The 144179-nt window shown below is 36.2% G+C and overlaps 1 protein-coding gene, 1 long non-coding RNA gene and 1 pseudogene across 2 annotated transcripts; all 3 read left to right on the forward strand.

Annotated features, from left to right (window-relative positions):
* The first annotated feature begins 1456 nt into the window (after positions 1 to 1456).
* On the forward strand, positions 1457 to 26556 carry LOC109047492 (neuroligin-4, X-linked-like). The gene is made up of 6 exons (XM_042764422.1): positions 1457 to 1701; positions 8834 to 9460; positions 13750 to 13902; positions 21341 to 21526; positions 22619 to 23408; positions 24831 to 26556. Exons 2-6 carry the CDS (start codon positions 9043 to 9045, stop codon positions 25681 to 25683), a joined length of 2400 nt encoding a protein of 799 aa, XP_042620356.1. The 5' UTR covers positions 1457 to 1701; positions 8834 to 9042; the 3' UTR covers positions 25684 to 26556.
* Positions 26557 to 30033: 3477 nt separating this feature from the next.
* Positions 30034 to 89257, forward strand: LOC122146182. Its single transcript, XR_006160879.1, has 3 exons — positions 30034 to 30225; positions 34328 to 34487; positions 89164 to 89257. It is a non-coding gene; the product is annotated as an uncharacterized LOC122146182 (long non-coding RNA).
* Positions 89258 to 101626: 12369 nt separating this feature from the next.
* On the forward strand, positions 101627 to 130355 carry LOC122133902 (annotated as a pseudogene).
* Positions 130356 to 144179: the final 13824 nt, after the last annotated feature.

A 144179-nucleotide genomic window follows, 5' to 3' on the forward strand; every position in this document is an offset into this window, starting at 1 on the left:
TTTTATTGGCAACGATGGTTCCATGAAGAACCTTTAACATCCATGGAACCATGAAAGGTTCTTGAAAGGTTCTATTAGGAACTGTTTCACTGAAAGGTTCTTTGGGGAACCAAAACTGGATCTTCTATGGCATTGCTGTGAAAACCTCCTTTAGGAACCTTTATTGTTATGAGTGTATGTGCAAAAAAACTCAAGACATCTTCTTTCGTGTTCCACAGAAGAAAGGGAGTCATACAGGTGTGAACGACATGAGGGTGAGTAATGATGACACAATGAATATTTTGGGGTGAACTCTCTTTATAACCTTCATAACGCAACTGGGTCTGTTTTGACCTGGAAGAGATGCATACACATTTCCAAAAATTGCATAGTTTTTAGTAAGGGATCAAAACTTTGCAAATGATTTAAGACCCTGCAAATACAATACCCTCCACCCCACCCCCAGGAGATTTTTTTTTTTCAATAATTATATATAAAGAGATATTACCATTTAAATAAAATGTTACATGCTACTTGTTTGGGTTATTTTTGGACGCAAATACTATTAGGTGTCAACAATATTTTGTGTTAAATTATCTATGAAGTTACATTAGTGTCAAAAAAGCAACAACATTTAAACATTTGAAAGTTAAAGTTTATTCAAGTAAAATTCATTTAATGTATTTGATTTTTTTCCAGATTAATATTTATGTTGTTTTGATGTTGTTTTGCTAGAAATAAATATGTAGGTTTCATAAATTTGGACTGTTTTTTGAACAATTATCGAGTTTCAATTAATAATTCAGATGAATTCCATTCATTCCAATACTATAGGAATTCTCAGATTATATGATCTTAATTAGCCTATATATTTAAATAAATAAAAAATCATCAATATTAAATATATATATATATATATATATATATATATATATATATATATATATATATATATATATATATATATATAATATATATATTAAGTAATGACTATTTTATTAAATAACGAATCTTGGGATCCAAACGGACCTGGATTTTGAATGCATTGTGAAGACCAACAGCAGTTATATGAATTTATTTCATTGTAATTCGAATTTGGACCTGAATTCCAATTCACTTATGTATTAACCATTCTCAATCCATTTCTGAATGCTGCACTCTCTATAAAATACCAGCAGCATTTCTCTACAGTCTCCATCTGACCCCCAGCGTCCCGTTATCCCTCAAGTTCTCCAGGTTTCTCCATGTGTAGATGTCTGGCCGAGCTTTAATGCAGTCAGTCCGTGATTCTCATTCGACACGAACCCGAGAGAGAGAGAGAGAGAGAGAGAGAGAGAGAGAGAGAGAGAGAGAGATAGAGAGACAGAGAGAGAGAGAGACATATATAGAGAAATAGAGATTCAGAGAACTTATATCGAGAGAGAGAAAGCTTTTCTTTTGTGGCGTAGTTGGGGTTGGATATACATATATAGAGAGAGAGAGAGAGAGACGCTGGAATTGATCAGAGGATCGAGATTATCGTGTGTGGGATTAAACGCATGATTTCCACCGTTGCAAAGACATTTTATCCACATTTTATTTACATTTTAATCGCTGAATATTCTCGGTGTTTTTTGGAGATTTCGTGCGCTGGCGTCAGTGTCCGCATCTTTCACGCGTTCGGACGGTTTTTATTCCTCTCTCGGATTTAAGGGTTTTTTCACCTTTTTTGCTGATCTAAAGGTAAGCAGCTGTGGCTAATAATGCGTTTTCTTATTTCCCCGCAGGTTGCGTGTGTCTGGATGAAGATGTTTTTTTTTTTCCTCTCAGATTTTTCTCGACTTTCTATTCATCATATATACGCGTAACCATCCTTTGAGTCAGGAAAGCGTCACAATCCAGCGATGCAGTCGAAAATATGCCCATGTTTGTGTCATTTCTTGGTTTTTTAGCTCATGGGGAAGTGGCAGGGCAGTGAAGTGGTTTATTCAGGCTGTTAGTCGCAGGACAGTAACGCAGGTAAGATCTGTGAGGGATTCAGTAACCTAATTTACACATTCACATCGATTGCACAGCTTTAATGTCTCATCCTTTCGAGAAAAGAAAAAAAAAACCTTAAATGTTAAGCTTTTCCACTCGTTTCATGCATTAAGGTTTAGCTGGTGCTCCAGAACCTCAATAATAGCTGGTGTCATTGGTGACTTATTAGGAACGGCCTGTGCTTTAATTCAAAGACCCACTTATATCAGCCCTCTGATGCATGATCTAATCATATCTTAATTATTATCTTAATATGATGCATTAGCATTCAAAATAAGCACATGATTCCCATTCTCACGTCAAAATGATGCTTTTGAGCAAGTTGTACATCTATATTGCTTCAGAAAATTATAATCCAGAGGATCTTGGTGCATCGCCACTTTTTTCATCCATGTTTTGGCCATATAATTACTGTATGAGAAAGAGAGGTTTAGATGATTATAGTGGCTTTTGGAGATCTGACCACTGTAATAGACATTTGCATCAAAGGGTTAAAATATACAGTTCATATATACAGAGAATTTGGATTGCTTGCATTGCCCTTAATGTTAGTATCTCAATGTTCTGTTTTACCAAGATAAGAATATAATAATTCCCATTTTTCCCTTTCAAAATGATGTTTTTGGGAGAGTTGCACATCTATTACACCCTGCAGTTGAAAATAGTGTTAAATATTCCAGAGGCTCTTGGTGAATCACCACTTTTGCAGCCATGATTTTCTAAATAAAAACACACTGTAAAGAGTATAGCCATATGTAATTATGGCTATTTTCATTTTTTAAATGGCTTTGAAGATCTGACCATTGTAGTGGGCATTTGCATCAAAGGGTTAAAATGTACACTTGATCATATAAACAGGTTTTGGTTTTATTTGCATTGCCATTAATGTTAGTATCTCAATGTTTTTCCCTTTCAAAATCATATTTTTGAGAGAATTACATCCTGCAATGGAAAATAATGGTTCTTGGTGCATCACCACTTTTCAGTCTTGTTTTTATTTTTTTATTTGTATTTTTTTATTAATAAAAACACAATATAAAGAGGACAGCCATATGTAAGTATGGTAAAGAGTGCTTGGTTTAGATGATTATAATGGCTTTTGAAGACCTGACCGTTGTAGTGGGGGTCAAAGGGTTAATATTTACAGGATTTATTTAGCTTGCATTGACATTAATGTTAGTATTATGCATTGTATTGCTGGTGGTCATCAGTGATCAGATGGAGCATCTTTTTATATCCTCAACATTAAACCTCTAAACCAGCAGGTGGTACTACAGTATCTACATGGTGCACGAATGGAAATGCAATGTGAAAGAAGACTAAATCATCTTTAAAATAGGTGAGATGCATTAGGTTGATTTGCAAATCAACAGCATTTGTCTGATGATTTGCATTGCAGCGTGAGTGTGTGAATTACAGGTGCATCATTATTAACTGTGTCAAGAGGAACAGACGCGTCCAGCATGGACACAAAGCTTCAGCAGACAGGAGTAGAGTCGAAAGGCCACCCGCAGGGATAAACAGCCCCTTCAGATAGTTTCTAAAAGTGTCACAAAAGAACAGTCGCAAGCATTACCTCAGGTTTGAAAGGAATGTTCGGCCCAAAAATGATTTTTTTCCCCTTCATTTTTCACATCACATCATCATGTCTCCATAAAATATTTTTCTATTGTGACCAAGTATGTCAAACTTTAAATACATTGTTTTATTTAACTATACTAGCTTGATAAGTCATATTTACAAATATTATTAATGCATGTTTTACAACAATAATAATAATTATAATAATTAAGTCCTTCCACTTCAAAATTTACTAGCAATTTCAAAGTGAAAATGGTTTCAAATCCATTTATTTATATTGCAAACATTTTTGTTATTTTATATAAAATAAATATGAACCAAAATAAAATATTTAAAAAAATAACTTTATAAAACTATTTGTGAAAAATGCAGCTAGTTTTGAGAAAGATTTCTCATTATAATTGTCATTTTAATGCACTAAAATAGCTATAACTGAAATAGAAATTAATATATAGGCATATATATTTTTTTTAATCTAAAACTACTAAAAATGTCAAAAACATACAACAAAACTACTAAAACTTTAAAATGAATACAGAAAATAAAAACTGATTTGTAATATTTATAAAATATAGTATCTAAATGCAACTAAAAAAACACTGTTTCAAAGTAAATTCTGCACCATTTTCTTTTCAGCGTATGGCTAAAAATACCAAACAAAGCTCTGAAGTAGTTGATATGAAGAATAACAGCTTAATGAGAATGAGATTTGAGAGCTTTGTTGTATAAATAAAGCTGTGTGAAGAATTTCTCTTTTTGTATTCCACAGAAAATAATAACAACGTGCATTTGACATGAGGACGAGTAAAAACTGACAGAATGTTTGATTTTGGATGAATAGTTCTATTCCTTCAAACACATATTCTATTCCAAGCTTCATAAAGCAGGTTTTATAGCAGGTATTAATGTTATATATTATATACATAAAATTCTTCTTCTTCTGTTGCCTGTGTATTTTTTTAAGTATATGATAATTGAGCAAATGCATATTAATCTGTGTTGCATGCATCTCATGCAATATTATCATATATGCACACAACCACTTACTGGGAACATGTAATAACATGCTGTCCAGATAAATTGGAGGTTTTTGCATGCAATATAATTTCATTAATTTAATTCAAATGGCTGGTTGTGTTCATCAGATGTCCCCTGCTGGTTGATGCTGTAACTACACCACTGTGCTGCATGACATTTTTGGCTCAGGTGATTGACTCGTGAGCGTCTGTGAGAAAAGATGGCAGTGTTCAGGTCATGCACGTACAAGGCTGCATGCAGCAGAATAGCTAGAAATGACTCTGTCATGTGTAATGTAAATGTATAGTAAAACTCCTTTTCCCTTAAAGGAATAGTTCAGCCAATAATGAACATTAGCTGAAAATCAGGTTTGTAGAAATGTAGCACTGCATCAGTGTCTCAGCAATGGATGCTCTGCAGTGAATGGGTGCCGTCAGAATGAGAGTCCAAACAGCTGATAAAAACATCACAATAATCCACAAGTAATCCACAGCACTCCAGTCCATCAGTTAACATGGGAGAAGACAAAAGATGAAACCACATCCAGCATTAAGTATGTTTTTAACTCAAATACATAGAGTCTATAATCCATAATAACACTTCCTCCAGTGAAAAAGTGTTCTGGTGTGAATCAGGAGAGAAATCTGCACAGATCAAGCAGCGTTTAAACAGCTCTAAACAAATATGTGTCTGGATTTTGATGCGAAAGACAACAGGAGATGCACTTTTTCACTGGAGGAAGTGTGACCTGAGAGTGAGGAGATTACTTTAATCACAAAAGACTGTGAAAACTAATGGAAATCCCAAATTCATTTCTGCATCTCAACTGGAACACATTTGTCTTTATGCATTTATGCAAAGTGACTTGCATTGCATTCAAACTCTACATTTGATCAGTTCATGCATTCGCTGGGAATCAAACCCATGACCGTGGTGATGATCTGCAGGAATGCATGAAACGCACAAACAACCTGCTCAAACATTTCCTAGTTTGTTTTAGCACAAGCGGTGTTTCAACTGTGACTGTAAGTAAGCAGCATTATTAGTTTTGAAGGGAATCAGAAATCATCGTTTGAGAAAGAACAATGTGAAAACAGCGACACGTCCAAACCTGCCAAGAACAGTGTGGTTGTGATTGTCAAGGTTTTGTGTGAAAACTAATTAAAAGTTTTGTGTTTGTTGGACCTGAATCCTACTGATGAGAATATTAAATGCCTGAAAATTAAATTTCCACACAGCGTGATGCTTTGACACCAGCCAACAGAGACACGATATACAGCACCTTTATTGAATTCTGCCTCCATTTGACTCATTCAAGCTCATTAGTTGTTTATGTAATGCAGAACTCAAACTTAATGCAATTTATAACAAATTAAAAGTTAATCTTCTTATTCATCTCACACTGCAAAAGAATATTACATTGACAACTGAATCTTATTTTTTTGTCTTGTTGTTCTGTACAAATATCTAAACATCCTTAAAGCAATAATTAGATATTTTTGGCTTGTTGTCAGAGAATCTATCCGAAATATAAGTGTATTTTTTCTTTGCATTTCATTTTCATTTAGTTTTATGTCTTTATTTTCTCATTATGCTTAATGTCTTTATATTCAAGATAGCAGCAACACAAATGCACAACTTAAACCTTATGTAATTTAAAACAAATTAATAGTTACTCTTCTGAGATTTTGCTTCAGTTTGTTTACACTGAAAAAATACACAATTTATTCTTATTTCTGTCCTGCTGTCTGGTACAAATATCTAAACTTCCTTAATAAAGCAAGAAGCAAATTTTATATTTTGACTTTGCATTTTTTAATTTATTTTATTTCACTTGTTTATGCTTAATAATTTTATATTCAAGATAGTTTCTCGGCAAAAAGGCAGCAATACAAATGCACAAATTTTGTGCATTTTGTCTTTGCATTTTTTTTTTTTTTTTTAGGATTTATTTTGTTTGTTTATGGTTAATATCTTTATATTCACAACAGATTCTCTGAAAATAAGCCTCAATATTTCATTCTGTTGTGTTTGTATAGGTCAATGTTTCATGCTTTGTAAGGGTGTTTAGACAGAAAACAAGACGAGGATCCTCATGAATAATATATTTTTGCTGTGAATGGCCGTGTTGCTCAACATTACGTAAGTGGACACCCACTAAGCGCTGCAGATGTCTGGCTGACAGTTTTGTTAATGGCTTTGAGCGTTCAGATGACTGCTGAATGAATGTGCCAGATTTATACGGCCCGCGTTATTAGAGAGCCTGGACTTTTCTCCCTGCCAGCGAAGCCACTGAACATTTCATTCACTGTAATGGATGGAAAATACAAAGCTGAGTGTGTTTTTTCACAGCTGCTCCATCAACATTAGAATCGCAGTGTTATGGTTTGCGTTACTGTTAGACATTACAAAGTCGTGACAAATGCATTGAAATGCAGGGTTGAATCTGTTAAATGATGCTTTTGAGTCGCTCGTGAATGTTGGTTGATGCACAGATAAGCTGTTTGAGATTCTACAGGAGACACATGTGTCTGAGATATTAAAGCAATCAAATCTGTGTTTTCATTCCTGCAGGAGGCTAGAAGAGATATTTGTACTAACCACAGACAGCATTTTTAATGTGTCTGTCCAGTGTAATGTATCAAACCAATGAAGACATTTTGATCATCCAGAGATGAGTTGACGGTTATCAAGCTTTTTGAAGAAAAGTTTGGAGTCTGTATGATTTTTCTCTTCTCTCTATGAGTCTCTTCTGCTCACTAAGGTATATATATATATATATATATATATATATATATATATATCAAAAAGTGTCACATGATCTTCAGAAATCATTCTAATATGATGATTTGCTGCTCAAGAAACATTTCTGATTATTATCAATGTTGAAAACAGTCGTACTGCACAATATTTTTGTGAAAACTGTGATGCATTTTATTTTTCAGGATTCACAGATGAACAGAAAGTTTTGAAGAACAGCATTTATTTGAAACAGAAATCTTTTGTGACATTATTAATGTCTTTACTGTCAACTTTGATCAATTTAATGCATCCTTGCTGAATAAAAGTATTACTTTTTTTAAAAAAATAATAATTTAGTGTATATCTTTACATTTATGTATTTGCTCTGAACTTGAAAAGATTGTTTTTCAATCAGAGGAACTATCATTTTAACAACTGAAGTTTAATAGTGAGAAACTATTTAAAATAAACACAACTCACAAGACAAAGAAAGATGAAGCAAAATAAAAGCATGAAAATTATTGCAATATTTACTTACTGATTCTATTTTGTCTAGGATTAGTATGTACATATTGCCATGATTTTTTAATATTTTAATTAAATTTTTGAACCTGTTAACTTCAGTTGTTGTAAAGCTAAAATTTTTATAAATAATTGTAAAAAAAAAAAAACTACAAAAAAAAAAAAAAAAAAAAAATAATTCCACAACATTTGAGGTTATCATCTGTGGAAGCTTGTTTTCCACCACGAGATAAAGATAAAAAAGGTTTATATCTCATACTTATGACTCGCTTGATTTGCGTGATATAAACTTGGAACTGTGAAGAAAAAAGTTTGAACTGTGAGATAAAACTCACAATTACTTGTGATTATTCAACGCCAGAAAAAACAACAACAACCTAAAACAAAGATGCAAAACAAGGTCTAAACTCAGATTTCAGACAAAAAAGTCAGAGTTAAAAATACAAACACAGAATTGCAATGAAAAAAGTAACAACTGCATGATGTAAATTTAGAATTCTGAGAAAATTCTGACTTCAGAACTGTAAGGAAAAATTAAGAATTGTGAGATAAAAGTCACAATTACCTTTTTATTTTCTTATTCTGTGACAGAAAAAAAACACGGAAGATGTAAAACGAGATATTAACTCAGAATGCGAGAAAAGTTAGAATTCTGAGACAAAAGTCAAAATTGCAAGAAGATGTCTTGGAATCGTGAGGAAAAAAATTCTTAGTTTGGTATCTCGAAATTCTGATTATTTTCTTTATATCTCACATTTCTGACTATGGACTTTATTTCGTGCAACTCCAATGCAATTATTTTGTTTTAATTCTTTATCCCATGGCAGAAACAGACTTCCATAGATATCAAGCTCAGATTGGGAACACTTGTTTAGATTTCGGTCTACTATACATGTAGTGAATCTCGCCCAGTCATATAGAGTATATTTCTGGTGTAAATCATAATTTCATTGTTCTGCTCTCTGTCTCACAGGCGGATCAATCTGACTGGAATTAAATCAGGATATCCTTGTGTTTCTGAAACATGGCAGGCACCGTCTCCATCAACACGAGGGCCGACGCTCCGACAGACAAACATCAGGATCAACAGAAGGAGCTCGCCTGAGGATCTGTGCGCGTTTGCGCTCGCTGTGGATTAACACATCTGTGAGGATTACGCCTTCGCTTTCTGCTGCTTTCACCATGTTTGGTCTCAGAATGATTCTTCAGGTCGTCTCTGTGGTTTGGGGAGTTACGCTCGTCGTTTGTCAGCAAGCACAGTTCACCACCGTCACCACAAACTACGGGAAGCTGCGTGGATTGCGCGTGGCGCTGCCCAGTGAGATCCTGGGCCCCGTGGAGCAGTATCTGGGGGTCCCTTATGCGATGCCCCCTACTGGAGAGCGTCGGTTTCAGGCCCCGGAGCCGCCGGCGTCGTGGCCCGGCATCAGGAACGCCACGCAGTTCGCTCCGGTGTGTCCGCAGTATCTGGAGGACCGGCTGCTGCTCACAGACATGCTGCCGGTGTGGTTCACCGCAAACCTGGACACGGTCGCGACGTACGTACACGAGCAGAGCGAAGACTGTCTGTACCTCAACATCTACGTGCCCACGGAGGAAGGTACGGCTTACAAAAACACACACACACACACTGCTGATCAAACGTTTGGGGTCGGGAAGATTTTAAATGATTTTGAAAGTCTCTTCTGCTCACCAAAGCTGCATTTATTTGATCAAAAATACTGTAAAAATTGTGAAATATTATTATAATGTAAAAAAAAAACAGCTGTTCTCTATGTGAATATGTGTTAAACTGTAATGTATTTCTGTGATGCGCAGCTGTATTTTCAGCATCATTACTCCAGTCTTCAGTGTCACATGATCTTCAGAAATCATTCTAATATGATGATTTGCTGCTCAAGAAACATTTCTGATTATTATCAATGCTGAAGGTTTTGTGGAAAATGTGATATATTTTATTTTTCAGGATTCTTTGATGAATAGAAAGTTCAAAAGAACAGCATTTATTTGAAATATAAATCCTTTTGGAACATTTTAAATGTCTTTTGATCAATTTAATGCATCCTTGATGAATAATAGTATCAATTTCTTTAAAAAAAATAAAATAAATAAATAAATCTTACTGACCCCAAACGTTTGGAATGTATATATAATAGGGTGAAATACTGATATAAATGGAATGTTTATTGCAAATTTTAAAATGTATAACTCAAACTATACAAATATATAGCTAACAGAAATACAGAGTAAATGAAACACTCAAGACAGTTAATGTAAGGTTTATATATATATATATATATATATACACACACACACACACACACACACACACACACACAACACACTACATATATCACACACACACACAGTGGCTATAGAAAATAATCAGCCTCCTTTAAAATAATCACATTTTGTTGCTTTGCAGCCGGAAATGAAAACATACACAGGTTTTGTTTTATCCAACTGTATTTACTCAGTGCACCTTATAATATCCAACTGAAAGATAAAACACCCACATGTTGTGACCCATGTGGGAATCTTTTACAGGTTTATATTTAAATAAAGTTTGTGCTTAAAATTGTGGATAATTAGGTAAGTTACTGTATAAAAATGTGCTCAGATATAACCTAAACTGTTTGGGCCTGGAATTTTTTTAATTTCTTTGTAATGTAATTGGGTGCTTTGTGAAGGATAACCAATCAGGTATCAGGAGACGAGAGGGGGGCGGGACGAACAACGAGGACAAGAGAAGGCAGGTATGAGATGTCTGCCAGACGACTCACTCAGTTTTTTACGTATGTGCATTGTAGTCCATCTCAAGGACATTAGAGTGGACTTTGAGCAGCTGGACTTTTGAGTTCCTGACTAGTTCTTGAGTTGGAAAAGGATCAGCTCCTCGTGTCAGTGTTCTGTTGAACCAGCCTTTAGTCTGATGGGATTTGTCTCTTGCACATCTAGACTCTGCAGTATGTGCTCGCTCTTCTTTGCAGAACTGCTCAAGTTCGGCTCAATCTGATGGTGAGTGTTTGTGGACTGCAGTCTTCTAGTCCTTCCTCAGATTTTCAGTGAGGTTTCAGTCTGGACTCTGACGAGGTTGTGCAAGACATTCAGCTTTTCCTCCTTCAGCCACTGTGTGCTCAGTTCTGCTGTGTGCTTTGGGTCATTGTCATGTTGGAATTAACCTTCTTCCCAGTATCAGCTTTCTGGCAGATTTTCCTCAAGAATTTGACTGTATTTTGCCCCATTCATTTCTCCTTCTATCCCGACTGCTGCAGAGAAACAGCCCAGAACAGGAATGCTGTTATTTGGATGCTGAGCTGGACTGGATTTTGTTGTTTGGTGTTGAGGCCAGATAACTCAGTTTTAGTCTCATCTGCCTCAGAATCTTCCAGGAGTGTTTTGGCAGAGCTCAGTCTGACTGCATGTGGCCTTTCTTGAGGAGCGGCTTTTTCCACACAAGCCACATTAGTGGGGAATTTGTGATATTGTTGTCTCATGCACACAGTGACCTCTCTTGGTCATAAACTCCTGCAGCTGCTTCAGAGTTGCTGTAGGTCTCTCGTCGTCTCTGATCAGTTTCCTCCGACTCTTTCATCAGTTTGGAGCGTCGTCCTGATCAGGGAGGCTCTGTGTTGAACCAAATACCTTCCACTTCTTAATAATAGACTTCACTGTGCTTCTGGGCATTAATAAAGACTTTGAAATGTTTCAGTCTCCATCTCCTGACTTGTGTCTGTCCACAGCTTGAGTTCAGTCAAGTCTACTTTATTGTCAATTCTTCCACATGTACAGTACATACATACAGAGAATTGAGCTGCACCTGATTGAGTTTACAAGTCATTTTTAGGAGGGGGGTGATTCTTTTTACAACTCAGTGATTCTGTTTTTTTTTTTATTATTTATTTATTTACTATTTTCTGACATGTTGGTGTTTTATCTTTCACTTGGATGTTATAAGTTGCACAAGTAAATACAGCTGGATAAAACAAACACTGTCCGTTTAAATTTGAGTTTAACAATATGCTGCAAAGCTGCTAAAATTATGCTAAAATATGGATACAAATTATGAATGTACAGTAATTACATAGCAAGCACAAATATTGGATAAAGTAATAAAACCTTTATTTTTATTTATACATATTTCTTGGTATTGAATGGTTTATATTTTTATTCAACAGTTTTCATGCTTTATCCTTGCAATATTTTTTGCAGTATGTGATTGACTTCTTGACAAAGGATGCTGTAATATGTGGAACAGAAGCGTGTCTGTGATGCATTAACATGCTGTCTACTTAGGCCGCTCAGTAGCTGTTGGAACGGAGCTGTTTTATCATTATATCCATGTATTCATGGGATTGTCATGATCTTATTTGCGCGTGTCGCTTCTTGTTTCTCTTATAGACAGAAACTGAATATGCTGTTTGTTCCCTAAGGAGATGGATTTATGATTTAGCAGTTGATGTCCAAACTGTGATGTTCTAGTAGATTCATCATCGCCTCGAGGAACAGAACATAATGAAACGCATGATGAACGGAGATGACAAACAAAACATTAGATGTAAAGTGTTAGTCATAAGTTTTGTCCATCTCAGGTTTTAAGTCATTCCAGGGTTATTATGGTTAACTAACATTAGAATAAAATTTAAAAAAGTTACTTGACACAAAATAAATGTTAACTGAAACTAATTTATAAATAAATAAATAAATGAAATAAAAAGTATTTTTATTTTATTATTTTATTTTATTTTATTTTATTTTATTTTATTTTATTTTATTTTATTTTACTGTAGTTGTCCATTCTAAATTTCCATTTGGTTTGACTTCAAATAATAAAATAACTAAAACTTATAAATAAAAACAAATTGACATTTAAAAAAAATATATAAAAATTACAGATGTGCAAAAAAAAAAAAAAAAACTAAAACTTTACATTTAAAGTGGAAACAAAAAACATAAAAAATAAAATATAATCAAAAATATTACCAAAAAAACATAATAGTATCTAAATTATATTAAAATAACACCGGCTTCGTAAGATAATTAACAAATCCACACACTAGTTGCAGACTTTTGAAAGAAAGTAAATAATAAAAATGCATTTATTTATGTTGTTAATTATTATTATTATTATTATTATTATTATTATTATTATTATTATTCAATATTTGTATTGATGTTTGCGTAATAGGGGTTAACTTATGGATGAACTTTTTTTTTTTTTTTTTTTTTCATAATGCATGCTCCAAATTAACTAAACATTAAAAACAGGTATTGTTTATCATTACTGACAAAACTAACGATTTAATTTAAAATGGAACAGCTAATTGAGCTTTAGACAAAATCAGTGTCATATGTGTTCAATGTTTTGTATCATAATTGATGCATCAGGCTTTTATGGCTCATATAGTTTGATATAATGAGAATATGGAGGAAAAAACATCTTAAATTTATTCATAGACTCAAACTGAGCAGCAACATGAATTTGCTGCAGATGCTGATATTGATATGATGTAATTCTGATGCTTGTGATGTAAATTAATGCGATCCAGAAAGCCCAGTTTTCTCCAGCAGTGTTTTCTGGTTTAAATCTTCTGCCTAATGGAGACCATAATGACTTAATGGAAGTGATATAAAACACCAGCAGCTAAAAGCTCATGAGGAAACGCCCAGTAATGACCTCAGTCGACTCGATTCAGTACAAAAACTGGAATACATTTCCTCTAAATGCACACAGACTGAGATGAATACACGGAAGAGTTCATCCGTCAATGTTTACATTCATTTTTCCATCATATAAACAAATGACAGTTTTTATTTCAGCCTGATCTGTTTCCTTAAGAGACTGTGTTTGTTGGTTATATTATAAAGTGATTTGTCTTTCTGTTTCAGATGCGCATGACGATGCAGGCTTGAAGCCGGTCATGGTTTATATTCACGGCGGCTCGTACGTGGAGGGAACGGGGAACATGATCGACGGCAGCATCCTCGCCAGCTACGGCAACGTGATCGTCGTCACCGTGAACTACCGGCTAGGAGTGTTAGGTGAGTCACTCAACGTTAAATGTATCACAGTTTCCACAAAAATATTATTGTTTTCAACATTGATAATAATCAGAAATGTTTCTTGAGCAGCAAATCATCATATTAGCATCCATTTTATTTTAATATCACTGAGATACTACAGTTTTTATGCATATTTTAAATTGTTGTTGTTTTTTTTTAATTTTAGTTAAAATTTTTGTAATTTTTATTAGTTTTTTTAATTAAATTTTTTAGTTTTTGTCTAGTTATTTTACTTCAAGTAACAAAAATGTATTTCATAGTTTTTAGTTTTAGTTAATTTTTTTAGATATAATTTATTTTATTTTAGTTAATGGTTATTTTACTTCTAGTAACAAAAAAAAATGTTTTATAGATATATTATGTTTTATATGTTTTTTTTTTCAAGTAATAAAAATGTGTTTTATTATTTTAGTTTATAGTATCTTTTATATTATTCATAATTTATTTTATTTTAGTTAATGGTTATTTTATTTCAAGTATTTTTTTTTTTTTTCATGTTTTTAGTTTTAGTTAATTTGAATAACCTTGATTAGAATGATTGGAGTAATGATGCTGAAAATACAGCTGTGCATCGCAGAAATAAATTACAGTTTAACAGATATTCACATAGAATAGAGATATTTGAAATTTAAATAATATTTCACTATTTTTACAATATTTTTGATCAAATAAATCCACACTTGGTAAGCAGAAGACACTTCTTAAATAAATCTTATAAACATTTAATATGACCATATATGGTAAGTATTTTTTTCTGTGGAAAGCTTTTATTTTATTCACAGTAATGTAAGCCTTCAGATGTTCATTAAAGGATCTTTTATTAACTTTCAGAATGAAGGTTGTGACAAGTTTCATATTACAAGTTCACTAAAACATAAAGCTTTTATAATTCAGTTTCTTTGAACAGAAGAACACGGTGAGGATTTTAATGCATATTAAAACACAAAGAATACTTATAAGCACGAACACAAAGCAGTTCGCACACTCAAAGTGTTTTAATTTGCAGTCCAAGTGTGCAGAGTTATGATTCATTCATTTTAAATCCACACATCTAGTTTATATTAATTTTATGTTTGGCACAGAAGATTTAATTTCTGTTTTTGAGAATATTTTTCTGCTGTTAGTGAGTCTTGAATGCAGTGACCTTGAACAGTTCAGCAAATCGCCAGGCTGTCACCGGCTCTCTTTCTCATCGAGATATTGAAGCCAGTTTGTTTGAAGATCCTGAGGTTCTTGGCACTGAATTAGAGATGAAAAAGCCTGCTTTCAACAACATCTCTCTTTTAAGAAGAAAGGAAGATCCAAACACATCGCAGAGGCCTTCAGATTCAGACTGAATGCACCTTTGGCCATTATCATCAGCTCTTTTGTACCAAATGTTGTAATATTTTGAACAAAGCATCTCTATACTCTTGAGCTGGATTGAGTCCATCATTACATTCACAGCTCAAACACATACACAATTAACTTGCATTACCAGATATTGTCTGAAAATGCACCACCGGTGGAATAATGTGGAATAATTACGTTTGATAATAATCAGAAACATTTCTTAAGCAGCAAATCATCATATTAGAATGATTTCTGAAGTGCATGTGACACTGAAGAAAATAAAAATGACTCTCAAAAACAAGCTTTGATAATAGAAATTAATTCTATCTTAACATAGATTCATATAGAAAACAGTTATTTTAAATTATAATAATATTTCACATTTTTACTGTATTTTTGATCAAATAAGCACAAGAGACTTCTTTCAAAAATAGGAGTGTACACAAACTCAAATTGGATTGGTTTTAGACTGTTAGATGGATGTGGCTGCATGGCCTGGAAATCCTCGTCTCGTCTCTCTGGCTCCAGTACTTCAGAGATATCCACAGATGTAGAGTGTTTTTATGGGCAGGGACAGATGGACTCGAGGATGGAGGTCCGAGGAGAAACGACACCAGACAAAGCCACACAAAGACTCCTCAGCGTCTGGAGGATCTGTTTGATCGAGCTCTGTCTCGTGAGCCTGCTGCAGCGTCTCATCCTTTCAGCTGACATTAATCTCAAGGCTAAATATTTCTTTCATAAAGACGGGTGTAAGGGACTGAAGTACTCAGAAGATCAGAAGCTCATTTGAAGGCTGAAAGTCCATTACATCCTCAGGTCATTGTAAGAGACAAGAGTTTTTCATCCCTTTTCTTTTTATCTTTCTTACTTTATATTCTCTGAAATGCTGCTTCGGAGCAAAACCGTACCGTTAGAACTGAACTGATCCTGAATGAAACACTACTGTTTAAAAGTATCTTCTGCTCAGGAAGGCTGCGTTTATTTGATCAGCTGATACAGTACAAATTGTGAAATAGTTTTCTATGTGAATATCTGTTAAAATCTAATTTATTTCTGTGATCAAAGCTGAAATAAACTCAAATTGTGTATTACTACATAATACACAATGTTTCTATCTAACGTGTTTTGAGCTGCAGCTCGTCATATTAATGGAGAGATTCACTAGTTAGCAGTAAACCGTTTACCTAGATTAGTGTCGGATGTTATCTTTGGAATGGAAATATGGCTATTTTATTTGTTACCATTATACTTTTCGTTTATTTCAGTTAATGTCATAAAACTAGTGAATTCAGCCAGTAGTAGTGAGGGTGTCGTGTAAACATGACTGAAGACGAGAAGAGAGGAACAGACGAACCGATTCAATTGAGTCATTTACGCTGGAAGCGCTCCGAGTGATTCAAACTCGTGACTCCGATCATTCAGTTCAAGCGGTTCACTAGCAAAAACCAGATCAAAAGAGCCATTCATTTTCAATTCTTGACATCACTTGTAATGATCTTAAAAAGCAAAATGGTGGGTGAAACGGAGCTGTTCGAAACTCTGAATCAGTTAAACTATCAAGTTTCACGGTTTCGAAGCGCTCCAAACGGATCGCGAATCATTTGATTCAAATCTGAACTTCGAGCTGGTTCGCAAATTGAATGATTCGCGATCCGCACTCCTAAGTCCCGATCTGAAATGATGGTTCTCTAATCAAAAATCACAAAACAACATACCAATGTGAATTGCGAATCATTTGAATCAGATCGGGACTTCGGAGCGCGAATCGGGAATCATTTGATTCAGATCGGGTCTTCTGAGAGCGAATCGGGAATCATTTGATTCAGATCGGGACTTCTGAGAGCGAATCGAATCGGGAATCATTTGATTCAGATCGGGTCTTCGGAGAGCGAAACGAATCGGAATCATTTGATTCAGATCGGGACTTCTGAGAGCGAATCGGGAATCATTTGATTCAGATCGGGTCTTCGGAGAGCGAATCGGGAATCATTTGATTCAGATCGGGTCTTCGGAGGGCGAATCGGGAATCATTTGATTCAGATCGGGTCTTCTGAGAGGGAATCGGGAATCATTTGATTCAGATCGGGTCTTCTGAGAGCGAATCGGGAATCATTTGATTCAGATCGGGTCTTCTGAGAGCGAATCGGGAATCATTTGATTCAGATCGGGTCTTCGGAGAGCGAATCGAATCGGGAATCATTTGATTCAGATCGGGACTTCTGAGAGCGAATCGGGAATTATGTTATTCAGATCGGGTCTTCGGAGAGCGAAACGAATCGGGAATCATTTGATTCAGATCGGGACTTCTGAGAGCGAATCGGGAATCATTTGATTCAGATCGGGACTTCTGAGAGCGAATCGGGAATCATTTGATTCAGATCTGGTCTTCTGAGACCGAATCGGTAATCATTTGATTCAGACCGGGTCTTCGGAGAGCGAATCGGGAATCATTTGATTCAGATCGGGTCTTCTGAGAGCGAATCGGGAATCATTTGATTCAGATCGGGACTTCGGAGAGCGAATAGAGAATCATTAATTTGTTGCTAGACCTCTTCATATTTAAGGAGAGAACTATAGTTTCAAAAGTCCAAAGGTGTCAATATTTATTAATATTTTGAAGTAGATTATACTTGATTACATATTTTAATTTTGTTACAAATAAATGCTTGTAATTAATTTAGTTTTAGTTATTTTAGTATTTCAAGTTAAACTAAACGAAAATGAGAAAATGCTAAAATGAAATAAAATAAGTTTATGCTTTTTAAAATTTGATTTCTTTTAGCATTATTTTTAAGTAACAAAATTCCTATTTTTATTTATTTATTTATTTATTAATGGTGAATATGCATGATATGTTATAATTCTTCTAATTTGAACTACCAACTTTTCCTATAAGTTTGACTGCAAATAATCATTGCTGTTAATAGTGTTCGACGTTAGTTTGAATACATGTCATTAACTTTACCTTGACATAATCACCACTGATAAACTCCTGAATCTAATGTAGAAACTTTCCTTTCCTGTGAAGCTGCTTTGCAAAGATTTGTATCGTGAAAAACGCTAAACATTTAAACATGACCTGAACTGAACTGAACCACCTTTAAAACGTCTCTGATAGAAAACAAGCAACACGAGGCGTGTTTAGCACGTGATGAATGCTGCTTCCCTCACGGCACAGAATAAGCAGATGACATCAGAATCCATCTCATTAGACATCAGATGTTAAAGAGCTCGTTTAGCTGCTTCAGGCACTTTCCGAGGTGTAGAGCATCCGAACCTTTGTGGTAATGGCTGCACGGCTCATTGAAGGACTCTGGTGTGTTTATTGCTCAGGAATAAATTGCCCAGTCGAAAGTCCTACATCACCGACGAGGACTTCAATTAACCTTTATCACGCGCTGGCCTGGAGTCAGGAGATATATGCATCACAGGTGAAGGTCAGCCAAAGCGCCTTTTATTTGTGCACGGCGCTGGAATTAATAATGCAGCGTCCTCATGATGGATGAAGCCCATCAATAAATAACATACAGAAATCAAGCTCTTGTGCATCCACTGCACTTTTGTTTTTTGTCCAGGTGAAAGTACCGGAGCTGAAGGAAATCTAAACGCATTGTTGTTGTTGTTATTGTGTTTTTTGTATAAATATTTAAATTTATTTTTGTTTTTCATATTTAATGTTTTCATTTTAAAGTAATTAATTTTGTTATCATTATTATTATTATTATTATTATTTAATGTGTCTAAATAGTTTTTATGTATTTTTATGTATTTTTATTTCAGTGTTGGTTTTAGTTAAGTATGAATAATGAAAATGAGAAATGTTGCCTTAACCGAAATATATATATATAATAATATATATATATATATATATATATATATATATATATATATATATATATATATATATATATATATATATATATATATATTAGTATTTTGTTTCAGTTAACAATTTTTTTTATGTTTTTAGTTTGTTTCATATTGTATATGAAATACATATTGTAATATCATTGATACGCTTTTATAATTTTTTATAAATATTCTAATTTAATTTAGTATATATATTAGTGGTGGGCCGTTATCGGCGTTAACGTGCTGCGTTAACGTGAGACTCTTATCGGGCGATAGAAAAAATATCGCCGTTAATCTATTCTCAAAGTTGGGTTGGGAGCTGGGTCTATACTACGCAAGCTATGATGACTTTCACCGTGATATTTTAGCGCGGATGTATACCTAGACTAATTGCACTGTAGGGGGCGAGAACGAGTCTTCAAACCTGTGTGTATGCCTACTGTGAAATTACCAAGCTTCCCAAAAAAAACCTCGACAAGACTCACGCCTGTTTCACACATACTCCGTCTGCAGTGCGAATGCAGTCCGTGTGTGTGTGGTGCAGAAGCAGTACGGAGTGTGCTTTCACACAGGACGCGTTTGCAGTCCGCTACTGATCCGCGGCTGTTTAGTCCACAAACACAACATTTGTTCATTATTCTATATTTCAAACCATGTAAAAAAAAAAAAATGTGACTCTTATCACAGAACAGTAACAATCTTTAGACATTAGTGTAAACTTAATAAATATAAACAACATATTATTCATGCATTTGACTTCTAGGTTTGTATAATAAGCTGCTCAAGCAAGCGGCAAAACATTTAAACACAACAATTAGGCTACTTTTCTTGTTGGGATATCGCAAATATTTAAAATGAAAGCACCGCTGACAGAAACAGTCGACTCTCGTGCCTTTTCCATTTAAATCTTTATTACAAGCAATCGCACGGTTCTTAATGAACTTTGTTTTTCTGCTTCCATAAAAGTGCATAGGCCTATATCATGTTGCCTCGTTTATCTAAAGGTGCTCTTGTTTCTTGTTTTAAACCCTAGCCAAAAACCCCATGTGTGTTGCGTGTATAACACAGAAGCCTTTAATTAGTATTCATTTATTGTGAAATTTACTGCATTTCCGTGTCAATCCATGTTAATTTTTACAGCGAACAATGCGCTGTCATTTTAATTCAGCGCATGCAGCACAGCAAAAATAGACTCGGTACTGCTGCAGACGCACCGCTCCTGGAACGCACTGACGGACCGCGGTGAATCCGTTAACATGGGTGCGTAAAAAAAAAAAAAAAAAAAAGAATTCAACGCATACGCACTGCAGACGGAGTATGTGTGAAACAGGCGTAAGGTTGTTTGCAACTTGTGCAATGCTTAATTAGTTTACTGTAGGAGTTCTTCCAATCTCAAGTACCACCTAAACGCAAAGCATCCCTTAGCTAATGCGGAAGATGCCGGGCCAAGCAATGTAGCGCAGGGGAAGAGTCGTCGTCAAACTACTATGTTTGAGTGCAGCACAGCTTTATCAGTACTAACAACTACATCTTATTGAACATAATTTGAATGCCTTCGGCAGAATTCAAATGAGCCATTTTAATCTAGATTAATTCCAAGATTACAGTGAGATTAATCTAGATTAAAAAAAATAATCTATGCCCACCACTTTTTATATAACTGTTATATATATATATATATATATATATATATATATATATATATATATATATATATATATATATATATATATATATTTTTTTTTTTTTTTTTTTTTTTTTCATTTTACTTTAAAGTTTTAGTAATTTTATATTTTAGGCATATTTATTTATTTATGAATTACATAATCTATATATTATATAATTTTGAATGTAGTTTTTATTGATTTATATTTTGGTTTGTTTACTACTTTGTTAGATGATCTATAAAAGGAAATGCAGCCTTGTCAAATAACTGAAATAAAATTACTTTTTTTCAGTTTACAAAAATGTATTGTTTTGTCTTTTTAATATATGTCTAATATATATGTGTGTGTGTGTGTGTGTGTGTGTTTTCTTTTATTTTAGTCACTTATTTATTTATTGTTTGTTTTAGTTATTTCAGTGATTCTAAATCAGTAGCGAAATATGCATCATCCCAGATCAATCTCTTATGGATGTGTGTATGTGTCCAACAGCCTAAAATCCAGTGATCGCCAAACATGTGTTCACTGCAGCGTTTGCTGATCTCTCAGCTGTCTCTGTGTTTCAGGTTTCCTCAGCACTGGCGATCAAGCAGCCAAAGGGAACTACGGTCTGCTGGATCAGATCCAGGCTCTGCGCTGGGTGAAGGAGAACATTCAGGCTTTCGGCGGCGATCCGGAGCGAGTGACCATCTTCGGCTCCGGAGCAGGAGCCTCCTGCGTCAGTCTGCTGACCCTCTCACACTACTCTGAAGGTCACTGGAGATCTTAAGCTGAAGTGTATGAATATATAGGGCTGCAGGATTTATCAGAATACTGAAATCACGCTTTATGATTTGCATAGTACATTCACAGTAAATGCTGTTCCACACAGACTTGTCAGAACTTTGATCGTTTATAACATGTAAACCATCTTCCCAAACTTGTAATGAGGAGCTTTAATGGCTCCCTGTGGTTTTTCATTTCATTTTTTAATCCAAAGCACCTTACAAATGAAAAATACAACAAGCCATTCATCTTAAGAAAGCAATAAACACGAGAAGTGCTAGCAATACAAAGTTTCAGATATTGTTTAGAATAGTACAAGATGAACCCTCCCTGTTCTTCCATCAAAATAAAAGTTTGATGGTTTAACATTTAAAAATTAAGAGATTAAGGCATCCATAAATATTGTCATTTAGTATTGTAATTTTACAGTTGTATGCATGTACAGTACGTTTTACAGTATGTATGCATGTACGTAAAATAACAGTATAATTATTATATATTTTTGTTAAATACTTAATTTTACAGGGAAATATTGTAATAGTACTTTCTTTTTTTATTATTTTATTTTATTATTTTGTATTTTATTGTATTATTTTTAAATACATACATACAAATAAATAATAATAATAATAATAATAATAATAATAATTTTGTTAGTAGTAGTAGTAGTAGTAGTAGTAGTAGTAGTAGTAGTATAATTAATTAATTAAATAATAATAATAATTTTCAAATTGCAAACATTTTTTGTCAAAAATACTTGAATTTACAGTGAAATATTACAAGTAATATTTATTGTTTTTTATTTTTATATAATTTATTAATAAGATAGATAGATAGATAGATAGATAGATAGATAGATAGATAGATATTGTAGGCATATTGATATTTAATCACACAATTATTAATATAATAATTATTTATATAATTGACATATATAATAATAGCACTGCAAACCTGGACTTTTTTTAAATTGCAATTGTAATTTTTTTTCAATATAGGTTTTTTCAGTCCTAATAAATAATCATGATATTTAAATGTTTAAATGTTGTATTACTCTGACAGCGAGTGTTGTGTCCCAGATCTGTTTCAGAAAGCGATCATCCAGAGCGGGACGGCTCTCTCCAGCTGGGCTGTCAACTACCAGCCGGCCAAATACACGCGCATGCTGGCCGAGAAGGTGGGCTGCAATGAAGACGACACGGTCGAGCTGATCGAGTGCCTCCAAAACAAAAACTACAAAGAGCTGATCGAGCAGAACATCACCCCCGCCAAATACCACATCGCCTTCGGACCCGTGATCGACGGAGACGTCATTCCGGACGACCCACAGATCCTCATGGAGCAGGGAGAGTTCCTGAACTATGATATAATGCTTGGAGTCAATCAGGGCGAAGGGTACAAGTTCGTGGATGGGATCTTAGACAGCGAGGACAGAATAACGAGCAACGACTTCGAGTTCGCCATTTCAGAATTCGTCGACCACTTGTACGGCTACCCGGAAGGAAAGGACACCCTGCGGGAAACCATAAAGTTCATGTACACGGACTGGGCGGACAGGGAAAACCCGGAGATGCGGCGGAAAACGCTGGTCGCACTTTTCACGGATCACCAGTGGGTGGCGCCGGCCGTGGCTACAGCGGATCTGCACGCGCAGTACGGATCGCCCACGTACTTTTATGCCTTTTATCACCACTGCCAGAGCGATATGAAGCCCGCCTGGGCCGATTCGGCACACGGAGACGAGCTTCCGTACGTTTTCGGCATTCCCATGATTGGCCCCACAGATCTGTTCAACTGCAACTTCTCCAAGAATGACATAATGTTGAGCGCCGTGGTCATGACGTACTGGACGAACTTTGCCAAAACTGGGTGAGTAAGATGCAGAGGCTTACATACTAATAAAGCTAATTAGCACAGAAAATACTTAAGCACCTGTAGCGTTTGTCTGGCAATATGCATAAAGGGCTGCAGGATGATTTTATCTTGTTTAAATTGATTTAAAAGTGTTTAAATTGATAAATTAATATATTAGTTTATAAATTAATAATACAGTTAGATAGATTGAACTAATCACTAATTGACCCTTTAATTGCTGATTTCAGCCATTTTTGTTGCTAGGCAGCTGCTAGGGTATTCTGGGTGGTTGCTAGAGTGTTGCTAGGCAGTCGAAAGTAAAATAACTAATTGACCCTTTAATTGCTGCTTTCAGCTGTTTTTATTGCTAGGTGTTGCTAGGCAGTTGCTAAGGTATTCTGGGTATTCTGTCTAGTTGCTAGGGTATTCTGGGTGGTTGCTAGGGTGTTGCTAGGCAGTCAAATGTAACATCACTAATTGTCCCTTCAGTTGCTGCTTTCAGCTATTTTCATTGCTAGGGTGTTGCTAGGCAGTAGCTAAGGTATTCTGGGTGGTTGTTAAAGTGTTGCTTTGCAGTTGCTAGGCAGTCAAAAGTAACATCACTATTTGAAGCTTTAATTGCTACTTTCGGTTATTTTGGTTGCTAGGATGTTGCTAGGCAGATGCTAGGGTATCCTGGGTGGTTGCTTGGGCATTGCTAGGCAGTCAAAAGTAACATCAATATTTAACCTTTTAATTTCTGATTACAGCTATTTTGTTGCCAGGGTGTTGTAAGGCATTTGCTAGGTTATTCTGGATGGTCGCTAGAGTGTTGGTATGTAGTTGCTAGGGCTTTGCTGGACAATTAAACGTCTAATTTCACTAAAATCACTAATTTACCCTTTAATTGCTGATTTTAGGATATTTTTGTTGCGATAGTCAAGTCACCTTTATTTATATAGCACTTTATACAGATTGTGTAAAAGCAGCTTTACAGTGTTAAACAGGAAAAGCGTGGGCTGTTAATGCAAGAGGACAATAGAAAACAGTCAGTTTATCAGTTAATGTCGGTTCATTGTTGATTCAGTGATGCCATCTATAAGCTCTAGAGTGTTGTTAGGCAGTTGTTTGGCTATTCTGTATGGTTGCTAGAGTGCTGTTATGTAGTTGCTAGGGCAATACAAGGCAGTCAAATGTAACATCACTAACTGACCCTTTAATTGCTGCTTTCAGCTATTTTGTTGCTACAGTGTTGCTAGGGTATTCTGGAGCGTTGCTATGCAGTTGCAAGTGCTTTGCTAAGCAGTCAATCTTAACCTCACTAACTGAACTTTAATCGCTGAATCTGATCAGATCGTCATTTCAATATTTTCCAAGAATGAATGAATGAAAAAAAAAAAGCAAAAGCAACAATTGTAAAGATGGTACTAATTTAACGCATTTTGTTTTACTTCACAGAGACCCGAATCAGCCGGTTCCTCAAGACACAAAGTTCATCCACACTAAACCGAACCGCTTTGAGGAGGTGGCCTGGTCTAAGTACAACCCTAAAGACCAGCTGTACCTGCACATCGGCCTGAAGCCTCGCGTCCGTGACCACTACAGAGCCACCAAGATCGCCTTCTGGTTGGAGTTAGTGCCGCACCTACACAACATCAACGAACTCTTCCAGTACGTTTCATCAACGACCAAAATACCACCACAAGACACGACGCCATTCTCCTACACCAAACGCCTGTCCAACAAACTCTGGTCTTCGACCACCCGCCATCCACCTGCTCCTCCTGCCAACACCAAACAGATGTCGGATCAGCAGAAGACATCCGAGCATGCCGACGGGACGGTTATCATCGAAGCGCGAGATTATTCAACCGAACTGAGCGTGACGATCGCCGTCGGGGCGTCTCTGCTCTTCTTAAACATCCTGGCATTTGCGGCGCTCTACTACAAGAAGGACAAACACCGGCTGGAGTCGAGTCGCAGGCACAGTCCACCAAGAAATCTCGCTAACGACATTCCCCGTGTGCCGAGCGAAGAGCTGTCCCTGCGGATGAAGCAGCTTGATCATGATCACGACTGCGATTCTCTGCAAGGCCACGACATGATTCAGCTGACCTGTCCTCCGGATTACGCGCTCACGTTGCGCCGCTCGCCCAACGACGTGCCACTGATGACGCCGAACGCCATCACTATGATTCCCAGCTCTTTTGCTGGCATGCAGCCGTCGTATCACAACCCGTTCAACGCGTTCGGGAACAGCACTCCGAGCAGCACGGGCCTCCCGCACGGACACTCCACGACGCGAGTATAACTCGTCGTAAGTCGGCAGACTATTTAGATGCGCAGCCGGGTGCTTGAACACAAATACTGGGGGTGTTATTTTGTTACGGACTCTTTTATGAAATAAGTAACGTTACACTTATTAACCTGTATAATGTGATCAGTGAATGTAATCATATTTCTCATTCATGGTACAGCGATTTAAGCTTTCAAAATAATATGATTACGTATAGTAAATGAAGAAATATTATTTGCATCCTGATTTCCTGGTTAACATGTGAGTTGATTTATCACTAAACACTTGCATTGGAGCACAAATACCTGCAAATACATGGTAAACAAAGATTGGGGGGGGGGGGATTTTTGCTGTTACTTGATAGTCATAATTACGTCGGGTGTTTGAAGTGGATTTAATAGCTTGAAGTTTAAAAACTTGAAATTTCAAGGCATGAAGGCCATGCAGTCTTTCAGATAGATAGATAGATAGATAGATAGATAGATAGATAGATAGACAATTAAAACAATTGATAGGGTATTCTGGGTGGTCAGTAGAGAGTTGCTAGGCAGTTGCTAGGGTGTTTCTATGTGGTTGTTAGAGTGTTGTTATGCAGATACTCGGGCGTTGCTGGGGTATTCAGGGTGGTCGCTAGAGTGTTGCTAGAGCATAGGGTTTTTTTAGGCAATAGTTATGGTGTTTTAGGTGATTGATAGAGTGTTGCTATGCAGCTGCAGTTGCACGCATAGGGCATTGCTAGGCAGTCGCTAGGATGTTTTAGGTTGTTGCTGTGCAGTTGTTAGCGTATTCTAGGTGAGTGTTGTAAGGCAGTCGAAATTAACATCACTTAAATGACCCTTTAATTGCTGATTTCAGCTATGTTTTGTTGCTAGGGTGTTGCTATGGTATTCTGGGATTCAGTTTTGAGCAGACACTCCATTTTCTAAATTCATGCTAGGCAGTCGAGTGTCATCACAAATTGACCCTTTAATTGCTGCTTTGCATTGCTAAGGTTCTTCTAGGCAGTGACTAGGGTGTTTTATGTGGTTGATAGAGTGTTGCTATGCAATTGCTAGGGCGTCGCTAGGGTTTTGCTAGGCAATTGCTTGGGTGTTCTAGGTGGTTGCTAGACTGTTGCAAGGGTGTCTATCTATCTATCTATCTAGAGTGAGCCATATGCGTCATGTACAACAGTGCTTTATGGGAGTTCATTGTGTCTATTCCGCAGCCATGACCAGCAGAAGTATTGATCACTGTGGCTGATTTAAAAGGATTTCTGAACATATTTAGTATCTGTGTTTTTTCAAGAATTCAAGAAAGAACTTGTGCCACAGAAGTGTCACTTCTTACATTTTAAACACGAGATCAGGTTGCAATGAGGAACTCTTGTGCCATCTGAGAGGATCTGCTGTCAGATCATAAAGGTGCTGCAAAATCGTTAAATCTTTAAACCCCGCCCTCTAAAGATATGATTGACAGGTGGAGAGGGTTTCTGATTTTTTTTTTTTTTTTTGTTGCAGTCTAGTTCTGAGATTTCTCACAGCATGTGTTTCACTGATATCTGCCAGGTTGTAGTGAGATTTTATTTGCATTACTGTGTTAAAATTATTGCTTGCAGCACCTTTTAGAGCTCGTATCTGTGTGGCGACGGCCTTTATCTGACAGTAATCTTTCTCAGCCTGAATAGTGTTATTTTAGTGTATATAGCATATAGAATAAATTGTAAAAAGAACATCTGCAGCTTGTAGAATTGCTTTCAATGAAACTGTCTTTTAGGGACTTTTTCTTTTGCTCGTGTACAGTTCTGAATGTACGCTTGCCATCTTCACCCCTCCATGTTTCAAAACATCATTTATGTGACAGTTATTCCATAAAATGCAACAAATTTTATAAAAACCTTAAAAATTTAGATGCAAATATAGTTTCCTTACTCTTTAAACCTCATCAAATGGAACGGCAAAAGAACTGCTTTCCTGAACACGCTCTCCCGTCTGCCATTGGTCAGTCACACAGATAGTCCCGCCCCCAAACTCATGTCATTGGCTGAGGCAGATGTTGACACGTCAGGCCACCTATTAATGACACACATCGACTTTAAAGTGATTTTGTTGTTTTCCAGAAATATGAGATGAGCTGAAATTTCAACTTCCTGTGATTGTAATCTGTAAACAGGAAGTTTGCATACTGTTTCTAATTTCTATATAATAGTGTTTCTCTAACTACAACTCAGTATGCACCATTTGCATAATGATTTATAAATGTTGATAAAGATTTTTGAAGATTTATGTTTTCATTGTCCATTTTTGCTCACTTGTGGTCTGTTTTTTTAAGCATTAAATAATGTATACAGACATTGTTTTTATTTTCCTGAAACAGAAGCTTCACCATGGATCCACAACGCAGTAATAATGAATTATCATCGGTCAATAAGTATATTATTCAATCGTCTGTATAACAGGGTACTGATGGACATGAACATGTTTCAGTCTCGCTCTGAATCATGTTGCTTCTTTAAATCTTTCCTCAAACTTTACACTGAATATGACTGGATTTGGTTTGGCCTCATTGAAAGGCTTGTTGATGGATACTATATATGTAAGAGACTTTTTGCTGCTTTTTCTAAAATTAAATAAACTTAGATTTTACTCATTCGCTCACTCACTTGTTTTTATATTTCATAATGTTTAATATGTATGTTAAAGGAATAGTTGTAAATGTGCTCACCCTCAGTTCATCCAAGATTAGGATGAGTTTGTTTCTTCATCAGATTTGTAGAAATGTAGCACTGCATCAGTGTCTCAGCAATGGATGCTCTGCAGTGAATGGGTGCCGTCAGAATGAGAGTCCAAACAGCTGATAAAAACATCACAATAATCCACAGCACTCCAGTCCATCAGTTAACATCTGGAGAAGACAAAAGCTGAAACAAATCCAGCATTAAGAGGTTTTAACTTAAATACATAGAGTCTATAATCTATAATAACACTTCCTCCAGTGAAAAAGTGTTCTGGTGTGAATCAGGAGAGAAATCTGCACAGATCAAGCAGTGTTTAAACAGCTCTAAACAAATATGTGTCTGGATTCTGATGTGAGAGACAACAGCAGATGCACTTTTTCACTGGAGGAAGTGTTATTATGGATTATGAACTCTATGGTATTTTAGTTAAAAACGTCTTAATGCTGGATCAGTGACAATGTAAGCTTGAGAATGAATTAATGAATTAAACAGATGCAGTGAAATAAAGCTAAAACAGAGTTCAGAAATTCAACGATAGTTCAAGTCTAAGAAGATGAAATGCATTGCACGGACACGAGCGGAGAAAGCAGGTGAAAGTGTTTGTGCAGGTAAGTGTTGCTCTCCATCAGATGCTGTGTGTAGAGACTCTGGAGCTCATCTGAGAGACAGATGGTGGAGCTGCAGCTTGAGCAGTGACTGCGATCGCTCGGTCTGTGGCACCGCAACCATCTGTGGTCACTCATGGACCACAGACACATAAACACCTCTGAAGGGCTGTAATTGGAGCATGAAAACATACCGGGGGAATGTACAGTATACTGTATATGGAGGGTTCAGCATGTGATTCAGTCCTGCACGGTAAAAAATGGGCTTTACTGTATTAATATAAAGGAATTTCAGTATTTTGAATGTTGTACTTCAATGCATTTTTTTATGTTGTGTTGATATAAATGGAAATAATTATTAAACACAGGTTTCAGAGAACTAAATCATAGTTCCTTTTATCACAGAATAATAATAAAGTGGACAAATGGTGAATTTTAAATCTAAATTTTTAGTTTTGTCATGTTTGTAATTTTTTTCTGTTTTCATTTTAATTTTTAAGTATTGGAATTTTTATTTTTTTATTATTTTTCATGTATTTTTTAAATATGCCTAGCTTTTATTATTTTATTTATTAGTCTTTTTTATTTAGTTTTGTTTTTTTAGCATGTAAAGTTAAACGGATGTTGCAACAAGCTGACATAAAAAGTTATTTTATTTTATAATATGTCAAGGTTTCTTTTTTGTTTAAATAATGATTGCACTAACATCTACCATGAAAAACTGCCAACCATTTCTTCATTTGTTTTATTTTTTATTCTCTAATCCAGATGTCTCAAACAAAACATTTGAAACAATTAAAATGTTTTTTTTTTCATGTGTCTTCAATCCTACTTCATTCTGTCATTAGTCTTTTGTGAAAAAAAAGAGAGAAAAATAAAAAATAAACTCAAACTGAAGTTCCTGAATGACATCATCCACAGGAAGTGACATCAAGATTGGAGCTCATACGTCAGTAAGTATCACCAGTGGATCTGATGAATTCATGAATGGTTTGTGTTGTTAGTTGGTTTGTCCAAAACATCCATCCTTTTTGGTGAGATGACACAAATGAGTTTGATTATATATGAAGCTGAGACATGAGACATGACTAACTTTTGCTCTTTATGAACATGCTGCTCTTTGTCTTACTATCAAGTAAATATTGAAGGTTAAGATATTGCTGATGATGTGCAGCTGATGATTGATGCTGATACGAGTCTCGGTGTGTTTGAGCAGCTCATGTTTTCATCAGAACAGTAAGTGTGTTCACTTCTCAACTCTGTTTACTTCACATGCAAATATCTTTCATACGGCAAGTGGCCCGCCGCTACAAACAACACTGCAAAAATGAAGTTCTTCCTCAGTATTTTTGTCATTTTTTCCAGAACAAATATCTAAACATTCCTAAATCAAGTTACATTTACTGGAGAATTAAAATTAAGCTTTGTTTTCTGAAAAAAGTATCAAAATTAAGTGAGTTTTTGCTTAAAACAAGAACAAACATCTGCCATTGGCGTCAGAAAAATCAACTTGTTTTCTCTTATTTTTACCCAAATGCCTTTTTTGTCTCATTTTAAGCATAAACCCCCTTAATTTTGACTTTTTTTTTTTTTTCAGAAAACAAGACTGAATGTCTTAAGTCATTTTACTTCGAAAGTAAATGTATTTAGACTTAATGTTTAGATCTACATTTGAGCATATTTCTATAGTTTATCTTTTTATTTCACTCTATTTCAGTTTTACTTGATGGAAAAAAAGCTCTTCCTCAGCTATTTTTGTCTTGTTTCCTGTGTATATATCTAAACATTTTTAAAATCAAGATACATTTACTTGACTTAGGATACATGAATTAGGATATTAAGTCTTGAGCAATCATCAAAATTAAGTGAGTTTTTGCTTAAAACATGAAACATACCTACCAATCAGGTATAAAATTGTTTTTCCTTTGAATTAAGTTTATTTTCTGACCCACATTTGCCTTTCAGAACGTTTAGATATATTTTTACTGAAAAACGTGTTTTTCATGTTTTTCCAAAGCAGTCACTTCGTGAATTACACTTTGCATGGATGCTTTGCTTCTCGATTATTAAAAAGAGACTCAGTGATATCCTCGTGACAGGCCTGACTCATTCCTGCTACAAAACATCAGCGTTTTCTGTTCTAACCCAAATCAGACAGCAGAATTCAAACACTGTCAAATGAACAGATGCGGTTCTGTGATGTTCTCATCATGATAAAGATCCGTGCATCAGTTTCTGTCTGATTCAGGGACAGACTTGTGCACTTTTCTTGGAAAACGCAAATGCAGAGAAGGTTTCTGTTTTTGTCGAGCCTTATGTAAGCTTCAAAATGCAGCAAAGCAAGACTTTTAATGTGGGACACTGAACTCTGCAGGTTTTAAAATAGTGACCGTTTCCCTTCTGGCCAATTTACAGCAGCTGCAGCTCCTGTGAGGGTCATGGAGACACACGCGGCTCATTACTGCCGGTTATTATTGAATGTACAATAGTGTTCCAAAGAAATAAATCGGATACATTTTTAATATATAAAAATATCTCAAATATGGCCAAAAATATATTTGCTTACATAGGTTTCAAAATATATTTATGCAAATATATTTTCTGACAATATATTTTTTGACCATTTTTTGTATGTTTTTGAAAATGTATTCAAAAAAAAAAAATCTAAATATATATTTTTAAATAATTTAAAACGGTATTTTGCCCTCCATATGTTTTATTCCATACGTTCACATATGTCACATTTGATGAAAAAAACATTTGAATAACATTCAGTAAGGAATCTATTTATAATAGTATATAGTGTGTGTATATATATATATATATATATATATATATATATATGTTTTTGTTTACATAATATATGTATGTATGTGTACACACACATGTATGTATATATTTCAGAAAAATAGGTTGTTTATATATTTAATATCTTTATTTATAATATAAATTATATGAATATAAATGTAGACATATATATATATATATATATATACACACACACACACACAATATAGATATATGTATATACATGTAAATATTTTTCAAATATATGCTGTATATGTGTGCACTTATATATACATAATAAATATACACAGAACATATACATATTATGTAAACAAAAACGTTTATTTTGGATGTGATTAATCGTGATTAATCGTTTGACAGCACTAATATATACAGTATATGCATTTTAAAATATATTCCTGTAAAGGGCTGTAAATTGATTAACATTTATTATCTAATAAATTACATAATGTGGAGATTAATTATAATAATCGCAAATTAAATTTGGCTGTGAAAAGCCGTTATTGTGTCAAATGAAAAATCAAGCAGACATTACAAAAAGTAGCTTCAGAAAGAAATATTTGATTTGATTCAACATAATATTTATCACAAATTTAGACTACACAATGGCATAACATAACATAACATAACATAAAATAAACTAGTGAACATAAAAGAAGATTTTTTTTTTTGAGAAACATCTCAGTATTTTTGTTCATATAATGAAAGTCAAACAGAGTGGTTACCAACAGTCTTCAAAATACCGTATTTTAAGTTCCACAATAGAACGTGACTCATAGAGGTTTGAAACGACTCAAGTGGGAGTAAAAGATGACAGAACTATCCATTTAAGTAATTGAATCATTCATTCAACAGATTTGCTCAGAAACACAGATTCATTCAGGAACGAAAGAAGTGATTTGTTTAAATTCAGAAAAGCATGATAACACAGCATACTACAATTAGGCAAAAAAAAAAGTAAGATTAATATGGTAATATGCTGTTCTGAATTCAGCCAGTGTCTTTATTAGTGAGTCATTCGGTCATTCATTCAACATATTCATTCGGAAACAACTGATTGATTCAGGAGTGATTCGTTGATCCGATTCGCTCAAAACACTGTTTGATTCAAAATATTTTGCTGCATTAAGGTGATTTTTAATACAAATGTTGACCATTTCAGTGTTTAGTGAATCTTTCCTTTGGAGAGTCAAAGTTGTTAATTTGCAGGACAAATGCATCAGTTGATAGCGACCTTGGAAAGTGAATCTCTGACAGTTCGGATGAGTTAAAGGCATCAGTGTTTAGCATGAGGAATCTTGCTGCTGTTCTTGTTTTGCCAGATGCAGTGTTTCTCATTCCGGTCATGATTAGGGCGTCCCTGATGAAATATGTATGAACATTTTCTGTGGACTCTGGCAAAAGCAATTTAATTTGTTTTCTGTGAAGAGCCGAACAAATTATTTGGACCTTGAGAGAAAATGACGCAGCATCGTGTGGATGCTGGAAACACATTATGAGAAGATTCACACTACATGTGTGTCTGTCCTCAAAATGAATTAATTAAAATAAAAGTACATTCAAAATAAATACATTTGATTTAAGTAAATAAATATTTATAATAATAATGATTAACAAAATAAATATAAATTAAATAAATACATTTTAATTTAAAGTATTAGTACATTGATAACTGAATAAATAAAAATGTTTGATTAAATTAATTACTAAAATAAAAAGGAATACAATAACTTGATAATTGAATAAATAATCAAAAACATTTGATTTAAAATTACTAAAATAAATATAAATTTAAAAAGAAATAAAACAAAAATTTAAATAAATAATAATGAATAAAATAAATGTAAAAATGAATAAATAAATAAGATTAAAATTGATAAATTACTAAAATAAACAAATTAATAAAATAACTAAATACATTGATAATTGAATAAATAAACAAGTTGATTAAAAATAAATTACTAAAATAAGTCTAAATTAATAAAACAAAATAAAATTTTATTTAAATAAATACATCAATAAATACAATTTGACGACATTGTAGTGAGAAGAAATGCAAAGGATATAATGTAATAGCAACTAAATATTTTACAAGTAATATTTTATGCGTATTTAAAATATTAATTTTTCACTGAAATTTGATGTTTATAGATGAAAATATTTATAAATATTTATAGAAGTTTATTTATAAAATTGCCTTTTAAATATCAGGATGGGGTCCCTCACATGATGATGATTATATTTGGGTGTCCGTGGCATCTAAAATATGAAAAACCTTGACTTCAAGGAATAATTCACTCATAAATTAAAACTCTGTTATTGTTTACTCATGCTCATCTTGTCCAAAACCATGTATAGACTGTTCTATTCTTGCATTAATGGTATTTTTTTGTTCTTTTTTGGAGCTTGATAATCATGGACTGTTTGTTGAATGAAAAGACATGAAGGAATAATGAAATTTTTTTTTATTTTTATAATTTTTTTGCTGAGCTGTTCCTTTAATTTCTTCCTGTTTTTCTCTCTTGTGAAGGTATCTGTGAGGTTTAATGCATCATGCAGTGCGGCTTCTCCCCGTGATTCCTGAACAGAAGCAATCAGCACTTGGTCATTGATTATGTGTTAGAGTCCACGAGGATGAATCCTGTCAGACGCCGATCATCTGTCACTGCACCAGGGAGGCTCAAAACTGCGTGAGTCACATCTTTAGACATTCATTTGCATGGTATGATACAAAACAAACATTAAAATATGAGGACTTGATGACGCGTAATATAAAGTCTCTTCTGCATTTGATCAAAAATACAGTAAAAATTAGGAACATTATTACAATGTAACAGAGATGTTTCAGCTCAACTGTTTTCAACATTGATAATAATCAGAAATGTTTCTTGAGCAGCAAATCAGCATATCAGAATGATTTCTAAAGATCATGTGACACTGAAGACTGGAGTTAAAATTCAGCTGCGCATCACAGAAATAAATTACATTTTAATATATATTTGCACAGAAAACAGCTATTTTAAACTTGAATAATGTGTATACATTTATATTATTTTACAGTATTTTTATCAAATTAAAGTAGCCTTCCTGAGCAGAAGAAACTTATTTTAAACGTTTGACTGGTAGCGTGTATATTTCTTTGCAATAACATTTATATTTCACATTCGTCAGATGCTTTACATCATGCTTCATGAAGTGCTTGAACAGTAACAAATAGTTCCGCTTCCACATTCAGCTGTCAGGTTCTCTGGTGTGGACTTTCACTCCTGACAGCTGCAGAGAGAGAGAGAGAGAGAGTGTGTGTGTGTGTGTGTGTGTGTGTGAAGCAGAGAGCTAGACCTTGCTGTTTTCAAACCTAACCTCTAACTTTCCTCTCACTGACACAAACAAGAGCGAGCGAGAGCGTCTGAATGCATGTCCGGCGCTCCTATTTTGGGACTGTAACTGTCTGGGAGGAAAATACTCCTCCACATCACCTGTTTTCTGCAGAACCTGTTGAAACTCATTCCAGAGGAATTAAACTGGACAAAATCAATGCGTTGCATGGCGAATACACCTCAGCGGTCAGGTGAAAAACACGATCGTCACCATGATAACAGAATTTGAGTCTCGAGGCCCTGAGCGGAAACACACAGCAGTTAAAAACATTTGATAACAGAATACATCTAGATCCCACTTGTTTGATTACAGGCTTGCAGCATTAACATTCAGAGAGGTGCGAGCGACTGACCTCAGAAGAGACCGTTGTTCTTCTCATTCAAATACCTGCCAGAGTCAGTTAGTCTGAGAAATTACTCTGTCTTTGCTGGAAATATCCTTGACATTTTCTCATATGGAACAGAGTGATCTGAGACGCTTCTGCTCGCCAAAAAGCGCATGTGTGTGAAAAGTGAGAAACTGAAGGAACCACCTTTTATCTAACAGTAGATTTATGTGCTGTTGAACTAAAGCTCATATCACACCTCACAAATCTAAAATTCAAAATCAAAAAACATTCAGAGGGGGCGAAGAGAAGTAGAGAGATTTGATCTAACTTTACTATTTTACATTAACTTGTAGCTAGAACTACAGTAATTCAAACTACCGTAATTCAATTATATATATATATATATATATATATATATATAATATATATTATGTGTGTAATATATATATCTATATATATATATATATATATATATATATATTATATATATATATATATATTTATTTATATATACAAAACCCGATTCCAAAAAAGTTGTGACACTGTACAAATAGTGAATAAAACATAGGAATGGAATAATTTACAAATCTCATAAAACTTATTTTATTCACAATAGAATACAGATAACATATCAAAAAAGTGTTGAAAGTGAGACATTTTGAAATGTCATGCCAAATTATGGCTCATTTTGGATTTCATGAGAGCTACACATTCCAAAAAAAGTTGGGACAGGTAGCAATAAGAGGCCCGGAAAAGTTAAATGTACACATAAGCAGCTGGAGGACCAATTTGCAACTTATTAGGTCAATTGGCAACATGATTGGGTATAAAAAGAGCCTCTCAGAGTAGCACGCAGTCTCTCAGAAGTCAAGATGGGCAGAGGATCAACAATCTCCCCAATGCTGCGGTGAAAAATAGTGGAGCAATATCAGAAAGGAGTTTCTCAGAGAAAATTGCAAAGAGTTGAAGTTATCATCATCTACAGTGCATAATATCATCCAAAGATTCAGAGAAATCTCGAACAATCTCTGTGCGTAAGGGTCAAGGCCGGGAAAAACCATACTGGATGCCTGTGATCTTCGGGCCCTTAGACGGCACTGCATCACATACAGGAAATGCTACTGTTAATGGAAAAATCACAAACATGGGCTCAGGAATACTTCCAGAAAACATTGTGGGTGAACACAATCCACCGTGCCATTCGCCGTTGCTGGTTAAAACTCTATAGGCCAAAAAAGAAGCCATATCTAAACATGATCCAGAAGCGCAGGCGTTTTCTCTGGGCCAAGGCTCATTTAAAATGGACTGTGGCAAAGTGGAAAACTGTTCTGTGGTCACAGACGAATCAAAAATTTTAAGTTCTTTTTGGAAAACTGGGACGCCATGTCATTCCGGACTAAAGAGGACAAGGAGAAACCAAGTTGTTTATCAGCGCTCAGTTCAGAAGCCTGCATCTCTGATGGTGTGGGGGTTGCATGAGTGCGTGTGGCATGGGCAGCTTACACACATCTGGAAAGGCACCATCAATGCTGAAAAGGTATATCCAAACGTTCTAGAACAACATATGCTCCCATCCAGACATTGTCTCTTTCAGGGAAGACCTTGCATTCTCCAACATTACAATGCAGACTGTTATAAAAGAAGAGGGGATGCCACACAGCGGTAAACATGGCCTTGTCCCAACTTTTTTGAGATGTTGATGCCATGAAATTTAAAATCAACTATTTTTTCCCTTAAAAGATACATTGTCCTCGTATAAATATTTGATATGTCACTCTATGTTTCGTATTCTGAATAAAATATTGAAATTTGAAACTTCCACATCATTGCATTCTGTTTTTATTCACAATTTGTACAGTGTCCCAACTTTTTTGGAATCAGGTTTGTATATTATATTAGACATCATTCAGTAGTTTGGGGTCTTTTTTTATTTATTTTTAAGTGTCATTTTTAAAAGCCTCACACCAATGCTGCATTTATTTGATCAAAAATATTGTGAAACATTATTTGAATAAATGTTATATATATATATATATATATATATATATATATATATAATTTGTAATTTGTTAGGAATAAAAGATGCCACATTTTTTAATGGAAATGAAAATTATCAACTTACAGAGGGCTGAATTCAAAGACACTCAAAATTAAAGTGAAAAAGGATGCAGCAGGCTAGTTCATTAAGCTGAAGCAGCAACTCAAAATGGTACTCAGTAGTTTGTATGGCCCCCACGTGCTTGTACTGTATGCATGCCTGACAACATCAGGGCACACTCCTAATGAGACGAAGGATGGTGTCCTTGGGTATTCCCTCCCAGATCTGGACCAGGGCATCACTGAGCTCCTGGACAGTCTGAGGTGCAACCTGGCAACGTCAGATGGACCGAAACATAATGTCCCAGAGGTGTTCTATTGGATTTAGGTCAGGCGAGCTTAGGGGACATTCAATGGTATCAATTCCTTCATCCTCCTGGAACTGACTGCATACTCTCGCCACATGAGGCCGGGCATTGTCATGCACCAGGAGGAACAAGGACCCAATGGGTCAAACCAGTGTAGGGTCTGAACAACGGGTCCAAGGACTCCATCTCGATACCTAATGGCAGAAGTGTGACATTGTTAGCCTGTAGAGGTCTCTGTGTTCCTCCATGGATATGCCTTCCCAGACCATCACTGACCACCACCAAACCGGTCATGCTGAACAATGTTACAGGCCAGCATAAACATTCTCCACCTGCTTTTCCAGACCCTTTTAACATCTGTCACACGTGCTCAGGGTGATGAACCTGCTCTGATCTGTGAAAAGCACAGAGCGCCAGAGGCGGACCTGCCAATTCTGGTGTTCAATGGCAAATGCCAATCAAGCTACACAGTGCCAGGCAGTGAGCACAGAGCCCACTAGAGGACGTCGGGCCCTCAGGCAACCCTTATGAAATCTGTTTCTAATGTTTTTCTCAGAGGCATTCACACCAGGGCCTGCTGGAGGTCATTTTGTAGGGCTCTGGCAGTGCTCATCCTGTGTCCCTCCTTGCACACAAAAGGAGCAGATACAGGTCACTGCTGATGGGTTAAGGACCTTCTACTGCCCTGTCCAGCTCTCCTAGAGTAAACTGCCCATGTCTCCTGGAATCTCATACCAGCTCTTGAGACTGGTGCTGGGAGACACAGCAGACCTTCTGGCAATGGCTACCGCATATTGATGCACCATCCTGGAGGAGTTGGACTGCCTGTGCAACTTTGTAGGGTCCAGGTATCGCCTCATGCTACCAGCAGTGACCTTAGCCAAATACAAAACTAGTGAAAAACAATCAGAAAAGATGAGTAGGGAAAAAAATGTCAGTGGCCTCCCCCTGTAAAACCATTCCTGTTTTGGGGGTTTTCTAATGGTTGCCCATCTAGTGCGCCTGTTTGTTAATTTTATTAAACACCAAAGCAGCTGAAATGAAATTAACAACCCCCTCTGCTTACATAACTGGACCAGATTCAATATCCAGAAAATTTACTTGATGCTACAGTATACTCTGATTAAAAAGTGTTCCTTTAATTTTTTTGAGCAGTGTATATATCTTATATTCTGATGCGCAGCTGAATTTTCAGCATCATTACTCCAGTCTTCAGTGTCACATGATCTTCAGAAATCATTCTAATATGATGCATTTGTGCTCAAGAAACATATTCTGATTATTATCAATGTTGAAAACAGGTGATCTGCACAATATTTTTGTGGAAACTGTGATACATTTTAATTTTCAGGATTCACAGATGAATAGAAAGTTCTAAAAAACAGCATTTATTTGAAATAGAAATCTTTTGAAACGTTATAAATGTCTTTACTGGCACTTTTGATCAAATTAACATGTCCTTGATGATTTTTTTTTTCTCCAACCCAAAACTTTTGAACAACAGTGCATTAAATAAATAAATAAATACATAATTGATTAATTGACAGACAGACAGACAGACAGATAGATAGATAGATAGATAGATCGATAGATCAATCAAATTAATTAAATAATCAATCATTCATTCATTCATTCACTCGTTTGTTTCAGTCATTCATCCGTTCATCTAGTCCTGTTCACAGTCCTCTTCATGTCGTTAGCACATATTAAAGTCTTGTTAAAATGCTTGAACATGAAGCTGTTTGAGAACAACTGATCTTCACTCTGATGCTTTTCAGCCGCTGCCGCCTTCTCTGTGCTGTTAAAACTATTGTCAGATATTACAGATGACATGAACAAGAGAAACACGGCCAGCATCTCACTAAACTTATGCCAGACGATTCTGCTAAAGGCTCAAAGAATGTGTTTGTGTTTCTGCCTTAATAGAGTGATTCATTATTGATTGCTGAGCTGATGCATTTAACATCACATCTGACTTCACTGAACAAATTAAAACAAAAAAAACCACTCAAAAAACCTAACAAATACCAAACAAACAAAACACAACAGCAAACAAACAACCTAGAACACAGTTGCAACAATCTAACAAAGACTTAGCAACAAGTCAGAACAGCCTAGCAACCAATAACTGTAGCAAGCCCCTAGCAACCACCTAGAACACCATTGCAAGATTCAAACAAAGCCATAGCAACCAGTCAGAACACCCTAGAAACCACATAGTTCGCCCTTATGACATTCTAACAAAGCCGTAGCAACCAGTCAGAACACCCCAGCAACCGCCTATTGTAGCAAGGCCCTAGCAACTACCTAGAACATATTTGTAACCTTCTATCAAAGCCATAGCAACCAGTCAGAATACCCTAGCAACCACCTTGTACGTCCTTACAACATTCTATCTAAGCCGTAACAACCAGTCAGAACCCCCTAGCAACCACCTACTGTAGCAAAGCCCTAGCAACCACCTAGAACATACAGGTGCTGGTCATATAATTAGAATATCATCAAAAAGTTGATTTATTTCACCAATTCCATTCAAAAAGTGAAACTTGTATATTATATTCATTCATCACACACAGACTGATATCCTGATATATTTCAAATGTTTATTTCTTTTTAATTTTGATGATTATACACTGACAACTAAGGACGACAATCCCAAATTTAGTATCTCAAAAAATTTGACAAAATATTGTGAAAAAGGTTCAATATTGAAGACACCTGGTGCCGCACACTTCTAATCAGCTAATTAACTCTAAACACCTGCACAAGGCGCTTATTAATGTGTCTCTCAGTGTATCTAGTTTCTGTAGGCTACACAATCATGGGGAAGACTGCTCTGACTTGACAGTGTGTCCAAAAGACGGCCCCTTGACACCTTGCACAAGGCAGGGCAAGACACAAAAGGTCATTGCAAAAGAGACGCTGGCTGTTCACAGAGCTCTGTGTCCAAGCCACATTAATAGAGAGGCTGAAGGGAAGGAAAAAGATTGACGAAGAAAAAAAGTGTACAAGCAATAGGGATAACAGCCCCCTGGAGAGGATTGTGAAACAAAAAAACACATTCAAAAATGTGGGGGAGATTCACAAAGAGTGGACTGCAAGCTGGAGTCAGTGCTGCAAGAAAACCAATACGCACAGATGTATGCAAGACATGGGTTTCAGCTGTCGCAGTCCTTGTGTCAAGCCACTCTTGAACAAAACAGACAGCATCAGAAAGCGTCTCGCTTCAAAAAAAACCACTGGACTGCTGCTGAGTGGTCCAAAGTTATGTTCTCTGATGAACAGTAAATTTTGCATTTTCCTTTGGATATCAAGGGTCCCAGAGTCTGGAGGAAGAGAGGAGAGGCACACAATCCCACGTTGCTTGAGGTCCAGTGTAAAGTTTCCACAGTCAGTGATGGTTTGGTGTGCCATGTCATCTGCTGGTGTTGGTCCACTGTCTTTTTCTGATGGTCCAAGGTCAACACACGCCGTATACCAGGAAGTTTTAGAGCACTTCATGCTTCCTGCTGCTGACCAACTTTATGGAGATGCAGATTTCATTCTCCAACAGGACTTGGCACCTGCACACAGTGCCAAAGCTACCAGTACCTGGTGTAAGGACCATGGTATCCCTGTTCCTTAATTGGCCAGCCAAACTCGCCTGGCCTTACCCCACAAAAGAAAATCTATGGAGTATTGTGAAGAGGAAGATGCGATATGCCAGACCCAAGAATGCAGAAGAGCTGAAGGCCACTATCAGAGCAACCTGGGCTCTCATAACACCTTGAGAGCAGTGCCACAGACTGATCGACTCCATGGCCACGAAGGAAGCATTGCTGCAGTAATTCAGGGCAAAAGGAGCCCCGCAGCTAAGTGTTGAGTGCTGTACATGCTTCATACTTTTCATGTTCATACTTTTCAGTTGGCCAAGATTGTAAAAAAGATCCTTTCTTTGTATTGGTCTTAAGTAATATTCTAATTTTCTGAGATACTGAATTTGGGGTTTTCCTTAGTTGTCAGTTATAATCATCAAAATTAAAAGAAGAAATAAACATTTGAAATATATCAGTCTGTGTGTAATGAATGAATATAATATACAAGTTTCACTTTTTGAATGGAATTAGTGAAATAAATCAACTTTTTGATGATATTCTAATTAAATGACCAGCACCTGTACTTGCAACATTCTATCAAAGCCATAGCAACCAATCAAGACACCCTAGCAACCACCTAGAACACCCTTACAACATTCTATCAAAGCCGTAGCAACCAGTCAGAACAGCCTAGCAACCACCTACTGTTACAAGGCCCTAGCAACTACCTAGAACACCATTGCAACATTCTAACAAAGCCATAGCAGCCAATCAGAACACCCTAGCAACCACCTAGTACGCCCTTACAACAGTCAGAACACCCCATCCACCTATAAACGTTAACTTAAACAGTCAGAACACCCTAGCCTTTGTTTTTCCTTCACCTATAAAGGCCTCTTTCATCTGTCTTCCTTTCTGAGGTGTGCCACTGTTAGGTTAGTGTTCAAGGACCACGAGAGATCAATAATTAATCAATTAAAATTCACGCAAGAACATGCTGACGTGAGACCGTGTCATTGTGCACGATTTGACCTTTATTTACTGGAGTAAGGTTCACCAACTAACATTATCTTTAAAAGCTCTAAACGTGTAAACAGGATCAAAGTTTGTCGTTCTGAGCTTCTTTTACAGTCGGCAGTCATTGCGAGTTTTTTTGCAATTAATTATTGTGATTTTTGCTCTTTTAGTTTATATTTTGCAATCTCTGTTATTGTTCTGTTGGCTTCGCCCAACATAATGTGGCTATTGCAATTTGTTTCCATGCACAAGTAATTAAGATCTTCTGACCTAAGCCATTTTAAAGTATTCACATTTAGGCCCACATCACAGCCATTCTTTAATACGGCAATCAGACGTGTGGGATAAAAAGCAACGACATCAGTGTGTTAGTGAGAGCCTGCGGCCCTCCCAGCCACAGAAATTGTATACCCGTCCAGCCAGACAGCAGTACTTGGTGCTTGAACGAATGAAGTGGGTCATAGGTTATATGTGGTTTTATCTTGCCGTCAGCATTTTCACTACAACACAATACGAGCTAGCCATGTCATTGATGCTGTCACGGCATCCACGCAGGAATAAAGGCCTGTGCACTTGATCTTGAGAGTGGAAAGAATTGTCGCTTTCTTACTGAGAATGTTTTCCGGAGGATTAGCAGTAGTGATACCAGATACAATTTGCCTAGACACATCGCTCTGTCACCTGTTTATGTACCATGCTCACATATCAGGGTCACACATGGTCATAATGTTAAGCTTGAGTGAGTGTCTACCTGTTGTAACTGGTCATAAATCTTCCAGAGAACTAAATCGGCCAAGAAATCGCGCAATGAGGAAGTGGTGCGGGTAATTGCTTAGTCCACAATAAAACAACGGAAGCCAGTAATAAAAAGTGCCTGCATTCCTTGACGAACAAGGCACACAAATCGCCAAACAGGATACTGGGAAAGAAGAGGTTAATTTTTAATAAACATATGAGCGATAATGATTCCAAATCCAACTTTGAAAAAAATCCGTATAGCCGGATCATTTGATGATATTAACACACCTGTATTAAATACAACGAAACTATAGATATTATATATATATATATATATATATATTATATATATATATACATACTATATAAGTAGATATATGTATAAATCTATACTCGATAATAACAAGGAATATTACCATAATATAAACATGTAGACCCTGTTAAATGCATAAAGGTAATTTTAGATATAGTAGGCTTAAAAATTGGAGACAACTTGCAAATTTCAGTGTTGGATTTGCCACATATTTTTTGTTATGATTGAAACGTGTGATGCTGAAAACATAATTTTAGTTTATATCTGCTAAACTATGTGGATGACAATTTCTTCATTCCAAAAAGTGTTGTCGGGTGAGTAATTGTTTTGCAAGGCCTTGTAAGAGTAGTTAGTTGGTTTGTTTCTTTTTTTTGCAATAAGTGAAAAATTCATCAAAATTGACTGCACACAAAAAGATGCCTTGATGACAGAAAATGTTTTTATTCAATTTTCAGACAAACACAATACCAATGTTTTAACTTGCATGAAGAGCTTAAGGAATCAATTTGGTGAATGGCCCATGGCTTTTTACATTGACAACGAATAAGGAAAAAAAGTTCATTTGGTGAACCTGGCAATTGCTTGTAGATCTACACCCAAACATATAAAAATATCCACACCGTGTTAATATAATGATTCATTAGTATTGGTCACTTTCTGCCATCATATATAAATTTGAAACACGAAAAATGGTTCAACTGTTACCAGTTAAATAGATCAGAAAAACAAGAAAATATGCAGGCACAGTAGTGTGCGAAGCTTTTAGGTAAGCAGACTGTATAGAAACTCTTCCAATAAAATTAATTCTTGTAGTTGCGGGGGACAGTGTGACTGCAGTTCATTTATTTTACTTGACAGGTATATTTCCCAATATTTTTATAATCCAGACGGAAAAATGGTATGTATTTGATCAAGGAGAAGGCAAAAAACTCGTTGTGATTTCGGGTATAGCCGTTTCTATACCAATACTACGACGCCTGCACAGCTAATATAAAACAGCGATCAAAATAGACATGCTGCTTAATTGTTGCCCAGATTGCGGGAAGTTATGAAACAAAGTTGAATTTCATGCTGCGCAAAGCTAGCCCTCTGATGCAGCGAGAGGACGTCTTTGTCATGAGCCTGTTGCGAAGTGCCCTTATCACTCGTCTTTATTCATGGATCATCTGGCCACTCACTTTTCAGAATGTCTGTCTTTTGTGCCTTTTCATCAGCAGCCAGACCAGCCATGAATCTAATTATGCAAATCAGGGTAATAGAGGTTAGTTGTCCTATCTGAGTGCGTCTTAACAGTAATTTATTTCCTAATGCCTTTGCCTCAAAAAAAGACTAACAGACCCATCTTAACAGTAATTTATTTCCCAACATTAATTTACCTCCTAATCACATTAGCAGAATCACTCAAAGCTTCATAAGTTTGTCTCATAAGACGACTAACAGACCGGGGGGGACTAACAGATGCCGGATCATTAAACGCACTCACCTGGACATACCTAAAACTTGATTTTAGATGGGTCCATTGGGTGGAGCAGGTCTATTTCGAGATTTGAATGTATATGCGTTGTCTCGTACCGCAATCAGATACACAAGAAACAGAACACAAATCATTACACAAGCTACATGTTGTCTTCTCTGCATTTCTGTCTGCTACAGAATGATTGAAATGTGCTCTGCGAGAACCAGCATTAAAACAGAAGCATAAATATAAACCAAAGTTACTGAAATCCCTAGCCTGAAATATAATGCTGTGTTTTTGACTGTTGTATAATTGAAGTTAAAGCTATATATTTTATTATTGTTAATATAAAAGTCCCAAAAATGTCAAAAATAGTTTTATATATTTTGCAATAAATACAAAAATGTCAAAAATAGTTTTATATATTTTGCAATAAATATCAAATAAGTATTATATAATAATATATATATATATATTAGTATACCTATATAATATGTATGATATATAATGGTATATCAGTAGATATATCTATAATATATATATATATACAAATTTAAAAGCATTTTTAAATAATATTTTTGGTGAGACCCGAGGCTAAAAAAAAAAAAAACCTAATATAGAAAGAGGAAGCAATTTCAAACAAGCGCCACACCTGTACAAATGTGACAACAAAGTTCAACATATATGATACTTTACATTAAAATCGGTGGCTGATATATATCATATAATATATATATACGGTATATATAGTATATATAATATACTATAATATATATATATAATTTTATTATTATATATTATTAGTTTTTTTGCACCATATGGGGCACCAAGAACGAGTATGGATTAGCATTAAACAACGCAGCAACACTAGCTGTGCCCCCCAGAGTGGTGCATGAATGAGCTTCATATTTTCCAAATTATCGAGCTTGCCAAAGACTTGTAAGCTTTTTTAAAGTGAATACTTTTATGGCTGATTTTTGCCGAATATTTCAGCATATATCTAGCCATACCCCAGAAACACCCAATTAATAGATTAAAGGTAATGAACCTGAATTAATTTTAGACCAAAATCAGAGAGATTCTAAAGGGATATGAGATTAATCTTTGACTGTGAATGTAATTAAAACAGATGTTCATAAATAAGTTGGAACACATGGAAACAATGCCCACAGGGATCGGGTCCGGAAGTGCAGGGGGTGTAGTTACGAGATGAGGACGGGCTGAAGAATAATAGTTAGTTAATGTATTTTTATTAATTCAGGAGGACACATGATGACACGATGATCGACGAACGCATTCCAGCTCATACAGAAGCACAAAGAGCTTATTTGGATTCAGTCTTTCATGACTGCCTGCAGGAGCTGCCCTGGACAGAGAGAGGATTATGACTCATAGCAACTGCAGTAGAGACGCAGATGATGAAACACTCTTACGGTCTGAGGCAAAAACAAGAGAGCAAAAAAAAACAAATACATGATGAATAATCCATCGAGAAGTATCGTGCGCACACAGAACAAAGAGGAGATTTGTAAATCCGCAGGACGTGACTCTAGTTTCCCAATGAATTACGTCCTCGGGTAGAAAGATGCATCATAATACAGCCTGCGATTTTAACCAATCAAATTAAATGGATAAGATGCACTCCTCAAAGATCTCCGGTGTAAGTCATTAAAGGAGTCTCGCGTGACAGGCGCGTGTGCAGCTATACGTTTGCGCACATATAGAGTACTCAAGGGAGATCTGCTGTGAGGTTAATTGAAACTGTCATAGCGAGAAAAATGATGAAACCAACGAAAGATCATGTGTCTAAGGTTCAGTCTAAACTCAGATTACCAGTTACAGCCAGACGGCTGTTCAGAATAGATAGATAGATAGATAGAATAGATAAGTTAAGATGTTGACTTTGTGAAAGCCATCATTAATAAACAAACATGCACAAGACACAGAACCATCATCTTACTAGATATTATCAGAATATTCAGATTCCACGCTTCCAGTAGTAGTAGTACTCAACAGATTAATGTCAAAATAGGTGGGTGGACATCCAGGTTTTCCGCCCAGCCATTGTGAGTGGCCAAGTTTAAAAGCACACAGTTTCAAAGCTCACTGATGACTTACACAGATACAGTACATCACGTCCAAAAAGATCATCTGAATATCCATAAACGAGTTTGGATGAGGGAAAAAATGATGAAGCTGTGATGTCACTGCTAGGCCGTCAGACTCAGCCACACGACTGCCATTCATCAAAATAGTCCCATCTGTCACATTGCCAGTGTGTTGCAATTTCCAATATCACTAGACTGTCCTGCTGAGCCGATCGTTTGTCTTGCTGATAGCAGATGCGAGATACAATTCAAGAAACGATACACGGTGTCGTGGTCGACTCTCTTCAACCTTTGTAATCGCAGTGTTGCCATACACTTAATTAAAACCCTGGCTAAGTTATCTTGCCCCATCACCAGACAGAATTGCAAAAAATTTGCTTCCATCTTCCATCCATTTCTGCACTATATATTATGCATATGTTCCACAGAATGGAAATTAACGGGTATATTTATAGTAAAATGTGCAGTAAATAAGAGGACAATGCACAGAATACAGTATTCCACAATGCAGTGTGATCTTTGACGAACCATTTCTGAGGTGATCGATGAATGAAAACCAAAGTAAAGCATTTTTATGCGCAAATTAGATCAAAACACACTTGAAATAACTTTCTGAGATATAGCATGAACGCTGCCTCAAATGAGCGGAATAACCATATTCTGCCAGTTTGACTGCATGAGAGCCTTTTATGCGACCCGTCATAAATATTAGCCAAATATTTTAACGATAAAAAAAGAGCCCAGTATTTACCACAATACTGCGAAACATGATTTTTTTCATAGGAAAAGTTGGAAATCCAAATAGCACACCTATAAGGTTCGCTCAACTGCATGATAAAGAAAGTAAGCAGGAGCCCAAGCCATCAAGTCTTAGTCAGCATTCTAAGAGTGATTACATGCAGAGGGATTTTTAGTCCAATAATATCAAACCTAAGTGGTTTTTTCCCCCCAAGAATTTAGCAGTGTGGTAAATTACCAGTCATTACCTTTTATATTTTTTATGATAAACTGATGCATTACATTCGCTTTGTTGAAATTGATACTGTTTCTTCTTGAATTGGCGCCGTTGAAGATAATATAAGAAGCCCTAGAGTATACATCAGTATAACAGCTTGAAAACTAACACCCAAGTGATTGGTCTTGAATGATAGTCTCCACATGGCAGTAACGACAGCTTAAAGCTGGTGATAAAGCAACTAACGACGTCCTGAGATGAGTACTGAGCCCTTGTGTGGTACATTCCAATATTGCCCACTTGTGTTGAAATGATATGATACTCTCATTCGACGTCACTGCACGACTACGAACCACTGATGGTGGTCAGATAAGTTTGCATTTGAACCATGACAATGCAGTTTCCAACTAAGTGCCAACATAATTCTGTAGTCTACTCAAAAGCAATGTTGTGTCGTTCGATAGTGTGCAAACGCAGTGACTAAGACTCCAGTATGCCACTGAATAGAGAAAGTACAAAAACGACTCGACCTGGACTAGATAAACGCCAGAGTCATTTGTAATTTCTAAATGCAGAGACAGTCTCAGTACTAGTGCATACTAGTCTAAATCTGACTAGGATAATGCTCACAGATACAATTTTTCTTCTAAGAAAGCAAACATAGATCTGCTCGATGATACTACCTGTTATGTTAGTTTCCTTGACAGAAAGGGGGAGATCTTGACTGATCGACGTGTAATTAACTAATTAGTATCGATCGATACGACAAGGTCTGTGTGTGTGCGGAGCTATTTTTTTTTTTTTTTTAGTTTTGTTTAGTTTAGTTGAGCACGAGAAGCTTAATAACAGCCAAGTTTGAAGACGTTTTCGCGGACAAAATCCGTAATTATACCAATTGAATTAAAGGGTGCAGTCATATGATGCATTTTTTTATAAGCATCATTATTTATGTGGATTTGGGAGCCTAAACAGAATTATGTTGCACATGCTTTAATGTTATAAAAAAACTCATTATTTTTTAGAATACTGAATATCATTATTGGTAGGTTCTCCTATGACCCCTTAGCCTCTCTAAACGCTGTCATTTTCTAAAGAAGTCCCTCCCTTCTGACAATTTGCAGCCCAAGCCTTAGCTCTGATTGGCCACTCTGAAACCAGATATCCCCTGTGTGCATTGTGATTGTGTCGCAGCAAAACAGCCAAAACAAGCCAACTCGTCGGAAATGTAACCCCCCTTTCCATAATCGCCTGAGCTATCATCGTATTGCAAAAATTAAATGTAAAAGACGAGTTAATAATGTCCTTAGTTTTACATACAGTTCAAAAATCAACTGTGGGCCCGAAAGGGGCAACGGAAAGTTGCTGTGACGAGACAACAGTGAATAGTAAGACCTCCTATGTGTGTTTCGTCAGTGAAACAACGCCACAGACGGTATTAAGACAGCTGACTCCACTGATGTCGGACCCTGTGTCGTTCTCTCTCTCTCACGATACATACAACACAACGTGCCAAAAACTCCAAATGTAGAATAGTCACTGAGAATACTGGAGAACTCTAAATAACACAAAACATACTACTCAGTTGCTGCTGCGTCTAGATATTAACTCCTCCTCCTATGAGTCTCGGTGAACACGGTCTAGTTGTCATAAATATGATTTGGCCTGTTCTGTTGTAATGTAATCTTAAAGGATTCCTAAATGCCAGGTACTACTTTCTGATAGGCCAAATACTAAGTGCCATTGCTGCCTTCGCACCTAGCATGACATCACAGCATCTCCCCTGACTGCCTAAGATAAGTATCAATCCTTGGTTAGCCGAAGTAAAGAAGTTCAAAAAGTCATTAATGACTGTCGCTGTGGGGAAATGTACTGGTTGCCTGCTGATATAATGCTTTACTTTTTGTTAAAGTTCAGCAACCGATATGACATTTAACGTAGCCATCAGGGGGTGTGTTTGCTTACTCCTTCTAAAAGAGACGAAAACGTAATGCAGCGATTTAGTAAGCGTTTTTAATGCTATTTCCATGCTAGGATAAGGTTACTTTCGGCTGCCAGAGCAATACGAAATACACTAGCTGAGGTTTTGTTCTCCTCAGCCTGAACAGCTCCCATTCCTCCAAGGTTCCGTGCTCTCTTATTTAGAGGCGCCGAGGGTAGTGTGACCTCCGTTTATACAATGAGGTGTCAGACTGCTTTTCCTTAATCTATCTCTTAAGCGATGAAAGTTGAGGCAACCCGTATACCTAAAGAACTAGATAAAGAGAGAGTCAATAGTTTCAGCTACATTCATCAAGTTCTTCAAAGTATTGGATAGCTGCAAGGAGGAATGGGAATTGATGCGCAAGTCAGGAAGATTATTTACAAAGACAGGTCTTTTTGTGGTCCGTTTAAGAAGTGATACCGTTCTATATTCGATAACAGGGAAGTTGAATTATAAAGCTTTTAGCCTATATGGCAGTTTACACAAGACCAGATAATGATCTGAGATAGCCTATCACTATCGCTGCAGAATATAAATGCCATGTAACTATTACAATTCCCATGTGACGAGCTAATTAAAATCCTAGAGTATGATTTCGACAATGAGTAGGGTACTGCACAAGTGTCTTCTTTTTCGGCTCTAAACCCAATGGCAGATTCCAGAATGTCTATTAATGACTCGCTTGTTCTCATATTTGCTACCCAATGGCATCTTTTTACATTATCAACATGGAATATTAAGAATCAGACAACAATTAAAATTTATATCTGACAGCTCAACACTAAACTCGGATCCCGATTATAAAATCAGCAAACTCTTTAATAAAGTCTGTATGGTTGCCCTGGTGGCCTTTACAGTACCGTAGCCAGTACAAACATTACAGGCGGATGTATCATTAACATTTGTTTATCTGGATAACTGTTATATGCAAGCACCATCTACTTCAAACGAGATAAACTTGAAGACCTTTCCCCTACTCTGAGATAATACCTGAAAAAACCCCCCCCCCCCCCCTGTTATAATACTGACGCAACACCTCGCCATTATACCTTATTGGACGTTGGCTCATGTTGTCTAACAGTAATATTGGGGGGTTTGTAGACGCATTTGAAAATGCTAATCAATTCAGGTTTTCGCCAGAGTTTCTGTCAAACAGAGCACATCTAGAGTTATGATCAGTGATCATATCATTCATCATTGACTCTTTGTAGAAATAGCGGACCTATTGATATCTCAATAAGCCAAGCCCTTTATCATTTGTCTATCAATATTACATACTATTTTTGTTATTTGTTGAACATCAAATAAATTTGCCCTCTTAAAGTTGCGTCCGTTAGGACCGCTTTTTTGTCTTTTCTAGCCCGTGGACGGAGGCGAAACACGACACACGTCTCTATAGTGATGCATATCTACGGTGACAAGAGTACTCTATGTGCTGAGAAAGTTAACTGACTTCTAGTGACTGTGAAGCGCGTGCTTAGACAGTACGGATCGGGTTAGCTTTAGCTCAGTCTGTCTGCTTTCCTGACCTGCGGCCCCCAGTTAGTCAATGTACCAAAAAACTCTAAGACTATGTGCCCATATTTCTAGAGAGAGAAAGAGCCAGCAACCACCCCAGCGAGAAATGAAGACCATCGCTATTTTCACAACAGGTCAGGTCTGCCCCAAAGAAGCCTTGTTGTCTCCAATTGCTCTATGAAAAACCTATGTTAATTAGTCTGCAGCAGCCACCACTTAGACATCCAGCCATTGAGTGATGACACAGCTCTCGCTATGCATACTACATCATCCACAGGTAAGCAGCAGCGGAGTGGGGACACCAGAGCATATTACAGTTTCTGACATCATGCTCTGCCAAGCTTCACACACCTCTTTAATGTTTATTTTAGTGATCTACCGCACTGTCGTGAAGTCGAACATCATTTAGCGACCGACGTGAAATTAACCACATAAACCAGTAACTGAATACGGTCCAACATGTACAGACCTAGTGTTTTTAAAAGTATAGCACGCCGAAATCAACAGTAGCCATCATTGCCCTCACACAGGCAATATAATGACTTTCACGTCGCTCTTATTTCAGACACAAAAAGCAGTAGAGGGGGGGGGGATGCAACAGGTGACAATCAAGCAGGAAATAAATATATCCCAACGCCCAGTTGAGATGAGCTGATGCTGTGCAGACAGAACGGCAGGCAATGCCTTTTCTCCTCAGCAGGGCAGAGTGCGGATGAGTGGTTATTTCATTAGTGTTCAATTGAATGGATGCTGTGTCTGTCAGTATTACCCATCATTCATCCATCAGCTCAGTCAATCAAATTCAAATCAATCAGTCAGTCAGTCAGTCAGTCAAGCTCAATGTCTCCTGCATGTGTGGCTTGCCGTTTGCATGTGTTTGATCAGAGGTGAATGGCATGTAGCAGAATATACTTACTGCGAAGTGTAGAATTCTACAGCACTGCCTGAATGAAAGAGCCACATCTCCCCCTGTGAACATATACCGACTTTATCAGCCTACAAAAGAGACCAGAAAGCCCAGAAATGAGTCACAGAAAAAACAGAGAGAAAAAATCTCAAGAAAATTACTTATTTTATTCGTTCAAGCGACATTAAACTGATCAAAGGTTGACAGGAAACACTGAATGTTACAAATAATATTCATGTCAAATAAATCGTCTGTTACTTTTGAACTTTCTATTCATCCATGAAATCCTGAAAAATATAATAAATGTATCACAGATTTCCTCAAAAATCATATATAATATGCGCATTTAACATTGATAATCAGACATCGTTTTCTTCATGAGCAGCAAATCATCATATTATGAATGATTTTCTGAAGATCAGTGCACATGAAGACCTAGGAGCTAATGATGCTGAAAACTATAGCTGCGCATCACAGATGACATAAATTTACATTTTAACGAGATTCACAGAGGAAAACAGCCTGCTGCTTTTACATTATAATAATATTTCAATTTTTTTTACATTACCTGTATTTTTAATCAAACATTGGGCTGGCCTAGCTGTGTGAACTGGAATGCCTTTGGTTCCTCTTTTGTTAAGTCTACTTTGATATAAAGGTATGCAAATGCATAAATGTAAACTAAAATATTGCAGAATTTAATGTGAATGCATGACTTTTTGACCTCCATATTTTTACGATGCATTTTGGCCCCCATGAGGAAAAAACTTTCATAAACTTAAAGCTTATAAATCTATAAATGCATCGTTTGCACAATAAAAAATATCATTATGTTTGTGGAAAGTCACTTATAAAACACACTGTATATGTGTGTCTGAGAGAGCTGTTTCGAGATGTGAATATTATACACATGATGCAAACACACAGGACACATACGATTTGTATCTAATAACTATTTCCCCTTAATGTCTGATATAGTTATATATGTCTGACTCCTGCTTAGAAGCTGCTCAGTACATTTTTTTCACTGTGGATCTGAGCAAGCGGTCATCAGGGTCTTTTCACCAATTCCTGTTTAATTGCTCTCTGGAGGATCCATAATGGACTCCTGGCGTTGTATTACAGTTCTGACACGTCATTATAAACAAATAGCCTCCTCTCCCTTAAAATATTCATGAGCAAAATGTCACCCAGTAAGAAAACTCTCTTCGGCAGAAGCGTCTCTTTAATAATGACTTAAAGGTGTAAGCGAGGATTGAATGGTTTCAATTTAAAGACACGGGCTTGCCCATGCCAATAATGATACCATACATCGTTAAAGCGGCGCAAATTTTAAGTGTGTGTCTCTCTATTAAAGGGAGTATGCATCAAAACATACTAATATTCTTAAATCAAGATACATTTACTTGAGATGCCCAAAAATGACTTCAGATATTAAGTCTTGTTTTCTGAAACATGCATCAAAATTAAGTGAGTTACGTTTTGTTGTTCAGATCATTTTGACCTGAGAGGAGGGTTTTCTTTTCTCAGAAAAATGCTAGTTAGTGTTATTATATTGGACTCAAAACCTACAACTTCCCAAAAAATCTTCTTTTTTATTTGTTTTTTTTTTTTTTTTGTGGGATTTTTTTTCCCAGCCATCGTTGTTTAAAAAAAAAAAAAAACACCTTCTGTTCCCATTCAAAAATGCACTTCCCCCCCCTCTGGCAATGCACAACAAATAATTGTGCTTATAGATATCATTGCATATGTGCTGTATTATGCACCAAACCTCAGCCATTCAATCTTTTTATCATGCTGGTTTTCTTTCAAATAGCCCATCGAGGTTTTGTAGTGTTTCTTTTTGAGACTGATTTATCGTAGGGCCTCAACTGGCCATCAACTGACGCACCTCATGCACTCAGTTAGTGTTGAGGACGCAATCATGAGCCCACCAAATATCCATTTGCCCAAATAATAACAAACAATAGTAAGTTCTGACTGACCAAGAAACTGAGGTACGACTAGTGTGAAGTCAGGCTCAATAACTGCCACATCAACTCACACACATTTTCCTAAAATAAACACCAAACCTGTGCCTGATTGGCCAAAATCAACAAGCAAGTTGATGTGAAAAGGTTGAGTCCACAGATTTTGTCCATAATCCAGCGTATACATGAGCGATCTTTACAAGCCTATTTAAAGTTTTATTTTTTTGATTTCTTTTTTCTTTTTTACTTGTTTTTTCATTTTTTTTTTTTTTCTTGTCTTCACGGTCTTAAATGAAAGCGCCAGGAACACACACAATGTGGGATCGTGACAAAAAAGAACAATAAAATATACCTTTAATTTATGTATTGGTGGTGGTTCATGGATTATACTATCGTCTGACCAAAGTTGTAGTTTAATGCAATAACATTACCACTTCAGAGAAAATATATAGATATATAATGAATATATACATATGTATTTTTTTTTTTTTTTTTTTTTTTCATATTAAGAATTTTACTCAGTAAGGATTGCATTCAAATTGATGAAAAGCTGACAGTCGAGAAATTTCCAACTGGTAATACCCGATTTCAAAATACATTGCTGTTATTTTCAACTTGAAATAGACAAACAGGGCCTTTTAGTATATATATTCACAGTATTAATCAATTATTCGCTGGTACACTCACCTAAATGTGTGAAATAATATGTCACAGTTTGAACAGTTTTTAATCTTGTTCTTTAGTTTATTTATAATTCTTTTACTCAGCCAAGAAAAAAGTTTCCTTTGAAGAGCCAAGTATTTTTAATAAGATAGCATTAATGCTGCAATATTTAAAGGGCCGGTCATTTTGAACAGAAAACACGATTTTAGGGTAAGGAGTTTTTTAGACAGGACACGCGTCTAAGAACAAGACAAAATCTGAGAACGATCAGAAAATAAACGTAATTCACAGGCGGGAAATACAATATTATTTTACTGACCCTACTGTTTTTTTACTTGCGTGTAAGGCTGCTTGCTTAATTTTGGCAGTACCATTAGTTTCCCGCTAGAAACCGAAGATAATAGTACTGAACAGCTCTCAGTTAGCATCTGGAGTACATGTATCTTGCAAATGGATTTGATGCTGTTTTGCTATTGTTTTTTAGGCAGTGTAAACATGACCCATCAAAACTTGTGAAAAAATTTGTGAGACGAAATTCCCATTGTTTTTTTTTTTTTTTTTTTACTTTTTGAATCGAAGACACCATAAACATTGCTGAACATGGATGTTAATACCAGCGAAACAGACGGTAAATGATCACACACTGAACAGAGATGTGAGACTTCTGCATATCACAGCCATGTAATCAGTTTGTTCTGTTGATTTATATTCGCAGTATGCAGCTGCTTCAATTGAAAAATAGACGAAGATTGCCTGAACGCACGTTAGCATCACAATGCGCATTCAGATCAAGATGCATCGAATGCCTCCCCCCCCCACCTTAAAAATGCGGTAGCGGAACGCATTCCTTTATGTACTTGAAATATTTTCCATGCAATTTTCATCCAAATATGAATGTTCCTGCTAAAGCTCGTGGTCAGGATTATCTATGACGCATAGAACTTGCCTAGAGTTTCTCATCTATAAAGCATATGACCTGAAAGAGCAGATCCTGCCCATTAATGTATCAGTAGGCGCCTTTCTGCTCCTGTATTTTTGTTCACTGCGAAAGCCAAAAATCCATTCGATCTTATATGATGTGATACAGGGAATCTGTCAATCCATCCCTTATTAGTTTGGCAAATTACACGTCCATAGTCCTATAAGGCGTTGTGTTTGCGTCTCTCGAACTGCTTATTGAAGCAATAAATGAGAGCCGGGGAAGAAAGAGATCTTTGTACGTGCATCAACATGTAGTGCAAAAAACTCATCTGAGTCCATTAAGAGCACGGTGGTTCTCACCTCATGCACATGTCGTGCTTCCTCAAGTTGTGTACCGAAGTGTAGCCTACACTGCTCTGCGGTCATGATAGGTACTCAGTCAATAGATGACTCTGCAGTGAATGGGTGCCGTCGATGAGAGTTCCAAACAGCGGATGAAAAACACATCACAATAACTACACCCAAGTCATACCAGCAACGCACTCCAGGTCCATGTCAGTGAACATCTGGAAGAAGACAAAAGAGTGAACCACATACCAGCATTAAGAATGTTTTTTAACTAAAATACATAGACGTTCGAGATATCCATAATAATACTTCGCCTCCAGTGGGGAAAAAGTGTTATGTGTTGAATCGAGGAGAGAAATCTAGCACAGCATCAAGCAGCGTTTTTTTACACAGCCTCTTAAATTTTTACCACTTTTGTCTTCTCCAGATGTTTTCACTGATGTGACTGGAAGTGCTGTGGATTATTGTGATGTTTTTATCAGCTGTTTGGGACTCTCCTTCTGACGGCACACCCATTCACTGCAGAGCATGCCATTAATGAGACCATGATGCAGTGATTAACATTTCTCCAAAGCTGATGAAGAAACAAACTCATCCTGATCTGGGATGAGCCTGACGTGTGGCACATTTGCAGCACAATTGAAATTGGTTGGGGAGGAACTATTTCTTTAACTAAAACATAGATCTTCAAGGTTTGATGTAACCAAAATACGACAAGGATGGTGTGTACAACAAAAGACTGTCACGGCGTAATTGCATGCATGCTTGTATTAGGGGTGACCGTTGGGCCACTTGCAGTCGGTTGGTGAAACCACTGACATGAATGCACCTGAACCGACAAAATAACAGGGTGCCTGTGAATTTGCGCCGCTGTTGGAGATCAAGCACCCATTTGTGCAGGGGTGGCGTTTCGGCTCTTTCCAGTTTTGTTCAATAGCCTGTGGTCCCTTTGCTTTACCCCTGAGTGTACGTGACAGAGCAGCAGCTAGTATGTTTCACTGTAGAACCTATAAAAAGACCGGAAAAGGCTACAACTATTATTCGCAAATCACTGAATCTGAAGCATGGTTCACAGTTTTAAAACAAATGGGTCACCGTTCTATTTCACAAACATTAGGGAAAACAGTAATACCTGCCAAAATAATCAAAGTAGATCATGTTATATGGAAATTGACCAAAAAGATATAAGAGTGTCCCAAGTGGTGGGAGGTTATTAGTCTCCTGAACTGGAAATCAGATTATTATCATTAAAACCTAAAACGAAAATTACAATTAATAAATGAATACAATTAATTGCGTGAAAATAAAAAAAAAAAAAAACAAGAAAAAACAAAACATGAACGGACAATAACATAAACACATTAAAAAGTTGCCAAGGCAACATTTCTCATTTTCATTGTAAAGTACCCAAACTAACTAAAAGTAATTTTAAGCTAAAATCATAATACAAATTAATATATATAGACATATTTTAAGTAAATCTAATTAAAACTACACAACAAATATAACAAAAAATGTTAACTAAATTGAAAGTGCAAAAACAGAAAATATAAAAATAAAATTCTGATTCAAAATATTAACAAAAACTTTATTTGAGAATAAAAGATTTGACATAGAAGTAGAGCACAATGTGAAAGTTATATATATCCATTGTATATATATATTATAAATACTATATAATATATATATATATATATATATATATATATTCCATTGTGGGTTTCTCCAGACCTTTTTTCTAGCTGTACTTCACTAATACCATTATAAAGATAAACTCTCATATCTCTCTGACCATAAAAAACAACTCTATATTTCTCTTGTGTTTTGCTCTGTATTATATTTTATGATTCGGTTCTTCGCGGAGGGTGGGGGGGTCGGGACACTAGAACGCTTCTGACGAGAGCAAAACAAGACTGTTGCACTCCTATCGTATGCGCTTCTCGTTATGACCATGCCTTCAACGTGCGAGACCCCCTACAACCATCCGCTTAAGAGAACCCCGGGGGGCCGAGGAGACGGAGGCCCACTCGTCTGTGGGCCGCCGGGACACACGCAGCTTTAATAACCTCTCCATGCATCGTGAGGCTCATACGTTGCATGTGACGCATGAATACCAGAAACCAGAGAACCGGTTCATTCTGACACACAGCAAACGCATTCATCAAAACGTCTTATACATCATTGACACATGATGGGCCTTGTTGAAAAAACTTCTCATCCTATCCCTCAGATTGATGATTTAATAATCATTAAGCTGCAGCTGCATCAATACATGTGCATTTTATGCTATAGCCGTTTATCCAAAGAGGAAAATCAAAGGCAAGGCGTCAAGGCGCCCAACAAATGTGTGTAATAGAAAGGGCTAAGGTTGGTTAGGCGTTGATGTTTCGACGCTGAATAAATAGGAAAGGCATCATTTTTTGAGTCATCCTCTTTATGTTGATGTCAAATTGTTGTCTCTAATGCATAAAAAAGCAAGCACTGATTTTGTGTTGTTTGTAGGTTTAGGTGAGGAAAAGATTGGTGGCAAAATTTGTTAGCTAATATCTGTGATAGTTTTTTTGCTTTCAATTTAGTCTAACAAAAAAAGTCAGTATTGACAGTTTATCACAGCTAACACACAACTAAAATGTTCGATTTAACCCTCTAACTCTGCCCTTAATAAAACTACAAACAATAAGGTCGTCACTTATAGCTAGTTTCGTTATTAGTGAATCCACGTTGTTAGAGATCGATGGGGTTGTTATTGCACATAAGTTAAAAATATATCAACTTGAGGAGGAACATTTTTAATGCAAATTTTTAAATAACGGCACTATTTGAGGACCTTATTAGACATTATTAGTGGCATCATTCAATCCCACACATTGCACAGCACTAACGAGTGTACAAACTGATATATGCGCGCAACAGCTAGAAAATACCCACTAAACTAAAATAAAAATGTTATAAATATTAAAAAAACATAATTTACCCAAATTACCAAACATTACAACTTCTAACTAATAGATACTGAATTTAGATGTCCACTGTCTAATGTTGATTAACTCACAACCTTTTGAATGGGACGTTTTGTCATCACAGAAAGTTTTTTTTTTTCTTAATTTTTCTACAGCCTGAACAATCGCTTATGTGGTTAATACAATAGTACAATCCACAGAACACGCTGGCGCTTCGATCCCTTTTTTCACAGCCTCGTCTACATTCCTGTCAAAGTAAATATAATTGCATGTACTGCGCTATTTAATTTTGAAACAGTTCTCTCGGGTAGTCTAGATATAACTGAGATGTAGTTGTAATACAACACTAGCACATACTGTCACAAGTCACGATCAATACCTGAGGTAACGATCAATATCCGACATGAAATTTAATACCTCAACACGATCAAATAACTGGCGATAATCACATACCTGATGATCTGTCGAGCAAACACTGAAAGTAAACAAACACCTCGTGACTCGGCAGCTGGGATGTGATTTTATTAGTAAAGTGAGGCTTTTGATTCATTCGGAGCATCTCGGAGGCACCCATTTCAGAAAGGTGGTTAAAGGGTGTTAACATGTGAAATGAAGGGACAACTCTGGGTTTGTGCATTGCGAAGTATCCTCATCGATGCATTAATTCATTCATGCTGCAAAAAAAAAAATGTCGTCCCACTGAGGGGTTTTGGAATCGGAAGTTTAAGGCCAGGGGACGTACAACAAGACAAAGAATAGTAACGCAGATGAAAACAAGATAGGGGTCTCTGACCCCCACGAAGATCGCGTTTGAAGAAAATAAAAGACATGTACAATACTAACGAAGCATTTCAGGGTTTCGAGGTAGAAAATGCATCTTGGGGGATGTGTCGTCTTGAGATATTTGACGGAACCAACAAGAGACAAAAATACTAAATAAGAAAAAATTGTGTTGCAGTTGCCCAGGACAGGTAAATTCATTTATGTGTGATATTTAATCAGGCAACACAATGTCAAAGCGTGACCAACAACAAGGCATGTCCATTTTATACGAGCCCTGGTGATAAGGAGCGTCCATTAATTTCGTGGGAGTTACATTTACATTCCGTGAGAGGATATATTGTTCCATATTTAAGTACAGCGCAGAGATTCAAGGTTCAGCTCAGAGGCTGTGAGTGAAACGGCCCCAGTCTGTGGACCAGTGAGTTGTGTTGTTCAGTTTCGTACCAGCAGAGGGCAGCATAAAAACTGCGAAGTGTAATCAAGGACTACGGAGGCACGGAGACCGGGGCTAGTTGTCCACAATGGGAATGGCGGCATGAAGCAATAGACACCATAAAGCACAAAACAATAGGTAATTAGAGACTGGTTCAAACGAGCCGCGGGAAATTAACTGATACACAATCCAATTGACAACTCCCCCCGATCTGCCTTTGTTTTAGAGTGCAGTCTGTTGGGAATAACTTTTATGTCTTTTGCATGACTGCTTGTTGAAGCATGCAGAGTCATTTCGTGTAGTTGCCCTCTCTGTCCTCTTGGTATTGATTTCTCATGACATACCACAAGTGTTTAATGGTGTTGGGCAGGGTTCTGGTTCGCAAAAACATTGCGATCTGAGTCATGTGAAATTATATCTGTGATCCGAGAAAATATTCATGAGAATGGCATTCGCTGATGTAAGCACTTTGTCGATGACTCTCTCCAATAAGAGATGGTTCACGGGGGGTGATAATTGGTAAAAGGCACGTATGCGTCTTGGACGTTTTATACTTAACGTATACACACAATTCACGCATTCACTAATACAAGATTTCTTGAACACCACTTAGACGGAAAGTAAATGTCAGAAAACTGTTTGTCCTACAGTCGCAATTACAAGTTCTAAAACGTTTGTGTATGTAACGAAAGAAGCTTCCGGAGGTTGTGATACGGCATGGTAATATTTCATTGCAGGTGGAATGATGGGATGTACTTTTGGGATCAATCCGGTCATTGTCTAAGAGTCTAAGCGATCTGTTTTATGAAAGTGATGGCAGAAGTAAAGAGGATTCTTGTTGTCTGCGCTGTAATGCTCTTCTCTTCCACTGGAGGCTGTTGTGTTTTCATTGGCCGGTGGTCTTTTGTTGGCAGTGCTTGGAGGAAGGAAGGAAGTTGAGCTTTCCGCTGTTTCCTGTGAGCAAACGCAGTGACAGTTTGGGAATCATCTCCTGAGTTTTCTCTCTTTATCTCTGTCAGGACATTCATGTAGAGCAGCCCGGGGCTAGTGTGTCACGACGCTTCTTTACTCCAGAAATCATTGACATTCAGAAATTAAACGTTTGATGGTACTCTACAAAAAGGTACACCTCCTTGTACTTATTTACCCCTAAAAGGTGCATTTTAGTCTCATTACGGGCTACATATGTAGTAACTTTTTTTTTGGTGTGAGGGGAAATAAAAATATAGGTCTATAGTAGTTTAAATACATATGACACCGTTCATGGGCCATGTTGTTCCACCGATAGTGCAAGTGTGACACAGATGCATTTCATAAAGCTTTTCTTAATATAAAAAATGGTGATACTAAAATATTAACGTATTATTTATTGTAAAACATACAAAAACGTGATGACTTTCCCCAATTATGACATTTGTGGAGCCTGCAGCACAAAGTCTTAAGTCTCGGGGGTATATTTGTAGATAGCAATAGCCAAAATTACATGTATGGGTCAAAATTTATAGATGATTTTTTCTTTTAAGTCAAAATCATTAGGATATTAAGTAACGAATCATGTTCCATGAAGATATTTGTGTAAATGTCCTACCGTAATATATCAAAAACTTAATTTTTGAGATAGTAACTATGCATTGCTAAGAACTTCATTTGAACAACAACTTTAAAGATGATTTTCTCAATATTAGATTTTTTTGCTCCCCAGATTTCCAGATTGGTTCAAATCGTTGGGATCTCAGACAAATATGTCCTCCTAAACAAGCCACACATCAATGGAGAGATTATTTATTCAGCTGTCAGATGATGTAGAGAAATCTCAATTTCGAAAAAGAAAACAATGGACGCTTATGACTGGTTTTGTTGCTCCAGGTTCACATGTGAAATGTTCCCCATTTACGAAAAAAATATTTTTTTTTTAAGAGGGGGTGAGGTTTTTTTTGGGAAGGGGGGAAGCGGTGAGATAATTTGAGTGAAAAATAAAATACTCATTAAGTTCAAACTATTTAAGTTCACATTTAAAAATAATTTGTCGAATATAAGATTTTATGTATTGCTTTGCATATCATATTTCCATGCATTTTGATTGCACAGCTTTAACAAAAAAGCTGATAAACATAATGTGATGCATATTTGTCAGTCATGTGTAAATGAAGCGGGTCAGATTTCTATGCTAGTACTAATGAACTTAATGTGTTTTAAATACACAACAACCAGGTTTTTTGAATAAATGCAAGAAAGAAAACTGACCTGTTTAATTTAATTTTGTTTCATAAATCTTATATATGTGTAGATGTGATTTTCCCCCATGTGACAACTAGCCCGGTCTCTTCTACTGTATGTATAAGCATTTGATGACGGATTCCTTCTGCGTGTTTAAGAGCTTTATTGCCCTTTACTTTGAAAGGTCAGGGGTGCGCCCAACTTTCTTTTCCTGTAGATAAGTGTAGTTAGAAAGACTGGGGCGCTGTAAGTGGGAAAGGGGGGGGGTTAAAACGATGACGATTTCTCGGGGCCCATGACTAAGAGGGGCCCAGAGAAAGCCCCCAATAAACTTGTGGTGCTAAAAAAAATATTTGATAGTAAAAAAATTATTAACTTTAAATTAGTTCTATTTGCTGTTTCCTGGTGTCAAAATTTTTATTTGTTAGGAAACACAAACTGCCCTGTGGGCCCCTCTCCCCTCTCGATATCATAAAATGGTTCAGTCCAGCCAAATTGATCCAGAACCAAGTGCAACACAAAAAGCTTGACTTCACTTATAGCGCGGCAAATTCAACTTGACAGGTAGGATGTGAAAATTCTCTCAAAAATCTGGAAGTCAAAAAACGGAAAGAGAAAAAAAATAAGAGAAGTGAAAGAGGCAAAAGGGTCGACAGTATGTTACCCCAATATTCACAGGAAAGAGGTGGGTTTGTTGTAAGTAGGCCTAAATGGTTAGTGGACCACCGTGACAATGATCGTAGCCTACGGCACTTTTGCTGTGCTGTACGCACGACTTTGTAACATGAGGCCCTAGGTCTCTACGGGGAGCAGTTTTTCGATAAGTAGCACGTTTTCGATAGAGCAGGGTGCAGCGGGTGCACGGCTCTTGCCTCACATGCAGCCGGTGTCGGCATCTTAGGCGGCGCCCACTGCCCACTTTCAGCACCCGTGCTGCGGTCCACGCTGTTGCACCTGTGTCTTGCAAGCAATCTAACTCATGAACTCTGATAAACAATCCCGTCTGCCAGCTACTTGTACAACTACTTATCAGCTGTTTGGTGAGGTTTCCCCAAGTGGCATCTCTTGAAGATGATGATGGAGTTGTATTAGACTACAATGTCCCCTATATTGTCAAATACAGCATGATTCACATCCCCGGCCAACCCAATCTCTCACGATAATTACTGTCACATTATCTGATCCAGGGACCGTCGGCAATACATCAATTTAAAATCAGCAACAAAATGACTTGCCTGTGGACGTTATAGGTAGAACGGATTATATTTTCTGTTTTATCATTCACACAATAAAGAGTTAAACTAGTTTTAACTGAAAATTCTGTAGTTTTGAGGAAAAAGTCAGGGAGGCGCAGCAAGGCTTTGGTGATTTATTTAGACAAAGTTATTGACTATGCAATTTCAAAACGGTCCAAATGATGCCTTGTTCATTCTAGTGTTAAAGGATAATGACATAGTTTAGTAAATGGTGCGGTGAAAATGACTGCTGGGGGCCGTTCTAGGTGTAAAACGTGTTCTTGTGAGAGAGATTTTTTTTTTCAAACACAGAGGTGGTGTATTCCTGTTTTGTTAAAAGTTGAAGAGGTTGTATTTTGAAATGTCAGTCATCAGGTGGTTGCCAGCAAATAAACTATAAATACATCTTCATGTATTAAGAGTGCTCAGTGTTTTCCGTTACATTTCAACTGTCAGGGTTTAAAATAGCAGGATCGTAGATTAGATTACACTTTGATTTACATGCCCGTTGTAGCCAGTACCAATATGTACAGTACATGACATTACAAATATCAATATTATGTGTATGACACTATATTGACATGAACATGTACGCAGCAAAATGAACAGGGGTGATCAAACTATACAGTATGACCAAGTAACTGAGGTAGGTGAGCACAGTATGTACAGGGGGACGCGGACAAATTAACGGGTGTGGACATGGGATGGATGTCGTTCAATTGTCCGTGATTGATCTTAAGAGTAATGAGAATATACTAGTGTGCAATGCAATTACCATATAAAGCGCCATGATTTTATGTAAAGTAATATGAAAAAACTCTCAGCTGTGTTGGGGGCCCTGTCAAGATTCTTTTCATGGGGCCCAAAATCCTTAGCAGCGCCCCTGGTTAGAGATTACTAGCCTCCTCCTTCAGGAGAAATTGGCTGTTTCTCAGGCGCTTTAAATTAGGCTGTGCTTTGAAGTCACGAGTCCATATCCTTTGAGCCTTCGCGGTCGCATCCTCGAGAATTCCCGTCGTGATACGCACAAGACCAAATGACTCTCTGGGTTTTGAAGAGCCGCTCTTCCCACACGCTTGTTTTTTCCTCTGCCCTCGCAGAGTTCACGGCTTTGAGACCCCGATCCTCTCTCAGTAAGTAAATGAGTGCGCTGCGATGATATTTTCAACTACCCCGCTGCTGTTCACGCTGAGGTGTTTACCATGGCATATAAAAGTATAGTTGTACGACAGCTAAAGAGGTTGCAACCGACTGTTGTAGCGTAGTGCTTGGTTCTTGTATGGTCGTGGTCAGCCTCGAAGCTGCAGAATATAGTGCTCATGCCAAATGGTGTTTATTGTAATCTGCACCAACAGTTTTGTGACCGTTCGACTGATTCCTCTTATTGTGTTGGTGGGTAAATCTCTGTTTTTAACTGTCCTGAAACACAGACTGGTTAACTAGCTATTTATTGTCGTTGACTGTAAGATTTTGCTGGGTTCTTCTTCCATTTTGGGTCCATTGAAACACAACAGCATCGCAGGTGTTTTAAAAAGGCTGTGCACATTGGTTGGTTGCATTGGTGATTTGAGACAAATTGACGTCTATTGAGTTTCACTTGCAATGTCGCCAAAAATCAAATCATCTTTGAAGACAGCTCGAGTGACAGTGTTGTATAGAAAAAAAAAGGAGTTAATAAAACACAGAAAACCTCTCCATTGTAGCGGTGGCAAGAATCACATTATAAAATACACCAGAGAACTTTGAATTTATTAGACGTGATTATTTTAGTTTTATTTATGGATGTTTGCTAGGTCACATGCTGTTTCACATCAAAAACGTCTGTGGACAGATTCGACGCGTGAGTTGGTTATTTTTTGATTTTACGCGTAATTTATTTGTCAAATACGAGTTCTGTTGCAGAGAAGCGTCAGCGCAGAAGAAGAGTCCTGCGAAAGAAACCCATTTTACCATCTCAGCCAAGGGTTTGAATTACACCAAGCGACATGAAAGATTGCAGGGGCCTATTTAATAGCACCAAGTACAAATAGCATTTACGGTAAGATAAGATAACACAATGAAATAAGCGATAATATTAAGTAAGAAAAAAAAAAGATAAGTGTATATTTAGCCTGATAGGTGTAGGTTATTTGAACCTTATATTTACAAGTAGACACAATGAAAAAAAAAATCAAGGAAATAATTTTATTTTTTGTCTGTGCAGCTAATTTTGAACATAAAAATATTTGGGTCAAATTGACACGTAACACAAAGGGAGGAATTTATTTATTTTATTTTATTTTATTTTTTGTATTTTTCTCGTATTTTAATAATTATTATTATTATTATATTTTGTTTATTTACTTTTTTTGTCTTGAATGACAAGCGACATATAGATGGGTGTTTTCTAGCCTCTGTTATACACGACTCTCTGCGTAGTTTTGGCGAATGTCGGCTAGTGATGAGGGATACCACTGGAGGTGGCCGGTTGGGAGATGCGAGTCGTTCTTGCACAGATTCCTTCCAACACACACAGGCACGGGGGTGGAAAAAAAATTAAAATTATCCTGATGTAGAGGTATTCCAACACCCAATATTCAAGCATTTATTTCAGCTTTATTGTAACATAAGGCGTGACGTGTGTCCAAGCAATTGACGTATATGTCTAGCTGTGAAGCAGTTACGCCAGTGTTTTTCATCATTCAGATTGTGAGGTGGGACTGACACATTGGCTGTCACAACCCTTTGACGGTCCCATCTCACAAACCTTTACCAGCTTTTTTCCAGTTTAGGTCATTTGTGCCGGTCGGCTCAGTCGCCCGAATATCCTCGAAGAACATCACTTCTTCACAAAACAAACCAGGCGGACGACTTCTTTTCTTCCACCATGAAAAAAATATAATACTAACAAAAAACATTCCTCCTCGCCGCTATGAGTAATAAGAATTGTTGGATCATCATCATCAGGAGTGTGTGGGTGGATTCAGTGTGTTTAAAAAGCTGTTTTAAAGCACTTCTGATCAGCTGAGTCTTGTGCCTTTTGAAGGACATTTTTTCATGTCTTCCTCATGTTGGCACCGATGGAAACCATAGTAAAACTTATTGGAACATGGATATAATTAAGATTTTTTTTACAATGTTTTGGTTGTGTTCAGCTCATCAAGGCCTGCAATTATTTAATCAAAAGAATACATAAAAAAAATTGTGAAAATATTATTCTAATGTAAACAGCTGTGTTTCTTCTGGTGAAATCTCTGTTTAAAAGTGTAATGTTATTCGCTGTATGCGCAGGCCGCTATTTTTAGCCATCATTACTCCATGTCTTGTGTCACATGATCTTCAGAAATCATCCTAAAATAATTACTTCCCACTAAACAACACTTTCATAATACATATCAGTAAAAAAAACAGTTAAAAAAAAATGAAAATGTTTTTAAACAAAAATAAAAAAAAAAATAAAAAAAAAACTATAATTTAATATAACGAAGTTATTAAATTTATTCAAAAGTGACAGTAAAGACATTTATAATGTTTTCAAAAGATTTCTATTAAAAATAACGCTGCTGCTCTTGAACCGTTCTATTCAGCAATGAAATTCTGAAAAAAAAAATCACTTTCTTTTCTTGGGTATTTATTTTTTATTTTTTGTTGTTTACGGTATGTTTGATCAACATAACCGACAGGCTTGGTGAGCAGAAGAGGCTTTCCAAAACATTGACAAACCCGCGTGTCAATTGATTGGCACAAACTGTGGACAGAGTACGGTGATAATAATCGTATACATAGTTTTTAAATATGTCAAGCATACATATTTATTTCTGTTTTCACGTTTTGTTCACAATAATAAGTGGACTACTGTTATGAAGTTGGTTTGTAGCAACAGACATTGAAGATCGACTTAATTCAGTCTCACGTAGACGCCAAACCAGGATTAAAAATGTGGCCATGGGATCTATCATATACCTATGACCGCTAAAATGCATTTCAGAATTAGACCATCCTAAACAGGATAAGGCAAGAATAGCGTTTGTACACGTCGCAGATCGGAATCATTTGAGGCTCATGCCGTGATCGACAATAAACTGTATTTCTGCAATCGGATTTCAGTGACTGCCGTCTGATCTCACTGATCTACGTGATTGGACTAGTAGAAAGCTGTAAGTTTCATATCCTATTGCTTTGCCATATTGCACTCTGATTAAGTTTGAAATAATGTGTGTGTCTAGCTGTCAAGGAAGGAACTTGACTAAATTAGTATCTGCATTAAGTAATTATGCTGCATTATGAATTTCTTATTTCAAATAGATATTGGTATCCTTTACATGTTTTATATGCTCCTAATTCTGACTTTCATTTTTCTCTAAAATTGCTGCAGTATATAAAAACTCCCAATTTCTTGAAGATGACACAATCAGTCTTTTTTTCCACCTCAGATGTCTTGGACTTTGTATAACTCTGCAACTTCTGCCGAAGTTTTTTTTTTTTGTATTAGTATTTTAAAGTTATTACTTTAAGTTATTGGCTGAGGGGAAACTGGTGGTTCCATAAAAAACAACCAATTATCAATGCAAAAATAAAAACTATTTTCTTATTTTTTTCTTAATTTCTTAATTCGAATGTTGAATTGTTTGAAAATTTCTTAACACTTTGCAGTTTGATCAAACTAATTTAAATATTATAGGCATCACATTGAAGTATAACAAGAGACAAATGCATAATAATAAATATTTATTTAATGATTTATGGTTATATTTATTTTATATATTAATCCAATAATTAATATTAAAGGTTGCTGCTGCCAATAATATGGTGCGTTAAATCGCTAATTTATTTATTTATTAGTATTTATTTATTTATTTTATTGTTATGCTATCTTATTTATTAGTATTTTATTTTTAATTTATTATTTTTTTTTTTTAATGAAGGTTAATCAGGTAATTTCTAACTTGTCTTTATTTTGTCTAATTCATCTTTTGTCTTTTTGCTTTGCTAGTTTGAATTTAGATTTTGTACATTTCTATTTTTTTTTTTTTTCATTTTTCCCCTTTATATATTATACATTATTTTAAAATGTATTACAATTGATTTTATTTTTTTATATTTTCCTATAACTATTTATTTTTTACCCTCATGCCACGTCAGTCTTGAGTTTGTGTAGTGTAAGTAAATAACATCAAACGGTGGCCAGTAGACGTGTCTGTGGCTGTCTGTGCCCCCCGTGGACCAGTAATGGCGTGGTGTTGTTTCCTGTACAGGTGAGCAGATAAGTGTGCTGGAGTTGGAAGTGAGGCTTTCTGCTTTATTTATGAGATGGGGACGTGTTTGTGGAGTGTCCGCATGCAGTCTTTGACCTGCTGCGCTTCGCGCATCTTACCAGTAGAGATCTGGCCACGCTGAGTTCAAGGCCATTTACCCCCCGTGACGAGCTGCTGTTGCCCATAGCGATGGAATATGATGCTGAGTGGTAGTGGGAGGTTACCAAGGGTTTGTAGGGCCTCCCCCGGGCCCCGCAGCGGGATAGCTGATGATGACGGTCACGATCTTCTGCGCATCCTGCGTCACAGCTCTTCTCCTTGTCTTCGTTTCCAGCTTTGGGACATTCATAAACCGCTGCTATATGACCTGTGTCTAGAGCATGTATATTAACCACCAGTCTCAGTTACAAAATTCTGGGGAAAACTTCCTGGTTCACTGACTATTTTAGGTGATGAAAAGCCAAGTTTCTTGCAGTGGTATCTGAATATTTCCACGGGTAAGCCATTGTTTTGTAGAAGGTATTGTTTGTAAACGACAATTTTCCCTGAGATTTGGAGCCTAATTACAGGAGCGGTAAAAAATGACTTCAACGGAAAGATGGCTTAACGCATCATTATTGAATTAACAAAGAGACCTTGGAAGCTCATTAGGAAATATGGTGACTTTAGTGATCCTTTTTTGCATTTATTGCAATGGTGACAGTTCAAAAAGGAGAAAAAGCACTTTTGTGTGTTTTTCCTCAAGTTTTGGCATGCCTACAACTAAAGAAGTGTGAAGATATCTTAATATCCTTTTAGCATTATGGTTACTTAATAAGCATTTCTTTTGGGCCATCTTTATTTGTCAGCAAGGCCGGACATGGATTCACATCAAAGAGCAAAAGGCCAGGAATAAACAAGCGGGCTGTTGAAGCACAAAATGGTTAAAAAGAAATAGAATGTGTGAGTACTTGTGCATACACCAGAAGATACTTCTACTATACTTAATAAGAAATTCACTCACACAGGCAACTTTGATGAGGGTACTGTAGACAATAAAAGTGCTTGCTTGATACAGAAAACAGAGGTGGGATGTTTGATTTCATTTAGATATTATTTTTATTTATATAAATTTATTCACTCTACTCCTGAGCTGGCAAGAATTTCTATATCTAATATGCTTGATAAATGATTGGATAAATAATACAATAATTTGTGATTTTCTTGATAGTCTCTTTATGTCTTGTATCCGTACTGGTAGTATCAATTTAAGCAACTTTAAAGAAATATTCATATATATTTTTTAATGAACATAACTGAGTAATGCTATTGTCTTAAGAGTAACAGTAACAAAAAGTACTAAAAATATACTATTGGAACTCCAACTCAAACCAGTGCAGGCCTGCAAAATTGCATTCTTAAGAGAAGAATAGAAACACATCGATATAAAAAAATCTCAAACACAAACCAGAGTTAGGCCCATACAGATGTGATAGCTAAACACGACAAGGGTCGCAGAAAAGCCAAAGCAGTCACTACAGCATGGCCACACATTAGCAAGGAGGCGGGGCGGTGTGGATTCTAGTTTACAACATAGATAAGAAGCATTAGATGCAGAAGATTACCATGGCAGCATTTGTTGTCACAATGTTAGCAGGTCACATTTCACTGGCATGTAGCACTTGAACCCCCGGAGATGATTCCTGCCTGTGAAAGTATTGTTTTTGCACCGAGAAGATAATGGCGGACCAGCAGCGGTGAAAACACTCAAGCCTTCCCTGCCGTTCTGAACATGGAAGATCCAGGAGCACTTTGAAACAGCGAGTTTTTTAACATTAGATCTCCCTTGATGGTTTTGTATGGTGTGTCCTAAATGGCTTTGCTTCTGTTAAAAAGCCTGCGGTTATCGTGCTGGGTTAGTGAATGTGTGGTTATACAGCGTTATGTTAACGTAGACGGACCCGTGGATTAGTCGAGGTACTGAAATACGTTAGTCTTCACATTTCGCTTATGTTTCCTCTTCAATGCAGTGACTTGACGATAACACCGGTATCAAGCAAGCTTTTCTTGAAGGTTTTGTTGCTTGTGCTATATTCTCCTGTGTGGGTCACTTTGACGGATTCTGGATCCTCTAGATTAATATAAATGTGGCCGCAGCTATACGTGGCCAGACTGCTGGGAGAAACGGGCCAATGTCGCAAGAGCGCTAATTTCCGCCCATGCACATCGTTAAGCCCCCAACTGCAAACAACCATGAGCGACATCACCAAGCAAGATCCGGAAAACCCAGAAACCAGCCGTTAACACACGACATGAGTATTATTGCTATTCTTCTATCGAGGGATACATGTCATCAGCGTATTGCAACCACTCACGTCTCACCACAGGAGAGACGCTTGCTTGTTTAGTGAAAACATTGTGGGTATGGAATAGATAACTTAATGGAAGATTCACCTTTTTAAAAGAACATGTTTGTGAGACTCTATGGCTCGGGGTTTTCCAGGTTATCCACTGCATCTCATGTTTTAAATGAAACAGTATCTTTGTGATTGATTTCGGGCCTTTGTATTAAAACTATACATGACAGTACATGCATGGATGATGTTTTGTTTCTAATTTGTATAAGGCAACTTTATTAATTAAATATGGTTTATAAACCAACTCTTTTAAATCAGGTTATGCACTTTTTTTCAAAGATATCGTCGTTGGTAATTTATGATTTAATTAGACTTTGAAGAAACGGTGACATAATAGTTTTGTTCGAATGCGCCCTCTTGTGGCCTTAAGGGAGAGAAGACAAAAGATTGACAATAATGCTCTTGTAAATTGGAATATAATTTGATAATTTATAATAATTTAGGGAATTAACAAATGTTCCTATATTTAAGTTTTTCTGAGCAATTTTGACAGCCCTACAAGCAAAACGAGCTATAAAATATCCCATTATGCACAAAAAAAGATTCCGAAATGCATGTCTGTTATAAATTATTCAACACAAATTCATTAAGTAATTATATGCAAGTTTGCATTATTTGATTTCACTATTTTATTTTGTATGTGTGTGTATTTATTTTCAGCGGGAAAATCATGTCGTTATGAAGGAAATTTCCCTGACTTTATCACAAAGCATTTGCACAAATAATAAATCTAATTGCATATGGATTGTATATTGATAACAATGTTTAGTTAATTTTTATTATTTTTATTTTTGCGGAAAATCATATATAATGGATGATTCAGCATGTAATCATCACAAAACAAGTGGCTCATCTACACGTATAATAATGGTAATGTGTTGATTTTTTATTTTTTTGGAAACATATATAATTGATGAATTAAGTCATGTAAAAATAGTTTAATGTTATTTTTTCTCATTTCAGCCCTACAGCAAACCGATTTTATAAAATCTCCATAGCACAAAAAAAGATTCTAATGCATGTCTGTTATAAATTCAACACAATTCATTCATTAATTTATATGAATTTTGATTATTGATTCATGTATTTTAATTTTATTATTTTTCGGGAAATCATGTAGTTAATGAATTAAATTTCCTTGACTTTATCACAAAGCCTTTGCACCACTATAATATAATTGCATATTGTGATTGTATATTTAGAACAATGTTTATTTATTTTTTTATTTTTTTATTTTTTGGGAAATCATATATAATTGATGAATTAAGTCATGTAATCATTTCACAAATAATTTGCTCATCTACACGTATAATAATGGTTAATGCATCCTGGTAGTTGCAGTTTATAAAATTTTATATAAATTTGTATTTTATATTTTATTTTATTTAAATTTTGTATTTTGTTAGAAATCATATATAAGTAATATATTAATGTCAGTGAAATAAATAACAACAAGCACCCTTGCTCAGTTTGGGCAGCATTTGAATAATATTAATGCATATTTTGACTATTTAAATTGTTTTTTTTTTTACTATTTTTTTTTATTTTATATTTCAGGAAAAATTATTTGTAATTAGGAAATAATCTTCATTATCACTAAAGCAGTTGTTCATTTTGCATGTATACTTTATATTAATGCATACAAGGGATTGTCAGTTTTTCTTTTACATGTTAATACAAAGCTTGAGTATTTTAATTACTGGAATATGAGGAGCACAAAATGTTCGTAAACCCCCCCAATGGCGTATACATAACACATTCACGTTCAGTTACTGCCATTATAATTTCCTGATTGTGTTTCTCACTTTTGACATGGAATCTAAGGTATGTAAATCTGATCATTTCATGTGTTTTTATAAATGAGGCCCTGGTTCCAAATAAGTTACATATTGCATGTTTAGTAACATTTTTTTTGTTCTAAAGTGTGTCTGCCCTGAGTTGGCAGTGTCTCTGTGTGCGTGCGTGTGTGTGTGTGTGTGTGTGTGTGTGTGTGTGTGTGTGTGTGTGTGTGTGTGTGTGTGTGTGTGTGAGCAGCTGTGTTGACACAGATACTGTATCCGTGCAGAAGGACACTGGGTCGGCAGTCACAGGTTCTAGTCCTGCAGATTGTTGAGGTGTTTGCAGCTCCACAAAATACTTTCCCGCGTCTGCACTGAGTCTCCAGGTGTTTGCTGAAATGTTCTTGTGCTATTTTGGACCTTGAGGGAAATACAGCGAGGCTTGTATTGTGTTCGAGTCGCTGCGGATGAAAGCAGCTGCTCTGTGAATGCATGTCATGCACTTTGTATTTCTTCTCAGTCTCTTCAGAGCGGTTAGCGGTTCGGTCGTGAATGACTCTTTGTTTAAGATTCTTTGGGAAAATGTCATTAGTCCAAGTTTTCTAAAGCACATTATTGGTTTGCTTGTATTATCCTGCCTTCAAAGACTGACTATAACACGAACAAATAGTTTAATAGTGCTGCCTGGTATTGGATGAGTTGAATCAGTGCTGGGAGGCTCTTTATTAAGTAATTATTACAATTCTAAATTATTAGTAAAATATAATATTAAATGATATTAGTTAATTAATTAATTAATAATGAACATTAATTATTCTAAATTCTTAAAATAATTTTAAATGAGAAAAAAGACAAGTAAACAAATAAATCATTAAAATAAAATTATCAATGAATTATTTAGAAAAGCATGAAAATTATGGAAAAATCTAAAAATCTAATAAATAAATAATTTAAATAAAATAAATGTTAAAAAATAGAATTAATTAGAAAAATAGAAAACTAAAATAAATAGACTAAAAAACTAAATTAAAAAAAAACTATGTAACTAAATAAATAGACTAAATAAAATAAATTACATTAAAAATGATTTAACTAAGTAATTAAACTGAATATTTGTTTTAAATAAATACATTAAATAAATTTTGTTTTATTTATTTATTTTAATTTTTAATTTACTTTTAATTTAATTTTTAGCTATTTGTTAATTGTAAGAATTGAATGATTTTTTCCCTCTGCTGTTCTCTTCTGTTGTTGCTGGTCAGATTGTGTGATGAGGCCGAGAGTGTTAATACTTACACAAAGCAAGAGAAGAGGACATGCTTTCACATGAGTTTTTCACATGAGACTTTTACTTCTGATTCTATGACCTGCAAAGACCTCAATAGAGGGATTTACCGTGTTTGCCTTCTAGTGTCTAGTTTCTTAGAGATCTGAAAAACAAACTTTGCCTTTTAATGACTGTTTTGGTTCAGTAGAGGTCTTGACAGTCTTGATTCTTCAGAATAACTTTGAATTCTCTGGGATCTGATTAACTAACATGCTGTCATGTCACTAATGTAAAATGTCTGTGAGTTTGATAAATAATGTTGGATTAATTGCCTAAATCACATCCTGGTGTACCATCTGTCATACTATAAAGGAATTTTCCATTTTGACTTTTCACAGGAAAAGTGATGCATTACATTGCATCATTTTTTAGGGCTGCGTTTTAATTTTCTGCCAGGATATTTTCCGTTTCTCTACTTATTTTTTCTTACATTGTAGAAGTGGAGTACTTGTCATGAAAACATTGATGTTGGCTTCAAAAAAGTTTAAAATCTTAAAGTTTGAAGGATTTAGTGTAATTCTGTGAACAGGTTCAGTAGTGGGTTAAAGCAGGTTAACGGTCTCTTGTGTGTTTGAGCTGCTTGACAGATGGAGTTAAAGTCAGAAACAGTCAATGGAAATCTCTGGGATTTTGATCAGAGCAGATAAAACACACTCAGACTGAAGATCTGTGCCAAGTTTAGTGAATGCAGCTCAAGGCTTCAGGAGTCAGAAAGAGTTTATGGATTCACAGTCACAGCATGTTCGCCAACATAAATATCCGACAGTTTAATCTGACATCAAATCAAGACGATTTAATCTTCTTCAGACACACACCTGAAGATCAAGAGGTCTTCAGTCACATGACCTCGAGGTGGACACCACAAGGCTAACGTTCATGCTCGGGTCACACTTGGTACCTTGAGATGTAATTTTTTTTTTTTTTTTCAGGAATATAAGTTTATATATTTTTGTTCAATAATTTTTTTATTATTATTATATAAAATTTTGGGGATATTATAATAAAATACAAAATAATTATACCGTTTTTATAAGCTTTTTTTTTTTTTTTTTACCCACTGTCATTTCAAAGTGTTTTTTTTTTCAGACCCTTTATTTATTTTAATTTAAATTTATTTTATGATTTCATTTTAATTTTATTGTTAGTAATTTTAATGTTTTTATTTTGTCATTTTTATTATTTTTATTAAAATATTTATTTATAGTTTATTACATTTTCGTTTATTTTTAGTTATTTAGCACTTAAACGTAAACTTTAAAGAAAATTAGTCCTTGGCAACTAGCTAAAATGAAAAGTTTAAGATTGCTTTTAAATATTTATTTCAGTTTTTGTTTCAGTTATGATAATAATGATAATAATCCTGCATCACTCATGATTTTCTTTCTTTCTTTTTCTATTTTGCTTCTGTTTTTCAACATAATTTGACAGTAGACGACCCTCTCCTGAAGTCTTTGACGCTCTCAGATCTCATTTGCACTCGTGTTGAATTAAAAAGGGTCTCTCTTCGCAGCATGTTTGATGTCGTTGACGGCACAACAGTAACATGTCAGCTTCGTACAGCTGGAAAGCATAAATCCACTTGTTCTGTTGAAACAAGCGGCTCCTGAGCAATAACAGTTTCTTCTGTGTGCATCTACTGTGTTAGGAATCACCAGCGCTGGCAGAGAATGCATTTTACACATTTTAGACAAATCAAAATGCACGGATTGAAACAAGTGTTTTTGGGTTTGTGGGCTGTGACCCGAGGACCAGAACAGCATCGCATAATATAATCAGTAAAATAATACATATGAGCTGTAATTGAAAGCACATTAGACACCTGGTCTGTTTCTCTTGAAGCTCTTAGAGCACTTCCTCAGCTGAACGCATGTAAACATGCCGTTAGGACGTGGAAACGATTTTCAAAAGTGCCTCACGATTATCTGTGAAGCTCGAGGGCGGCAGAAATCATATGAACGAAACTCTTCTAAAAGCTTCCCATATTCACATTATTAGACTTAAATAATTCTTAAGAAGAAAGTCTTTCATTGCTCCTCTGATGAATATGAAGTTAATTTCATTTTAGATGCACCTCATACATTCATAATAAACAGCAAATAACAGAATCAATTATACAGACTCATCAGTTATGAAACTAATTGACTGTAAAGCAGCTCTACAGAAGACAATAGAGTCATTATTCAAACCAATTCAGACCATCTCGTCTGATAGTGTCAGTGCAATTAAATTAGTAATATTTCTGAATGTTAATTGTCTTTTAAGAAATGTATCTATAAAAAATTAAATGAAATGGATCCAGTTATAAATGAATTATGTACTTTTATAAATAAATAAATATGTAGTTATTTAAATAAAAAAAATAAAACAATTACCATTCAGAAATATTATCAATTTAATTGCACTGACACTATCAAATGATACATTTTTAATTTATAAATTATTTTTTTATTGTGTTTTTTCTTTTTTTCTAATTTATGTAATAAATTAAATATTTTAATAAATATTAATATTTTAATATTTTTTAAATAATATTTAGTAATAAAAAGTAGAAAAAAAATGTTTTGGAAAGAATAGAAAAATTAAAAAAAAAATATTACTAAATATTATTTAAAAAAATATTAAAATGTTAAAATTTATTCAAATATTTAATTTATTACATAAATTAGAAAAAAAGAAAAAACACAATTAAAAAATAATAATTTATAAATTAAAAATGTATCATTTGATAGTGTCAGTGCAATTAAATTGATAATATTTCTGAATGTTAATTGTTGTATAAGGAACACATTTTATAAATTGAATCTAGTTAGGAATGAAAGATGTAATCATTGTTTTGTTTTTTAAATAAAAATGACCAGACTGTATATTCAAGATGTACAACTGGTCACACAAGACTAAGACGTGTATGTTTATTGAAAAGAGAAAAATCACCTTTGTGTGATTTTTACAAGTCTTCCATGATTGTAGAACAGATTTTATTAGAGTGTCCTTCTTTAAATGATACTTGAAAGTGTGTAGATGGACATTTTTTAAAAGGTTTCACCTGGAAAAAAATGATTTCATAACTGTGTGCCTTTTAATGCTGGTGATGTTGTTTACTGTACAGTTCTGCTGCTCTGGGGTGTTTTTTTTTTTATTTTTTTTTTTTTTATTGATTATATTAAAAAATATATTTAGGCTTAAATTTAAGCTGTATTAACTGGCAAGCAAAATTGCATAAAAAATTAATATAACAATTTTATTATAGTAATTCCGTTATAAGAACTGAAACTAATAGCATATAAAACTAATAAACTTGCATAAATATGCATGTGATGCATATTTGTCAGTAGTGCATAAATCAGTCAAAATTTGTCAAAAATTATTTGCATCTACTTTTTTTAAAATCATATTCAAAATGCATTTATTCAAATGGCTTAGAATCAGCATAAATCTGTTCATTGTGAAAACAATTAAACTTATTCATTCAAAAAGTAAAAAAATGTGGCTGAACAACAAAACAAAAATCAAATACATTCATTAATTAGAAAGAAATAATTAATTTATTAAAAATAAAAATATAAACCTGGCTATTGTGTATCAAAAACACACAAATTACAAAAACACAACAAAATAAATCTAACATTATTTCGTTTTGCGTCACTGACAAGTCATGCAAGTTTGAAGTTTATATTAAAAATGTGTAATCCAAATGCATGGGCAATTTCTATGCGATTCAAAGACACAAATCTTACATTTAGGCCTGAATATTCTCTGAGCTTGTTTGTATAAAGACACAAGTGGTTTGATTGTCATTGTAAATATCTGCTCCTCTTTAACTGAAGAGTTTTTGCTCAAGTTATGTAATGTTGTTTATGTGGAGGGGATGTTTTGGCCATTGAACGGCTCTGGAGCTTTACTCGAGGACTGTCTCGTGAGGTTTCCAGCTGAAGCTTGTCCAGGACCTCCAGGTTTAGGCTCTTAATATCTGCAGCAGATCAGATGCTCAGCCAAAGCGCTTCACGTCTGAAGAGGATGACACTGCAGGGCCGTGCATGGTGTTTATTGTCTGTAGATTCACATATTTATTTTAACAGAAAGTGAAATAAATGTCTGCCGATGAGCAAAGAAGCTGTTTAATTAACTAACTTCTTTCTTAATAATCCCACACATATATCTCCTCTAAAAAAAACCAATGTGGGCCAGAAACAAACTAATGCAATACACAAACAAAAAACATATTCATCATTGGCAGTACAGCTCATGAGTCAACTATTGTTTCTGATGATCATAAAACATTCAAGATTGAATTCCGCAGTACAGTCGAGCAGCAGATTAAAGGACAATAGAATCAATCTGCTGTGTTCAGAGTGTTTCAGAATATATTGTTCGTAAGGGTTTGTGATTCATACGTAGAGGGATAGTTCACCAAAATGATCATTCTGAAAAGCAAAAGCTGCATGTCGAGCATTTTAAATAATACAAAATATGAATATATATATATATATATATATATATATATATATATATAATATATCTAATATATATATATATATATATATATATATATATATATATATATATATATAAAATCATGTATTTCCTTCTTTGTAATGTTATTCTTTAATAATAATAATAATAATAATACAATTATTTTAAATTATTGTTATTAAAATTATTTTCTTATTAATTCAAAAAGCTGTTGAATATTTCAATAATAAAAAATAATAATAATAATAATAATAGAAGAAAATACATTATTATATTTTTATGATAACAATGTATTTTCTTCTAAATGTTATTAATTAATGATTAAAATAATATTAATAATACAATTATTATAATGATTATTATTAACATTTTCTTTTTAATTTATTTCTTGTTAATCCAAAAGCTATCAAAAGCTGTTTAATATTTGAAATAATACAAATATTATTATTATTATTAAAATTATTGTCTTATTAATTTAATAATAAGACAATATATTAAAAAGCTGAGTTGAGTGTATCAGATAAATAATAGAAATATAAATTTCAAAATCATAAATAAAACAATCAAATACAAATTTAAAATCTAATTATTATTAGTATATAATATTATTATTATTAATTATATCATTGTAATTATATTTTCTTATTAGTATTAATAGTAATCATGAACAATATAATATAATATTAATAACATTTAATGATGATTATTATTATTTAATTAAAATTATCATCCTATTATTATTATTAATAACATGGCATTTTCTATGTAATTAATTAATTAAAATTCAATCATGATGTAATGCTTCTAAAGGCACCATGTTTGATTTCATGACTTCACAAGACTTGAAATACATAGCACAGGTCATACAGACTACTATTATATGTTTAATGTATCTTTGTTGATTTTTATTTTTTATTTTTTATTCGCTTGACAGAATTTTTTTCACTTTCGTGTTCCACATAAGAAAGTCGTGAAAATACATTCGAAAGTCGTCCAAAACATCTGTTTTTTGAATGGAACATGAAGGGTGATGACAGAATTTTCTTCTTTTTTTCATTTTTGGACAAATTATTCTTTTATTCTTTCTGATTATTAGTGTCAGACAGCAGGGCTTGTCTTCACTCTTCAGTCTTATCTGTGGGTTTAAAGTCTGGGACGCATCCGTCCCCTCAGCTCTGATGGTTTTTTTCAGGGTTTTCGTTAGTGTGCCAGGACCTGGTGTGGTCAATGGGTGATGAAAATGAGCCAAACCAGCTCTGCTTTCACCATTCAGACGTTGTGTGTCATTGTGGAGCGATGCAGAGCACAGAGACACCTGAGTTCACAAAGAACCAGCGCTTGACACTTGACCAGCAGGACCAAAACCGGTGCTAAAATACAAGTCCATAATCCAGTGATTGGCCAAAACAAATCGAATCAAAATCCAGACACATATTTGTTTAGAGCTGTTTAAACGCTGCTTGATCTGTGCAGATTTCTCTCCTGATTCACACCAGAACACTTTTTCACTGGAGGAAGTGTTATTATGGATTATAGACTCTATGTATTTGAGTTAAAAACATCTTAATGCTGGATGTGTTTCATCTTCTGTCTTCTCCAGATGTTAACTGATGGACTGGAGTGCTGTGGATTACTTGTGGATTATTTGTGATGTTTTTATCAGCTGTTTGGACTCTCATTCTGACGGCACCCATTCACTGCAGAGCATCCATTGCTGAGACACTGATGCAGTGCTACATTTCTACAAACCTGATGAAGAAACAAACTCGTTCACATCTTGGATGAACTGAGGGTGAGCATGTTTTCAGCACAGAGAGAGCATAGACAGGCTTCTCTACTGATCCATATCAGACCCACATCTCTTCTTCTGGTCTTTGTGTTTCTGTTCAGTTGAGATCATATTAGTTTGTGTAGTCTGCTTGAAATCGTATGTGTGTAATTTGTCATATGTGACTCATGACATCATGGCTCTACTCTTTTAACACAGGTTCTTCATGACACACCTCTTCCAGCTTTCACTAGATTAACAAACAAAATATTCACAAATAAACCCTTACAAAAATCCAACCCAAAAAAAACTCACACCCAAAACACAGAGATAGTTCTACATTGAGTCTCAGGACTGAGTGTGACATGCGCACACAGACACACTCACACACACACACACACACACACACACACACACACACACACACACACACACACACACACACACACACAAAAAACACAATAAAAGTTCATTTAAGGTGCCGTGTGTCTCCTGAGCGCTTGTGATCAGATTTCATTGACGGAAGAGTCTCTGGTTTCATTGCTTCATGCAGGAACACTTTGATGTGGGAACTGATCTCCGTTGATAAAGTGAAAAAAAGTAAAAGTGCATTGTTTCTTGACAGTATGAGTATTTTCCTTGTTATGAGACTTCATGTGCTCTTCATCTAAGAGTTTGTGGATCCTTTCTGTGATTATTAGTGCAGATGGAAGTCTTTTCTCTTTATAACTGCACCCACACACTGCTATTCACTGCCTGTGAAAATAATACAGACACCCTCATGTCCATTTATGTCTTAATTTCTGCTCTTTAAGTCTCTGTCAGATCCTGACAGTAACCTGGGGCTGCACAGTGAACACAAACCAGCAAAGCAAACACGGGCCAAAAACACCAACAGGACTGAAAGTGTGTGAAGAACAGACACACAGACACACTTCCTTCCTGGTAACACAAATACTCACATTTATAATAACAGATAAACACCTTATAGCTCAGCAGGGAAATCTGTGGCATGAATTTAAACATAGTAGAATCCGTTTAAATGGATTATTCACCAAAAAATTTAAATTCTGTCATCATTTACTCACCTTCAATTTAATCCAAACCTATATGAGTTTATGCTCAGCAATGAATGCTCTGCAGTGAATCCATTGCTGAGAAACTGATGCAATGCTACATTTCTACAAATCCGACGAAGAAACAAACTCATCCTAATCTGAAAAGGTGAACACATTTTTGGTTAAATGATTCCTTTAATGTTTGATAAAGCACAACTAATGAGACCTTATTGTAAAGTGTTACCATTTAACTTTAAATGCGGTCTGTTTTGTTAAGAAATGCATTTGAGATGGTCTCTATCACTGTTACAGTTTAGCTGATCACATTTTCCTCATTGCAAAAGTTTGCACTTACTGCAGTTCTTGCTCTTGTTTCAATCTGCGCGTGTGGTGCATGTAATAAGACCCTAAAGCAACTGCACACTTGAGAAGCACACACTGGGGATGTGTTTCTTGTGTGTTGTGCGTTGACATTTCCTCTGGTTTCGCTGTATTCCTGGTTAGTAATCCAGTGATGTTCTCATGCTCTCGTGGGATCTGAGCTTCACTCAGCAGCAGTGGCAGGGCTTCATGGAGGCCGCTGGTGGCCATGTGGAGTCAGTTATGCCGTGTTTTGACCTTGTGAAGGTCGTCAAACCCCCTTCTGATGCCAGCGTTCATTAGTTTCAGGCTTTGGTTCCCCTGTGCTCAATCTGATCTCCCTTATGAAAAAAAAGCTTATTTATTTTATTTTTCATGAAAATTAGTGTGAACTCAATGCAATGTTTTCAGACACTTAACTGCATGTCATTTTCAATTAAATGAAAATGCATTGTAGTTTAAATTGATATCAAATGCAGTTAGTTGAACTTCTAGTTGAATGCTTTTTTTGACCGACTTGAGTACATTTTTATACATAATTTCATAATTACTTTGAGATATGATTAAAGTGTACTGCCAGATGTACTGACAAGAATTTATTATTAATTAAACCTACTTTTATGTCATTTCTCTTGAATCTTGTATGTCGTTTATTTTGATAATATATTTGAATATATTTTATTTTAAATGTAATTAAATATATTTGTAGTTGCACATTTGTAATTAAGTTGCAATTTAGTACATTTAAAATGTATTTACTGTCGATGTAATATTGAATAACACACTAAAGTTTAAATTGGAATCAAGTATTTTACGTGTGCTTTAGTATGTTAGTCAACAAATTAAAGCACAATAAATCATGAAAAATGTACTTTACAACTTTTAATCTGACTTTACAAAGTGCACTTAAGTGTGTTAAGAAACGTACTCTAGGTACACTTTTATTTCAGTAGCATTATATTATCTGCAAGAACAGTTTTTAAATATATATATATATATATATATATATATATATATATATATATATATATTCTATATATATATATAATATATATATATATATATATATATATATATATATACGATTTGAAGTATAATACAAGAGCATTTAAATGAAAATACTGGAACCGAATTATTTTTGACGTTTGTTTCTGTTAATTACTTATTGAGATGAAACACACCATAGTAAAATATTATGAATAAACTAAAATATAAATAACTAAAGCTTATTGCCAATCAATCACAGTGATGAAGGTTATTAAAAAAAATATGAATTGATCATATTTGCCATAATTAAATTGTGCTGCATATACACTTTTTTTTTTTTTTTTTTTTTTTAGTTCTAAGGAAATTGTGTTCAACCAACAAACTACATTAAGTGGCATAAACAAATATTTAGGTTAATTAGTCCATTATTTAATTTTTTTTTTTTTTTAGAAAATAATAATTTAATTTACACACAACATTATTATGTCAAACAGAACTCATCAAAATAATGGTTTGCAACTCAAAAAGGTTTAATTAAATCAATAAATTAGATTCCCTTTTCATCTCTTGATAGAGGAACTCTATTACGTCACACTGTTGCTCCTTGTATGTTTATTTGTGTTGTAACTGAATCGTATAAAGCGTGTCATGATAAAGCCCAGTGCTCCTCTGTTTCCGCTCCGCTCCGCGAGTTCAAGTTCAAGGTCTGATGATTAATGATAATCACCTCCGCACTGATAGTTAATTAACACCATGTGTTCATTATCTGTCAGGCCTCACATCCTGATACTATTTTGCAATTTTCTGTTGTCAAAGGTATGAAAGGTTTGAGATTCCATTGCTTTCTTGCAGCTGCTTCCCATTAAGTCCCAATTAAAGAATGAAGCGGTTTTGTTTTCTGTTGCCAATTGGGTTATAAACCACATCGACTTATAAACCTCTGTGGACTTTCTAGATGTTGAGCTTCTCTTTAACAGAGTTTCTTTAATCAGAACCATTAGTGAGCATTATTCAAAATCACCATTTATTGTGTGTGTGGTGGAAATTACATTTCATATATTTTGGAATAAAATGGCTTATCGGGGCTCCAGACTAACATTTGAGAGCAGTGGCACCAGCGCCACTAAGTTCTCGATTTACTATTGTTTTGCATTAATAAGTGCAGTTACTATTAATATTTCATGTTCGTTTCTTGTTTATTTTTCTTTTGTTTATTGTTTATACAGATTTGACAATAAAGCACTAAGCTTGAGTTAAAATGCATACAAAATTTACTTTTATTAACAACAGTAAAATGTGCAAAATCTGCTTTTTATATACAGAAGAATTAAATCTTATTAAATTTTCCATTATTCTTCTAGCATATGATACTGACCAACTTCAGCGATTTAGTAGCAAATTGAAGAAAAGTTTAGGACTTTTCTTACTTCATACACAAAAAAAGTGTATAATTCTGACAAAATCTGATTTCTTGGACAAAATCTGATTTTCTTGATTTGATATTTTATAATAGTGATTTTATTTGGTCGCAGTCTGGAGCCCTGCTTATGTCTTTTGAAGGCTCATATTACGTCTTAAATGCACACAAAGATTTGGGACCGATTCAAAGCAATAAAATAAAATAAATGAAAATGCATTATACTTTAAATTAAAATTAAATGCAGTTAGTAGAACTTTTGACTTAATTATTAGAAATTAATTTCATAATTATATCTGTTTTGCCTTTGAAATATGGTTAATGTACTGATAAGCATTTATGTTAAACTAAAATACATTTTAATGTAAATCCTCAGGTATTTAAATGTATATCTAATTGCACTTTTGTAATGAAAAAATTGCAATTTAGTCATTCGAAATACATTTTTACTGTAGATGTAATATTTAATTTATGCACTATGGATAAAATTACAATCAAATGTTTTTATACATTAAACAATAAAATCCAAAAACACAAAAAGGCATTTGAATGGTGAAGTGCATGGGAGAAAGTTTCTACTCTTAATATAACAGGTAAAAAAAAGAAAGAAATGTGTTAGATTAATAGTTTAAGAAACACAGACCTTTCAGAAATCCAGTGGTGGGTGATTGATTAGTGTGAGCTCTTGGCTTATTAAAGCGTGTTGTGTAGCTGACGAGCGTTTTGTGTCTCGGGTCTCTGTCTTTGGCTCTGACACTCAGACATTCCTCTAGACTCAGACACATCTACTGCAGAAGCCGTGTAAATATTTATCTGTCATTTCAGAGTCTGTCCTCACTGCCAGCTTCTCAAAATCCCCCTCATTTAGTCTGCGCGCTCTATGAATGTTTGCCTCTCCGTTTTTAAGGTTTATCCATCACCTGCTCAACAGGGATGGCAGTAAAATGTTTCTAAATCAAACCTGTTTTGATTCCCGGTGAGGACTGTTTGTGTTAGTTATGATGAGATTCCATTAGTTCCTGAAATGAGGATTTAGGCCTTCTGAGAGTCCAAGTACCCCAACTCTAGAGATTAATTCTGTAATAATGGACCAAAAACCCCTCAGAATCTCACGAAATGTCTGTCAAACTCATTTATGTTTATGCATTTTACATGTGTGCATTCAGCAGATCCTTTTATCCAAAATGACTTACAATAAAGGAGCGTAAGCAGCTCATCACGGCCAACGATATCCATAATGCCATGTTAAGGGCCCTATGATTTCTGTGATGTGCAAAAATAAATAATAATAATAAATTAAGTTGTTTTTATGAATTCAGTTGATTAGAAATTCGTTTTGTTGATTACAATTAAATTTTTATTCGTTTTAATTTAAATAATTTACATTTAATTAAACTCTGTTAAGATGGAATCCTGAAAAAAAATCAAGTGCACACAAAAAAAACATTGTATTTGCAAAAAAATAAAAAAAAATTTAATGTGGCTCTAAAATGTATTTTTTGTTGAACTTTTAATACATTTCTTTTAAACTGTATAAGTTTCATCATTTAAATTCATTATACATGCTTTTTGAGTACTAAAAAAATAATTTTACCTTTAAAACAAAGTACAGAAAAATTTACATGGATCAAAAAAAAACCATAATCCAGAAAAAATATTATAATAGAATGCTAGAGGTAGAAAACAAGCTAGAGCGGAGGAGAAATGTATTGCTTTTGTTGTTGTTTTTTGGTGTATGACAAAATAAAGTAAATAATGATTTTATACTGATTATATTGTATGTTGCATTGCTTTACTTCATAGGACCGTTAGTCAAGACCCAGGCATCAGCATTAAACAGCATGTCGTCTTTTAGGATTACATTCGAATGCATGATCTCACATCATCTTTGCTGCATTATGAGAGAATTCACATACACTGACAGATGTAAAATGTCACAAAGTGACTTTGAGGGCGGAACCAAAAAGTGAGAGGAGAAGTTCCGCCCGGGACCGGAAAATGTGTCAAGCCCTTTGTCACTTCCGGAAACCCCGAACGCCTCAAATATCAAGGGAAATCTGCAGCAGGTGTGTGTCCAATGATGTGGCGATTGCAGACAGGGCAGTTCGTGAGTATAAAGAGGGCATCGAGGATACAGGAAGGCGTGTTGTGTGTTTGCCTCCCAAGGAACGCCACGAGTGAGACGGAGTGTTTTTGGGCGCTGGAGTAGGGCGAAGCAGATGAGAGTAATTGTGGAGTCGCTAAGCGAATTGGAGGATTGAAAACGGCCACTGGAACCCTTGGTTTGCCAAAGTGAAGTTTATGGAAAGGAAGTCGTACTCACTCGTGTCTGTTGTACGAAGGTGCCGTCGGGAAATAGTGACATTGTGGAACAACGACGACATCTCTGGGCGTCTGCACGAAGCGGGGAGAGAAAGAGAGCGGTGTGAAGATCAGTATTACGAAGACTGCGAGTACATGGATTGCTTAGATTGTTGTCTTATCTGGATGAGAAAGAGAGGCGGGAGAAGATTCAGTATTCACGAAGACTGGAGTAATTGGATTGGCTTACTATGTTTGTCCGAGCTAAACAGCTACGGACCTTGCTACGCCTGTACAGCACCTAGTGTGAGAGGACAGCTTACTTGTTGAATACTTACCGCCCGCGCTTTAGAGTTAAAAGCCATTGCTATGGAACCCGGCTCAGTAAGTAGTGCGAAGAGTCGTCACCTTGCTCATATATCATCTGTGATAGAGTAAAGAAGTTTACTCGATTCTGATATATCCCGGTGGACATCCACGGGGCATGGCCAGTTACTTGCTATATCCTTACCGTTTTGTTCCTTTCCTGTCGTGCCCTCAGGGATTGGATTTGGGGTGGTAACTCGATATTACCTAGGACGGTTTTAGGGAGTGTGTCTAAAGTGGTAGGGAGCTGTTCCGCCGTGGTGAAGTTTCCCTCACCCCCCGAGCAAAGAACCCCCTCTCCGCTACGGAACCAGGTAGTAGTTCCTTCGTTTTAACCCATTTATCATGCGTGCGTGTTCTTGTTTGCCTTCAGGCGGGAAGGAAGGGTCCGCCACGGGGGGACAAAATCAAGCCAGTTACAGGAAGGAATTAGGATTAGTCGGGAGGACTGGGTGGAAGTTATGGGAAAGGACTCGCGGAAAGGGGGGTAGCCCTTGCCCCCCCCCTTCCCTGGTGATTACGTACAAATCAGGACTCCAGAGTTCTCAGGCCCATCAAGTACACCTCCGTCAAGAGGACGGAAAATCAAAGTTTTAGATTACCCTTGTTCTCCTTTCTAGAATTACAGTTTGTTTTTAAATTTAATAATAAAGTTGTTTTTTTTAATATTACCCCTAAATTCTCTTGTCGTTGGTGTTCTGGTCCTTGGGTGGGGGGATCTTGGGACCTCCTACGAGGTGGACCCGTCGGGAAAGAGGGGTGTGAACGTTGACTAGCAACACCTGTGGTACACGCTCCGACCTGGTGAATAAGGCTTGCACAAGCATTTCTCCTCCTGTGTTTCCCTTATAAAAATAAAAAAGATTTTCTTATCAGTTTATTTGTTGTTTCCAGTAAAAATATCTAAACATTCCTGAATCAAGATACATTTACTGGACAAGCAAACTAACTTATGATATTGAGTCTTGTTTTCTGAAAAATGTATTAAAATTAAGTGAGTTTCTGCCTAATACAAGAAAAAGATATATATATATATTTGCCAGTGGGTTAAAAAAAATAATCTTGTTTTTCCTTTGGATTACATTTATTTTTCTGACCTCATTGGCAGATATTTTGTTCTTGTTTTAATCAAAACCTAATTTAAATGTGATCTTTTATACTCAAGATTAATTAACATTAAGTCATTTTGCTTCTCCAGTAAATGTAGACAAAATAGACTGAAAAATCACTGGTAACAATATACTTGAAGACTTTATGTATAATGCATTATAAGGCTATCCATAATTCCCGTTATAATGCATTATATCTTTTCATAAGTAATTGTAAATAAAGTTAAAATGCATTATAATACTTACAGATTTCATGTTACATCTGAATTTGTTTGTTTATTGTGTTTTAATGCATTTTATTTTCTTAAGGTGTAATAAAGAGTAGATATTCTAACTATGCAGTTATTCATAAGATTATATGTTGCATAATTATGTGCATTACAAAGCAGAATTAATGCATATGATGCATAAGGTAAATTGTTATACAAATAATTTTATGCAATGAATGTTTTGTGCACCAAAAAGAGGAATAAATTAGTTTTATATGACTGTTCCTCTTACGGCATTGTGTTTTGCTCCTGAAAGTTACAGTATATTCAGAACTCTTTCTGTTTACAAAGATCAAGACTGTTTGATTCTTCTACAGTTTGATTATTGCCTGAACCGGCTGAACTTCTCAGAAGGCTATTGTTTCGTCGAGGGGAGCGGCAGCTCTTAAAACTAGGCCAGCCAACACTGAGCGTCTGTCGACACGAGATGATGTTCAGGACTCGCAGCATTGATGACTTACTAAACAAATAGAGTGCATAAAAAAAATATTGCCGTTTATATAGATTTGTTCTATTTGAATGTATCGGGGCCCAGATGTTCAAAAGTGCCTCATTTTGGAATTGCATAAGGTTTTGGATTATCAGGATCAGGTGATTCTCGTGCAAGTTTTTCAAAATGCAATTTCTGTTCCAGATTATGCCTGAATTTTAAGTGTTTTATGTAACAGAAAACACACAAAAACATTATTTTCCATTTCAGTGTCTTTTTAAATGACTTTCCAGACGGCGAACACTTAACAGTATAAATAGCCGCGCATCACAGAAATAAATCACATGTTAAACAGATATTCTAAAAGGTGAGAAAACAGTTGTTTTATATTTTTAATAACATTTCAGACTTTTTACTGTATTTTTGTGTCTAGTAAATGTTAACCTTTGTGGAGCAGAAAGACTTCAAAAACACTGAAAATCTTAATTATTGTAAACTACTGGCCTTGTTGGTGTTCATGCAGAAAGGACTTTGACTGGTTCAGCTCTGTTACATGTCATCATAATTAATACGTACAGCCTAGACATTAAATAAATATTTTTACTATTGCTGTTGATATGTTGAGGGATTTATATAGACAAAAATCTTTTTTTCTTTACCTAAAAGGCCTTCTTCTTCTTACTTTATCTACTGTATACAGTTTGATATAATGTGTATAAGCTAAATAAATAAATAAATGGATCAGCATAATCCTGATATATTTATTTTTAATTATTTATAGATCAAATGTCTCCCCAAACCTTTTGAACCACATGCTGAAGGCTTGATCCGATAAAAACCAAGACTGAATTGCATGATCTCATCAAACTTCATAATTCTTTTTGTTTTCTTTTGAACAACCTATTTTTGCTTATCTTATCCCAATTGAAAGCAGAGAAATCGGATCAAATGTTCTTTTGAACAACTGGGCTGTGATGTTTTTACATGCATGGGAAAAACAGATCCCTCAAACAATAAAGTGGGTAGGTGATGTGTAATGCTGTCATTTTTGGGCCATTTTGACATTTTTTAAAAGCTTGATCAGTATAAAATCTCCATCCACATGTTTGTTGTATAAACAAAAAAATACTAGGCCGCTCTGCCTAAAGCTGGCTGATTTGAGGAAATTCAGTAAAGTTTAAAGTCTGTAAGCTCATGTGTCTAGTGCTGTCAATGAGTTTCAGATGCTTTTGACTGCCCAGGTGCTGCTTTTATCTTTTACTGCCGGTCATTATGGTTTGCATGGCGCACCAACATTCTCTCCATAAACCCTAAGCTTTAAAACTTGAGTTTAGGAGGTTTGGACTGGAGTTTGAGGTCAAATAAAATACAAATGCATTGTCTGACACATTCTTTTGATATGCTATTGATCAGCTTCAATTTAAACCAGTTTTTGGGTCTTTTGCAATTGTACTTCTTTTTTTCATGCATATAAGGACAGTGACCTTATAATGATTTTTGCAATCCCCCACATTTAATAAATTTTTTATTGTTTATTAAGGGGAATAGTTCACTCAGGAAATAAAAAAAAAATGTGCTCACCTTCAGGTCATCCGGGATTTAGGATGAGGCTTGTTTCTTCATCAGGTTTGGAAGAAAATGTAGCATTGCGTCAGTGTGTCTCACCAATGGGAAAGTGAATGGTTTGCCGTCAGAATGAGGGAGTCCAAACGGCTGATAACAAAAAACATCACAATTCAATCTCACGCAAGTTAATTACATACCAACTTCCAGTCCAGCAATTAACGGCTGGGGGTTTAAACGGTGCTTGATCTGTGCAGATTTCTCTCCTGATTCACACCAGAACACTTTTTCACTGCAGGAAGTGGTTTACTTATGGATTATAGACTCTATGTTTTATTTTGAGTTAAAAAGCCGTCCTTCAAGCTGGATTTGTTTCCAATCTTTTTGTCTTCTCCAGATGTTCACTGGATCCCGAGGGGACTGGGGGAGTGTCTGGTGGATTACTTGTGGAATTATGATTGTGATGTTTTTATCAGCTGTTTGGACTTCATTCTGGTCGGCCCCAATTCCATTCACTGCAGAGCATCCATTGATGAGGCACTGATGCAATGTTACACATTTCTCCAAAACATGATGAAGAAACACCAAACTGATTCCTAATCTCGGATGAAAAGGGGATGAGCACATTTTCTTTCCCCCATTTTCATTTTTTGCGTTGTGAACTATTCCTTTAAAGGACTCTTAATTGTTCTCACAGCAATTGACCTCCTAAACAATCTGTGATCGGCTATTTGTGCTTCATGTGGTTGATCTAACGAAAGCTTGAACGGTTCACTGCTGATTATAAAATCTCTGCCACTGTTGGACATGCTTGAAGGCATAGTTTTATGCTCCACATATGCAGCTGGTTTGGACTCGCTCATGAGAGCAGGTGTCCGGGGATCTCAAGAACGACTTACAGAATGAACTCTAAAATGGCCTTTGATGACTTTGATTCGGTCTCGTTTATCCACCAATTTTAATTACACAAACTTGAAAACTGACAGATAATATTGTTATAAGTTGTTTATGTCCTGGAAATGAAGAGCCAGTCTTGAAATATTGTTTCATTTCTGCTCTTTTGTTAGTATATGCTGCAGTGGAAGAGCAGGTTTTCAAAGTGAATAATGGCTTATTTGTGTCTCTCTCTTGCAGAGCATCATGTGAGCAGGAAATATAGTGTCCTCAGATATCGACGGCACACGTTTCCACATCGCGCTACTATCAACCATAGATCCGCAATCCGGGCGTTAAAGCGAAGGATGAGACATAATCATTCCCGTTATAAGATCACACACAACACATAATAAACGAGGGTTGTTATTATACATTTAACTAAAGTTAAAACCATATACTGCAATAAAATAAATAAATCACTTCAGCTAGTTGCCAAGGCAACAATTTCTTATTTTTGTGTAGTTTTTTATTTTTTTTTATTTTTTTTTTACTTGAAATAAAAATTTTAAATCAAATTGTTAAAAATAACTTTAGTTAAAAATATTATTTTTAAATAATATATTATTATTAAAAAGTAATAACTATTAAATTTCCTTTTAACTCTAAAGTAGTAAACAGAAATGAAACTAAAAATAAACGTAAAATAATAAATTAAATTAAATATAAAAAGTTCTTATTTAGTTTTAATTCTTTAGACTTTCTTCATCTTCTCCTCTGCACTAGGGGGGTCACTATATAAATAAAGATTGTTTATCTCATTTGACAAGGGCTGATTAATATTAATTAAATTAATCAATTTTCTTCATAACCGCTATGTTAATACGTGGTATTAAATGTGGCGTGATATCAGTCTGTTTTCTGTTATCAGATACTGTAGCTTCTTTCTGTCTCTGACCACATATTTTTGCTGAAGCCGTCAGATTATGTGAAATTTTTCAGTCATACTGATTAAGAAACCATCACAGCTTTTAACATCACATTACCAATCAATAGGATCCAAGGGTCTGTTTTGAGAAAGAAAAACAGCCTCCGTAATGATATTAATATCGTCTGCAGCTCATTAGTTTTTATTAGTTGGAGATCTCTCCAGTTCTTCTGAGAAGATGTTGGCCATCTGCAGGTTTCAGCTCTTCTGCCAATGAGACGAGACACTGACACGTGCTTCATAAATATCGATCCACATCAAATATAAAACTACTCAACATAAACAGATACAAATGACCCTGCAGGTTATACAGGATGGAGAATCAGTGAAATGTTGTAGATTTAGGATCAGATGTCGAGGCCTGAATCTGAATGAACCGAACCGAAACAAGATGGCGCCGCTGAGTTCGGTCGCCGTCCAGGTCGCTCCGCTTAGATTGTGTTTTTATTTACTTTTTTACCTACTTTTGCTTTCTTGGGCACACATAACCTCTGCACTGACCACTTACGACAAAGGAACACTTTGGACATTGATACCGCTTCACTCAACCTGTTCCAGGATGACATCTCCAACCCATCGTGGCCATCTGAGACTGGAACACCGAGATGGCAACAATGGCCACCTGAATAACCACCCGCTTAATGGATCAAGAAAACACCGCGTGGAAACGCATAGTCCGCAACAGACTTGAGAAAGAGCTCACAGTCCTTCTCTACCGAGCATTCTGCTCGGCCAATGTCCAGCAATCTCTGGAGAATAAGATGGACGATCTAGAGCCAGGATACCTTAAGAGATGATATGCTATTGATCAGCTTCAATGTTACAGTTTGTGCTTTGCAAAGTACTTCATTTCTCATGCATATCAGGCAGACCTATAATGATTTTGCAATCCACCTTAAAATTTTATTGTTTATTTAAAGGAATAGTTCCACCTCAGAAATTAAAAATGTGCTCACCTTCAGGGTAACGAGATTAGGCGGCGCTTGTTCTTCATCAGGTTTGGAGAAAGTAGCATTGCGGTCAGTGTTCTCAACCAATGGAAATGAATGGGGCGTCAGAATGAGAGTCCAAACAGCGGGAAAAAAAATCACAATAATCCACAGGCAATCCATACCACTCCAGGTTCCAGCAATTAACGGCTTGTTCCTCTTGTGTAAACGGTGCTTGATCTGTGCTTACAGATTTCTCTCTCCTGTTCAGTCACCAGAACACTTTTTCACTGCAGGAGGATAGTTTATATGGAGTTATTAGACTCTATGTATTTGACCACACTGATTTGAAAAGGTTGCTTAAGCTGGATGCCGTAGTTAACATCTTTGTCTAAAGTCCATTATGTTTCATCTGAGGACTCTCAGTGCTGTGGATTAACTTTTTTTTTTTTTCTTTTCTTGTGGGATTATTGTGATGTTTTATCAGCTGTTTGGGACTATCAGATTATGACGGCACCCATTCACTGCAGAGCAATCCATTGATTGAGACACTGATGCCGTGTTACACATTTTCTACAACACCTGATGAAAGAACACAAACTGATCCTAATCTCGGATGAACTGGGGATTGAGCAACTTCAGCACGTTTTCACAGTTTGGTTGTGAACTATTCCTTTAAAGGGAACTCTTAATTGTTTCTCACAGCAATTGACCTGTTAAAACAATCTGTGATCCGCTGTGTTCTGTGCTGTTGTGGTGGATCTAAAACAGCTTTGAACGGTTCACTGCTGATTATTTTTTTAAAATCTCCTGCCACTGTTGGACATATGAGCATAGTTTTATGCTCCACATATGCAGCTGTTTTGGACTCGCTCATGAGCAGGTGTCCGGGATCTCAAGACGACCTTACAGAATGAACTCTAAATGGCCTTGTGACTGATTCGGTCTCGTTATCCACCAATTTAATTACACAAACTTGAAACTGACAGATAATATTGTTTATAAGTTGATTAATGTTCTGAATGAAATGAAGCCAGTCTTGAAATATGTTCATTTCTGCTTTTTTAGTAGCTGCAGTGGAAGAGCGCAGATTTTCAGGAATAATGACCTTATTTGTGTCTCTCTCTTGCAGAGCCAGAGCGTCATTGTGAGCAGGAATATAGTGTTTATGAGGGCTTTATGTTCTTTTGCTCAAGTGTTTCAGTGAAAGGATGACAATCATCTCCAGTTTAGATCAAAAAACACAACACACATAATAACTAGGGTTGTTATTATCATTAAACTAAAGTTAAAACCAATACTTCAATAAAATTAAATAAATAATTTCAGCTAGTGTGCCCAGGCAAACCATTTCTCATTTTGTGTTAGTTTTATTTTTTGTATTTTTTTTTACTTGAAATAAACTTTTAAATTCAATTTTAAAATAACTTTAGTTAAAAAAAACATTATTTTTAAATAATAATTATTATTAAAAAGGTAATAATTATTAAAATTTCCTTTTAACTTAAAGTACTAAACGAACTGAAAAAATAAAATAAAACTTAAACTAATAAATTAAAAAATTAATAAAAAAGTTCTTATTTAGTTTTAGTTCTTTTAGACTTTTTCATCTTCTCCTAATTAGGGGTCACTTATAGTGAACAAAGACGGGTTTATCTCATTTGACAAGGGACTGATGTAATATTAATTAAATTAATCAATAGTTTTTCTCTTCATAACCGATTATGTTTAATAGGGTATTAAATTGTGGGGCGTGATATCAGATCTGTTTTATGTTATCAGATACTGTGCTTTTCTCTTTCTGTCTCTGACTATATTTTGGGTTGAAACGCAGGTCAGATTAGGGGAAAATTTTTCAGTCATATTGATTAAGAAACCATCAGCCGTTTTAATATCACATTACGAATCAATTAGGATCCAAGGGTCTGTTTTGAGAAAGAGACAAAACAGCCTCCGTAATGATATTGTTGATATCGTCTGCGCTCATTAGTTTTTATTAGTTGGAGATCTCTCCAGTTCTTCTGAGAAGATGTTGGCCACGGCATCTGAACGGTTTCAGCTCTCTGCCCAATGAGACGAGACACTGACACGTGCTTAATAAATATCGATTCCACATCAAATATAATAACTACTCAACTAAACAGATACAAATGACCCTGCAGGTTATACAGGATGGGAATCAGTGAAATGTTGTAGATTTAGGATCAGATGTCGAGGCCTGGAATCTGAATGATTGCTTTCCTCTAGCAGGTGTGTCTGTTAGCGTTTGTTCAGGACCTCCATAAGGGACAGGATCGGTCAGAAATGCGTCCTGTGCTAATATCATAGGATTTTCAATATTAATATTGAATGCCATGCATTTAGCAGTCTTATGCACAATGTGAACCAACACCTAATCCTGCTTGACTGCACAACTTGAAGTGGCTCATGCTATTGTAACACATCGAAAAAACAGTAAAATAATGAAATGCAACTGTCAATAAATAATATAAAAAAGGTAAAACTTTACAATCAGGTTTGAAATTGAAAAACACCTTATAAACGTCTCGGGTTACTCGCGGTAACCCATGTTCTCTGAAACAGGAAACGAGACGCTGCATAACTATGATGGCAATGGGAACCCCTGGGTGTTGCCAGTTTTCTGAAGCCTGTTATGGAATGCACTCCAGTTCATTGACTAATGGCACGGGTGCCCACCCCAATGTCAGTACGTCAACCACTCTGATACCCCTATCAGAGAAACATGGGTTACCGCAAGTAACCTGAGACAAAGGACAAAGTTCTCTTTCATAGGTTTTACTCTGCACTGATGATGCAATGGGAATGATATACCACCACTCTCAAAGATAAGCACTGCCATATCTGTCCGATGCAAAATAGGTACCAGGCTAGAAGAGACCAAACAATGTCTACCAAGGGGGGGACTTCGTCCACATCCCTGCGAGCAGCGATGAGCTGCAACATAAAACCACTCAAGGTTTGGTGTAGGAGCTGCTCCTGCCGCAAAACTTCTCTGCGGAAGAAACTGCCAGCACTGAAACCAAAGCGGGGCAGCTGACTGGATTTCGAACCACACACGACTCAAAAACCTTCTACTAGAAGGAGAAGGCCTAGTGGTTTTCCTGAACATCCACAGCGATTCGCCCTTGATCAGCCCCAAAAACCAATAGCCTCCAAATCTTGGGCCGAGAGTGCCAGATCCTGCCCTGGGGTTGAGACAGCAGGTCTTTCCTGATTGGAATCTCTCATGGGGTGTGCTCTAGAAGGAAGACTAGCTCCAAGAACCATGTCCGGGAAGGCCAGAATGGGGCTATCAACAGGAGGTGGAATCCACACTACCTCACTCTGCACAAGACTGCCAGAATCAAACTTTGCTTGGCAGTAACGCCTACAGCCTCAGATCTGGGCATGGGCAGTGAGCGGAAACCATCTATCCCCAGAGGTGTGACGGGAGAGATGGGAGATCTACATCTGCCCTGCCGAAAAAAGATCCAAGATCTGAGCCACCTTCTGGCAGTTCACCATCCAGTCTCCCAACCTGAGTTTCTGCTTTGATGGGAAGTCCGCTGCGAGGTTCAGAGTCCCGGGAACGTGAACTGCTCTCGGGGAAAGAAAACACTATACTGAGTCCAAAGAAGGAGGCGTCGTGCATGCCGTGTCCAGGGGTACGTGACCGTGAGACACTACCAACAGTGTTGTCCATTCTGATGAAACGCATGACAACCCGTCAGAATTGGGAGGAAATGCACCAGGGGCCAGGAAGACAGATCACAGCTTTAGGCGGTTTATGCACCATGACAGAAACTCTCCTGTCCAGACACCACAAGCCTGTCTGCCCTCGAAGACTGCGCCCCAACCAATTAGGAAAACAACCATCGTAATCATTTGGCGACGACAAACAGCATCTTGACCCCCTGCTGAAAAAAGAGAGGGTCCCGCTATGTCAAAAGGCACGAAAAAGCAACTGACACTTAGTAGGCGGAGGGCCGGCCAAGAGTACTTTGTCCACCACAGAAATGGCCTCATATGAAGCAGCCCCAGGGGCAGCACAAGACAGCCTGCTGCCATGAGACCCAGGAGTCTGGCACATGTGCTCACCGAAACATGATGGCCTTAGCTTGAAGTGGGCCAAACACGTTTTTATACCAGAAATCTGAGCAGGAGCCAAAACAGGCCTGCATCGAAACAGAATCGAGCTGGGACCCCAAAGAAAATGGTCCATGAGAAGGTGTGAGAACGCTCTACTGATTAGGGCTGCTAAAAAAAGTGCTTGTCAAACTTAGACGTGGTTCGTCCGGCCACTCAATACTAAGCTTTTTGGCACAAACTAACACGTTCATTAGTTCAGTATGGGCGCGTCTGCAGTGTTAAAAAATGTCATCTAACCCAAAGGAAACAGCCTCGTGTGCCTCCAGGCTGGGACATAAGTAAGCATGGAAAACTCCACTATACTAATACTGTGAAATATAAACTCAGAATTGTAAGATAAAGTCAAAATTACCTTTATCGTTTTTTTTTATTTTTTATTCTGTGGCAGAAAAAAAAAGAACTGAATGTCAACATATAAACTCAAAATTACAGGGAAAAATTGTGAGTTAAAAAGTCACAATTACCTTTTCATGTTCAAGTTCAAGTTGAGCTTTATTCTCATCCTGCTACATGTGTGGACATACAGTGGAACGAAATAGACCACGGTGCTACATAGATACAGACATACAACAATGAAGCAACACAGTATAAACCTATACACAACTAACCTACTGACAGATTTTGAATATTAATATACTATATATAAATGTTTACCTATGCATAGACTTAAAAGGAAAAATATATAGACTATACGAATGCTTCACATAATACTGTACATGTGCAGAGAGAAACATCGTAAGTCAAGCAGCTGGCTCGGGAACAGTGCAAGATGAAACTGTTTTTTTATTTATTTATTTACTCTTTTTTTTATTATTATTATTCCATGGCAGAAACTGAAAGAAAAAAAAAAGAACTGAATTCCAAATATATAAACTCGGAATTGCAGGGGAAAAAAAAAAAAAAAAGTCAGAATTCTGAATTTATATCTTAAAAAAAATTTCTTTATCTCAGAATTGTGAGAAAGAAGTCCAAATTGTAAGAGAAAGTCACAATTAGCTTTATTTATTTATTTATTTTTTATTTATTCCCTGGCAGAAACAAGCATCCATATAAAATGCAGCTCATCCAATCAGAACATAATTTATATATAATGTGTGACAATAAAACATTATATGACTATAAAAGGTGAATTGCTTGAATCTCAATTGAAGAAAAATGTCTTATGCAACTCTTCATAAAATTAAGTTGCATTGCCAAAGGAATTATCTGGACTTGGAAAATTAATGCAAATAAAAAAACAATACAAAGGGCTTGTGTATCAAGTTCAGTGCTGCATAGTGATTTAACACACACAGCTCTGTTGTTGTTGTTGTGTAAAATAGGCAATAAAAACAGCAGTCCAAGGTATTTTTAACTCCGTGTTTGAATCAGTGCTGGACCAGGACCACCAAGAACCGTTTACTGAACCGCTGACTAAACAATTACAGCCCTCACATTACACACAGCTGATCAGATGTGGAGCAGAATCAAGCTTTTCATGCATCAGTACAGAACATACTTACATTTGACCTTCCGTTTGAAAATTGGCACAAAATGTTTGTTGTGTTTGAAACAAATAGTGACAAATAGTTCATTCTTTAAACATAATTATTTATAGTAAAGAATGGTCTCGGATTGCAGATGGTCAGGAGACAGACTTAAAAATAGACTGTGGTGAAGCAGACTTTAAAATCATGACAATGTTGCTAACTCGAATCAAGCTGTGGCTATGCATATTGATGTTTTAAATGAATATGTTGATTTTATACATGAAAATGAAATTGTTTCCATCTGAGTGATCCAGTGTGCAGTTGCCTTTAAACTCAAATTCCTCAAAAATGAATAATTAATGTCTTGCACAATTTAAATGTTTTTTAATGCATTAACTAGCATTAATCAATCTGACCTTATTTCTAAAGTGTTACCTTCAAATATCTGAATGTGTTTGATTTTATGCATGAAAATGAATTTTTTTCCATTTGAGTATCATGATCCAATGCAACTGCCTTAAAACAAACTCCAAAATTCCTCAAAGTGAAAACATTTTTGCCTGTGCGATCTGTGTCTGTGTTGTTTAACTGATCATTTCTCAGTAGCAGCAGCAGTAGATGGATGTTTTTACACCGTGGCATCAAACTGAGCAGCTGAACGAGTGTTTTTCAGAGGAGGGCCGCTGATCTGAGGGGGTTTCTCTCGGTTTAGCTCCTCCTTACTCAAGCTTGGGTTTCACAGGCACTTTTTTCCAGCTCTACTCTGAGTTTCTGTGCAGACAGTGAAGCACCTAACAGGATCATCATGGAGTTTATTCATCACATGAGCCTTTGAAAAAGAAACCTGTTTTCTCTGCTTTTACACTCAGATTTCTTTTCTTTCTTTTTTTTTTTTTTCATTTTACTTGCTGCTATTTAGTTCTGTTGCATGATATGAAGTCTGAAAACCTATGGTGATCATTTAAAAAGAAGCATGCTGTGAGATTCTGGTGTATTCTATGTGAAGCTGATCTAAGTGAGAACTGTTTTAAGGAAATGAAGGCTCAAAAGGCAGTCATTCACAAAAACAAAAAACACAAAAAACAACCAAAAAAACAAAAAAAAAAAAAAAAAAAAAAAAAAAAAAAACAAAAAACAAAAAAAAAAAAAACAAACAAAAAAAAAAAACAAACAAACAAAAACACAAAAAAAAAAAAAAAAAAAAAAAAAAAAAAAATCAAGGTGAGTTTAATTTCATCCGTTTCATTTTCTTAGAATCCATGGCTCAGTGGTTTGGAAGAGAAAACTTAACATGAAAAACCCACATAACTTTAAATTTATTTTCGTGGTTCTGTTGTTGTACTGCATATACAATAAAATAATATATAATCATAGTTTTAAATATGCATATATGAATACATATTATTTATATATGTTTATTCATAAATTCAATTAATTTTAATGTTTACCATTTTAACCAGTTGCAAGTATGCTGAAAAATGGTAACATCATAAATTTAATAAGTTGTAATCAAGTCAAAAAAATTATTTAATATTGCTGAATCAACCTAAAATGCATTAATTTTATACCAAACAAAATAAATTTTTACGGGCTAAGTCAGGTTAAAACAGCTCTGTAAGGTATGTGTGTTAGTATTATATATATATATATATATCCTATATATATATATATATATCTATATATCATATATATATATCGATATATATATATATATATATATATATATATAATGTATGTGTGTGTGTATATAACATGCATACATACACACACACACACACACTGTATATATATATAAATTACGCTAGTTGCTTGCTCTGAACTCATTATATATCTAAATTATTATGCATTTCTTTATGCATTCAGGCTTTAATCATTGATGTGGGACTGTTGCCCTCTTTTATTGGCTTCATGTTGGCTTAATTTAATTCCTAATGAATTGTTGTGAAACAAGTTTTAAGATATTCTTAAGGAATGCAAAAGGGAATTCCAACATAATTTGGAACTAATCCTGAAAATCAAACAAGATCCGGCTGAATGAACTGTGTGAAAAAAATAAACATAATATAGTTCAGTTTATCCAACAGGACAGTGATTGATTCCATAGATGTTCTAAATTATGCTAGAAAGTGTATTAAAATGTATTTGAGTGTGCTTGCAATGTGCTTGCATGGGTTCGATTTCCCAGTGGATGCATGAACGGATCAGTTGTAAACCTTAAAATGCAATTCGAGCTACTTTGAATAAAAAACGCGTCTGCCAAATGCATGCATGTAAATGTTTTGTGAACACACTGTTGGCTGTGTGTGAGGTGTAATTCTGTGTTCCAGCGCGTTCAGAGGGACGTGAAGGCTTCAGAAGTGTGTGATCTCGCGGGCATTCATGGGCTCTTCGTGCGTGGGGCTGATGCTGATGCTCCTGGTCAGTTTTCGGGGCTCCGGCGGTGTTTGTCCGCGGCAGTGCGCCCTGCTCTGTTCCTGCTGAAGTGCACTGCACCTTCCGTTCACTCGTGGGCCGTTCCCACAGGCATCTCCAAACAAGTCCCAGCGCATCAAACTTTGGGTCAGTCACTGCTGATTATCCAATGCACGGCAGAACTGGAAGTTTATGATAGGATCATGTGTCTGAAATATTAGAGTTTGCAAATTTGTGAATATTTCTTACAGCGAGTCCGTCAGTTAAGTCACATTTATTTAAATTGCGCTTTATACAATACGGATTGTTTAACAGATTGATTGAACAGGAAAATAATGGTGTCAATGGTGTAAAAACTGATCAGTTATTAAATAATTGTAGCAGATCCACATAAGACAATATTCAACTCAATTCAGTTCAATAACTGTCAGTGTTGTGAAGAGTAGTGTCATTATCAAGCTCAGTTCAGATTTTGTTCTCATCTGATTATTAAATACCTTTTTAAACATTTTAAAAGCCCATTTCTTTACAGACTCAGACATTAATGTCTTGATTTCAGAAAACTATGCTCACTATTATTGACTAGGAAAATAGATACAGTTAATGTAACACTCATTGACACACTAATATGGGGTAAGTTGTCACAGTTTGACTGTCTAGTGTAGTCTTTCAGCAAAGCTTAAAAATAAAGCAATTATTAGATTTACTGAAGAAATTAAGGGTAGTGCTGTTCATGTATGAAAAAATCATAAGTCCTACAAACCTGATTTAAAAAAAAACCCATACACCGTCTTTAGACAGTTGTCAACTATATGTTTATAATCAAACATGTAAAACCACTGTTAGAGAGAAAATAAGTGTCTGTACCATGTGATGCTGCTCAAAATCTTATAAATGCTGAGATATAATAGATCTAGAGAAACTTCCCCCATGTGACAAACTAGCCCCGGCCTTCCATAATATATACCTGTTCATAAAAATTAAGCATTTATATTTATAATATATGTATACTTATTACTCAATATGGTGTTGTGTATGGCTGCCTCGGTGCTCTGTAGTTTGCAAAAAAAAAAAAAAAAAAACTGGGTTAGCTGGTCTTAGGTGGTCTCACAGCCCTGACCAGCTAAAAAAGTGGCCAAAACCCCTCTAACAACCAGCTAAAAACCAGCCAACCAGCTTAGGCTGTTTATTTTATTTTTATTTTATTTTTTTCCCAGCAGGGTTTGTATAGTTTGTTAGTTCTTTTTGTTTCTCAAACACAGATGTTATTCATATATCTTTAGTTTTAATTATCTGCTGTCTCTGTGTACCGGAAGTTTCTGTCACCAAACCAAAAACTTGTGCAAACTTGGTAATAAAGCTCTTTCTGATTTCTGACTTACGCATTTAGTAGACGTTTTATTCAGAGTGACTTACAAAAGAGGGGCGAAAACAATTTGTCTAAGAGCCAACAATATTTGTAATATACAATGGTGATTTTTTTTTTTTTTTTTTTACTGTTTACACTTCAGCATAAAGAAATAATCCCAAGTCTATGTTGGAAACAGTATTGGTAACAATTAATTTGCTCTCTAACAGGTTTAACACTATAAATCACATCACAGACGTCTCCTTTGCTGGCCTTGGAAAACTAGAGCTGCTCATGATGCACGGCAACAACGTGCAGAAAATACCAGATGCTGCTTTTCAGGATCTTGTTTCTTTACAGGTAAAATCGCAGTCGTCTGGTGAAGCACACTAGTCCTTCATGTAGATCTAATTAATGAGCTCTGGCTTAAGTAAAAGTGACTTAGGTAAATATAAGAAGAATGCAGCTGCAGGATACACTGATGTAATATAAAACAGACTCTGTTGGCTTGTTTTTGTCATAATGACTCACTGTGTGTCCTGCAGGTTTTAAAAATGAACTACAACAAAACTGAGAGTCATTACCGGTCACACCTTCTCTGGTTTGACGGCCCTTATTAGACTCCATCTGGACCACAACCGCATCGAGTTCATCCACCCGGACGCGTTCAGTGGGCTGACCTCACTGCGTCTGCTCCATCTAGAGGCCAACAATCTGCAAAAGCTCCATCCTGCTACTTTCAGCACGTTCTCGCTGCTGCAGCGTTTCCCCGTCTCCACCCTGAAGCATCTGTACCTCTCTGAAAACCTCCTCAGCTCGATGCCCAGAAACATGCTGGAGAGCATGCCACAGCTGGAGAACCTCTTCTTATACGGAAACCCGTGGAGCTGCGACTGCCGGATGAGCTGGTTACAGGACTGGAGCGCACGACATCCAGGTGCTTCAAATGATCATCGCATTATTATCCAATACAGCTTTATCAGTATGACCTAGATCTGAATTTGCTGAAGGAAATCTCAGTGTTGTGCAGCAGTAGTTGAATAGTGTTAAAGTTTGAGGGCAGTTCAGTTTGTGGTCTTTGGTTCTGTGCAAATAAAATGCTGCCGATCACATTCAGTATGTAAATTGATCACAAATTAATTTTAATAAAGAAGAAAAATCTTTCTGAACTTCTATTATCATAAAATACATCTTTTTTATGTGTGCATAAAAACTGTAATATTGTGAAATATTACTGCAATTTAAAATAACACTTTTCTATATTAATATACTTTAAAATATAATTTATTTCTGTAATCAAAGCTGTATTTTCAGCATCATTACTCCAGTCTTCAGCGTCACATGATCCTTCAGAAAGCATTCTAATATTATATGCTGATTTATTATCAATGTTAAAAACTGTTTTTGCTGCTTATTATTATTATTATTATTATTATGGAACCTGTGATACCTTTTTCAGGATTCTTTGAATAAGAAGAATTAAAAAAAACAGCATTTCTTCAAAATAGAAATGTTTTTTTAACTATATTCACTACTGTTCACAATTTTGGGGTTAGTACATTTTATTCTTTCTTTTTTGAAAGAAATTAATACTTTTATTCAGCAAATATATGTTAAATTGATAAAAAAGTTATAGTAAAGCCTTTAACTATATATATATTGTTACAAAATAAATGTTATTTTGAATCAAATTTATTATTATTATTTTTTTTTCAACATTTTATTAAACAGAGAACCCTGAAAAAAAAGTGTCACGGTTTCCAAAAAAAATATTAAGCATCTCAACTGTTTCCAACATTGATAATCGGCATATTAGAATTATTTTAGATGTAAAATCTATCTGCTTTTGTTTCTGTTTGGGCCTCTGTCCATTTTTTTTTTCTTTAAAAAATTTGAAAAGATCAAAACTAGATATGTTTGAATATTTATAACACTTCTTAAGTCTGGATTTGTTTCATTTCCTAGGGGTGATGAAATGCAAAAAGGACAGATCATTTTCCAGCGGTCAGCTCTGTCCACTGTGTGCATCTCCTAAACACCTAAAAGGACAAGATATCTCAGATCTCAGAAAGTTCATCTGCACTGGACCAGCTATCAGCTATACAGGAAGAACGTCTCACATGAGGACAACATGAGTGAACTTCTGCCCATCGACAGGATCAAACCACCTTTTGGAAACCTCTCCCTCGGTTTATCCGACGAGCATGGGACTAAAGTGGATTTGATCTGCCAAATACTTGAACCAAGAGATTCTCCTAAAATCAGTTGGAATTATACAAAATCTCTGGAGATCGCTGCTAACGTGACTCTCTTCTTTGACCTGGAATGTCCTGTGGACAGAGACGACTATGAAAGCTTTTGGAGGCTTCTTGCATACTACAGTGAAGTGCCTGTGCATCTGCGAAGGGAAATCATGCTAAGCAGAGAGCCGGAGCTGAGCTACAGATACAGACAGGACATTGAAAAGGATGCTTACTTTTATACTGGTGTTCGAGCCAGTGTTTTAGCCCGTCCATCATGGCTCATGCAGTCTTTCATGAACATCAAGTTAAACAGGCCTTATTCCTCTTCTAAGAGTGTGAGACTTATTCTTAATACTCATTTGACTACCACCACAGACATGGAGCCCATCAGATCTTGGGTCATGATTGAGCATGACAATAAAACCCAGACAAGCTTCAGTTCTGTTGTGGGTGGTACGGTTGAAATGGACTGCCGTGTGCAAAGCTCAGGAAATGCTGCTGTTCACTGGATGGCACCCGATGGGTCAAAGATTAAAGCTGCATTTAGCTCGACCGACAAAAGAGTGACTGTTTCTAGCAGTGGCAAACTTCACATTAAATCTGTTGAGCACAGAGACTCTGGAGTTTATTATTGCGTTGCTGAGGTTGCAGGAGATATCGATGTTCTGCCTTTCCGTTTATCCGTTATAGAGTCCTCAACCCCGCTTCCAGGTGAAGAAGTTGGAATTGCTTTAACAAAGTTTGTTGGCGAGTCTGCATCTTTGCCCTGTCTTACTACGGCGACTCCAGATGCTGTGGTGAATTGGATATTTCCAGATGGCAGTGTACTGAATGACAAAGCCAATACGTCCAGGGCTTTAGTCTTTTACAATGGGACTTTGTTCATTCCGTATAGTCAACTTAACAATAATGGATATCACAAATGTGTCGCCATGAACCAGCATGGTGTGGATGTACTGGCTACTAAACTAACTGTTATGAGGCGGAAAGGAATCCAACCTCTTCGACAGTATCCCTTCAGACCGCAGTCTGCCGCAGGAGTGTCCACTAAGGTAAAAGCCTTTTTGGAGGATGCTGAAGAAGCTTCTGGAGATGAAACTCATGAAAGAATAGTACCAAACAGAAGCTTTATTAATCGAAGGAGGGGTCCAAATGCAAGAACGCAAGGACGTTCTTTTGGCAACAGCCGCCATAGGCGACCCTTTAGAAAGGGCATGCATGGACAACCAAACAGAACTGGCTTAACAAACCAAAGAACTGTTAATACCAGGAACAAAATAGACCCTCAGAAATGGGCTGTTCTTTTGGCCAAAATCCGTGAAAAAACCTCTCCAAAGAACTCATCAGTTAACATTGTCCAGCATGGCACAGAAGAGAAAAGTGTACAGATGATGAATGTAGATCATCCAGGGTCGACTGACAACATTGAGAGTTCTTCTTGTGACTCCGGTCCACAGGAAGAATCAAACACTTTCAGCACTCCACACCAAACGGATGTTTACCATACGCGTGCAATTACACCTCATACTGAGGGGCAAAATAATAACATGTATCTAACGGCTCCTCCAGAATTACAAACTAGCTCAGACGAGGTGCCTTACATCTCAAATCCCACATCTGGACCCCATTATGTTATGACAGAGGTGAACGTTATAGAAAGAGGGCATGTGAGCACCATAAGTGCAGAAAATAACCAAGTATATTCCCGGTCTGTCATCAAACCGGAGTCCTGAGAAAGAAAATGAGCTTAATTTCTCCGGAAAGACTGGCGTCCAGTCGCAGATTGGGGGTTTTGGTTCTGGACTCCCTGACAGCACTTCGTTTGCAACCACATCAACCGGCAGCATTACCCCGCATGCTCCAACAAGTTCAGCGCGCTCGAGAGCAAAAGATCACTGGAGCTTCAGGCGAAGATTTGAAAGTAGACGACGAATAAAATTAAGACGGCCATTCTCAAAGCTTCCTACAAGAAGACCATGGTCAACATCTACAGTTGTAGGAGTTCACGGTCAAACTATAACTTTGAAAGCTGATCCCACAAACCCAGCTGAAGATGCAATGATCCATCCAACTACTGCTCATGTTTACTCCAGAACCACATCTAGAGGCAGATTGATCCATTCAACTTCTACAACCAATGCTCTTATTTATTCCTCAAATCCAGCTGAAAGCATGTCAGTCCAATCAACTCTCCCAGCAACTGCTCATATTTACTCCACAACCGTAGCTGGAAGCACGTCGGAATTTCCGAGTACTACTTCCATTAATCCTACTGTGCCAAGGGATTTACCAAATGCCGTCAATGAGGAAGATACCATCTCCCTCCCTGATGACTCAGAAATCCCCAAAGTGAAGGCAAACAATTTCTTCCAAATTCAAGAGATGACAAACTCCAAAAGCCCCTACACGTCTCACCCCACGAGCACAACATCAGGGCTTGAAAATGAAGACATCCATTATTTTGAGCAGGAAGAGGACGGAAGCATTGCACCTGCAGAAGAGATGGATGAGTACTTGGTTCCCACGAGTGTAGATCCAACATCTCGACCTGGCTTTGAAACAGTGCCACTGACAGCTGCTCGGCAGGAGTTCACAGGCAAGCTTTCAACAGCGTTACCAAAGGCCAACAAAGAGATTCATCCAACAGAGATCAGCTTCACTTTGGACACAGACAGGCTGGGTGTCTTCCACTTACCTGAATCACACTTTAGCAATGTTCAAAGAGAGAACGATATGTTGGAAATAAGTTATACAGAAGAATCTGTAGTCACCTCCATGCCACAACCCCAAGACTACCCACGTTCACAACCAAATGAAAGCTTTAAAGAAGAAGAATCCAATCGCAACCAATTATCTTTTCCCTCAACACCAGAGACTCTTACAGAATCCATAATATCTGTTGGGACACAAACCAAGCCTTCAGCCACAAGTTCACCACCTCAAACCAATGAGATTTACTTCCTACAACCAAACTCCTATTTCTAAGCAAGACCAAAGAGAAAGGATAGTCCAGGAACTTGATGAACCTTTGATTGTTCCTTCAACATCACTGAGTACTCTGCCTACAATTACATTTTCAGTAACTACAGCCATAATTCCCATTACAACCCAACTCATTGGAACAACAACACCATCTACTACACTGTCGACAGCTGCTACTACTAGTACACCTGCTCTAAAGTTAACACCCAGTTTACCCTTACCAGACAATAGAATCCCATTTTACTCAAGGGATCCTGGAACGAACTACATTGATTCCAGGCGCAGGGGAAGCTTTCCCAGCACTAACCACAGGTATCCGCACTATCACCGTAAAAATCCCTCTGTGAACATTAGACCTAATATTATCAGAACCCCTTACGTCACCACTTCAGCTATGGAATTAAACCATCTCAACAACATCAGATCAACTACAACACCTAAGATTTTGACTGCTCAATCTGCCACCTCGAGTCACACAAACTGCGTCAAGCACCACGCAGCCAAACAACAAAATTCAGATCGATGAACCAATCAACAGACAATCGAGTGCAGTTCTGCTTTCTCAAGGACCACAAACTCTTCCTGCCCACCAAATGAGACCCAGGATCACTGCTGCCAAACTCCTCACAGTCACTGTGAATGCTGGGACAGATGTGCGGTTACCATGTGATTCTGTGGGGGAGCCGAAACCCCTCCTGACCTGGACTAAAGTCTCCACAGGTAATTCACATATGACATGACAAGAATTTACAGTTACAGCATATTCAGGAATTGGAGTATAATTTCAATGCATAAACAGAATCTAATCTTGTAAATGTGTTTTTTTTCTTCTCTCTCTCTCTCTCTCTCTCTCTCTCTCTCGATATATATATATATATATAATTTGACACTTTTGTTTTTCATGTTCATATATTCTCTCTCTCTCTGTACTACTTGGGATACACCATATATACATATCTAAAAATATATTATAAAAATTTAAAGATATTGAAGTGAGAGTGAAGTGATTTGGCCAAGTATGGTGACCCATACTCAGAATTCGTGATCTGCATTTAACCCATCCAAGTGCACACACACAGTAGTGAACACACACACCCCGTGAACACACACCCGGAGCAGTGGGCAGCCAAATTGCTGTATTGAAGGTGGGAGAGAGCATTGTACATTCACTCCCCCCACCTACAATCCCTGCCGGACCTGAGACTCAAACCTGCAACCTTTGTGATACAAGTCCAACTCTTAAACCATTAGGTCACAATTGCCCCAATTATTATATGTTATTATATTAAATATATATTTTTTCAGAGACTAGGCAGAGATTATGTAAAAATATGTTATTGTTGTTTTTGTACAACCTCTGTGCCTACAAATTTCTAAATTCTATATTTTTTTATTAATTTTATTATTTGTTTTCAATCATTCTGTGTGTGTACAGAATTATTAGGTGCATTGAGCTTTTTATAAAAAAAAAAAAAAGATTGATCCCATTTTATATTAAGTGGACTTAACAACTATGTATTTTCATTTAAATTAATACATTGTTACAATGCACGTATTGTGTACATACATGTTTTCACATTGTACTTATATTTAAAAAATACCTGCGTGTAATTACATCTGTAATTAATTTCTGTTTCATGTTTAATTACACTGTTAACCTATTCTTTCTTACACCATAACCCACCCTTAAAACCTGCCCATACCACCAAACCTATCCCTAACCTAACCCGTATCCCACCTCAATAGGAGCAAAAGTGTTTTGCAATACAATATGAACACAATAAGTACATTGAACTTATTTGTGATGTAAGAACATAGTAGTTAAGGCCACTTAATATAAAGTGCAACCAAACGATTTAATGAAGCCAGGACTTTCTTAAGTGCATGACAATTTACTTTTGTGTTTCTACTGTATATTGACTGTTAAAGATTGCTTTGCTTTTATATAACAAAAAAATTGCACAATTTCTTAGAAGAGGTGCACAGAATTATTAGGTACAGAGATAATAGCACAACTATTACAACAAAATTAAGGCAGAATTGGAATGGAAATTATAAAATAAGATGAAAAATGTAAATGAACAATGTCTTCAAACATTGCTAACTGCAAAAGCAACAAATTAGTCCCCTCACTTGTCCACATAGACTCCTTTTCTTTCTACCACAGCCATCAATCTTCTATGCACAGAATCAATCAAACTCTTCACCTGCTGAGGGTCAATAGACCTTAGTGCTGAGATGACCGCATTCCAGAGAGCATCCAAACTTGAGAATTGCTTTCCTTCAGAATAAACAAGGCACTTCAAAATAGTGCAGACATTTTCAATTGGATTTAAATCTGGTGAGTTTGGTGGCCAACACATGAGGCGGTCGTCTTTAATACTTTTCTGAGCTAGCCAGGTGGTTGTGTAGCAGGAGGCATGTGAAGGAGCATTGTCCTGCATGAAAACCATTGTTTTCGTGAAAGCTGCAGGTTTCCGGTTGTACCATTGTTTAAATAGAGTGCTTTTAAGAAACTGGCAGTAGTTCTCAGAGTTGATTTTTACATCCTGTTCTACTCTAAAAGGCCCCATAACCTCATTGTTGATTATTCCTGCCATATCATAATTCCCCACCACCTTGCTGCCTTCTAAATTTGGTCGTAGCCTTCTGTCCATAAGCTATCCAGCCTCAAGCCCATCTGTCAGGACCATCTAAAGTCACCCTCATTTCACCCGTCTATAATACTTTGGCAAAATACATCTCCATGTACCTCTTTGCCCATTCAAGACACTTTTCTTTTAGCTCCTTTCTCAGAGGAGGCCGGGTTTGTGCCTTTTTCACCTCAGAAACTTCATGAAGCAACACTAAATCTAATACTCTGCGGTATATTTGGCAAAGCCACAACTTGTGAATGTCTGAACTGGTTTGTAGAGGGTTTTTCTTTACCTCTCTATTCCTCGTAGAGCCCTCTGATTCTGCTTTCTTTTTAATTCTCCTTTCTCCTCTTCCACCCTTCTTGAGAATTGTTTACAAAATGCCTCACAGCTCTCCAGTTTCACTTGCAAAATTTGGCCAAATTCTCTTACTTTTGATCCCTCAGCTAGCCTCAGCTAGTCTTTTTTCTGCCCCATCACAGTACCTACTTTAAAAGTACCTAATAATTATGCACAGTCAATATAAGCAACAATTCTTTTAGAACTGCCTCTGCACAGAATGAGTTTACAGCCAAACTCAAAACCCATCTTTTTTCTATAGCTTTTAACTGTAGGCAATTGTGCGGTGTTAGCTCTGTTCTGTGCTGTAATTTATGTTGTTCTGAGTGTTAATGTTGTTGATATTTGATTGATTGTACAGCACCTTGGCCAACAATTTTGTTTTTTATTGGTGCTGTATAAATTGAGTTGGGTTGACTTCTTATTTCACTTTTTTCCTCAGAATTGCAAGTTATAAAACTGCAATTGTGAGTTTCTGTTGAAATACTGATAATAAATTATAAAACATATATAAACCTGTATATATAGAAATCAATTTGATACGCGTCTTGTTTTCAATTTCTTGAAAAATTCTCCTCTCTTTGTATACACTTGTCTGATTCACTACAAGCTGCTTTTCATTGGTTTAAATTAATTCATCTCTTTCCCTATACTTTCTTTTCCACAGGAGCCGTCATGTCAGCCAATACCAGAGTCCAGCGGTTTGAGGTCCAGTCCAATGGGACGTTTGTCATCCACAACATCCAGCTTCAGGACCGTGGGCAGTATCTGTGCAGCGCTCGTAATCCACACGGCATTGATAAGATGATGGGTGACCCTTGTGGTTTTGGCCCATGCACCCAAGATGATGCTTTCCCGTCATAAAGATATGACAGTATATCTCGGAAACAGTGCACTCTTGGAATGCCAAGCACAAGGCCTCCCCGTCCCAAACATCAGCTGGGTGCTTCCGGATCGATCTGTGGTGCGAGCCGTTAGTAACAGCCAACAGAAGGTCGTGCTCTTCACCAATGGAACGCTTCAAGTCAAAAACACCAATTACCTGGACAAAGGCATCTACAAATGCATAGCGAGCAACGCCGCTGGAGCCGACATGCTTTCCGTGAGGTCCAAATTGCAGCCTTGCCTCCCACAATCCAAGAGCAGCTCCGGGAGAACCACACCATCTATGATGGCCAATCAGCTTTCATACACTGCACCGCTAAAGGCACTCCCGGTCCGACCATCCGCTGGGTCACGTTCACCGGCGCACAGCTTCGCCCCCTCACAGTTCGTCAATGGCAATTTGTTAGTTTTCCCCAACGGGACACTGTTTATTCGTAACCCTACAGTGAAGGATTCTGGGAATTATGAATGCGTGGCTGTGAATTCGGTGGGAGTTGCTAAAAGGACTGTGAATCTGCAGGTGAAGAGGAGCTCCACTACAGCCAGAATCATGTCCACTTCTGCACACAGTACTGATGTCCGCTACGGAGGACAGTTGAGTCTCAACTGTTCGGCCACTGGAAGCCCCAATCCCAGGATCATCTGGAGGACCCCGTCCAAAAAACTGGTTGATGCGTATTACAGGTAATGGTTAATGGAAGGGGTTGTTTAATAAAGAGATCAAGTTTTTGTTGATTAGAATGTCAGCAATGCCTATTGAGTGTTTAGAAACATGGATCTAAATTCACTTTTCAGTCACAATCTAATGCATGGTTTGATTGACAACATAAAGTGTAATTAATTACAGAGGACAGGCAAATCAGAATAAAATTAATTGATACAGTGGGAAGACAAAAAGGACATTAATCAAATGCAAGGAAGGAAACCTAGTCTGAATCAAACAATTTTTTTTTTTGCATCATAAGCAATAGTTGATTGTAGAAAACCATTGACACCAGTGGTCTGTATGATCTGCTTTTGACTTACGATGTTTTGGGAAAACATTTTGGCACACTTTGCATTTTTTTGCTACGCTTAGAGAAAATGTCATATGGTGCTAGTAAAACAAATTCTTTTATATATGTGCAACTTTAGAGATGTTGAGTTGACGTGTAAATTTGGCTAGTCATTTGCTTATAGTTGGGCTTTCTGACACTAGAAATAAAGGATTTCAGAATGAATCATTTTTGTTTAGTTTCACTGGAAAATTTTTAGTTCTTAGTCATCTATCAGATGATATGAACCAGAGATCGTTGTCTGTCAAAACAAGTTTAGTTTTCTAATTTGTAGGAAAGAATGGACCTTAACTTTTTCCCCACTAGACTTTTTAAGAAAAAGTTGCCAGCCATGGTCAGCATTTTTGATAATTTTCACTGAACTTTCATGGCTCCCAGAGTATGTTGTAAATGAATACCTGAACAGGCAAATATATCAGACAAAAGAACAGAGCCTCTGCTTTAAAAAAGAAAAATCTAGCTACATGCATTCTTTTTTTTTATCAACACTTCAACTTTTGATCAGTCTTGATGAAAAAGCTGAGAAATTCCAACTTTTATTCCAAAACTTCTATTCCAACTTTTAATAGCTCAAGTATGCTTTTTGCCATGACAATAGCCAAAAAAAACCCCTGAAAAATGTAAATGATTTCAGAATAATTAATTTTTGCTTTTTCGTTTCAATAATTACTGCTTTTCCCACTGGAAGTAAGTTTTTTTTTTGTTGTTGTTGTTTTTTTAAACTTTATTTTCAAAAGATCAAGGAAAATTTGATTCATCGCTAGGGCTGCTACAAACTTTTTTTTTTTGATAATCGATAATCTGAACGATTATTAAATGATTAATTGACTAATCGTCCCTTATTTCGCTGATTAATAATTAAATATCGAGTTATATATATTCTAACAAACAAATAAAGGTAATCACATCAGCTTTTTGAAAATCATATTATGTAATTACAATTATTAATACAATATAATTTTCTAAAAATATATTTGGCACACAAAATGAGATTACAGACAGAGGAAACTCTCTCATCCACCATTTAATTCGCGTATATGAAAAAGTAACTGATTGACAATTCTGCCTAACATCTCCTTTTGTAAGTCATATGGATAAGGAAACAAATTAAAAGTAAGTGATGAGATGTTTATTTTTGGATAAACTATTTTATTCACACAAAATCTCTCTTAAAATACCTTATAAGCTTATGATAATCAAAAACAGTCCTGAGGCTAGATCAAGCTTTGATCTCAGTAAACCAAACTATAACTAGTTTGGTTAAAGATTTTACCATTAGCTAGCTCCACACTGAAGAGCTGCTTTATAAAAGAAAATCAAGTTGTAATTTTAACTGAAAGCAACACTGACTCTGTAAAGCTGATTGATTTAAGGCTATCTATTGCATAAAGTACTATATAAAATGTACTATATAATATACTTACTATACGTATAAGTACTATATAACATGACTGGACTTTACTGGAGTACTGAACTGCAAAGCATTGTGCAGCATCCACATTGCTGTAATCAGATGTTTCTTAACTGCTGCTTTCTCACCACTGTCAGTTTTTGTTGTTTCTATTTCGTAACTGAGAGAAAAGCGCACAGTATATATTTACACATTCATCCAAATGCCACTCAGCAGCTTCAGGTTCGGCTGCGTTTGCTCTGAACTGAAGCGCTGTGTCTTCTTCTCTTGAATTGCATCCGGGATCGCTGAATTACTGTCTTGTACTACAGCCCCACACTGGTCAAGCGCATTACTGGCAGGCTCTTACTTTAGGTCATATGAGATCAAGCGATTACTCGACAACAAAAATATTGTCGACAATTTTTTATTGTCAATAATGTCGACTAATCTTTTCAGCCCTAGTGCTCACATGAGTCCTTGAATAAATTATGCATTTACTATTATCACGGTTAACAGAATGTAACCTCTCTCCTCTTTATCGCTTGTTTCAGCTTTGATCGCAGAATGAAAGTGTTCGGCAATGGCACGCTTACCATCACATCAGTGACCGAAAAGGATGAGGGTGGACTATCTCTGTGTGCGCCAGAAACAAAATGGGCGATATGGACTACGTTCTCCTTAAAGTCAACGTGATGATGAAAGCGGCTAAAATCGACCACAAGTCACTGAGTGATCACAAGGTTGTCATACTGAGGAGAACTGAAAGTGGACGGCATCGCTTTTAAAAAAGAACAGGTCTTCCCAACCCAGAAATCACGTGGAGCCTTCCGGATGGTACCATGGTAAATGGCATCCCCACAATCTGATCACAACTGGGTCCACACCAAGAGATAACGTGATTTTGATAATGGTACGCTGTTATTTAAATGAAGTTGGAATGAAGGAGGAAGGTGACTACACGTGTTACGCTGAGAATCGGGATTGGGGAAAGATGAAATGAAGGTTCATATCAAGGTGGTGGCGGATGCACCGATCATCGAAACAACGTTTACAGTGTCGTTCAAAGTTCATTTTGGGGAAACCGTGTCCTCAATTGCAGCGCCAAAGGAGAACCGACTCCTACCATCACATGGACATCTCCGGCTCATCGCGCCATAGTGCCATTATCCAACAAGTACCACATCGCCAACGAACTCACCACACACAAAAAATCCAGAGGTTTGATTCTGGAAATTATACTTGCTCAGCCAGGAACGTTGCAGGAATTGACAAGAAAGTTATCCACATTGAAGTCCTTGTGTCAACACCGCACCTGGCATGTCAATGGCATTAGAGAGGTCAAGGGGTCATCCGTAAAAACTGTTATGAAGGATCAGCGTGTGCTTTTAGACTGCAATGCACAATGGAAACCGGTTCCAAGGATCATGTGGGTGTTTCCCAACAACATTGTGCTTCCTGCACCATACTACGGGATCGAGGATTACGGTCCATCGCAATGGCACACATGGACATTCACGCGGTTGCGGATAAGCATTCTGTCGCACTCTTTGCATTGCACGTCAATGAAGGGAGGAGAAGCCAAACTCCAGGTCAACTTGAGGTGACTGGAAGGTGTTGAAAAGCCACGGTTAAGAAGTTCTCGGTGCTACCGAGTCCATCAAACTCACCAATGGGATATTAAGTCTAAACTGTTCCATAGAAGGAAAAACCAATGCCGGTAGATCACTGGATTCTCCCCAATGGGCACATCTCTGTCTTAGGGGAAACCAGTGTTTTTCCGTTTTCCATCATCAACTTGATGGGACATTGGTCATTAGAGACCCATCGATTTAGCAGGTTTGGACGGGGTTATCGCTTGCAATTGGAACGCAACGTGCCGGATATGTAGAGACGAACCGTGACGTTGGAGTCCAACAGAAACCCAGAAATCACACCAACAGTAACAGCTCGCTTGTCAGCATCATAAACGGCGAGAATCTGCATCTTAATGTTTGTCCGGTCGGTCACCCATGGCCCAGACTTACCTGGACTCTACCGAATGGATCATCCGAACCAGGCCGCAGACAAACCGCGACGATATTCGGTCCTAAACAACGGCCACTCTTAATTGTCCAGAGGGACGTCTGTGTACGACTTTAGAGGGATGTACCTCTGCCAAACTACTAATGAACATGGATCGTCCAGCCTGTCGGTTGCGGTAATAGTAATTGCGTATCCGCAACGTATATAACCAAAGGGCCCTCGCCGGTGGACTTACACCAGTCAAGGAACAGTCTTTGTGGTGGCGGTTACAGTAAACTGCATTCCTCTCGCTACGCCTAAAGCCGAGGGTGGTTTTGGGAAATGCCTGATGGTCTTCAGCTGAAGGTCGGCATCCAGCCGCGTCTTTATGGAAACAAGTATCTCCATCCTCAAGGTTCATATGGTTCATCAGAACCCTTCCAGCAGAAGACAATGGCATCTACAAAGTGGCACTGCCAAAAATGTGGTTGGTCTAGCGACAGCAGATCAACTACGTGTATGTGTTTTAATGCAAACTCACTTTATGGACAAGCTCCGAAGAACTGCATTAGACTGTCCATACAAAAATATGAACACTTTCTATGGATAAGACTCTTGTAAATAGTGAAAGCGTGATATTTTAATCCACGTCAAATGAAGCAACACTCGGAGACTCGCTAACAGATATCCATTAATGCTCTTGGGAACAGGTAAACCGATAATCAGGCCCACAATGGAATTTTGCCACCCCATAAAACTTTCTGCAAAAATTCACTAAAACTTATACATGCTTGTTGGTCTATTTAATATTTTGGCTGTATTTTGATTGTGATTTTAGTCGTTCGAGAAAAGCATTAGCTCGTCGTTTAACACATTTTACCATGATTTTTAAATTAATTGGGGATGCTTTAACAATAAGGTTCAGTTTGCTAACTACATTCAGTGAGCATCAGCTAAGATTAATATATGGATTTAGAATTTATTGGTAACACACTTTAACAATAAGGTTGGTTCATTTGTTGAACATTGAATGTAAGTCAAACTGAAAAGCGGAACTTACAAGAAAATCACATTTGGCACAATATTAACTTAATTTTTGATAATTGTTAGGTATACAGTTATTCAATTGTTAGTTCACTAGTGCATTTAACTAATGCTGTTAACAAATACACCCTTTAATTTTAATAATGTATTAGTAAATGCTAAAATGAACTTAAAGGTCAATAAATGTTGTAGAAGAATTAGTTCATGCTTATTTCATGTGAACTAATAACAGTTAATGAATGTTTAACTAATGAACCTTATTGTAAAGTGGTTACCAAGTTATTTTTTTATTGTTAGTTGAAGTGTATTGCCTAACCTTCCTACTTACATTAGTAAAATACAAAAGTCATATCTGTTTAATATTTTTTAATGGACCTGAGACTAACATGAACTTAACAGTGCACAATTTGTATGATAACGCCTAACAACAAAGTATAGAATAAAACACTGTCCCCAATGGCGTTGCTTGTTGTAAGTTCATGCATTAACTAACATGATGAACGAATGGGACTTTTTTGCAACGGGATTAAGAAGGGTTTCCCTTTCATTCCTACGATACTGCAGCAAAGTTTTTGTCCTACACATTACATTTAGATTTTACATGCCAGGAGTCCATTGAGCAGAGGGATTTGGTCTAAAAATTCACGGGACTGAAATGTTAGGAAAATGTAAATACAAGAAAAACAAACTTAAGTCATTTCTTTTCATTCAAAACAATCGAATGGTAATAATAGAAAGTCACCATTCGGACTGGAATGGTCCCTCATTGAATTGTTCTTTAATAAGTAACTTCTTTAAAAGTCACTCATGCACATCTTTTGAATGAAATAGGAGTTTGGTTAAATCACTGCACTGCATATGTGATCATAATTTCTGCTGCAAGTGAGAGCATGAATACAGATGTTTATACAGCTTCTCTTGCATGTGTGACAGATATATTGTGACATCAGTGCTCACAGTTTTTGTAATTTTAGCATGCTGCTAAGCTAAAACTCTCAATATAATAATATTGAATACAGTTTTACATAATGGAACTTACCGGTGCTTTTCTGTATTGAAAGTATTTTTAAATCATTCCCTCAGCTTTGATTTCAGTAGTCTTTGCATCTAAGCACACAATGTTTTTATCAGGTTTTGAGACACAGCTACTAACAGCTATGCTTGGCTAACATGAAAATATAGTGAAGATGTTTTGTTTTATTAAATCAGGGATTCCTTCCAGTGCACATTATTAAGCTTTTTTTCCTTTGCCACATTAACAATGATGTTGCACTTCTGAGGTTGAGAAACTGTGGTGAAATAAAGTCAGTGTGACTCGTATTCACCTCAAACCTGTGTCAAGAACTGGTTTAATACATGGACTAATATGGTTCACACAGAAAAACAAATCTGTATTTGAATCTTTTTATTGTTTCTCTGTATAGCTTTCATTTATTTTAATAAATTATTTGTCTAAAAACTAATCCACATGACTTTATTATTGAGGAAGAGTTTGTTTCTTCATCAGATTTGTAGAAATGTAGCACTGCATCAGTGTCTCAGCAATGGATGCTCTGCAGTGAATGGGTGCCGTCAGAATAAGAGTCCAAACAGCTGATAAAAACATCACACAATTCCACAAGTAATCCACAGCACTCCAGTTCATCAGTTAACATCTGGAGAAGACAAAAGATGAAACAAATCCATCAAGACATTTTTAACTTGATTATTGTGATGTTTTTATCAGCTGTTTGGACTCTTATTCTGACGGCACCCATTCACTGCAGAGCATCCATTGATGAGACACTGATGCAATGTAGTGTATAATAATACACACTAATGCACATAATATTATTTAGACTTAAATTTAAAATATTAATATATTAAAATAAAATATTATGTATTTGAATTTTCATGCAGTTTTGTTTATACTGTTTTAACATAAACAAAATATTAAACTTAATTTGATGCATATTTGTTAATCAGTAACCAGGTTTATACATTATCAATAAATTCTATTTCTTTCAATCTCTTACATTTTAACTAATTAATTATTGCTTGATCCACACCTATAGCCATATTTTAATCATATTCATACATTTATCCGAATAAATGTAATTGTTTTTACAATGAACAGATTTATGCTGATTCAAAGCTATTTGAATAAATGCATTTTGAAAATGGCATTATTTAAATAAATAAAAAATGCATAAGAATATGCGTAGTTAATATGCATAGTTAAAGATAAATAAAGTGCAGAAATCTGACCAGTTTCATTTATGTATGAATGACAAATATACATCACATTAATTATATTATTTGTTTGTTAAAATGTATAATCTAAATGCATGGAATTTTTATATGCAATTCAAATACATAAATCTTAAATGTAAAGGTAATTTTTTTTTTTGTTTTTTTTTTGAGTATAGGTAATAAAACAGAAAAAGCTTCCACATAAATCATTGTATGTTCATCGTAAGTGGCTTGTCCATAAATCATCGCTGATACTCATATATAGACTATAAACATTAAATAGCACAAAACAGCCTAATGTGCATTACTAAAAACAAAAATAAGAAACAAATCTGTTAATGTGAAATAAAATCACAGCTTTTACTTACAAAAAAATCATACTTTTGACTGTAAAATTACATAATGTTATGTTAAACCATTTGCAGTGTTGTATTGTATAAGTTAACTAGTTAACAGCCCCTTTTTCCACTGGAAAAAAAAGGTAATTCTGATTTTTTTTTTCTTTTTTTCCTCTGAATTACAGGATAGAAACTCACAATTGCAATTAAAAAGTCAGAATTGCTAGTTTACATTAATTAAATGCAATTACCTTTTCTTTTTTTTCAGTGGCGGAAATAAGTTTTTGCTGCAAAATTACCCAGTATTTCATTAATTTAGAGTTATTTCCAGATGTCTTCGCAATTGAGGACAAACTGAGGGAGGATGAGAAGGTAATAACTGGCAGAACCTTGATTTTTACAGTCAAACGCTCTGCAGGGACTCGACTCCTCCTCGCTTATGACCTATTTCTTCTTTTCCATTCCCAGAGTGCATTTATCTTAATATTTAATGATTTATAAACAGCCACTCGAGCACAGCTGACCTTGACTTGAAGTAATGGCGATGACAACAGCTGTCAGGTTTATTATAGACTGTTGTAACTGGTTTATAAGGTTATCTCTTTTCCATATGCAGAGCATTAAAACATACATTTACTAAAAAAACGTTTGCACGATTTTATATTTCTCATTTTATAAGAAAGAAATTAGCTCACACCTCTCACAGGTTCATGTCTAAAAGAGTTCTGATGGTTTCAGAATCCTGGATTTATGGAGGGTAAGGTGAAAGAGAGAATCCGAGTGGAAAAGCAGCTGTTTCTGAGTCACACGTCTAAAATTCATGTCTCGTTCCTCCCTAAAGTTTGCTACACATCTCTGAAGTGTCATTTATTCTTGTTAGTTTCTGGACGTCAGATGGTTTTCTAGCTTCATCAGAACAGCTGCTTAAGCTTCAGTCTCCTTCACTGGACCTGAAGTCTTCTCACTGGCTTCATTGTAATAGAGAGCTACATTTTTTAGAGTCACATGATAAATAATGCTAAATAATAATAATAATACTAATGTAACAGTGAATCTTTGTCTTCAAGTCAACACCTTTTAGGGATGAAAAAATCACTAAATACGTATGCAAACAGACATGCATTTACACTGCAAATAAGCGATTTTCTTACTTTTTGCATTTTATTGTTTTTCCATTAAAAAATATTTAAACAATTTTAATTTAAGATACGTTTTCTCTGATGAATGTTATCTCAATAAAACTTATTTTATGCTTGAATTGAGAAAAAAAAAATATTTGGAACACTTACATGCATTATAAAAATATTTTAATACATTGATTATAGTGCAATGTATGATATCATGAATAACTGCAATCACAGTAATAATGCATTGTTTCACCTTTTTTCACACGACAAACAATCCATTTCAGATGTGACAAGAAATCTGGCAAAATATTATATTGCATTTTTTAACTTTGGTTACAAATTTTCAGTGAAAAGATATAAATGCAATACAACATACATAATAAACACCTTTAATAATGCATTATAGATAAAGGCTTCAAGTAAAGTGTTACCAAAATATCTGCCAATAGAGTAAGAAAAATAAACACAATTGCCAGATTTAAAAAAAAAGAAATGATAGCATATACTTCATTTTGATTCATTTTCTAAGAGAAAAAGACTCCTTGTGTCATTTTGTTTTTCAAGTAAATGCATCTTGATTTAAGAAGACTTTAGATATAATGTGTATATATATATATATATATATATATATATATATATATATATATATATATATATAATGCGTTAAAAATCTGGATTTACTATGCACTTATGCACTGTATTATCTCATAAATAATTCTAACCAATTATAATAAAAAAGTATAATATATTAAAACATATGACAAGCAAACAATTAGAGATGTTACAAGAAATCTGTGAATATTATAATGTATTTTTGGTTACAATTATGTATGAAAAGATATAATGCATTGCAACGTACTTATGAACACTTAATAAAGTGTCACCAAAATATCTGCCAATTATTTTTTCTTCATTTTTATAGCATAAATTCACTTAATTATGATCAGTCTTTTTAGAAAGCAAAACTTCTTGCATCATTTTGCTTCTCAAGTAAACGTATCTTGATTTAAGGAAGAAAAACATTTTTGCAGTGTACAGTAGTTTGTATATGATGCAGATAAACTAAAATGTACATTAAAATTAAATTAAAATCTATCTGCTGAGAGGTTTGTGTCCTTTAAAGACTAATATATTAATGAGTTTATTCAGTTCAAATCACCATTGTTTCAACAACATAATAATAATTCCATGATAATCTTGCAGCTCTTCAATCTGATTCTCCGTCTTGAAACGACAGAATGTTTAATAATAGAAGTCAGTAATGGAAAATATAGTTTGTCCCACCAAATATCTGCTGAAATGAGGGCTGTATGTCATATGAACCCTTGTTATCATCTTTATATGCTTAATTTTGAATGTGTATCTTCATTAACGCCTGTTCAACAAAATTCAACTTTTCAGGTCAAGAAGCATCTTAAAGACAGACCAGATCAGCACAAGACTGGTGAATCTCTCCAAGACTTTAGAGATGGTGGAAAGACTAATCTTCATGAACAGCTTTTAGAAATCATTGCATCTGCCCGTAACAGGTCCTGATCAAGCGTTTAGTGTGTGTCTGTTTAAGCTCAATGATCAAATTGATGTTCAAACAGACTCTTTGGGTTTTATAGCATACAGATGTTGCTCAGACGACTTCAAAGATCTCCTGGTCAGCAGTAAAATGAAAAGCCTGGAGTCATTCAGAAAAAAGTACATGAAGTAAATTGAGCGCTGATCTCAAAAATTCCCTTCACGGTGATCACAGGGATTCATAGTTTTTCCAGGCAGATCAAGCCTTTGGGATGAGGAGTTTATAGGACTGAATGTTAATGGTTTTTCAGATCACGTGTGAACAAAATTACACCCCGGGGAGACAGAAGGCTTCGAAGATAGTGTGCTGATCAGTTTACATATATATATATATATATATATATATATATATATCACTCGAGAAAAGGAAAATATGACTTCATATCTTCAGCCTTGTAAAGTGAGATTTTGCTTAAAAAAGCGAGAATAGAAATCTCACAATAAGAGGGCCGTAGAAACATATCTTGTTTTTCCCCTTTGAATTAATTTGATTTACTTTTGGAACACATTAGCAGATTTTTATTTTGTATTTATTTATTTTTAAAATGCAAGTACAACATCTAATCTCTCTTATTTGGAAGTAAATTGAGTAAATTCCGCTCAAGTGGTTCATAAATATCAAATTGTAAAATATTTAAATAATTATAAAATATTACAATTACTTTTTATTTAATGTTATAATTCAATATTTAATTTGTGATTTCACTCTATTTTTTGCCAAATAATATGGCTCAACAGTAGTACTTTTTGTTAGTAGATAATAGTGCAAGCTGCTTTTTCAGAAGAGCATCCTGACCGCGGTTTTCTAAACTACTGGTGGCTAAAGCAGTTTCAGCACTAGTTTCGAGACAGAGACTGAGGAACTAGACAGCTGAAGCAACAAGACCACACCCAGAGCTTTATGATCCCACAAAACACATCAGCTGTGTGTGTGTGTGTCAATGTGTGTGTGTGTGTGTGAGAGAGAGAGAGAGAGAGAGAGAGAGAGAGAGAGAGAGACTGTGTGTGTGGGTAAGAGAGAGAGACTGTGAGCTGTGAGTGTGTGTGTGTGTGTGTGTGTGTGTGTGTGTGTGTGTGTGTGTGTGTGTGTGTGGAGGAGTGTGAGTGTGTGTGTGTGTGTGTGTGTGTGTGTGTGTGTGTGTGTGTGGAGAGAGAGAGAGAGAGAGAGAGAGAGAGAGAGAGAGAGAGAGAAAGAGAGAGGCAGAAAGGATTGTGGCTGGTGTGAGGGGTCTGTGTGCACTAGTGTGTAATGTGTGAGAGAGATTTGTGTGCATGCGCGCGCTAGCATGCTGTGTGTGTGTGTGAGAGAAAGAGAGAAAGAGAGAGGTGCGTGAGTGTGTGTGTACGTGAGTGTGTGCGCGCTAGTCTATGTGTGTGCGCGCTACCATATGTGTGTGTGCGTGCTAGTGTGTGTGTGCGTGTGGGAGTTTGTGTGTGAGTGCGTGTATGCGCGCGCGAGTGTGTGTGTGTGTGTCATTATTCGTTATAGTGTGATTATTCAGTTCCAGTCAGTTGATTCAGTTCAGTTCCATAACTTTAACATTGATCAATTATGAAACGAATTCAGTTTCATCTGTTAAGCAGCTCTATAGAAGACAGTTTTTGCGTGTGTGTGGTTTGAGACTTTAGTTGACCCTGCTGTATATCTGAAGGTCATTTAGAGATCATGAAGAGACGAGCTGATGTTGGGAATCACTGTGTTTGGAGTCAACCGCAGCAGAACTGCAGCATCTGGACGGAGGGAGGAGGATTTATTCTGTGTGGGATGAAACGCAGGAAATGCATCCTGAAGCGCAGTGACAGACATGGAGCTTAATTATCATGCAACTAGTGTAAACGTGCAGTAAACTTCTTTCTTTTAGGTCAAACTATATATATGGTAGAACCCAGAAAAAGTAAATTACATTCTTTATTTTGAAAAAAAAAAAAAAACAAGTGTAAGTATTATCAGCTATTCAGCGTGATCGGTATTTTTTCTAAATGGTTTATGTAAAGAGTACGGAGTTTCCAGGTAAATGAAATGAAACAATATTTACTGTGTATTCATTTTTGTTTCCATATTATAATAAAACTACACTAACAAACTTAAAAAAAAAAACTAAATTTACATTACTTAAAAGTAAAATAATGTTAACTGAAAAGAAACATTTAAGCCAAGCAAAATTTTTTTTTATTGATCTTGACACACTAAAATAAAACGAAAATAAACCAATAAAAATTCATAAAAATAATAATAAAACAATATTAGACAAAATATATAACTGCATAGCAAAACAAAAATAATAAAAGTGACAATGAGAATACACAAAAATGAAATACACAAAAATTAGTAAAAACTAACTAAATTTAAAGTGAAAACAGACAATACTAAATTAAAAATCAATTCAAAATGTAAAAATCTAATTTAATTCAATGTAAATAAAAAAGACAAAAATACACAAATTACTAAAACTAAATTCAAAGTGAAAACAGAATATATTAAAAGTAAATTTAATATTTTAACTAAAATTCGTAAAAGAAAACAGAAAGATTTTGAACCTAAATCTAATCCCAACATAATAAAAAAAAGATTGTAATATAATTCAGTCTAAATAAAAATTACAGAATACGAGTTACCAAAAACTTTGAATTTAAAATGAAAGCAGAAAATATTAAATCCAAGACTCCAATGCAAAATTAAAAAAGTTTAAAAGAAATGACAAAAAAATACAAAACTTTCAATTTAAAATGAAATCTGAAAAAATATTAAATTAAAATCTAATATAAAAACAGAAGGACGCATTAAAAAATCTAATCTTAACTGAAAATAACAAATGATAAACATAAAGCAGAGTTATTATGCGTAGAATGTTTACATGATAACTGAAATAAAAAATACTTTATTTTATTTTGGCCTATTTTTCCAAGGCAACATTTTCACTTTCATTTAGTTTATCTTAAGTATACCAACTAAACCTAAAACTGAAATGTTTTAAGAATGTCTAGGATACTACAGACATATTTTTTAAAATAATAATAATAACAATAATAATTAAGAATGACAAATGACAAAAAAGCACAACAAAAATTACTAAAAGTTACTAAGTAAGTTACGTTAAAACTGTAAAAAAAAATTCAAAACATTAAAAATTACAGTAAACATACTATCTTTCATTTATACTAAATAACACTGATGCAGCCCAAAGTTAATATGTCTCCAGCTTGCCTAATATTTCTTTGGTCAAAGAAACACACAAGTTTCTGTAATCTGTGCTCACCACAAATGGTTAATTAAAGGGATCAATCCTCTGCTTTTGAATGCATTTAACTTGAATTTAGTTTAGTTTAACTAAAGTAGTACTAAAATAACTTAAAATAAACTAAGCAAAACAAACTTAAACTATTAAATAATAAAAAAAAACTATATAGTAATTAAAAATAAATAAATACAATCAAAACAAAAATTAATCAAATAAATAAATAAATAAATAAATAAATAAATAAATAAATAAAACTAACCAAAATTAAATTGACGACAGAAAAATAAAAAAAACAAGATCTAATTCACACAATTTTACCCATAACTGAAGTAGCATCTCGATACTAAAACAACCTGGCCCACCTGCCCAGTGTTCATCAAACAGAAGAGGCTTAACTGACAAACATGCTTTGTTTTTGTTGCTGAGGTCGTGGCAGGTCACTTTCATCTCAGGTTTCTATCCAAACACAGAGGAGGAATTAGTACACATTACTTTTTTCATTTTCACATTGAAACATCAGTGCTGCTCGCGTTCCAGGAGTATAAAACCTAAAATTACACCAGCATGATTAAAGCGGCTTTAGAAAAACTCTCACAGTGAGATTTTAGCTTAGCGGCTGTTTTTTCTTGATTTTGCTTTATTTATTTCTTCCTGGAGTATTGCCAGGATCTAAAAACATGAAGCAGAAGAACAAGCGTCACAATGGTCAGAGCTGATAATAGATAAATAAGAGCGATGAGGGACTCATATTTCATTATACGATTCGTTGTTTGATGGTAAGTTGTTGACCAGATCGTGTGACTGGCGGGATGATAGGTGTACGCGATGCTTTGCTGATAATTTACATCAAAAGCCTCAGCAGAGGCTTCGAATCACCGCCTGAAGTTCTCCCCTCCGCTGGTGTATCCCGTGTCTACATCAAAACAATATATCAATCAATAATAGTAGTCTTGGGCTTGCACATTTTATGATTGTTAGTGCCATTTATGATCACATTAATAGTTTGTTCTTTCCTTTTCCTTGACATCGGTTTTTGGCTGTTTTATTGCATTTTACTCTCTTTCTTTGATTTTCATTGTTCCTTCACATGGGTTTCTCCTGTTTCTGGCCCTCATCGTGCCTCCTTTTTCAATCATGCCTCGAGCTATTAATTCGATGAACCCCTCTCTAAAGTTTGTTTGTTATTTTTCACGACACTATTTTCATGACCGCCCTTGTCCACCCCGGCCTCCCAGGTGGTGGATATTGGCGCGGGTGAGTTCAGGGTATTTTGGTTCACTGAGAATTTGTTATTTTTCATATATATATATAGACTCTATATATATCTATATATATATATATATATATTCTTTATATATATATTATACTACTTATACAGGTGCTTTCAATAAATTAGATAGGTGTTGGACTACAAGCGTTCATTTATTCACAGTAATTTCAACCAAATTTGTAAAAACTTGGGTATAAATAAATTCAGGGCACACACGACTGAAAGTATGTTTAATAATAACTGAATAATAATTAATTTCTATGTTTATGACGCCTTTCACATGCTCAACGCGCTACAACATACAAAATACGTCAAACAATCAAAAACAATACATTGCAGTAAAAAAGAAGTATCAAATACACCAATTTAAATTAAAAAGCGGGAGTAAAAGATGTGTCTTAAGAAGTCTCCGTAAAACAATCACCAGAAGCAGCAATTCCCTGGTAGACGACAGGACATGTATTCCTAAAACTTCGGCGCATTCCAGGAAATCTTAGCCCTCCCCCATAGTTTTTAAGTTACAACGAGGCTGACCAGAGAAAGAGAGCCAGCAGACGGAGAGAGCGGAGCCAGGACTGGACCTGGGAGTAACCAAGTCACAGATTGTACTCTGGAGGCCAGCCCAGTACTGCTTATAAGGTAAAATCAGAACTTTTAAAATCTCAATACTGGACTTGAATGGAAAGCCAGTGCAGTTGCTGGAGCTTACCGGTGTGATGTGTGACGTGAGAGGTGTGAGCTTTTAGATTCTAAAACTGACGTCGCTGCCGAGTTTGATATATTGCAACCTCTTAATAGAGTTTGCCAGGTAACCCCGCAAAGAGGAGTTACAATAATCACATTGATGTGGATGAAAGCATGGATAAGCTTCTCTGCATTCAGGCTAGAGAGAAAACGGTCTGATGCGCGCAATGTTGTCTAGATGGAAAAAAGCAACGTCGTTATGTTATTAAAATGCGAGTTAAATGTTAGTCTGGGCATCGACAATAAACCCCAAATTACGAACCTGACTCAGAAGGGGGATAAAGTGGGTGTGTCGTCCTGAGAGTTCTAAAATATTTACATTTACTGACATTCAAAGGGAGGCCCATTAATAAGACTTCGTTTTGAGCAGGTTAGTTTAAGAAAGTTGAGTTTCACAATCCACCCTTTAATTCCATCAAACAGTCAGAAAGGTTTGAGAGGGAAAAAATGAGATCAGGCTGAGAGTGATATAAATTGGGTGTCGTCGGCATAGCAGTGCTAGCTCCGGCCATATTTTGAATGATATCCCGAGAGGAAACATATAAATTACTAGAAGACAGTAGGACCCAAGATGACCCCTGAGGGACACCCTGACACAGCGAAACAGTCTGAGGATCTGTTCTGAACCCAGGTAGACAAATTGTGAAACTCGACTGGAGGTAAGATTCAAACCGTCTAACACCGTTCCAGACAGACAGGTCCCCTTTGCAAATTGTCCTAATAAAATACTATGACACTCTGATCCGTGGTACGAATTAGGCGGGGGTAAGGTCTAACAGACCAAAATGCCACAAGCCCCAGAGTCGCTATACACGAGGAGGTTCATTCAGAAACCATGGACCAAAAGCAGTCTCTGTACTGGTCCAGATCTAAACCCGGATTGAAATTCTCTTCTAATGTAGGCATTTTTCGTCTCTGTACGTACACGAGATGAGTATGGAGTTGCCCAACAAACAAACGCTCAAGCACTTGCCAGGAAAGGTAAGTTAGAAATGGGTCGATAATTTGACAGTCAGGATATCACTAACAAGCTTTTTTCAGAACGGCGTAACTGCAGCCATTTTTAGAGCATGATTATGAGCATTTCCTGAATGGGTGAGGCATTTACAATGGTAGTGATGTGGGGTAAAATGACAGGCAGCCATTTTTAAACCAGCGTAGGGAGGGGATAAGTTGCAAGTAGTAGAGTCATAGACCAGACAAGTTAGAAAAAAAATAGAGTACGTCAACAGCCACTAAAACTGAATAAAGCAAGACCAGCGAATTAGAGGAGGCACCTCAACAAGCTAGGAGCAACCTCACAAGCAATAGCGCTATGGATATCTCAATTTTAGTTGAAAAATAATTGAAATGCATTACAATGCTCAATGGTGGAAGCAAGTTAAAGTCACTAGGAGGGTTTGGATTAGTTATTGACTGACTCTATAACAGAACACGGGGAGTAAAGCTGTTAGTTTACTAATAATAGTAGAATAATATTCCCCTTTTGCAGCTTTGAGCGCATTTGATACTCAATCTGAGCTGATTAAACATTAATCTGTGAACTGTTAGACCAGTTTTTCGTATTTCTCGTTCCTACAAACTGCTCTGCTAATGCTTCACTTGGCGCACTACCATGATGTGTACAGGGGATGCTCTCTTAAAAGTCTTTGGTCTTTTAATTGTGATCATTTGGCTCACATTAACAAAAACCACCAATTCTATAACAAATTAGCAATATGGGACATGCCAATCACAGTAATCAACACAAAACACCTGCCAAGGTTTCCTGAGGCCTTTCTGGATGTCTCTCGGTTTTGGTTGCTACGCTACACAATCATGGGGAAGACTGTGCCTGATCTGACAGAGGTCCAGAAGACAATCACCTGACAATAACCTTCACCAGGAGGGTAAGCCACAAACATTCATTTGCCAAATTTGAAGCTAGCTTGTTCACAGAGTGCTGTACCCAGCATGTTAACCGAAGTCTGAGGGCGAAGGAAAAGATGACAACCAAACGAGAGAACTCGCAGCCTTCTATGAGGATTGTCAAGCAAAATGCGATTCAAGACTTGAAGTGAATCACTCACAAGGAATGCGCACTGAGGCTGGGGTCAAGGCATCAAGGAGAACCACCACAGAGTGTCAAGAAATTGGAGACAGTTGTCGTATTATCTCTTGTTTAAGCCAATCTGAGGTGTCTTACCTGGGAGTGAAGGAGAAGAAGAACTGGGTCTGGTTGCCCAGGGTCCAAAGTCCACTTTTTCAGTAGAGAGTATAGTTTGTATTTCATTGGAAACCAAGGTCCGTAGAGTCTGGAGGAAGGGGGAGAAGCTCAGAGCCCGTCCTGATTGAAGTCCAGTGTTAAGTTTCCCCAGTCTTTGATGATTGGGTGCTTCAATGTTCAATGTGCTGGTGTTGGTCCATTGTGTGTTTTGAAAAACAGCAAAGTCACTTGCACCTGTTTACTCCGTTCTTTTGATGGGAGCACTTTTTGAAGATGATGATTTCATTTCCAGCAGGATTTGGCACCTGCCCACACTGCCAAAAGCCACCACGTCACGTTGGGTAAATGACCATTGGTGTTGGTGTGCTTTCACTGGCCAGCAAAACTCACCAGACCCTGAACCCAGATGATCCTTTCTGTAATCTTATGAGGGTATTGTCAAGAGGAAACTGAGAAATTAAAGAGACTCCTCCAACAATGCAGATGTGTTGGAAGGCCAATGTCAAAGAAAACGGGGCTTCCCAGGACCACCTCGAGCAGTGCCACAAACTGATCACATCCCCTAGGGCCATCGACCGAAACTGAGGGCAGTAATTAAAGCAAAAGGAGTTAGTTTTGTTTAGTTTGCTGAGGTTTGATGTCTTTGTATCTCTTTTTGCAAAAAGAGTGTAAAACTAATTATGTACAAAACCTGTATTTCTATTTTTTAATCATTTCTTAACCCTTTTGAAGGATCTCAGAGAAAGCATTCTTTTTCACAGAGTGTCTGGTTTCATAAACTGGAGTCTGCTCAATGCTTTTGGTGTATATCAAATATGTCAGAGTTAAAACCAATTGTGACAATATGAAGAATTGAATCACGATTCATACGTTTGCGTCTGATTCTGTATTTCTATTGTTGCTAAGGGTGACCAGCAGTATGGGTGTTTTATGCGAGTTTATGCATCGTTACATGGGCATTATGGGCGCATGAATAGGGTTTGATATGGATTAGGCACCTGTGTCTGGTGTTTTTAGTGTTTGTTATGTGGTGATTAGGGTGTTGCTATGCAGTTACAGCTGTCAGAGTAGTTTGAGTGTGGTACTTAGCGGTTGCCAGGTGTTACTATGCATGTAAGCTCTCTGAGAGTTTTAGTGTGTGGCCATCCAGTTTGTCAGGGTATTATGGTGTGCGTTGATAGTTTGTTGCTAGCAGTAAGGCTGCTTGAGTGTTTTGTATGCATATGCCAGGGTGGTCTCCAAGTATGTTTGTGTGTTTTCTGGCACAGTTGCCAGGATGTTCTTTGAGTGGTTGTGCTAGCGTGTTGCTATGAAGTTAATCTTTTTAGCTGCTCTGAGTTGTTGCTTAGTGTTTCTTAGGCATTTGCCGGCGTTGTTTCTATAAGTATAGTGGTGGTGTGTGTGTTGTGTGTGTGTGTGTGCCGTGATGTGTGTGAGTGTGTGTGTGTGTGGTGTGTGTGTGTGTGTGTTTCTGTGGCAGTTTACCAGGGTGTTCTGGGTGGTTGATCGGGTGTTGCTTGTGCAGTTACAGTCTGCTGAGAGTGTTTTAGGTGTTTTTATAACGTTGTCATGGTGTGTTGGTGTGTTGTTGATAGGGTGTTACTAGGCATTTAGGCTGCTTTGATTGTTGTAGTCTGTTGCTATTTGGTTGCATAGTGTGTTATGGTTGGTTGATAGGATGTTGCTATCACGTTAAGCTGTTTTTTCGGGTGTTTTAGTGTTTTGTTGTGCAATTACCAGGGTGTTTTGTGTGGTTGCTAGAGTGTTGCTATGCAGTTGGTTGCCAGGGTTTGTTTTGATGGTTGCTAGAGTGTTGCTATGCAGTTAAGCTTTTTGGGGTGTTTTAGTGTGTTTCTGATGCAGAGATTTTCTTGTTTTAAGCAAAAACTCCACTTATTGTGAAACATTTTCAGAAAACCAACACCCCCCTTTGTCCCGGATGACCCTCTCTGAAAATTTTCTTCAGTCAATCTGCATCTGGCAGTAAATGTATCAGTTTGTAGATGGTTTGAGATGATTTGTGTCTGGAAACACAAGACATGAAAGATAATTATTTATGGAGTGGCACAGCAGGTTGCATGTTTTATTTTCTGTTTTTTCGTAGTTATTATTAGTTAATTAGTAAATCATGTCACTTTCCAACATTCATGTTATAAGCACCACAGAAAGATGTTTGCTGTGTTTTCTCCTGATATTATCATCTGGCTGAAAGTAAGTTTCTTTTTAAAGCAGATGCTGTTCTAATGAAACACTTTCCTGATACAGGCTCTTGAAACAGCGAGGCAGGTCATGTTCATGAGCGGTGATGTTTTTTTAGACGCTTTGGAGGACTTCTTTACCATTATTTGATCCTTAAGTACAAAAGGGGGGGGGGGGATTGTTTTAAAAACCATGCATTATCTATGGTTTTTCTGTCTTGTTTATTAGGATCTCGTCTAAAATGTTTCTCTTGTTTGTTGCTTCAAGGTAACAACAGTGATTTCTAAGCGATATTTATGCACTGCTATCATGGAGGACGAGTTAGGTGTTGATGTTATCAGGTCTTCATGAAACTTACAGCAGCTCAGTTCATTCTGCATAAACATCTTCTTTGGTCTTCTCCAGCTTGAAAAGAACATGATGGTGAGTTAAATGACGATTAGACTGAACCTAGTGCTTCAACGGCATTCCCTGACAGCTGGTTTGAAGGTTTGAGTCCTAAAACTCCACAGAAGACATGATGACAGGCCGGACAGCATGGACAGTCACTCTAGCGGGTTGATGGTCTCTTCTGTTCTGAGTATGTTAAAGGCCAGCCAAAGGGTCGGCAAGGTCAAGGGTATCAACAGTTGCAGGCGGTGAGGACTCACAACTGCGTCCTCTGTATATTTGCTGGCGGGCCAGTGTCCCGCGTCAGAGGCAGCTGTTGGGAAACTGAAGAGAACTTTGCTTGAATCTGATGCATTAGACAATAAAAGTGGCATAGGTTAAATAAGTGTTACATGATGATAACTGCCTGTAGAGTTGAGTCTGAAGATCATGTGACACTGAAGACTGGCATGACTGATGCTGAAAATTCAATCTTTGATCACCAGAAATCAATTACTCTTTAACAGATATCACATAGGAAAACAGTTTTCTTAAATTGTAAAAATATTTCACTTTTTTTTTCTGGTATTTTTTGAATCGAATAAATGCAGGCCTTGGTGAGAGGAAGAGAAAAAAACAGTTTGACCGGTATTGGCTGATTTGTTACTCTTAGTATGTAATTAGTTGCAGATTTGACTGTCGTGAAATGAGCATAGGGTGACTAAAACACAATGGATTGTGCTGGGTTCTAGAGCATTTTCGCTTCCAAAAAGAGCGTTGACAAACGGCTTCATCAAAAGTTCAGCAGTATGGAAGTGTTACTGTGTTGGATTGAATTACACATCGAGTTGGTTCTGTCGGGGTGTTGTTCTTTCTGAAAATGGAGAGAAAGGAGATGTTTATCAATGTCATGGAAAAGTATTCTAGTAAACACAGTGCAGATTTCAATTTTCAGTATAAGCTACCAGCGGCCATCATTTTAAGCACGTTCCTGAAATCTCTCTTTAGAGAAAACCAAGTGCTCTTGTGTTTTCAGGAAAACAGTCATCCAATCATTTTTGGACTGGACCTTCTCATTCTGTAGATCATCAATGCTGATTATTGGCCAAGATCATATCTAGAGGAATCAGTTAAAATCCACTTAAATAACCTCAAGCTGGATGCTTTCTGAGAACGGTTTTGGTCTTATAATGTACTTGAAAACTTTAGTTAATGCGTTATATTGTTATACTGGAATGACTGATATCTTGTCATACACTTATGTTAACAGGAATATAACCAAATGCATATCAATATTTGCAGATTCCTTGTTACATCCTGAAACTAGTTGCTTGCTGTGTTTTAATGCATTTACTTGCTAATGGTAAACACTGAACAGATAAGTATTTATAATGTATGATAAAACGCTCTTTCATGAGATGCATAGCAAAGCATAAAAAATTGCCAGGTCCCACTTCCTTTATGCGGCAATTCCATCTCACCGGCACCCAAGGCTCCCTGTCCCCAACAGGTTTTCATTACTGTATAAACACATATGATTTGGTTTTTTTGCATTTGATAAAATCAGGATTATTATAGTAAAGTTAAACTAAACCCACCATAAAAACTAAAAAACAAGATAAAGAAAATAAAAAAGATATTAAAAACACCTCAGTTATTTTATTTCCAGCTAGTTGCCAAGGAAATATGTCTCAATTTTTTATGTAGTTTAATTTGAAGAACTACAAAATAACTAAAATGGATATAGATAAAAACTAAAAACTATATAGGCATGTTAAAATAATATAATCATACTATCAGAAATAAATACACAAAATTACTAAACTGTGGACTTCCATAAATTAAAATGAAAACTGAAAATAAAACTGAAAATAAAAAACAATACAAACTCGGTCCTAGAAAACCCAATTGCATGAATTGCAGGTTTCTTGTAACCACATTTAACAGTGTTTTAGATAAATTGTGTTGCTTTTACCAATCAGTAATCGACAAACATTACAAGCGTCAGTCACCCTACTTAACTCCAACTACTTGTAAAAAAAAAAAGATAACAAAGGAATGCATTGTGAAAATAAACCTGGGTTGTATTAGGTCTGGCGGCCCGTTTTAATAATTTCATAGCTGTTATGAATTACAGTATGTTCATGATATTTGTTAGATCCATCGGTGTCAGATCAGAAGGATGAAAAAAACATTATTATCAGCAAACTATGAACGTCAATGCCACTGAAAAACAGTTGCTTTATTTGAGTCTTTTATCTATCTTTATTAGTTATTTTCCTCATTCACATTCTTGTGGTGTGTCTACAGACAGACAGGACAGAACCAATTTCAAAGACATTTTTCAGCTCCCTCGCAGATTTTAAATAGCAACGTTTTATTGCAGAAGAAAAGAACAATAAAAACCCAAAAGTCAAACTTTAAAGGTTTTAAGTTATTTTTTTTTAATAGGACTCTGCTCAAATAAATAATTCATTACAGAAGCACAGGACAGACATTAGTGTTTGTTTTTCTGAGTGTTTAATGTGGTGCGCGTTTTTGTGCGCGATGGACTGAGCTTATGTGCCTCAATAAAAGTCAAAGACTGAGAGAAGATGCATTTCTGCCCCTCTGAATAACTCATGTAAAGGATTGGCCTTCATGAAGACTAGCGGGAATCTGAGGATCATAAAAGGCCAGTAAAACTCTTTGAAATTCGTCAAATCTTTGAAAGAGACTCTTGAGACGTTGACTGGATTCTGTGGTGTTTTTTCTTACAGTTTGCTGTCATATCAACTGTAGTAAGATGAACCTAACATTAATGGCATGCAAATACCAAACAAGCAGTCAGACTTGTGTTTAATGTCTAAGTGGCGGTTTTTTTTTAACTAGAATAATGTGCATTGTGGAATAGAGTAATAATGCTTAAATTAAAGGTTTCTCACATGAGACTAGATGGGGGAAAATCAGAGCTGCTTTTTCAGTATAAAGGCTGTGTTATAAATGGCTCAATGTGTGCAGGAAAAGAACAATAATCAGAATGCATTCCATTTCATAATGAAATTTATTTTTACACGCTGAAAAATTTTTTTTACCTACTTTAAAAAAATGTTCAGTTGCTGCCTTTTCTAATAAATCTTTTTTAAATCTTGCCCTAGTTTCAATCTGAATAACTTCAAAGTAATTGAACCAATTTCAACAATTTTTATTAGTTAAAATTAATGGAAAAAAACAATGTTGCCATGGGCTTGATTTTTAAATGTAAAAATATTTTAAAGTTTAGATTAATATAATCTACACGAGATGAGGTTCCACCTGGATGAGAGTGAGGAGATCGGGAGGTGAACGAGACGAAGCCTCACCTGTCCACCTTCTGTTCTGCTGCACACTCACCATGAGATGAAAAGAGTGGGAACGAATTCCATCAACGCTACGGCGAGGGTTCACTAGCTTGCATCACATCTGGAGATGTTAGAGCTTTTAACGTCTTCAGCAAAGCAGAAGGTGTAGGTGATGACTGGACTGTAGTGCAGAAGCTCAGTGTTCTCCTGCATATCATGTGCGACACCTGAGATCTCTCAGAACTCTTTGAGTTACCATCTTGCAATTGTCTTACAAATTATTTTAAAAGCCCTTCTGTTTAACATCTTGAATCTGAAATTCAGTTTCTCGTTTTGTTTTGCTTTAGAAGTCTGAGTAGACCTGAAGTACATCTTACATGTCTTAAGAATTCTTGCAAATCTAGCAATTTATTAAACAATTCTGAATTTACATCTTGCAAATTGTCTTTCTTAAAGAACTCTAAAAAGTTGTTACAATTCAGTTGGTTTTAAACAATTCCAAGTTTACATCTGTGCAATTTATTTTTTTTAGATTTTGAGTTTACATCTTGCTTTGTTTTGTTTCTTTAGAATTCTGAGTTTTACAACTTGCATGTTTTTTTTTTTTTTTTTTTGAATTTTTGAATTTTGAGTGTACATCTTGCTGTTTTTTAGAATTCTGAGTTTTAAATATAAAAAAAAAAAATAATAATTCTTGCAAATCGTGCAATGTATAAAGAATTCTGGATTTACATCTTGAATCTTTGCAGATTTCCTCTCAGACCTGTGGTTACCATTGATTTAACGCGCTAATTGTCTGAGATTTTAACATTCAATCGTTTTGTTCATATGGCTAGATTTAATTATTATCGCAATCGATCACGGATCGATATCGTACTGACCCCCATGTCGACCCCATCGTACCTCAAAGTGATGATGTGTTAGTAACCGTTTCCTTGTATCGTGCATTCTCGCCTATTGATGATATTAACCTATATAAGCTCTGGTCTATCGTCCCGCGGAGCAACTATTGTTCCAGCCACCAAAGACCAGATTCACAAATAACCTGCTAATTTATCTCAAACTGCTCTGATGTACCTATAAATACACATGAAACCTAGACAAAATGACTGGCAACATGGGCACTATCTTCTCTAATACATTTAGAAGCTGTTGCCCCCATCAAATGAAAAAGGTTGTTTGAGAAAAACGTAACTGTGCCATGGTACAACACAGTAATACCCACGCTCTCAAGAAAGAAACTCGTAGTCTTGAGCGCAACAACTGGAGAAAAAAACTAACTTGGAAGTTTTTAGAATTGCGTGGAAAAAAACAGTAAGTCCAGCTATAGACAGGGCTCTAAAAACTGCCAGGGCCGAGCATATCCAAAAAACTCATAGAAACCAACCAAAACAATCCACGGTTTTTATTTAGCACAGTGACTAGATTAACAAATAACCAGACGCCACCCAATCTAAAATATTCCCTCACAGTTAAATAGTAATGACTTTATTGAATTTCTTCACTGATAAAATAGAGTAACATCAGAAATACGATAACAAATGTAGATTCTACAGCATCTTAGTACTTCAGCTTCATTCATCGCACCCAAAGATAAACTGCAGTTGCTTTACAACGAAAGGACAGGAAGAGCTAAATAAACTTATCACTGTCATCTAAACCAAACAACATGTTTATAGATCCTGTATCCACTAAATTACTGAAAGAGTTGTTACCCTGTAGCAGAAGAACCCACTTCTCAATATAATTAACTCGTAGTTATCTTTAGGTCAGGTCCCAAAACCATTCAAGCTGGCGGTTATTAAGCCTACTATTACAACTAGATCCTAGTGAACTGGCAAATACAGACCATTTCAATCTTGCCATTTATGTCGTAAAAATTGTTATAAAAAGTTGTGTCTGCTCAATTGGGCTCCTTGCCTGAAAAAAAAAAAAAAAAACGATCTCTATAAAGAATTTCATAGCACAGAAAGTTGCACTTGTTTAAAATTACCAAATGACTGCTTCTTGAGTCAGACAAGGGCTGCAATATCATTGCTAGTTCCCTTCAAGGGAACTTTTTGAACTGAGTCCTCTAGGGGTCACTCTTTTTTTTGCCCGGTCACTAGGGAAAACGCCTCGTCGTGGACCCATGTCTGAAGCATGCCCCCTTGAGGGGGCCATTGACCCCCCATCATCATTACAAGAAACAATTTAAACTCATGATTCATTCTCAAATATCTCTGAATACTCCATCAACTGGAGTAAATCGGCCATACTTCATTACATTTCCAACAGCATGGATGTGACATCCCAAACACCACCTATTCCTTTGGCACAACTATATCACATACTTAGGCCATTAATGTATTCCCCCAGGCCCTGTCGGTCTGAGCTTTTTGGACCTAAGGCTTTTCTCCATTACTTAAAACAATAAATGCGACGACTTCATCGCTGGATGAATTTACCACTATCCATTATGGGCAGAATATCAGTAATTAAAAGACTCTACTCCCTAAAATTAACACTATTATTTACAATGATTCCAGCATTACCCACCCTCACCTGGTTTAAATCGCTTAGATTCAATCATCACCTAAATTCTACTGGAAAAATAAGACCCAAAGAAATTAAATTATCTACACTACAGAAAACACCAAAAACACACGGAGGGACTTGAAGCTCCACATTATACCCCTACTTTTTGGCCAATCAGCTCCAAAAGTATATACAAATGGGATCATCCTAACCCATCAGAAAGGGGGCACATGGCTAGATGTGGAAACAGTCAGTTTGTAAGGACATTCACATTTCAGTTACCCTTCTATAATCAGACAATCAAAACGCATAAAACTGTTTTAAAACACCACCAATAGCCGCAGCTCTGACAGGGGCCTGGTTGGAGGAAATTTCATCAAATCACAAACATCACCTCTTGCACCAATTCTAAATACCCCCGATTTGGAATAACCCAGATTTCATAGTTAACAAGAAGCCACTCAAACTTGCCGCACATGGGTAGATAAGGGCCATCACACAACTTCAAACACATCCTCCTAATAAATAACTTGGCACCATTTTCGCCACTGGTCCAGAAATACGGCATTGGGAGTAATGTTTTTTGGAATACTTACAATGTCAAAATCATCTATTCAATCAAAAATTGACACTCAGACAATTAATCTAGCGACCTGTCCCCCTCCCAATCTCAGACGCTAATTAATATACCTCCTTACCCAAAAAACTTACTACTCCAAAAAATATAAAATAATATCCAAATCAGGACAATACTTAAGCTACCCAGTTGCTTAAATGGGAATCGGCACTTATTCCATTACTCACAATGCTGCTTTCTGGACACAGAATCTGTAAAAAAGCACACCATGACAAAAAACGCCAACTTACAACTTATACAATACAAAAATTACTTCATAGATCTCACCTTACTGAGGCAGAAAATATTTAAAATGGAGTTTTACTGCAGAATACCTGCCCACATTGACACACAAAAACACTCCAGACACCTATTTACACGCTATTTTGGGATTGCACCTCAGTTAAAACAATTCTGGGAAAATGTTACTAACTCCACTATCCAAATTTATGGGATGTCACAATCCCGCTTGTCCCCCTATATTAGTGTGACATATCCTAATCAATCTAAACAGTACAAACAGTCAATTTACTCCTAGTAGCCCTCTAACTATCGCCAAGGAAAACTATCCTCATGAACTGGACAATCAAGGAACACCATACACATTACAACTTGGAAAAATTTATTAATAGAGTTACATATCCATGGCAAAACTTGTCTACCTCCACTCAACAAATAGTATACTAGAAATACACCCTAGTCCTGGTTCTCTCGATCTATCTCCTAACAGTCATGAATCCACTGACCTTCTTTGTTCTGGAGCCATCTTCAATTATCACAAACCATCAATATTCACACATGATTGGGGGGAGCAAGGGTCAGGAAGAGGTAACATGCCACCAAACTATAAATATGTAGTGTATATATATATACCCTATAATATAATTATCTATATATATATATATATATATATGATATATATATATATACTCTATATATATATAAAAATATATAAAAAATCTCATAAGATTATATTGAAAGGTTCTGCTTTCTTTCTCTCTCTCTCTCTCTCTCTCTCTCTCTCTCTCTCTATCTCTTTCAGCTGCTTCAGGCCCCGGGACTGGCGTAGCATATGGTCCTCTACCATGTATGGTTTTGAATTAGCTGTGGGTGGGCGTGGTTGTGGGGACAGGGGGTCCTTCGGGCTTCGCCCTCCAGCTTGTACTTTTTAACCTGGGATCTCTCGTCTCCGCCGCCTGGACCAGCACTTGCCTCGCTGTTTGTAATACATAACATGTTAGATGAATGTGCACACACAGTCATTTGGACCATATAAAACAATCCAAAAAAAAACAAAAAAACACATAGGGTAGAGTGTGGGGTGGGCGTGTGGCAGCTTGGGCTGTGTACTGGGCTGCCTCCATGTTAAACGCCATACTGTTTTAATATTGCATAAAAAAAACACAACTAGTGAACGTGCATATCATGAGATTTATAACAATGAAAAGCAGCTCCATATTATAAAAAAAAAATAAAAAAACACATAGGGTAAGTGTGGTTGGGGAGAGGGCAGCTTGGGCTTCGTACTGGGCTGCTCCATGTTACACGCACCATACCCTTGTTTAATGCATCACACAAACCTTTTGTTTTTTTGTAGGTTTGACAAACATAGCATGAGTATAACAATGAAAAGCAGCCATAATTTATAAAAAAAAAAAAAAAAAAAAAAAAATAAAAAAAACACACGGTAAAGGTGGTGTGGGGCGTGGCAGCTTGGGATTTGTACTGGCTGCTCCATGGTGACACACGCCATACTTTTTTAAATGCATCACACATAGTGTGACAAACATATCAGAGTATAACAATGAAAGCAAGCATATTATAAAAAAAAAAATAAAAAAAACATATAAAACACGGGTAAGTGTGGGGTGGGAGTGGCAGATTGGGGGGGGATTGTACTGGGCTGCTCAAGTTACACGCCATACTTTTTTAAATGCATTACACACTTAGTTGACAAACATATCAGCGGTATAACAAGGAAAACAGTCATAGTTATAAAAAAAAAAAAAAAAAAAAAAAAAAAACAAGACCAGGGTAAGCGTGGCATGTCCTGGGACGGCGGGAATGAGTGTGGATGTGGTGACCATGGGCCCCGAAGCACCTCACCTTGATAACCCTTTGCAACTTGCCGCTGGGCGGGGTCGTATCATATGCCTTGGCCGATGAGGGATGTCAGAGGGCAGCTTTACAAATACTTATCAATTAATAGTGGTCATCTTATTATTATTATTATAGATAATTGCAACTACTACTATTATCATTAATTTCAATGGCTGTGTCAATATTATTATTATTATTATTATATTATTATATTATATATTATTCTATCTACTACAATACTAGTTTATTTGTCCTTTGTGTACCGGATCCTTTACACTCCCCTCATTTCTGGAAGAAGATATTTTTAAATATATGTTTATACTTTACTACGACTGCCTAAGACTATTTATTACCATTTGTCTTTTTTTCTTATTAATTGTATTCATCATCAGTATTATTATTATTTATATTATTATTATTATCATTAGTACATAGGCTATTGTTATGTGTGTATATATGTATGTGTATTGAAATTTTTTTTTTTTTTTTGTTTTCTTCTCTGGTTAAGTCTGTTTACTTCCCTACAGCCCCCTTTAATCATATATTTCTCCTACATCACCAGTACACTAACACACACGCACACATACCCACACACACAAATCATAACTGATATTGTATGTTATGTTGGTCTTGGAATGTGTTTTTTGCATTCCATTTGTGTTTTTGTAAATTATTGTAATAGTCTGTTTGCATACTAAAAAAAAAAACTAAGGTATGTCTTCTGAGAGCACCCCCCTGGCTGGATTCAGAAACGGTGTGCTCGCTGGCAGTTGTTTCTTCACTCGTCAGTATTATGTCCAGCTGTATGTATGACAGCCCTGGTTCTAGCTTCATGCTTCCTGGATAATGTGACCAGTCATAGGTCTTCTGCGGGAGCTCTTCTGATCCTCAGACCACGGCACGGCCACATGCTAAAATTTCCTGGGATGTTACGGCTAAGTCACAACTGAGGGGCTCCTGGTCACCTGGATATCCCATCTTGCTGACACTTCGAGCGGGATGTATAGGTGGCATTTGTGAAAATCTTCTACCCGTTCGGTTTCAGCACCTCTGGCGATGCGTGCATCACACTAAGTCAGATAATGAGGAAAGAACCCCAAATTGCCTATCACAGCTATGCTGATTTGATACACAGATTTACCTAGCCTTATCACCAAATGACTACAGCCCCATTGACTGTCCCTCTGCAATGTATTGATGAATTAATAGTTGGATGTGCCAAGAACTTTCTTCAGTTAAACAAGGAAAAAACTGAAGTTATTGCATTTGGAAACAAAGATGAAGTTTCAAGGTGAATGCATACCTTGACTCTAATAGGACAAACAACTAAAAAATCAAATCCGGAATCTTGGTTGTGATTTTTGAGAAGAAAGACTTTAGTTGTCAGGTAGAATGTCAACGCAGAAACTAAAACTCAGCAGACTATAATCTAAAAAACATTGCAACGAATTAGATGTTTTTGTTTCACAGTCAAGGACTTGGAGATAAGAAGAAACTGGTTCATGTTTTATTTCAACAGCCAGGTGGACTATTGGAATGGTCGCCTCAACCGGCCTTCACAAGAAAGACCATTAGACAGCTGCAGCCTCATCCAGAACACTGCTTGCAGGAGTTTGACTAGAACCAGAAAAATCTGGAGCATATCACACCAGTTCCGACAGGTCAGTACACCGGCGCCAGTTCAATTAGGTTGATTTATAAAGTACGCTTACTCGTTTTAAATTCACTCAATGACCTCGGACCAAAAAGATATTGCAGATTATGCTCAATGAAATATAAAACTAACCAGACACACTTCAGATCATTAGGATCGAGTCAGTTAGCAATACCACTGGTTCACACAAAACAAGGCGACCTAGTCCGCCTTAGTGACTATGCTGCACACAGTTGGAATCAGCTTCCGAAGAGACAGATGTGCTAAAATATTAAGTCAACATTTAAATCTAGACTCAAATAATATCTGTTTCGCTGTTGGCATTTATTGAATGAGCCTTGTGCGAGTTCCGAAACTAATTTGCACTGTATTTAGGTAAAATCTCTTTTCTATTTTTAAATGTTAAATTCATTTTTAAAATAAGTCATTTTTAAATAATTTCCAAAGTTTTAAATGATTGTGATTTTTGTGTATTATTCTTTTTCATGATTATTTACGTCTTTTATGTTAAAGCACTTTGAATTACCATTGTGTACGAAATGTGCTATATAAATAACGTGCCTTTGCTTGCCGTATAAACATGTTAAAGGTGGTCGCCTAGTTTATGAATGGTACACCCCTACACTCACAGAAATTATTGGACCCAAGTCTTCAGCAGTTCAATGACACTGGACCCGTTCGAAACTGAGTTTTAATGCCATTTAACACGTTATATACGTGTGAATATGCCTATCTAATGCAATGATTTTTCACCCCACAAGCAACAGTATTTTAAACGCATGAAATACGCATGTCAATACAAGTAAACACGCACATTTAACGGGTTGTGATCTGTATTAAAAATTCAAGTTTTGAGGCCCTTTGGCCTCCATAATTCTCCGCATGTGAAGAAATCATCTGACATAACAAGACCCTGTGAAGCAATATGGCAGAAATAAGCAGGCAATAACTACAAAACATATGATCCAATATTTGTGTTTTCATTGGTCTCTTGTGCTTGGTTTTAAGTTTTCCTAGCATTTATAGCTTAAATTTGTCCGTTGCAAGTTAATCTTTAAGGCATTTTATTGAAATGTAACTAGAAGAAATGCCTG

The sequence above is a fragment of the Cyprinus carpio genome, chromosome A9, assembly GCF_018340385.1.
Source record: "Cyprinus carpio isolate SPL01 chromosome A9, ASM1834038v1, whole genome shotgun sequence".
In the NCBI taxonomy this organism is placed as follows: Eukaryota; Metazoa; Chordata; class Actinopteri; order Cypriniformes; family Cyprinidae; genus Cyprinus; species Cyprinus carpio.

Bases quoted from the DNA above. Each gene is read 5' to 3' on its own strand.
- LOC109047492 (XM_042764422.1), top strand. From the start codon at position 9,043: ATGTTTGGTCTCAGAATGATTCTTCAGGTCGTCTCTGTGGTTTGGGGA. The intron at 13,903-21,340 runs GTGAGTCACTCA...TCTGTGTTTCAG, and splicing joins CTACCGGCTAGGAGTGTTAG to GTTTCCTCAGCACTGGCGAT. The intron at 21,527-22,618 runs GTCACTGGAGAT...GTTGTGTCCCAG, and splicing joins CCTCTCACACTACTCTGAAG to ATCTGTTTCAGAAAGCGATC.